Source organism: Ascaphus truei, chromosome 20 (assembly GCF_040206685.1).
Source record: "Ascaphus truei isolate aAscTru1 chromosome 20, aAscTru1.hap1, whole genome shotgun sequence".
Taxonomy (NCBI): domain Eukaryota; kingdom Metazoa; phylum Chordata; class Amphibia; order Anura; family Ascaphidae; genus Ascaphus; species Ascaphus truei.
The window spans coordinates 18,118,236-18,223,466 of record NC_134502.1 but is presented as its reverse complement, the minus strand read 5'-3'; the positions used below and the strand labels follow the sequence as shown (position 1 = coordinate 18,223,466).

Sequence of the window (105,231 nt, the reverse complement as noted above, 5' to 3'; positions counted from 1 at the left end):
ACAATATATTGTGACAATAATGTGATAAACGTATTATAAATAAATACTATACAATATATATAATAAATGGATATAGACCCCACACCATCAGATTAAGGAAGAGTATGGGGATGGGCTGCCCAGGACTATAAACAAGCTAATCCATATAGCTATAAACAAATTGTTTGGTAAAGAGAGCAAAGTCCTTGGCGCACTATCAAGTGCATACACCTGATAAAACAGTCCTGTTGTTAGAGAACTGTTGAGAAATTGTCCACAAATTGACTTCCTGGTTTTCTTTAGATGTTTCTTGATCTGTAATCAAAGAAGACAGGAAACCATTGCGCAGTATCTCGTGTATATTGAAGCCTCATTCACACAGCTGCTAGATACTTACATCTAGATGGGTAAACGTAGGCCTTAAAAGGTATCTTTAAACCGGCTGTTGGTATCTGTCACCGGGTTCCCCACTGGTGTTGCTCCCGCTCCACAGGTGCCGATCCGCCCAGTGATACACAAAAGATAAAAAGGCCCAATAGTGTGGTACAGTACAGTTTAATAAAACAAATAAAAAGACCAACATATAATGCACTCACATGCTATATGGTCTGTCTGCACGATTTACAATGTGCATTGCCATGGCATTGCCATGGCGATGGAGGATGCTTTCTCCAGTCAGCTGCAATACAGACAGCTGATGCGCTCCCCGTCGGTTCACATGTCCGATGGCTGATTCAAAATGGCCGCCGGCTGCAGATTGGAGATTGTCAGGAGGGACGTGACGCGGACACCATTTGTTTTTTTATTGATTTCTGGTGATTGGGGCATTGGGTATAAAGTCACTCAGGACAGAGGTTTCACTCCTCACCCCCCTCCCTGAAGAAGATCCCTCCACGGGATCGAAACGTCGGTCTTATGCGTCTGCTCAATACACTTTTTTGATACTTACTACTGAGTGCTGCCTCTTTCTTGCTGTTCTGGTGGATGGTAATGACACACACACACACCATGAAGCAGAAGCGCGTGCCCAATAACATGAAAACATTGCAATTACTTTAATTGACACAGAACAATAAAAAACTAAAATGCATTACTATTGATGAAATATAGAAAACATGTCTTAAAGGGAGATTATATGAAATGTAAACAATTGAGCTTTTGTAAATAACCATATGTAGCTATAGCCCTGGTAGGTTTGGGCTATTATTCTGTCCTCCTTCTGTGCAATAATACCTGGTAAGGGCAGGTTTGCCAGGAGTTAAGGTGGGTTCTCCCCACTCACTGCAGATCAGTGAGGCAGAGAAAGCAGTGCAGTCAGGCCTGTGTCCAATAAGGGACGGGGGCGGGCTCTTGTTGTATCTGTCTTAATGATCTGCATTTCCTGTATTGAGTCAGTTGCTCCTACCCTGAGAGGAGCTGAGTCTTACCTAACCGAGCTGTCAGGGACCTGGCAGACTTGAGGCCCTCCCCCTGGGAGAGGCTGGTAGACTGTTCCCACTACTCTGATAGGGGGTAGTGGAAGAGCTAGGCCTGCTTCCAGGGCCCTGACTGGGAGTGAAAGGCCAGGGTCATTCTGAGAAGTACTGCTGTGTTACTGTGTTCCTGTACTGCTGTGTTACTGTGTTCCTGTACTGCTGTGTATGCTGTTCCAGTGAATGCTGTTGGTGCAATAAAGTGTTCCTGATTTATAAAGAAGCGGTTGTGAGACTGGAATCTCTCATCCCTGAGTGGGACGTTCTATTCCAGGGATTCCACCCCATATCCTGGGGCCTGCAATAGATGGAGGCACTGTCACCGTGAGTACGTACTGGGTATGTCCCCAGAAGCCTGTCCTGACCTTCCCCATAATACCATCAAGCGGGAGACTCAGGAGTCCTGTAAGCCAGCAGGTGCGCCACACTATTATGCCTTGTAACCAGAGTAGCATTTCCCCTAGGAGACCCTATTTGCGATTGGGTGGGGGAATACCCGTTACATAGCCAAGACTGGTTTCTGGCTACCCATCTGCCCTTCTCCTGGCAGTAAGCCCTGGTAAGAGCAGGCCTGCGAGGACTAATCCTGGGTGTTCGGCATCCCCCAGCAGATTCAGTGAGTCACAGAGGAGGCAGTGTGACAAGGCTTATGTGTCCAATCAGGGACTCAGGCCTGGTTCCTGCTTTTCTTGTGCTTAAGGGGCTGCACTACCCAAATTAGTCAGTTGTCTCTACCCTTGAGAGAGACAGGTTCTCACGCAGAAGTGCGGATTGGCTGTGCACTTACTGCCTTCTCCCCTTGAGAGTTAGGAGTGAGACCATACCCCTGGCTCTAATAGGGAGTGAGGGAAGAGCAAGGACTGCTGTGGGGGCCCTGTACCCGCAGTGGAGGTCCAGGGTACATCCTGAGGGTGAAGCCCCAAGAACTGCTGTAACCACTGTGTGAGCTGTGTATGCTGACCATCTGCAGTGTGTACAATAAAGTGTGATCCTGTTCCAATATACCATCTTACCTGAGACGGCAATCTATCAGGTGGAGAGGAAGTAAGTTCTCCTGCAGGGATTGTCTCCACATCCCTGGGGAATGCAAGAGATGGAGGCGCTGTCACCATGAGTACGAATCAGTTACTACCCCAGAAGCCTGTTATGTTCTCCCCTACAACAACGTGGGAAGCTCAGATCTACTGTGAGCCAGCAGGTATGCACCACACCACACCGTGTAGCAGTGAAATCTCGTGTAGCAGTGAAATCTCCCAGAAGGGGGGGGGGGGGGGGAACATGTGTTACATTTGGAGGCGCTGCTGAGAGCATCAGGACAGGCTTTCAGCAAAGCAAAAAATAAGGGGGAACATGTGTTACACATATGTTATATTTTATAGATTTTACATGATGAGGGCATTGGAATTAACCTGAATGATAGTATCAGCAGTTGTGTTTGAGCATACTGTATATACAGTCTGCAGCAGGGAGGCGATTCATCCTGGTCCCAGTGTGTTCCTGCAGCCACAGCAGAGTAGAGATTCCTACCTGGTATCAGGTTTTTCTACCATGCGAGTTTAACACCTTAGTTTGTGAGTGCGCATTGTTAAGGTTTTCAGATGCGCATCTTTAGTAGTTTTTTGCATCTGCAGTAGTTTTTTACTCCTTGATAAAGAACCCTAGTTCGAAACGCGTAGGTGGTGTTTTTTGTGCTTTTACTCCAATAAAGATTGTTACTTGGATCCCCTCCTGACTCCAGTCATCGATGGTGCTCTTTTCTTTCATTTTACTCTATATCCTGACAGTGACCTCACTCGCTCTCACACACCCTAATAACAGTTACTTCCCTACATAGACACAGTGGCACAGAGAGAACAGCACAGGGGCAGAGAGAACAGCACAGGGGCAGAGAGAACAGCACAGGAGCAGAGAGAACAGCACAGGGACAGAGAGAACAGCACAGGGACAGAGAGAACAGCACAGGGACAGGATAGAGAGAACAGCACAGGGACAGAGCACAGAGACAACAGCACAGGAACAGAGGACAGGGACAACAGCACAGGGACAGAGGACAGAGAGAACAGATAGTGAGCACAGCACAGGGTGTGAGTGTGGGCACATGGAGTGAGAGTGGGCACGGAGTGAGAGTGGGCACAGGGAGTGAGTGGGCACAGGGAGTGAGAGTGGGCACGGAGTGAGAGTGGGCACAGGGAGAGAGAGTGGGCACAGGGAGAGAGTGGGCACAGGGAGAGAGTGGGCACAGGGAGAGAGAGTGGGCACAGGGAGTGAGAGTGGGCACAGGGAGAGAGTGGGCACAGGGAGAGAGAGTGGGCACGGAGTGAGAGTGGGCACAGGGAGTGAGAGTGGGCACAGGGAGTGAGAGTGGGCACAGGGTGTAAGAGGGGGCACAGGGAGTGAGAGGGGGCACAGGTAGTGAGATTGGGCACAGGGAGTGAGAGGGGGCACAGGTAGTGAGATTGGGCACAGGGAGTGAGAGTGGGCACAGGGTGTGAGAGTGGGCACAGGGAGTGAGAGTGGGCACAGGGAGTGAGAGTGGGCACGGGGTGCGAGAGTGGGCACAGGGAGTGAGAGTTGGCACGGGGAGTGAGAGTGGGCACAGGGAGTGAGATTGGACACGGAGTGAGATTGGACACAGGGAGTGAGAGTGGGCACTGAGTGTGGGCACAGAGAGTGAGAGTGGGCACAGGGAGCGAGAGTGGACACAGGGAGTGAGAGTGGACACAGGGAGTGAGAGTGGACACAGGGAGTGAGAGTGGGCACAGAGAGTGAGTGTGGGCACAGGGAGCGAGAGTGGGCACAGGGAGCGAGAGTGGGCACAGAGAGAGAGAGGGCACAGGGAGAGAGAGTGGGCACAGGGAGTGAGAGTGGGCACAGGGAGAGAGAGTGGGCACGGGGTGTGAGAGTGGGCACAGGGAGTGAGAGTGGGCATGGGGAGTGAGAGTGGGCACAGGGAGTGAGATTGGACACAGGGAGTGAGATTGGACACAGGGAGTGAGAGTGGGCACTGAGTGTGGGCACAGGGAGAGAGAGTGGGCACAGGGAGAGAGAGTGGGCACAGGGAGAGAGAGTGGGCACAGGGAGAGAGAGTGGGCACAGGGAGTGAGAGTGGGCACAGGGAGCAGAGTGGACCCAGGGAGTAGAGTGGACACGGGAAGTGAGAGTAGACACAGGGAGTGAGTGGACACAGGGAGTGAGAGTGGGCACAGGGAGTGAGAGTGGGCACAGGGAGTGAGAGTGGGCACAGGGAGTGAGAGTGGGCACAGGGAGTGAGAGTGGGCACAGGGAGAGAGAGTGGGCACAGGGAGTGAGAGTGGGCACAGGGAATGAGTGGGCACAGGGAGTGAGAGTGGGCACAGGGAGTGAGAGTGGGCACAGGGAGTGAGAGTGGGCACCGAGTTTTGCTGTGAAATGGACCAGATACTTTTCGATCTCTTGCTGCTGATACTCGGTAACACTCTGTGTGTGTCTGATAGCGGGGGAGCGACGCTCTGCAGGTCTCTGCCAGGAGAAGGGTTACTAGCAGAGCATGCAGTAATGGTGTGACACTCTGCAGGACTCTAACAGGGGTGGGGTTAGTGGTGCGATGCTCTGCTGTCTGGGACAGGATTTGGTTTCCGTAGTGGTCAGAGATTCCTCATATAACAGGAAATTAAGGGGGGGTGGGAGGGAGCGACATCCACACTGTATAGACACATTCAATATACAGATCATATTTTTATATATATATATATATATATATATATATATATATATATATTATATATATATATATGTAGAGGTATCAGTACCGTGTTAGCCGAGCTTCAAGAATCAAAAAATAAATAGATGATACCGTTCTGTGGCTAACGAAATGCTTTTATTTGTGCGAGCTTTCGGGATACACTGATCTCTTCTTCCGGCGATGTTACAATGAATGAAGCAAGCAAAGGTATATTTAAAAACAGTGTCTCTTGGAATGTTATCTGTGCTTGTCCTTCCCCCGGTGTGGATGAGATTTATGGCTAGAGGTGTTAAAAGGTTCCTGAAAGTAAGTGATGTAAGTGTGTGTGAGTATAACTCACAGAGACACTGACTAAAATGCATCGAATTTATTCTGACCCATAACTACTTCACATTTGGAAATGACACATGCCTCCAGACAACCGGGACCACTATGTGTACTCGGATGGCTCCACAGTATGCCAATCTGTTCTGCGCAAAACTGGAAAGTGACTTTCTTTCCACCTGTCACTTGAAACCCCTTACATACCTTCGCTACATCGATGACATCCTCCTGATTTGGACCTCTGGCGAACAGGACCTCCTACAGTTCTATGACAACTTCAATACGTTCCACCGACCATCAACCTCAAACTCACCCATTCCCCGGATGAAGTACATTTCCTAGACACCACCATTACTATAAAGAACAACCAACTACAGACTTCTGTATACCGCAAACCTACAGACAGAGCCAGCTATTTGAGGGACAACAGCGTCCACCCGACACACACCAAACATGCAACCATCTACAGTCAAGCCATACGCTACAACCGGATATGCGCCGACACAGCAGACAGAGACCAGCGGATTAAAGCCTTGAGATCAGATTTTATGAATATAACCACAGAATTGTAGATCAGCAAATTCACAAAACCACCAGAATACCAAGAAGTGATCTCCTTGAATACAAACAGAAGGAGACAAGCGACAGGTACCTTTGGTGGTCACATATAACCCACACCAAGGAGCCCTACGCAAGATCGCCAGGGAACTACAACCCATCCTCCATGAAGATACAAGACTGCAACAGGTCTTCCCTGAAGCACCCTTATTATTATACAGACAACCTCATAATCTCAAGAATATTATGGTGAGGAGTAAAGTATTCAACAGTACAACTGAATGCGGGACGAAATCATGCCAGGACCCAAGATGAAAAATCTGCGCAATGCTCTACACAGCGGACACAATACAAATACCACATACCACACAGGAATCGGGAATACAAAATCAGAGGAAGGATCACCTGTTCTTCCAGCAATGTTGTGTACCTCATAATGTGAATGAAATGCCTAGGAGGCTGCTACTACATAGGTGAGACAGGGCAGGGGCTAAACAAGAGAATGAACCTGCATCGCCACAGCATCACATGTGGAACAAGAGACAGTCCTGTCGGCGAACATTTCTCTGACTCTGGCCATAAGATGAACGATCTGAAGGTTGCCATACTCAAAGGTAACCTTAAAACACCGAAAGAGAGACGGTTGCATGAATACAAATTTATGCAACTGTTCGGGACACTTAACGGTGGCCTAAACAGAGATCGAAATTTTATGAGTCATTACTGACACAAGTGAACTCTCTCCCCATGAGCGCTTAAGACCATGTCTGTACATACTGTACTATATGTATGCACACACAGCTGTCTCTTACACATACCAATACTCCTTGTTTTTCCATCCCTATACACCAATAGGGACCACATAGTATCCACACACTTTTAGTTATGCTACCATCTCTCACATTTCCACACCTACCCACACCATTTATATTAACTCCCACTCCACACACCCCTTTTGTAAAGCACTGTATACACTGTGGGCTCTCCATTCATTTATATTCACACAGTTATACACACACACACTCTTACATCACTTACTTTCAGGAACTATTTAACACCTCTAGTCATAAATCTCATCCACACCGGGGGAAGGACAAGCACAGATAACATTCCAAGAGACATTGTTTTTAAGTATTCCCTTTGCTTGCTTCATTCATTGTAACATCGCCGGAAGAAGAGATCAGTGTATCTCGAAAGCTCGCACAAATAAAAGCATTTCGTTAGCCACAGAACGGTATCATCTATTTATTTTTTGATTATATATATATACATATATATATATACTAGCTGATATACTTGGCGTTGCCCGGGATTAATTTTTTGCCGCTCCCCCTCTCTCGCCGCTCCCCCCTCTCTCTCTGTCTCTCCACATCCCGTCTCTCTCCCCCTTCCCCTCTTTCCCCCCTCTCTCTCGCTCTCTCCCCATCCCCCTCTCTCCACCTTCCCCTTTCTCCCTCCTCTCTTTTATCCCCATTCACAGCAATCCGTTCCCTCCCCTTCACATGAATGCCCCCCACCCCCGTTCACAGCTCCGTTTCCCCCACCATTCAGAGCTCTGTTCTCCCCCCTCCCAGCTCCCTATACCCCCCCCCCCATTCCCAGCTTCCTTCCCCCCCCCCCCCCTGTTCCCAGCTACCTTCCTCCTCCACCCCCCCCCCCCCCCCGGGAGTGTTGTTCTGTGCTGCTGGTTAGAGGTTGAGATGCAGATGCTGCAGGCAGAATAAGGGAGGACACGGGGTGAGTGCGGGAGGGCGTCTCAGCGGCAGCGGCTGGGTAGCTGTACGCCAGGTCACTGGGGGTGAGAGCTGGAGGGTGTGTCCGCAGCGACGGGTCACTCAGGGTGGGGGGGGGTTGTCACGCTCACCTCGTTCCCCCCTCACCTTTGTCGCCAGGCCGCGGAGTGAGGAGGAGAAGAGGAGAGTGGCCAGGTGGTTGTGCTTCGCTTATCCCCCTCACCCCCCTCAGTTCGGTCCACGGCGCGCAGGCCCATTGCCCCCCAGATCCCGCGGGGTGTGCAGACTGGCCCACTGGCTGTGAGTGGTGAGTGATGTGGCGGCGCTTGTTCCCCCTCACCACCCTCACCTCGGTCCCCGGTGCGCTCTGTTCCGCGGGGTGTACAGAGTGGCCCGGCGGCTCTGAGCAGTTAGTGATGTGGCGGCGCTTGTTCTCCCCCACGGAGCTGTGTCGGCGGCGAGTGAGAGTGTGACAGTTGGGTAGGCGTGGTCAGCGAACCACGCAGGCCAATGAAAGGGGGGACGGGCCACGGACCAATCAGATTGGCCAGAGGCGGAGTGACTGACCGACAGACCAATCAGATTGCCCAGACGCACAGCAAACAAGTTTTCAGTTTTATAGATATAGATATATATACACATCCTACATAACTCTACTTACAGATTACTGTATCTACACACATTCCATATACAGATCCTATATATACACATCCTACATAACTCAACAGACAGATTACAGTGTATACACATCCTATATACCTGTACTGACAGATTACTGTATATACACACATTCTATATACAGATCCTATATATACACATCCTATATACCCCTACTGACAGATTACTGTATATACACATCCTATAAACCCCTACTGACAGATCACTGTATATACACATCCTATATAACCCTACAGACAGATCACTGTATATACACATCTTATATACCTGTACTGACAGATTACTGTATATACACATCCTATATAACTGTAATGAGTATTTATAGCAGAGATATTTTTCCTTATAGATACCCCATGCATCATACTGTACCTCCCCTTGTCACTTCAGGATGTGACACTAACCCTCTCTGTTTTTGTTACAGGTCTCACTGTCACTTTGACGAGTCAACAAAAAGACAACATGGATTGTCAACCGCCACACACCAGTAATTGACATTCTGTCACCCTGCGGTGGGAGGGACAGACTCCACGTCCCATAGCTCCCTCCTGTCTGTGTCACTGTGTCACCCTGCGGGGGGCGGGACAGACTGCATGTCCCATAGCGTCCTCCTGTCTGTGTCACTGTGTCACCCTTGGGGGAGGGGGGAAGGGACAGACTCCATGTCCCATAGCTCCCTCATGTCTGTGTCACCCAGCGGGTGGAGGGACAGACTCCATGTCCCATAGCTTCCTCCTGTCTGTGTCACTGTGTCACCCTGCAGTGGGAGGGACAGACTCCATGTCCCATAGCTCCCTCCTGTCTGTGTCACTGTGTCACCCTGCGGGGAGAGGGACAGACTCCATGTCCCATAGCTCTCTCCTGTCTGTGTCACTGTGTCACCCTGAGGGGGGAGGGATAGACTCTGTGTCCCATAGCTCCCTCCTGTCTGTCACTGTGTCACCCTGCAGTGGGAGGGACAGACCCCATGTCCCATAGCTTCCTCCTGTCTGTGTCACTGTGTCACCCTGCGGTGGGAGGGACAGGCTCCATGTCCCATAGCTCCCTCCTGTCTGTGTCACTGTGTCACCCTGCGGTGGGAGGGACAGGCTCCATGTCCCATAGCTCCCTCCTGTCTGTGTCAATGTGTCACCCTGCGGGGGGAGGGACAGACTCCATGTGTCACTGTGTCACCCTGAGCTGGGAAGGAGAGACTCCATGTGTCACTGGGACACCCTGCAGTGGGAGGTACAGACTCCATGTCCCATAGCTCCCTTCTGTCTGTGTCACCTTGTCACCCTGCGGGGGGAGGGACAGACTCCATGTGTCACTGTGTCACCCTGCAGTGGGAGAGACAGACTCCATGTGTCACTGTGTCACCCTGCGGGGGAAGAGACAGACTCCATGTGTCACTGTGTCACCCTGTGGTGGGAGGGACAGACTCCATGTGTCACTGTGTCACCCTGCAGTGGGAGAGACAGACTCCATGTGTCACTGTGTCACCCTGCGGGGGGAGGGACAGATTCCATGTGTCACTGTGTCACCCTGTGGTGGGAGGGACAGACTCCATGTGTCACTGTGTCACCCTGCGGGGGGAGGGACAGACTCCATGTGTCACTGTGTCACCCTGCGGGGGGAGGGACAGACTCCATGTGTCACTGTGTCACCCTGCAGATGGATCAGTGTGTGGTGGTAATTGGATCTGTCCAAGTGATGATGATTGCTCTGGTAATAAGTCGGGATGTCACTGTCGGAAAGGATATGTTACAGAGGGATCAGGAAGAGAGAACTTTTGTGATGGTGAGTGTGTCACTGTGTATGAGTCTCAGTGTGTGTCACTGTGTGTGTCATCCTGTGTCTGTCACTCTGTGTGTCACTATGTGTATATCACTGTGTGTGTCACTTTGTGTATATTACTGTATGTGCCATCCTGTGTATGTCACTCTGTGTGTATGTCACTATGTGTATATCACTGTGTGTGTCACTTTGTGTATATTACTCTGTGGGATTCTATGTCTGTCACTATGTGTATATCAGTGTGTGTGTCACTTTGTGTCATCCTGTGTTTGTCACTCTGTGTGTGTGTCAAAATGTGTATATCACTGTGTGTGTCACTTTGTGTATATTACTGTGTCTGTCACACTGTGCGTCTGTTACTATGTGTATATCACTGTGTGTGTCACTTTGTGTATATTACTGTGTGTGTCATTTTGTATATATTTCTGTGTGTCATCCTGTGTCTGTTACTCTGTGTGTGTGTCACTTTGTGTATATTACTGTGTGTCACTTTGTCTATATTACTGTGTGTCATCCTGTGTCTGTCACTGTGTGTGTGTCATGTGTGTGTCACTGTGTATATAACTGTGTGTCACTATGTGTATATTACTGTGTGTGTCACTGTGTATATAACTGTGTGTCACTATGTGTATATTACTGTGTGTGTCACTGTGTATATAACTGTGTGTCACTATGCGTATATCACTGTGTGTGTCATCCTGTGTATATCACCCTTTATGTGTATTTTTATTTATAGCACTAACCAGGTAGCCAGCGCTTTACAACATTACAATACAGGGATAGAATAATACAGATGGGATAAGTGCATCAAGATATAAATGTAACATTGGGTTAGCACAGTCCCTGCCCCGAAGAGCTTACAATCTAACCGCTGTGTAGGGTGACTAACACAAAGAATAGGGGTAAATGGGAGTGCATTAGTAAGTGTGTGTATAAGAGGACACTGCAGCTAAGTGTATACTGAAGCTAGTGAGCAGCCGTCATCCAGGCTATTTACACCAGTGGTGGCAGCAGGATATATATCAAGGGATATAAGAATATGTAACCCCTCCCTATAACTCCTATTACCACATATAAGCACGTTGTAACCCTCTCTCTCTTACTGTTCTCTCTCTCTCTCTTACTCTTAACTCTTCTCTCTCTCTTACTCTTAACTCTTCTCTCTCTCTCTCTTTTACTCTCACTATTCTCTCTCTCTCTCTCTCTTACTGTTCTCTCTCTCTCTCTCTCTCTCTCTCTCTCTCTCTCTCTCTCTTACTGTTCTCTCTCTCTCTCTCTCTCTCTCTTACTGTTCTCTCTCTCTCTCTCTCTCTCTCACTGGTCTCTCTCTCTCTCTCTCTTACTGTTCTCTCTCTCTCTCACTGGTCTCTTTCTCTCTCTCTCTCTCTCACTGTTCCCTCTCTCTCTCTCTGACTGTTCTCTCTCTCTTACTGTTCTCTCTCTCTCTCTCTCTCTCTCTCTTCTCTCTCTCTCTCTCTCTCTCTCTCACTGTTCTCTCTCTCTCTCTCTTACTGTTCTCTCTCTCTCACTGTTCTCTTTCTCTCTCTCTCACACTGTTCTCTCTCTCTCACTGTTCTCTTTCTCTCTCTCACACACTGTTCTCTCTCTCTCTCACTGTTCTCTCTCTCTCTCTCTCTCTCTCTCTCTCTCTCTTACTGTTCTCTCTCTCTCACTGTTCTCTCGCTCACTGTTCTCTCTCACTGTTCTCTCTCCCCCTTTCTCCCTGTTATCCCCTCTCACTGTCACCCCCCCCTCTCTCTCTGTCCTCCCCCTCTCTCACTGCCCCACTTTCTCACTGTTATCCCCTCTCTCTCTTCTCCCCCTCCCTCACTGTTCTCCCCCCCCCCACATCTAACTCATCACCCACTCTCCCCCACCTCACTTCTCACTCTCCCTGTCATTTTTCGCTCGACATATAGTCCCACCCACATTCGTCACTCTGCCCCTATATACTCTAGCTACATGATGACAGGTGGAAGGGACCGGGGAGATAAGGAGGTCGTTAACCACATGGGGAAGACCCCACAGGCCGTATGTTGCAGACGATTGATTTTAGCGGACGGTTAATTTTTTTGCTGGGTTTGGGCGTTAGAGAGAGAGAAGGTGCTTGGCGCGCATTGGGAGCTAGGGAAAACAAAAAAAGAAAAAGTGTGGACAGCGCTAATGCTAAAATAGAATATAGAAACAATATAAATTACAGTGATTACTATGAGACCTTTAACTTGAAAGGTGAGGCCGCCTAGGCAAAATATGATTGACACAAATTAACAAAAAACAAACAGTAAAAAACAGAAAACCGGCACCTCCAAGAATATAAAGTATGTGAATTCTGACCAAATAGAGAGTCCAATCGGGGATAGCAAGCAATCCTGAGGGGAATCTTCAATGAAGTCTCGCGAGGATGACAAACACACATAAACAACAAAAAATACAAAGGGAAGAATCATAGTGTAACTCAAAAAAACAAACACTGAAAAAGAATAACTAAAAGATTATTACAATTTTAATAAAATGCAATTACTAAATATACTGGTAAAACAACAAACAAATGTCCGTTGGGCTTAAGACACTGATGAGGCAGTACCATCCAGTAGGAGTAAAATTGAAATCCTACTTACAGCAAGGCTGAGTAAATGAGAGTAGCTGTCCTTCCTCCCAAGAGCAGGAAACCTCTGCAAAAAGGTTTTCTGTTTTTTACTATTGGGAGCTAGGGAGTTCCACATGTAGGGTGTACCATGTGAGAATGGATGTAGGCATGGGAGTGCTGTAGTTGGAGTAAAGGGAGGACAGTCCTCAGCAGAACATAGAGAGATAGTAGGGATTTACCGAGAGATAAAGCAGAGATATTTGGAGGCTCAGAGGAGTAGAAAGCCTTGAAGAAGAGAAGAAGAATTGTTTAGTGAATGTGCAATTTAATAGGGAGCACGCAGAGAGTTTTTAGGAGAGGACAATTGAATAGGCTGAAGGGCATAAATGAGGCCATGTGATGAAAAAAGTGTCAAGATTTAGCGTTGGCATTAAAGGAGCAGTTCGTGCTTTTTGTCTCTTTTAGTACTGGTTTTTTAACCTAGATCTGAAGCGGGGGTGGAGGGGTGTTCGGAGTTGAACCCCATTAATTTCTCCAGAGACCCCATGCTTCCTTAGATACTTACCTCCAAAGGAGACCCCTTTGTTTCAATCCTAGTTTATTTTATTATTTTTTTAAATATCACCAAAAAAATTGCGAGCTTGTATTTCCTCTTTAAGGTGAGGAAAGTAACTGCAAATGCAAAGAAGATCTTATCTTGCATTAAACGGGCAATGGATAAAAGGGAAGTAAACATAATTATGCCCCTTTACAAAGCATTAGTACGACCACACCTTGAATATGGAGAACAATTTTGGGCACCACTCCTTAGAAAGGACGTTGTGGAACTAGAGAGAGTGCAGAGAAGAGCCACCAAATTAATAAAGGGGATGGACAATCTAACTTATGAGGGGAGGCTAACTAAATTATATGTATTTACATTAGAAAAGAGGCGTCTAAGAGGGGGTATAATAACTATATCTATACTATAATTCTAAGTTGGATTCTGTCTGTTTGTTTGTATGTCCGAAGCATCGAAATCTCACAAACGGCACCACGTAGAACAACAAAACTTTCACTGGACATTCTGCTGCGGATTTGTAGGTCAACGCAACTATTTTGAGCTTCCAATGTCACTCACCTCCCAAATTATGGACATTTTAAGTGTCCCTCGGCTGTCCAGCAAATCTGTTAGAGCGGGGGGCGGGAGGGCATGGCTACTAAGGGAGGGGGCGGCATATCTGCAGAAAATCTCACTCGCCAGTCAAATTGAAGGGACAGGGGAATGGGAGGGACATTCTGGATGGAGGGACAGGGGTGGTGGACAGAGGGACAGACAGTATATTAAGTTGTGCAGAATAACCACCCCCCCCATTCTACATCTCCCCCTCCTCCCCGGTCTCCCCCAGTTCCACATGTCTCTGCTCCCATTCCCGGGTTCACCTCGCTCCACCTGTTCTTACCCCATTCATTGGCTGCTAAAATAGAGACTCACCAGTGAAACCGAAAGGACTAGGGGAACGGGAGGGACGTGGTGGATGGAGGGACGGGGGGATAAACACAATATGAAGTTGTGCAATATATAACACATTCATACAATTAGTGAATTTAAAGTTGTGCCCCCTGGACCTTGCTACTCACACACCCCCAACCCTGGTCCCTGCTGCTCACACCTTTCCCCCCTATTCCCACTGTGCACACCCCTGGTCCCCGCTGCGCACACCCCTGGTCCCCGCTGCACACACCCCTGGTCCCTGCTGCTCACACCTTTCCCCCCTATTCCCACTGTGCACACCCCCGGTCCCTGCTGCACACCCCCCCGGTCCCTGCTGCTCCCACTTCCCCTCCCGGTCCCTGCTGTGCACACCCCCAGTCCCCGCTGCACAGCCCCCCCGGTCCCTGTTGCTCACACTTCCCCCCCACCTGGTCAATGCTGTGCACACCTCCGGTCCCACTGCATACCCCTCCCCCAGTCCCTGCTGCTCACACTCCCCCCCCCCGTCCCCGCTGCACACACGCCAGGTGCTCTCTTCGCACACCCCCGGTCTCTGCTGCACACATCCCCGGTCCCTGCTGCTCACTCTCCCCCCTGGTCCCTGCTGCAAACCCCTCCCCCGGTCCCTGCTGCTCACACTCCACCCCACTTCCCTGGTCCCCACTGCGCACACCCCGGTCCCCGCTGCACCCCCCCCTGTCCCTGCTGCTCACACCCCACCCCCCAGGTTCCCGCTGCGCACACACCCGGTCGCCATACCAAAAACATGGTCTACTAGCAGGTGTTGAAGGATTAAAATAAATAACTATATCACATTACAATGTTTTTTTTTTATACAATGTAGTTGTAGGAGGACACGCAGTCCACAACTCCCTTTAGATAAGCAAGTCTCCCAGCCCCAAACATATATCTTGATATGTGCAGATATAAAGTCTTATAAAGGAAAGTCTTATCTGATTTCTTGTAGTTGGAGGGAAAGTCTTCTCTGTTCCTGGGTTGTTGCCTTTTTCCTCAGGCGATATCAGGATTCAGGTTCAGAAGTGTTTTCCCCTGTGTCTTGCAAGCAGCTCTGCTGTTTCTTCTGGCAGAGTCAAGACATCTGTCCCCATGGTCTGTCTCACAAATTATGAGACTCAGGAACAATCTCCCTTTCTGTTTCAAGGGCAGGCTTTTCTAAGCAACCTAATCAGGCAGGTGGTGTTTGTTAATTGACTACCAGCAGTTAACCACCACACTGCTGGATTAGAGGCACATTTCCTGAACAGGGATAACTCCCCTGTTACATACCTCCCCTGTTTGTGGGAAGCTCGGGCTTGCCACGGCCAAACCCCATCCTTCCACTCTCATTCTAGATATCTCTGTGACTTGAATGAGAGTGGATGGAGGAAGAGAACCCTCAGTCCTGCTGGGATTGGAGCCCTTTCTCCAGTTTATTCGTGTCTCCTCCCGAAGGTGCTTGAGATCAGCACTCAGTCGCTCGAGGAGGACTTTTTCTAAGTATAGTCTTTTTGCTACGTGCGCGGTCATGAGATTTCCCTCGCGTCGGGTGCTCATCTTATTGTAGGCATACTGTATGGCAGCAGTTGCAGAGCGTTTAAAAACAGCCCTTTGAGTTTTCCGCTTTTGAAGCTGTCTCTCTGCACTTTTTCCACTTAATGGAGTTGCTAGTTCAGCCTCTTTGGGATTAAGTTGCAAATCCATATCCACTTCCAGAGAATGTCCCATCTTTTCAGCTTCATCAGCTAAGGATTCTTCTGGTTTTAATTCAGCATGTGTACCTTCTTTTGTTGCCTGTTGGGTGGCTGAAGGTTTTGCTAGTGCTTGTTTAGGTGGTTCAAATTTTGCAACCTTGTTTTTCAGACGAGCGGTATTCCCAGCTCTCACTGTACCCTTGTCTTCGTGGGTTTTTGTGGCTGTGGGATACTGACGCTTAGTCAGGGTCAATACTTGTCCTTGTAGAACTGTAATCTCATCCGCGAGAGATCCCTGTTTTTTGAGTGCGTCTTGCAAGTCTCTTCTCAAGGAATTTATCTGCACACTTTGCTTTCTCTGAGCTTGCTTCCACATTTTCACTGCATTGTGAAGCACTATGAATTTCTTTGTTAGGGCCACAGTTACTTGTCTCAGTTTCTGGACCTTCTTGTGCTCCCTTTTGTGCCGAGTCACCTGGGTTCTAAGCTTGGCCTCTAGCGATGCTTTGGTGATGCTCAGGGTAGCCTTCAGTTTCTCTTGCTGCTTTGCGGGGACATACTGGGTAATCAGACGTTCCTGCAGCACTTGTATTTCTTTAACAGCCTGCAGATTGTCTTCCTGCAGAGTTCGCTGCTTCTCCTCGGCCTTCTGGAGGTGCATACGCAGACCTTGCACTTGGTTCTGCAGTCGGTGCTCTGCTTCAAACTTCGACCCCTTCCAAAAGTCTATTTATTTCTTTAAGCTCGTGCAGCTTTTCATTCTTTTCCTTGACGTCGTCTGTCAAATGAAAATTTTCTTCTTTCAGTTTTAAGTTTTCTCTTTTTAATCTTAAATGTTCTCCTTTTTCAGTCTCTGTGCTATTCTGGGCCTCCTTGCAGTCCTCCTTCCATTTACGCGCATCTGCTTTGAGAATGACAGTTTCCTGGCGTGAGACTTCCTTCTCTTGGTTGAGGGTCTGAAGCTCCTTCTGAGAGACTTTGAGATCTGTATTAAGATTGACAATAGTTTCTTTAGAAATGTCCAGCTCCTCAGTGAGACTGTGTAGCTCCTTTCTGGAGACATCCAGGTCTGTGCGGCAGCTGTTGGTCTCATGATGTGAGGCATCCAGTCCTGTGCAGATTGTCTGAACCTCTTTCTGAGATATGTCCACCTCTGTCGGGACACTGTTGACCTCCTGTTGTGAGGCATTCAGCTCTACGCGAAGAGTGTGAACCTCTTGCTGAAAGACTGTCATCGGCTTCAATGCCTTATCATACGTCCGCTTCAGCTTAGCCATCATTTTATCAGATTGGCTCTGCTTTTCATCCATAGCGGAAATAGTAGCGTTTGCAGTATCTAGCTCAGTCTTGAGATCGTCCAATTCTGTCCTGGCCGCAGAGTACATTGCGAGCACATGTTCCTGTAGCTTCACGTTATTTTTCAGTAGCTCTGCGTAATCATCTTTCTTTTGTTTCAATTGTTCACGGAGCATATCACAGTCACGCCTGTCATTTTTCAGGGCATCCTCAGGGCTGGTCAAGGGATCGACACTCACTGGTTCAGGCTCCGCTTCCCTGGGATGGTTGGTTGAGGGTTCCTCACTGTTGGCACCGGACAGGCACTTCTTTGGGGAACACGACTTCTGCCTTGGGCCCTCTGGATATTCGGTTATCCGCGGGACGAATTCTCCATTTTCTCTAGGCTGCAGGGCATCTCGGTCCCCCTTTTTCTCTACAGGATCTGCGGACGTGTCTGTTCCTTCCACGGTAAGTGAAGAACCGCTTTTCTTTTTTCACCTTTTTGTTTTGGATGACACCGTCCCCTCAGGAATACTGGGGTCTCCATCTTCATTTGAAATTTTAGCAGCGTCACTGGATCCACCCGGCTTTTCTTGCAACTGTAATAGCCAACGGAAATATTCGGTGATCCGCTGCTCCCACTCTTTCTCCTGCCGATCATATTCGTCATCATAGGGAGCGGTCTTTTCAGTTCGTACCGAGTTCAGGCACCCCCACCATTCTTGGGGTGTTTTGTGGGTGTGACTCGGTTTGCGTTCCCCGTAAGAGATGTCTTCCTCCGCATCGGACTGGAAGGGCCACTCTTCCGTGGGGTAGGGTTCATTACAGGAATGCCGCATCTTGTCCTCCATTTTGGGCCTATCAGGTGTATTTTTCTTCCTGACCTCTGGAGGTGCTATTGCAGCTTTTGCCAGTGCATTTGCTAGAACCCCAGATTGTGATAGACCTACTGGTGGGCATATTTTGCTTGTAGAGGTCGTAGCTCTCACAGGCATCTCCGTAGACTTTTTCTTTCCTTTAGTAAGTATTAAAACATCAGCAGTGCTGTGCACGCATTCTTTCTCATTAGGTATACTGGATGTGCAGTTGCTAAGTAAAAACTTCTATTTGCTTTACACCATTTACTTGCTAGGTACAGTACCTCCGCTTCAGCAAAATAATGTGATTTTCTGCTTGAGTTCAGTCATTTTCAGTCTCATCTTTGGGTATTATGGCATTCACTCTTCACACTTTGGGTGTCTGTTTTACTCCCAAGATGCATAGACAGACGTTACTTGCAGAAAAAATTATATTCTTTGCAGTGGAATATTTCTTTCACTCCCGGCAGTGTGACTCAATACTCAGCAATTGGCTTTGGGTTACCTTTTACACAGTTCAGCAATCCCTTTTTTATTTTTTATTTTATTTTTTTCCTGGTAGGACAATTTTACACTCAGCACTTGTTTGCGGAAAATTCCCTTGCTTCAGCACAGTCTTGCATCAATTTTCCCACTTTTCTGCATATACTCAATTCACAGCTGGTAGTCCTATGCGGTGTGGCAGCCTTTACTTGCAGAATCAGTACCGCTCACAGGTCATCATCTGTATTCACTGCTTCAGCACAAAATTTTATATATATATTTTTTTTTTTTCTGCTTCAGCACAAAATTTTATATATATATTTTTTTTTTTTAAAGAAAACAATAAACAAAGCCTTGCTCCTATCATTGGAGCGCTAACTCACTTCTTGAACCCTGACTATGGCTAGAAGGCAAAACCCCTTTTCAACAACCATATTACACATGATTGTGATAGGCAAGTAAGGTTTACCTGCTTAAGCAGTCTCTCTCTCTCTCTCTCTCCTCTTGGGATTGGGGAAAAGAGTCCATCTGTGGTTTTGTGGCTTTCTTCAGTGCAGTGTAGATTTCCTGCCTGGATGTGTATCCCTTTAATTCTGGTCTCTGCTGCAGGTGACTCTTTGCTTTGTTGCTCAGGCTGTTTGTAAAACTGCATGCAGGCAAAAAGCATAAAAAAATTCACAGGCAATATCCGGGACCCCTTTTAACTTCAAGGCCCACCTCTCATCCCACTTCTGACACCATATGTAAGTGACGTGTTCAGAGGTACGCAATGGAGACTGTTTTTAAGGTGAAATTAAAATTAGGCTTTATTGCGCCTGTCCCTTTTACACAGCAAAACATATGCAAATAAGCCAAACAAAAACCTATCTCTGCTTTGGAGACTATCTACACATGTAGCTCAGCTCTCTCTGACTGGGTTGGTTAGCTAAGCTATTCACCAGCCCCAAAAAATAAACATATATACAGATACATAACAGTTCAAAAAGAAAGTCTTATCTGTCTCTCTGGTAGCTGTAGTGGGGAAGGCTTCTCTCTTTCCTGGGTTGCTGCCTTTTCCTCAGGCTTTATCAGCAGTCAGGTTTAGAAGTCTTGCCCCCCTTTGTCTTGTTGTCAGCTTGCAGCTCATGACATCTGTTCATGTGAAGTATTTCCTTGGTCAGCCCCACGTATGAGACTAAGGATATCTCTGCTCTTTCTGCTTCCTAGGTCAGCTCAACTCATGTGTGAGCTCAGGAAGAATCCCCCTTCCTGTCTCAGAGGCAGGCTTTTTCTAAGACCTGTAATCAGCCAGGTGGTGTTAGTTAATTGCCTACCAGCAGTTAACTACCACACTGCTGAATTAGAGGCACATTTGTGAACAGGGATAAGTCCCCTGTTACAGTCACCTCATTACAATTGAACTCTGACACTGGTTAGTTAACACTTGAGTAGCAAAGAAGACACGTTTCTTTTATTTGTAGTCAGATAGTTCTCATACCTATGATAGCAGTGGGTATTGCAAATACTGGGTATTCGAAGAGAAGTATCACTGTTTATAGCACTGTGTGTTTGTGACTGTGGGTATCAATGTTTATATTACTGTATGTATCACTGTTAATATCACTGTGTCACTGTGTGTGTACTGTATCCCTGTTTGTGTCAGTGTGAGTGTATCACTGTTTATACCACTTTGTGTTACACACATACCTTACAGTTGTGTCATTGTGTGTCTTGCTTTGTGTTTTCAGATATAAATGAGTGTTTATTTGGCTCGCCTTGCGGTGCGATCGGAGATTGTATAAACGTAGTGGGCGGCTTCCACTGTATGTGTGCAACAGGATTCCGCTCAGCAAACAACGTAACACAATTCTGTCCTAACAAGACAAGATGTGTAGGTAAGTACACTGCTAATTCTATAAAGTGTGATAGTGCTTTGCGTATGTAGCCCCCTTTCCCCCATTGTCTAGTGTGACCACATGTGATGCTATTACCTGAGTGGCAAACAGGAGGCCTGATCCTCCGCCACTGGGAGCCTGGGGTGTGTGAAATGAATATACTAACAGCGCCTCCACCTGGGAAGGATCCTCACACAGTGGGATACCCCCTCCCAAGACAATACAGTCAGTAATTGCACACAAGGGTATATGAACAGTAGTTACTGAACAGTAACTTATAACAAGAACTATGCAACATAACATAACACCACATCACAGTATAATGAGCACACCACCCAGTACCACCAGTGAGTGTCCCAAATATACTTTGGGTGCTAGGCACCAATACCCTGCTGTCCCTTTCCCAGTGTCCAGCTCACCCAAAAGTGTAAGGAGTAGCTCTTTCTTGTGAACTTGGTGAGGTACCTGCCGAGTACTCCAGTACTCGGTGCGTCCAACTTAGAAATGAGGATCCGTCTGATCCAGCGACGTGGCCCTCAGCGATGGTATCCGCCTCTGCGTTGGGTGTAGGGTCTCACCTTTAAGAGTCTTTGTTAACACTGCGGTAGTCTGGTCCCAAACCACAGACCGCGATCACCACACGGCGTCTTCCTTGTGTCCCTGACACTATAGTAAAATGGGTAAACGTCCCTATCTAAGTGGCCTTCCCTGCAGCAGTCACCCGCTTCACGTGATTGGGACCTATCTGGGACCTAAGGGGAGGTTCTAGCCTAGTCTGAGTGCCACAGACACTCAGACCCTCCCTTCCCCTTGTCTGCCCTGGCTCCAACTCAATAACTGTCTCCTCACTAACTGACTTCTGACTGACTCACTCACTGCCTTAACTGTCAGAATCTCTCAGCCCTATTGGTAGCCTGGCCACATTTGGACTGCAGCCCCTGAGGCTGTTGGAACTTGCAGTTCCTTTGTTGCTAAACTCCTATGGAAAGGTAAGGGGACAAACAGGGGACCAGTGGGACCCAGGCTATACTTATAATACAGATGCACAAGCTGCTCTGTGTATAATACAGATACACACACTGCTCTGTGTATAATACAGATACACATGCAGTGCTCTGTGTATAATACAGATACACATGCAGTGCTCTGTGTATGATACACACGCTGCTCTGTGTATAGTACAGATACACACACTGCTCTGTGTATAATACAGATACACACGCTACTCTGTGTATAATACAGATACACATGCTGCTCTGTGTATAATACAGATACACTGCTCTGTGTATAATACAGATACACACACTGCTCTTATAACACAGACACACACTGATCTGTGTATAATACAGATACACAAGCTGCTCTGTGTATAATACAAATACACACTGCTCTGTGTATAATACAGACACACACACTGCTTGTGTATATTACAGATACACACTGCTTTGTTTATAATACAGATTCGTGAGGATCCCTCAGCATACACTCCTTCTGGTCCAGGCAGGAAACTTAACCCCAGTTGCAGCAAGAGAATCTAATCACATTAGTGTAGCAAAGTCCATTACATAGTACCCACAGGGTTACAATGAAGACAACAATGGAGCAAAACTCTCCTACACCGCTAGACCCACTTCAGCTTGGAACCGTCAGTCAGTCACAGACCTCCACCCTGTTGCGATCGTGGATCAAGGTAATGACGTCACCTCAGTGCGTCGCAAGTCCGCAGCAGCCAATTCAATAATCAGCAAAACAAACAGGATCCCATAAGCAGCATGTGCAAGGTCAAAAGCACAGTGATAGTTGCAGAAGAGTGTCCAGTACACAGCAAAACAATCCTACGCACGTTTCGCAATGAACTACTTCGTCAGGGATATTAAGAATGACTAGGCTTGGGGGGAAAAAAGGAGCCGATTAACCTATCATTGCTTAGGGCACGTAGCTGGCACAGGTGCAGTCCTAACTAGCAAACATTTGCACAATACAAAAACCTAATAAAAACATACATACACTTTCTTTATTGCACAGAATAAGTTTGGAAATAAATACAAATGTTTAATAAGCATTATGGCCTTTGTAAAGTGGACACTGCAATGGGAAAAAACAATATTAATACGTGTTTGTATTAACATAATAACACCTAAATGTTAGATTTAAATGAGATAAAACCTAAATAAGATATGGGGTAAGGATTAAAATATATATTGAGAAGGTCATTACCAATGGAGACAAAAACATCAAAGTCTTAAAATAAATAAAAATGCCTTGGAAAATTGTGGTGAAGACTTTTAACTAAGTCCTATTCAAGTGAATAAAGTGACCATACATCAAGCTCTTCATTCAAACCCCTAGGGGCCAATGTTTTAAGTTGGTAAATCCAAAAAGTTTCTCGTTTAGAAAGAGTCTTTAATCTGCCACCCCCACGTCTGATGGGGTGCACTACCTGAATACCTTTGTACTTCATTAAATTAGAGTCACTTTGATGATGCAATTTAAAATGTCGGGGAACACTATGCTTATCAATACCCAATCTTATATTTCCTGCATGTTTCAAAATTCTGTTTTTAAAAACCACTTCGTGCGGCCCGCATATTGAAGTCCACAGGGACATTCAACATGTAAACAATGTACAACATTTTGCAAGAGATACAGTCCTCTATAAGATGTTTATCTTTAGCGACATTAGATATTACAAATTTCCTGTTGCTAGTGTGTGTAAAAGACCGCACGCCCTACAATTGCCACAGCTAAAATTGCCCACAGGATTGTAGGTTAGCCAGGTTTAATACACTTTTTCGTGACACTCGGTCCTATGTTACTTGGGGCTAAACAATTTTTTACGTTTTTAGCTTTCCTATAAATAAAACTGGGTTTAGTATTTAAATGTGGACCTAGGACCGGATCATTCATTAATACAGTCCAATATTTATTTATAATTGGCTGAATCTCCTTACTTCCTGAGTTAAAATGAGTAATACATGGTATTTTAATAACAGTATCATCAGAGTTGGTGAAGTTGTAGTTTTTAACCTTATTAAGCAATAATGATTGCCTATCCATTCCCTACATTCCATACATACTGTAGGACCGAGTGTCACTAAAAAAGTTGATTAAACCTGGCTAACCTCCAATCCTGTGGGCAATTTTAGCTGTGGCAATTGTAGGGCGTGCAGTCTATTACATAGTGACAGGAAATTTGTAATATCTAATGTCACTAAAGATAAACATCTTATAGAGGACTGTATCTCTTGCAAAACGTTGTACGTTGTTTACATGTTGGAAAGCCCCTGTGGACTCCAATATGCGGGCCGCACAAAGCGGTTTTTGAAAACCAGAATTTTGGAACATGCAAGAAATATAAATTGGGTATTGATAAGCATAGTGCTCCCCGACATTTCAAATTGCATCATCAGAGTGACTCTAATTTAATGAAGTACAAAGGTATTCAGATAAGTGCACCCCATCAGACGTGGGGGTGACAGATTAAAGGCTCTTTCTAAACAAGAACATTTTGGATTTACCAACTTAAAACATTGGCCCCTAGGGGTTTGAATGAAGAGCTTGATGTATGGTCACTTTATTAACTTGAATAGGACTTAGTTAAAAGTCTTCACCACAATTTCTAAGGCATTTTTTATTTATTTTAAGATTTTGCTGTTTTTGTCTCCATTGGTAATGACCTTCTCTTTATATATTTATATTTTATAATTAATTTGATATCCTTACCCCATATCTTATTTGGGTTTTATCTAATTTCTGTTATTATGTTAATACAAACATGTACTAATATTGTTTTTCTCGTTGCAGTGTCCACTTTACAAAGGCCATAATGCTTATTAAACATTTATATTTATTTCTAAACTTATTCTGTGTAATAAAGAAAGTCTGTGTATGTTTTTATTAGGTTTTTGTATTGTGCAAATGTTTGCTAGTTAGGACTGCACCTGTGCCAGCTATGTGCCCTAAGCAATGATAGGTTAATTGGTTCAATTTTTTCCACCAATTGCTGTGTCAGTAATGGGTATATATTTTGTTAGCCTAGTCATTCTTAATATCCCTGATGAAGTAGTTCGCTACGAAACGTGCGTAGGATTGTTTTGCTGTGTACTGGACACTCTTCTGCAACTATCACAATGCTTTTGACCTTGTACATGCTGCTTATGGGACACTGTTTGTTTTGCTGATTATTGAATTGGCTGCTGCGGACTTGCGACGCACACTAAGGTGACGTCATTACCTTGATCCACGATCGCAACAGGGTGGAGGTCTGTGGCGGACTGACGGTTCCAAGCTGAAGTGGTTCTAGCAGTGTAGGAAAGGTTTGCTCCATTGCTGTCTTCATTGTAACCCTGTGGGTACTATGTAATGGACTTCGCTATACTAACGTGATTGGATACTCTTGCTGCAACTGGGGTTAAGTTTCCTGCCCGGACCAGAAAGAGTGTATGCTGAGGGATCCTCACGAAGCAAGTCATCAATCTCCAGAGTGGTAACATGTACCCTAAACATGTCCTGCTTTTCTGATTAATTTATCTTTTAGGTGCAATCATTTACATTTTAATATTGTCACAATATAATTACTTTACTACACCATGAGAGTCGTGCACTGTGTTTTCTCTTTACTACAGTCATGTATACTGTACTTTATGAGGTGGGTGGCATACTGTAATTTTTATTTGGGGGTGTGGGGTTCAAAACATTCTGATGACCTGTTCAAAAGATTTCTTTGAATTAATAATCCTGCATACACACCTCTCTCCTCCTCCCCCCCCCCCCCCTCCACAGACACACACAAAGTTCAAATGATTCTCATGAATTTAAAGAAGGAACAATTTTATTTGTGCAGGATAATCATGGACAAATGAATAATAAAAAAAGACAGTAGGTCGCCTCTTCTTCCAAATTTACAATCTTGACTTTATCTTCATCATAATGGCTGCATTGCATTCTGTAGTTCTTTTGTCATTGAGAGAGTGGGGTTGTGTAAATTACTGACAGTTGCTACAGTATACACACAGTACAATACTTTTACACATGCCCCCCCCCCTTCCTGTACAGCTGCAGCTCTGAAAAGAAAAGAAAAAATTAGTGCAGTAAAGTGCATTTATGGCATTGCGTATATCACTATATTGGACTGTACAGTAACTACTGTCAAAATATATACTGTACAGTATAACTGTATAACTACAGTATACGTTAACTCTATACTGTATACAGTATAGCTATAACTATAACAAGTTAGGGATTGGAGCACTGTGTCTTACCTGCCATTATTGGGGTGGGGGGGGAGGGATTTCCTGCACTTTATCTTCACCCAGCTCCAGACATGCACATGAAAAGCAGTAATAGAAATAAATGATCACCTGCTCCTGCACCCATCCATGATGCTACTCTCCTTTGACCCCCCATCTCACCTGCTCCTGCACCCATCCACGACGCTGCTCTCCTGGGAACCCCCAGGTCACCTGCTCCTGCTCCCATCCACGCAGATGTCAACAGCACTCCTCACACCAGATCCAGCTTGTTCGTCCGCATGCTGAATGGTTTAAGTTGTGGCGAAATTCCTGACAACTCTGTGGTGCAAAAGATTGATCTTCTTTTGGAGACCATGTTGAAGATGGATAGGCGTATGGAGAAGATGGCGAGGAACATCGCGGAGATCTATTCTTTGCTTGGAGTTCCTGCCCCTGTATGTCCGATGCAGGAGGGTGGCCTGGATGTGACTTTCACGCTTCCATCACCAAGCGCACCATGGGTCCCCCCACGCTCACCCCCTCCATCTGCAGAATACATGTACCTGTATGCCCTTGATGAGAATGAGATGACAACCCCGGTAAGGCCACGACAGGAGATGACAACCCCTGGTAAGGCCACGACAGGAGGAAAGAATCCTCCCAGACCACCTACCCTCACCCGCTGCCTGAAGCACACCCGCTCCAGCACCCAAGATTGTAACGCTCCCAGACATCTTCTTGAGCGACCTGCCCCAGCAAGTCCTGAAGAAATACAAGATCAGAAGTGCTGGTCTTGCCCAGAAATATGCCCTGTCCATCTTTCAACACCACGTCAGTTTTGAGACGTACAGCGGGTGGACCCACAATGTAAATTATGAAGGGAATAAAAGCAAGAAGGGTCTTTCGGCAAATTTAAGGAAAACAATTGTGGAGGAAGTGCAGAGGAGGAATGCTAACGATCATGTTATGAGAACCGTGAGAGACACCATCAGTAGCCTTTTGAGGCATATAAGGGTTCGTCCCTGGAAGGCCAGCCAATTTGGGAACGACTTTGCTGTTTGATGTACTGTACGTAGTTCAAAAGTTATAGAAAAATGTTTTTACTCCAAAAAAAAAAAAAGTTGATTGTTTTAAATTGTTTAATGTTTTTAAGAATGTGTATATAGGAATTGGAGATCCCAAACCAGTGCCTTACAGCAAGCATGTCAAACTCAAATGCTAACAAGGGCCAAATAAACAAGGTTTAAGTCTAGGTGGGCCGCAAAAAAAAAAAAACTTACATTTTCATAGAAACGTAGGTTTATTTCGAAAAGGTGTGTGTGTGTGTGTGTGTGTGTGTGTGTGTGTGTGTGTGTGTGTGTGTGTGTGTGTGTGTGTGTGTGTGTGTGTGTGTGTGTGTGTGTGTGTGTGTGTGTCAAAGCAGCAATCCCGCCTGGAATCTTGAAAAAAGTGAACAAAAGAAAAGTGCGCAACAACAATGTATAAATAACGTGATAATTGTGATACAATTAAATAGGTGACCTTGTGTATAGTATGAAATATATGAAGCGTCTGCAGCTGTGACACCAGGGATGGCTCTGGTCCCCCCTAAATGCACACAAAAAAACAAGAAACACAGCGCACAACGCTCATAGTGCATTAAATGGTATCTTTAGTAACCAAAATAAGAAGGTAAGTATTGTGCGTACATAAAACAAAATTTAAACAAGCATTTCAGGGTTATTGTTACCCAAACACCAACGGACGCCTGTGATGGTCTCGTGGCTCTCTCCTTCTCACTCCAATAACCTCGGTGTAGGGCCTGGAAAGTCTCCACTCCAAACGTTGATGTTTTGGCCTCTCGCCTTAAAGAAAGGCTAATGCAGCTTCAGCAGTCCAGAAAAAGACCTCCGCTTATATGCGTTGTGCCCGTCACTGCATAAGTCTCGTATATAACGGAGCAGCGGAGTACACGCGGTTTTTCGTCCTGGTCGAGCACTTCCGGGTCTGTGACGTCACAAGATCGCGAGACTTCGTCGCAAGTCTGCAGGACACCGGATCGGTTCTCTGGGAGTGCTGGGATATAGAGGGTTCGCAAATGTTCTCAATCCAACGCGTTTCGAAACCACAGAGGGTCTCTTCCCTGATGAAGAGACCCTCTGTGGTTTCGAAACGCGTTGGATTGAGAACATTTGCGAACCCTCTATATCCCAGCACTCCCAGAGAACCGATCCGGTGTCCTGCAGACTTGCGACGAAGTCTCGCGATCTTGTGACGTCACAGACCCGGAAGTGCTCGACCAGGACGAAAAACCGCGTGTACTCCGCTGCTCCGTTATATACGAGACTTATGCAGTGACGGGCACAACGCATATAAGCGGAGGTCTTTTTCTGGACTGCTGAAGCTGCATTAGCCTTTCTTTAAGGCGAGAGGCCAAAACATCAACGTTTGGAGTGGAGACTTTCCAGGCCCTACACCGAGGTTATTGGAGTGAGAAGGAGAGAGCCACGAGACCATCACAGGCGTCCGTTGGTGTTTGGGTAACAATAACCCTGAAATGCTTGTTTAAATTTTGTTTTATGTACGCACAATACTTACCTTCTTATTTTGGTTACTAAAGATACCATTTAATGCACTATGAGCGTTGTGCGCTGTGTTTCTTGTTTTTTTGTCCGCCTGGAATCTTACCTGATCCGCAGTCCCTCAAGGTACTATACTGCAGGGGAGGTGTTTCCTACCTGTCTTCCGATGTCCCCCGCGTGAAACTTGAGTCAGATCCGGAAGAAAGCAGAATAGGTTATTTCGGTGTAGGTATAGGGCAGTTAAGATAAAAACGAGAGACAGAGAGGCGCAGAGAGAGAGGCGCAGAGAGAGAGGCGCAGAGAGAGAGGCGCAGAGAGAGAGGCGCAGAGAGAGAGGCGCAGAGAGAGAGGCGCAGAGAGAGAGGCGCAGAGAGAGAGGCGCAGAGAGAGAGGCGCAGAGAGAGAGAGGCAGTGAGAGAGAGGCAGTGAGAGGCGCAGAGAGAGAGAGGCAGAGAGAGAGGCGCAGAGAGAGAGAAGCAGAGAGAGAGAGAGAAAGAGAGAGGCAGAGAGAGAGGCAGAGAGAGAGGCGCAGAGAAAGGCGCAGAGAGAGAGAGAGAGAGGCGCAGAGAGAGGCGCAAAGAGAGAGAGGCAGAGAGAGAGGGAGAGAGAGGGAAAGAGAGAGAGGGAAAGAGAGAGAGAGAAAGAGAGAGAGAGAGAGGGAGAGCGAGAGAGGGAGAGAGAGGCACAGGGACACAGGGACACAGGGATACAGGCACAGGGGCAGAGGCACACAGGGACAGAGGCACAGGGACAGAGGCACAGGGACAGAGGCACAGGGACACAGGCACACAGGGACACAGGGGCACAGGGACAGGGGCAGGGACACAGGGACACAGGGGCAGAGGCACAGGGACACAGTGGCACAGTGACACAGGCACAGGGGCAGAGGCACAGGGGCAGAGGCACAGGGACAGAGGCAAAGGGGCACAGGGACAGAGGCGCAGGGACACAGGCGCAGGGACACAGGGACACAGGGACACAGGGACAGGGACACAGGGACACAGGGACACAGGGACAGGGGCAGGGACACAGGGACACAGACACAGGCACACAGGGGCAGGGACACAGGGACACAGGGGACAGGGGACAGGGGACAGGGACACAGGGACAGGGACACAGAGGCAGGGACACAGGGACACAGGGACACAGGGACAGGAACAGGGGCACAGGGGACAGGGGCACAGGGGACAGGGACACAGGGACAGGGACACAGGGACACAGGCACAGGGACACAGGCACAGGGACACAGGCACAGGGACACAGGCACAGGGACACAGGGGCACAGGGACAGACACAGGGGCACAGGCACAGAGACACAGGGACAGGGACAGAGGCACAGGGACAGAGGCACAGGGGCAGGGACACAGGGACACAGGGGACAGGGACACAGGGACAGGGGCAGGGACACAGGGACACAGACACAGGCACACAGGGGCAGGGACACAGGGACACAGGGGACAGGGACACAGGGGACAGGGGGACAGGGGACAGGGACACAGGGACAGGGACACAGAGGCAGGGACACAGGGACACAGGGACACAGGCACAGGGACACGGGGACAGGAACAGAGGCACAGGGGACAGGGGCACAGGGGACAGGGGCACAGGGGACAGGGGCACAGGGGACAGGGGCACAGGGGACAGGGGCACAGGGACAGGGACACAGGCACAGGGACACAGGCACAGGGACACAGGCACAGGGACACAGGCGCACGGGGACAGACACAGGGGCACAGGCACAGAGACACAGGCACAGGGACAGAGGCACAGGGACACAGGGGACAGGGACACAGGGACACAGGGACACAGGGGACAGGGACACAGAGGCAGGGACACAGGGACACAGGGACACAGGGACACAGGCACAGGGACACAGGCACAGGGACACAGGCACAGGGACACGGGGACAGGGACAGAGGCACAGGGGACAGGGACAGAGGGACAGGGACACAGGGGCACAGGGACAGGGACACAGACACAGGGGCACAGGCACAGAGACACAGAGACACAGAGACACAGGGACACAGGGACACAGGGACACAGGGACACAGGGACACAGGCACAGGGACACAGGCACAGGGACACAGGGGCACGGGGACAGACACAGGGGCACAGGCACAGAGACACAGAGACACAGGGACACAGGCACAGGGACAGAGGCACAGGGGCAGGGACACAGGGACACAGGGGACAGGGACACAGGGACACAGGGACACAGGGACACAGGGACACAGGGGACAGGGACACAGAGGCAGGGACACAGGGACACAGGGACACAGGGACACAGGGACACAGGCACACGGGGACAGGGACAGAGGCACAGGGGACAGGGACACAGGGACACAGGGACACAGGGACAGGGACACAGGGGCACGGGGACAGACACAGGGGCACAGGCACAGAGACACAGAGACACAGAGACACAGGGACACAGGGACACAGGGACACAGGGACACAGGCACAGGGACAGAGGGACAGGGGGACAGGGGGACAGGGGGACAGGGGGACAGGGGGACAGGGACACAGGGACAGAGGCACAGGGACACAGGGACACAGGGACAGAGGCAGGGACACAGGGACACAGGGACACAGGGACACAGGGGCACAGGGACAGAGGGACACGGACACAGGGACAGGGGGACACAGGGACAGGGACACAGGCACAGGGACACAGGGACAGGGACACAGGCACAGGGAGACAGGGACACAGGCACAGGGGCACAGGGGCACAGGGACACAGAGGGACAGAGGGACAGAGGGACAGAGGGACAAAGGCACAGGGACAGAGACACAGAGACACAGGGACAGAGGGACAGGGACACAGAGACAGAGGGACAGAGAGACAGAGGGACAGAGGCACAGGGACAGAGGCACAGGGACAGAGGCACAGGGACAGAGGCACAGGGACAGCAGCACAGGGACAAGGGCACAGTGGCAGGGGGACAGGGGCACAGGGACAGAGACAGGGACACAGGGGCACAGGGATACAGGCACTCTCTCTCTCTCTCTCCCTCTCCCTGACACTCTCTCTCTCTCTCTCTCTGACACACACACACTCAGACACACACACACACACACACACACACACACACACACTCAGACACACACACACACTCAGACACACACACACACACACACACTCAGACACACACACACACACACACACACAGACAAACACACACACACACACAGACACACACAGACACACACACACACACACACACACACACACACACACACACACAGATCTCCTTCTGCACGTGCAGCTCACACAGAGATTTGACAGGGGGGAGGGGGGCTGCTGTGAAGACATACCCCTGTCCGTGGGATCTCCACTGAACTGTTGAACTCTCTGCACCTCATGGAGGGGGGCGGCCATGATCTCTCTGGTTTACCAGGCTTCAAGGAGAATGCAGTCTCTCCGCCGGGGTTTTGACTCCGCCCCCGTGTCCTCCCACACACGGCATGAGTGCAGATTGACTGCACCCGGCCACCGTACGCCTCCAGCCCCTGCAGGACAGATTTTACTTCCGCCCGTGCTACTCGCTTCCCCAACACCCGCGCTCGCTTCTCCCGCGGCCAAAACTTTTTACCGCCGCCCACGCGCTCGCCGACACACACGACCGCCGCCGCCGCGCTGGTTGTGAGCGGGCCGCAAAAATATCCATTGGGGGCCGCATGTTTGACATGCCTGCTTTACAGCATAAAGCCATCTTTAAAGTCCAAGACTCAGAGTGCAATTGATTGCATCATATGTAACAAAGTGGTAATAATTTGTAGGAAGGAACTTGATGCTGTATACTCGTTCAGGTACTTTGTAGCCAATATGAAACACAAGTCTCTGAGTGCCCCTTATATATAAGTGTTTTGATCCTGGACAAATAAGGCAATGCGGAACTGCTATGAGGGGGGAGGACGTGGGGCACAATTGGTAATGTTACTGAAAACCGTCCCGAGATATATGCCTCCCAACAATATATTCCTCTCAAATCCAAGCATGTAGGCAAACCCCCTCTTATGTGAGGCTGTGGTAAAGAAAGTCAAAAACAATACTGTATATCTGAATTATGTGTCTCTCAAGACAAGAGATATACTCACTGCACCAACAAACGACAGCAGTGTTCCTTGCAGTCAGCGTGCATCTCCGATGTAGAAGCCGGTAAAGAGAGTGAAGAGTCCCAATAAGCAGACTCCGGAAAGCAATGCAAATTTGCTGTGCTTTCCGGAGTCTGCTTATTGGGACTCTTCACTCTCTTTAATGTTTTTAATGCTTGGTATGCATGTATAATCATTTATTTCTATTACTGTTTTGCATGTGCATGTGTGGAGCTGGGCGAAGATAAAGTGCAGATGAATCCCCGGCCAGTGTATGGAGAAGAACATGACAGTGTCATTAACACACGAAGATAGAAATAATGTTTAATAATGCTTTCCATGAAAAATCCGGCTACAATTTATAATCTTATTTGAAACACATAACAAAAATGAGAATGTTGTAATAACCGAATATACAAATACAGTTAAACTCCTTAGAGGTTCCTGTAGCAATACCACAGTAATAGCAAACTTTTGAGGAAGCTGATTTCAACAGCGAAACGCACGTTGGGTTCTACCGATGTCATTTGATTGGCTCTGATTGGCTCTGTTCCCCCCCATTTGTCTGTGACCTTTTTCACTTCTCTGTGCACCCGTCTGGTGCCTCTATAACCATGATTACCTTATCTTATCTCATTTAAAGAGGTCCTACCGAGTTTACACCTAGGAGAAAACAGGTTTTGTTTAAAAACATTCTTTATAAGGAATACCTTCCCTGTTCCTTCTTCTCCTATCTCTTAGTCCGCCTGCTCTGCGTATAATACAGATGCACACGCTGCTCTGTGTATAATACAGATACACGCTGCTCTGTGTATAATACAGATGCACACGCTGCTCTGTGTATAATACAGATACACGCTGCTCTGTGTATAATACAGATACACACACTGCTCTGTGTATAATACAGATACACACTGCTCTGTGTATAATACAGATACACGCTGTTCTGTGTATAATACAGATACACACTGCTCTGTGTATAATACAGATACACACGCTGCTCTGCGTATAATACAGATACACACACTGCTCTGTGTATAATACAGATACACACACTGCTCTGAGTATAATACAGATACACACTGCTCTGTGTATAATACAGATACACACTGCTCTGTGTATAATACAGATAGACACTGCTCTGTGTATAATACAGATACACGCTGCTCTGTGTATAATACAGATACACACTGCTCTGTATATAATACAGACACACACTGCTCTGTGTATAATACAGATACACGCTGTTCTGTGTATAATACAGATACACGCTGCTCTGCGTATAATACAGATACACACACTGCTCTGAGTATAATACAGATACACGCTGTTCTGTGTATAATACAGATACACACGCTGCTCTGAGTATAATACAGATACACGCTGTTCTGTGTATAATACAGATACACACGCTGCTCTGTGTATAATACAGATACACACGCTGCTCTGTGTATAATACAGATACACGCTGCTCTGTGTATAATACAGATACACGCTGCTCTGCGTATAATACAGATACACACACTGCTCTGAGTATAATACAGATACACGCTGTTCTGTGTATAATACAGATACACACGCTGCTCTGTGTATAATACAGATACACACGCTGCTCTGTGTATAATACAGATACACGCTGCTCTGTGTATAATACAGATGCACACTGCTCTGAGTATAATACAGATACACGCTGTTCTGTGTATAATACAGATACACACGCTGCTCTGTGTATAATACAGATACACACGCTGCTCTGTGTATAATACAGATACACACTGCTCTGTGTATAATACAGATACACACTGCTCTGAGTATAATACAGATACACGCTGTTCTGTGTATAATACAGATACACACGCTGCTCTGTGTATAATACAGATACATACTGCTCTGTGTATAATACAGATACACACTGCTCTGTGTATAATACAGATACACACACTGGTCTGAGTATAATACAGATACACACTGTTCTGTGTATAATACAGATACACACTGTTCTGTGTATAATACAGATACACACGCTGCTCTGTGTATAATACAGATACATGCTGCTCTGTGTATAATACAGATACACACTGCTCTGTGTTGAGTGTCTCACATTGGGTTATTGTGTTAAATGGTGTCATTTTGTGTTGCGCTGTGTAAAATTGGGATATTGTGCCACACTCCCACATTGTTACACTGTGTCACATTGTGCTATTGTTACTGTTGTGTTATAGATGAGTGCTCACTCACTCATCCTCCTTGTGCCCCTCCTGCTATCTGCATTAATACCCCGGGCAGCTTCTCCTGTAACTGCCCCCCGGGGTATATACCATCCTTCAGCTTCCAACAGGGGAACAATGTGACCTCATGCACAGGTAAGAGACACCTCTAGGACTGGACACTGCCTGACACACTATGTCCTGTCAGACACCTCTAGGACCGGATACTGTTTGACAGCAGTAAGAACTTAAGCTGACTGACACATTGTGTTGTATTACACTGTCACAAAATGTGTTATACTGGGTCACATTGTGTTGCTGTGTTACAAATTGTCACATTGTGCTATTGCATAACATGGCGTCGCATTGTGTTGCTGTGTTATCTCTGGTCACATCGTCTAGACATACACTCACATTGTGTTGTATTACACTGTCTCAAAATGTGTTATTGCATTGTTACACTGGGTCACGTTGTGTTGTTGTGTCACTACCTCACATCGTGTTGTGTTATATTGCATCACATTGTGTTGTCTTACAGTGTCACATTGGGTTTCTCTGTTGTTACCTTGGGTCACATTGTGTTTTTGCGTTACACTGTGTCACCTTGTGTTGTGTTGTTGTGTTACAGATATAGATGAATGCTCACACACCCCTCCTCCTTGTGACCACACTGCTATCTGCACTAATACCCCGGGCAGATTCTCCTGTAACTGCCCCCCGGGGTATATACCCCACAACAGCATCAAACAGGGGAACCATGTGACTTCATGCACAGGTAAGAGACACCTCTAGGACTGGACACTGCCTGACACACTTTGTCCTGTCAGACACCTCTAGGACCGGACAGTGCCTAACACCTCTAGGACCAGATGCAGCATGACACTTCTATGACCAAATACTATTTGACAGCAGTAAGAATTTAAGCTGACACCTCTAGGACTGGACACCGGCTGACACCTCTAGGACTGGACACTGGCTGACACCTCTAGGACTGGACACCGGCTGACACCTCTAGGACTGGACACCGGCTGACACCTCTAGGACTGGACACTGGCTGACACCTCTAGGCCTGTACATTGCCTAACACCTCTAGGACTGTACACTGTGAGCTCTCTGATTTCTTTCCAGAGGTTAAAGGGACGTGTGAGTCACATTTTACACGAGAGAAGAAGGAGCTGGAGAAATGTGAGACACAAAATCAGAAGGTTCGTTCTGTAATGTGTGTCTGTGTGTCTGTGTGTTTACTACAATCGGAAAGTGTAATGTGTGTGGCACAACCAGGGGGTCTTCAATGCGTGTGTCTGTGTGCACGATACAATCAGGAGATTTCATGTTTTTGTGTGTGCACGCCACACCCAGTGACACAACTAAGAGGGGTGTTATGCATGTGTGAGACACAATTAGGAGATGTGCAATGTGTGTGTGTACGTCACAACCAGAGGTTGTGACACACTCAGGAGTTTTGTAATGTGTGTGTATGACACAACCAGGAACTGTGTAATGTTTGTGTGACATAATCAAGTGGTGTTAAATGTGTGTGACAACCAAAAGGTGTGTATTATGCATGCAATATGTGTATAGGAGACACACACAATCACAAGGTATGTAAATTGTGTGTGTAACACAACCAAGAAGGGTCGTGTGTGTGTGTGTGTGCAACATAACCATGAGGTGTGTTATGCATGTGTGACACACAATCAGGAGGTGTGTGTGTGAGTGTATATACAGTATCTGACACATACCTGTAATAAGGTGTGTAATGTGTGTGAAACACCTGTAAATATGTTTATGCATGTGCATATGTGTATATACATATCATTTTCCACGTACCAAAAAAATCCTAATTTCATCCCATCTTATTTTTGGTCGTCGTCTTGGTCTCCTGTTGTACTAACCATCTTTATCCAAGGCTGGACATTACTTCTTGCAGTATGGCAAGCCCGCCGCCATTTTCATTTCCTCACCAATATGATGATGTCACAGACGTTTTTTTGGAGTTGTCTGAAGATTCTAAATGATCTCTCGTATTTAATGTCCAAGTTTCACATCGATACACGAGCACAGGCAGAATACAAAGGTCAGACACTTTCCTCTTGATGCACAGTGGAAAGGTCCCTTCAACGATTGGCCTGTTTTTTTCCCAAATGCGCTCAATTACATTTTTATTCTCCACTTGATTTTATTAGAAAGGTTCCCATACCCCACCCTGCCCTGGCTCCCCATCTGCACCCTTGCTGGCACACGCTTCAAAGTTGAATTGTCTCATGGGAGAGAGGAGAGCCGCCTGATCGCCATCTTTGTGAGGCACTTAGCCCTTATACGGGGTGACGACCCCATTCTGCGGCCGCTGCCTCTTTTTTGTACCCACTGGCCGTTCTGTGATATTCTGCATTATCACTGCCATTGAGTCTTATGGACAATATGTGCTATTCTGCATTACCCCGCAATATTCTGCATTATCAGCGCGTGCATTAACCTTTGCCACATCTGTACCTTTGTAAAAAAAAATCTTGTAAGTGATTGGAATTAGACAGATTGGTTTCTAGTTCTTAAGATCCTTCTTTATTTACTTTCTTATGGAGGATAACTAGGCCCGTGATCCACTGTTCCGGAATGTTCCTGTTCTGCAAGCAACATGCAAATAGTTTTTCCTTAGTTTCCTTCGAGATTTCAGTAGCTATTCCATCTACTCATGGGGCCTTCCCATTCTTCATGGATTGTATTTCCTTTGCTAATTCTGAAAGGACGCCTGGTACAGTACACAAGTGGTGGTTTCTTTTACTTTTCATCTATTAGTTGCAATCTCCTTTGGGCATGGACCTCCTTCCTCTTGTCTTAGTTTGTCTTCACATATATGTACTCTTTTGCCATACTATTCTGGCCCAGGCTCAGTGTAGGTAATGAGTAGGATCAGGCAGTGTAAACTCGCCCCCTTTAAATGCACACAGAGTCCTTCTATCTCCTTTATCTTTATCGGAAGGGGGTTAACAGAAACATAAAACAACTTGCAGGTAGAATTTGAGAGAGGAAGGTAGAAAATGATCGCCTTGTTCTGGGATGACCGTGAAAGGGGTGTTACTCACAAGGCTGCTGATTCCAAAAAGGAAGCATGCTTGCCTGGACAAGCAGGAAATACAAGCAGGACTATGCCAACTAACAAGGGGGTGGTGGGGCAGTCCAACTAACTGGGAAAAAGGGGCGTTGCCAAGGCAACTGGCTGGGAAGCCACAAGGGGAAGCAACATTGTTGCAAACGGGACTGAGGAGGAACAGCTGCCCCAGAACGGAGAAAATAGACAAAGAGGTCCCAGGATAGGTACTGTGTTATTATCCTACGTCCGACATTGTATACCGCTGCGGAATGTTAGCACAAATAAAAGATAATAATATTATTATCCTCGACCCTCTTCATGATACGCACACAGTATTTTCATCTTGTTTAAGTGAGAGGATTTGTTTATTCCCAGTCATATTTATTTCATTGTGGTCTTGAAACTTCAGTTATATTCTATTTATTATTATTATTATTATTATTATTCACCATACCACAGTTAAATACTCTTACATTTTCAGTCACACACATGTTGTACATTACATTTTTATTCTCGCGTCTTGGGATTACTTGATTTCTTCTTCTTTCCTCTGTAACTGCTTTGTGTCATTCGCTATTTGCTTATCCTGTTTTTTATTTTATTGGTTCCTCCAGGTTTATTTTGTGCTTTCAGCTGCTATGTTTTCCTAATTGTACATCAAGGTGTCCCACTCTCGAGCGTGCGCTGACGCAGTGATTCAGCTCCAGCTGGAATTCTCTGCTGATATTCTTGAGGTTCTTCCTGTCAATATGTTTTTGTCGTCCTTCTATCTTTGCATTAATTTGCAGCAAACAGTAATCGCTTCTCGTGTCACAGGGGTTAATGACTGTGCAGTCTTTAATCACGTGTTTCTTGTTACCTAGGATATAGAACATACAGAACACCTACAAGCTCAAATTGAACCCCCAAAATACCCACAACATATATATATAAGCATATAAGTTTCACAAAGGAGTGCTACTGAGCATGGCAATTTATATTTAAAACCAGAGACATAACATAAAACACAGACAAAGCTCAGTGCACATCCAGAAAAACTTATATACGGTACAGTGCCTAAATATACATGTATAAATAACTAATAAATAAAATGGTCTTTTAGTTTAACATTTTGGCCAAATTGTTGTAAGCCCTTGAGCCAAACTTCACGGCAGACCACGTTCAAGGGTCCCTACACTAATATAAATTCTTAATAACCTGTGCATTGCCAGGAAGAATGATTTATAATAAATCTGTCAATATGAGTTGCAAAAGTTCTAAGTCTGATTGAAGCTTTTATTAACCTGTACATTACCAGGAAAAGCACTCTGTAATAGATTTGTCACAATCACACTGCATGCAGGCAAGTTCCCCTGATAGTTGGAGATGCCATGGAGTGAGCTTTTAACCATTCAAATGTGGGAGGGAGTGAGCTTCAATTGGATAGGAGGTTGCCACCCTCCAAAACAGCCAAGACTAGCTGCACAAGAATTATAAAACATACAGAACACCTACAAGCTCAAATTGAACCCCCAAAATACCCACAACATATATATATAAGCATATAAGTTTCACAAAGGAGTGCTACTGAGCATGGCAATTTATATTTAAAACCAGAGACATAACATAAAACACAGACAAAGCTCAGTGCACATCCAGAAAAACTTATATACGGTACAGTGCCTAAATATACATGTATAAATAACTAATAAATAAAATGGTCTTTTAGTTTAACATTTTGGCCAAATTGTTGTAAGCCCTTGAGCCAAACTTCACGGCAGACCACGTTCAAGGGTCCCTACACTAATATAAATTCTTAATAACCTGTGCATTGCCAGGAAGAATGATTTATAATAAATCTGTCAATATGAGTTGCAAAAGTTCTAAGTCTGATTGAAGCTTTTATTAACCTGTACATTACCAGGAAAAGCACTCTGTAATAGATTTGTCACAATCACACTGCATGCAGGCAAGTTCCCCTGATAGTTGGAGATGCCATGGAGTGAGCTTTTAACCATTCAAATGTGGGAGGGAGTGAGCTTCAATTGGATAGGAGGTTGCCACCCTCCAAAACAGCCAAGACTAGCTGCACAAGAATTATAAAACATACAGAACACCTACAAGCTCAAATTGAACCCCCAAAATACCCACAACATATATATATAAGCATATAAGTTTCACAAAGGAGTGCTACTGAGCATGGCAATTTATATTTAAAACCAGAGACATAACATAAAACACAGACAAAGCTCAGTGCACATCCAGAAAAACTTATATACGGTACAGTGCCTAAATATACATGTATAAATAACTAATAAATAAAATGGTCTTTTAGTTTAACATTTTGGCCAAATTGTTGTAAGCCCTTGAGCCAAACTTCACGGCAGACCACGTTCAAGGGTCCCTACACTAATATAAATTCTTAATAACCTGTGCATTGCCAGGAAGAATGATTTATAATAAATCTGTCAATATGAGTTGCAAAAGTTCTAAGTCTGATTGAAGCTTTTATTAACCTGTACATTACCAGGAAAAGCACTCTGTAATAGATTTGTCACAATCACACTGCATGCAGGCAAGTTCCCCTGATAGTTGGAGATGCCATGGAGTGAGCTTTTAACCATTCAAATGTGGGAGGGAGTGAGCTTCAATTGGATAGGAGGTTGCCACCCTCCAAAACAGCCAAGACTAGCTGCACAAGAATTATAAAACATACAGAACACCTACAAGCTCAAATTGAACCCCCAAAATACCCACAACATATATATATAAGCATATAAGTTTCACAAAGGAGTGCTACTGAGCATGGCAATTTATATTTAAAACCAGAGACATAACATAAAACACAGACAAAGCTCAGTGCACATCCAGAAAAACTTATATACGGTACAGTGCCTAAATATACATGTATAAATAACTAATAAATAAAATGGTCTTTTAGTTTAACATTTTGGCCAAATTGTTGTAAGCCCTTGAGCCAAACTTCACGGCAGACCACGTTCAAGGGTCCCTACACTAATATAAATTCTTAATAACCTGTGCATTGCCAGGAAGAATGATTTATAATAAATCTGTCAATATGAGTTGCAAAAGTTCTAAGTCTGATTGAAGCTTTTATTAACCTGTACATTACCAGGAAAAGCACTCTGTAATAGATTTGTCACAATCACACTGCATGCAGGCAAGTTCCCCTGATAGTTGGAGATGCCATGGAGTGAGCTTTTAACCATTCAAATGTGGGAGGGAGTGAGCTTCAATTGGATAGGAGGTTGCCACCCTCCAAAACAGCCAAGACTAGCTGCACAAGAATTATAAAACATACAGAACACCTACAAGCTCAAATTGAACCCCCAAAATACCCACAACATATATATATAAGCATATAAGTTTCACAAAGGAGTGCTACTGAGCATGGCAATTTATATTTAAAACCAGAGACATAACATAAAACACAGACAAAGCTCAGTGCACATCCAGAAAAACTTATATACGGTACAGTGCCTAAATATACATGTATAAATAACTAATAAATAAAATGGTCTTTTAGTTTAACATTTTGGCCAAATTGTTGTAAGCCCTTGAGCCAAACTTCACGGCAGACCACGTTCAAGGGTCCCTACACTAATATAAATTCTTAATAACCTGTGCATTGCCAGGAAGAATGATTTATAATAAATCTGTCAATATGAGTTGCAAAAGTTCTAAGTCTGATTGAAGCTTTTATTAACCTGTACATTACCAGGAAAAGCACTCTGTAATAGATTTGTCACAATCACACTGCATGCAGGCAAGTTCCCCTGATAGTTGGAGATGCCATGGAGTGAGCTTTTAACCATTCAAATGTGGGAGGGAGTGAGCTTCAATTGGATAGGAGGTTGCCACCCTCCAAAACAGCCAAGACTAGCTGCACAAGAATTATAAAACATACAGAACACCTACAAGCTCAAATTGAACCCCCAAAATACCCACAACATATATATATAAGCATATAAGTTTCACAAAGGAGTGCTACTGAGCATGGCAATTTATATTTAAAACCAGAGACATAACATAAAACACAGACAAAGCTCAGTGCACATCCAGAAAAACTTATATACGGTACAGTGCCTAAATATACATGTATAAATAACTAATAAATAAAATGGTCTTTTAGTTTAACATTTTGGCCAAATTGTTGTAAGCCCTTGAGCCAAACTTCACGGCAGACCACGTTCAAGGGTCCCTACACTAATATAAATTCTTAATAACCTGTGCATTGCCAGGAAGAATGATTTATAATAAATCTGTCAATATGAGTTGCAAAAGTTCTAAGTCTGATTGAAGCTTTTATTAACCTGTACATTACCAGGAAAAGCACTCTGTAATAGATTTGTCACAATCACACTGCATGCAGGCAAGTTCCCCTGATAGTTGGAGATGCCATGGAGTGAGCTTTTAACCATTCAAATGTGGGAGGGAGTGAGCTTCAATTGGATAGGAGGTTGCCACCCTCCAAAACAGCCAAGACTAGCTGCACAAGAATTATAAAACATACAGAACACCTACAAGCTCAAATTGAACCCCCAAAATACCCACAACATATATATATAAGCATATAAGTTTCACAAAGGAGTGCTACTGAGCATGGCAATTTATATTTAAAACCAGAGACATAACATAAAACACAGACAAAGCTCAGTGCACATCCAGAAAAACTTATATACGGTACAGTGCCTAAATATACATGTATAAATAACTAATAAATAAAATGGTCTTTTAGTTTAACATTTTGGCCAAATTGTTGTAAGCCCTTGAGCCAAACTTCACGGCAGACCACGTTCAAGGGTCCCTACACTAATATAAATTCTTAATAACCTGTGCATTGCCAGGAAGAATGATTTATAATAAATCTGTCAATATGAGTTGCAAAAGTTCTAAGTCTGATTGAAGCTTTTATTAACCTGTACATTACCAGGAAAAGCACTCTGTAATAGATTTGTCACAATCACACTGCATGCAGGCAAGTTCCCCTGATAGTTGGAGATGCCATGGAGTGAGCTTTTAACCATTCAAATGTGGGAGGGAGTGAGCTTCAATTGGATAGGAGGTTGCCACCCTCCAAAACAGCCAAGACTAGCTGCACAAGAATTATAAAACATACAGAACACCTACAAGCTCAAATTGAACCCCCAAAATACCCACAACATATATATATAAGCATATAAGTTTCACAAAGGAGTGCTACTGAGCATGGCAATTTATATTTAAAACCAGAGACATAACATAAAACACAGACAAAGCTCAGTGCACATCCAGAAAAACTTATATACGGTACAGTGCCTAAATATACATGTATAAATAACTAATAAATAAAATGGTCTTTTAGTTTAACATTTTGGCCAAATTGTTGTAAGCCCTTGAGCCAAACTTCACGGCAGACCACGTTCAAGGGTCCCTACACTAATATAAATTCTTAATAACCTGTGCATTGCCAGGAAGAATGATTTATAATAAATCTGTCAATATGAGTTGCAAAAGTTCTAAGTCTGATTGAAGCTTTTATTAACCTGTACATTACCAGGAAAAGCACTCTGTAATAGATTTGTCACAATCACACTGCATGCAGGCAAGTTCCCCTGATAGTTGGAGATGCCATGGAGTGAGCTTTTAACCATTCAAATGTGGGAGGGAGTGAGCTTCAATTGGATAGGAGGTTGCCACCCTCCAAAACAGCCAAGACTAGCTGCACAAGAATTATAAAACATACAGAACACCTACAAGCTCAAATTGAACCCCCAAAATACCCACAACATATATATATAAGCATATAAGTTTCACAAAGGAGTGCTACTGAGCATGGCAATTTATATTTAAAACCAGAGACATAACATAAAACACAGACAAAGCTCAGTGCACATCCAGAAAAACTTATATACGGTACAGTGCCTAAATATACATGTATAAATAACTAATAAATAAAATGGTCTTTTAGTTTAACATTTTGGCCAAATTGTTGTAAGCCCTTGAGCCAAACTTCACGGCAGACCACGTTCAAGGGTCCCTACACTAATATAAATTCTTAATAACCTGTGCATTGCCAGGAAGAATGATTTATAATAAATCTGTCAATATGAGTTGCAAAAGTTCTAAGTCTGATTGAAGCTTTTATTAACCTGTACATTACCAGGAAAAGCACTCTGTAATAGATTTGTCACAATCACACTGCATGCAGGCAAGTTCCCCTGATAGTTGGAGATGCCATGGAGTGAGCTTTTAACCATTCAAATGTGGGAGGGAGTGAGCTTCAATTGGATAGGAGGTTGCCACCCTCCAAAACAGCCAAGACTAGCTGCACAAGAATTATAAAACATACAGAACACCTACAAGCTCAAATTGAACCCCCAAAATACCCACAACATATATATATAAGCATATAAGTTTCACAAAGGAGTGCTACTGAGCATGGCAATTTATATTTAAAACCAGAGACATAACATAAAACACAGACAAAGCTCAGTGCACATCCAGAAAAACTTATATACGGTACAGTGCCTAAATATACATGTATAAATAACTAATAAATAAAATGGTCTTTTAGTTTAACATTTTGGCCAAATTGTTGTAAGCCCTTGAGCCAAACTTCACGGCAGACCACGTTCAAGGGTCCCTACACTAATATAAATTCTTAATAACCTGTGCATTGCCAGGAAGAATGATTTATAATAAATCTGTCAATATGAGTTGCAAAAGTTCTAAGTCTGATTGAAGCTTTTATTAACCTGTACATTACCAGGAAAAGCACTCTGTAATAGATTTGTCACAATCACACTGCATGCAGGCAAGTTCCCCTGATAGTTGGAGATGCCATGGAGTGAGCTTTTAACCATTCAAATGTGGGAGGGAGTGAGCTTCAATTGGATAGGAGGTTGCCACCCTCCAAAACAGCCAAGACTAGCTGCACAAGAATTATAAAACATACAGAACACCTACAAGCTCAAATTGAACCCCCAAAATACCCACAACATATATATATAAGCATATAAGTTTCACAAAGGAGTGCTACTGAGCATGGCAATTTATATTTAAAACCAGAGACATAACATAAAACACAGACAAAGCTCAGTGCACATCCAGAAAAACTTATATACGGTACAGTGCCTAAATATACATGTATAAATAACTAATAAATAAAATGGTCTTTTAGTTTAACATTTTGGCCAAATTGTTGTAAGCCCTTGAGCCAAACTTCACGGCAGACCACGTTCAAGGGTCCCTACACTAATATAAATTCTTAATAACCTGTGCATTGCCAGGAAGAATGATTTATAATAAATCTGTCAATATGAGTTGCAAAAGTTCTAAGTCTGATTGAAGCTTTTATTAACCTGTACATTACCAGGAAAAGCACTCTGTAATAGATTTGTCACAATCACACTGCATGCAGGCAAGTTCCCCTGATAGTTGGAGATGCCATGGAGTGAGCTTTTAACCATTCAAATGTGGGAGGGAGTGAGCTTCAATTGGATAGGAGGTTGCCACCCTCCAAAACAGCCAAGACTAGCTGCACAAGAATTATAAAACATACAGAACACCTACAAGCTCAAATTGAACCCCCAAAATACCCACAACATATATATATAAGCATATAAGTTTCACAAAGGAGTGCTACTGAGCATGGCAATTTATATTTAAAACCAGAGACATAACATAAAACACAGACAAAGCTCAGTGCACATCCAGAAAAACTTATATACGGTACAGTGCCTAAATATACATGTATAAATAACTAATAAATAAAATGGTCTTTTAGTTTAACATTTTGGCCAAATTGTTGTAAGCCCTTGAGCCAAACTTCACGGCAGACCACGTTCAAGGGTCCCTACACTAATATAAATTCTTAATAACCTGTGCATTGCCAGGAAGAATGATTTATAATAAATCTGTCAATATGAGTTGCAAAAGTTCTAAGTCTGATTGAAGCTTTTATTAACCTGTACATTACCAGGAAAAGCACTCTGTAATAGATTTGTCACAATCACACTGCATGCAGGCAAGTTCCCCTGATAGTTGGAGATGCCATGGAGTGAGCTTTTAACCATTCAAATGTGGGAGGGAGTGAGCTTCAATTGGATAGGAGGTTGCCACCCTCCAAAACAGCCAAGACTAGCTGCACAAGAATTATAAAACATACAGAACACCTACAAGCTCAAATTGAACCCCCAAAATACCCACAACATATATATATAAGCATATAAGTTTCACAAAGGAGTGCTACTGAGCATGGCAATTTATATTTAAAACCAGAGACATAACATAAAACACAGACAAAGCTCAGTGCACATCCAGAAAAACTTATATACGGTACAGTGCCTAAATATACATGTATAAATAACTAATAAATAAAATGGTCTTTTAGTTTAACATTTTGGCCAAATTGTTGTAAGCCCTTGAGCCAAACTTCACGGCAGACCACGTTCAAGGGTCCCTACACTAATATAAATTCTTAATAACCTGTGCATTGCCAGGAAGAATGATTTATAATAAATCTGTCAATATGAGTTGCAAAAGTTCTAAGTCTGATTGAAGCTTTTATTAACCTGTACATTACCAGGAAAAGCACTCTGTAATAGATTTGTCACAATCACACTGCATGCAGGCAAGTTCCCCTGATAGTTGGAGATGCCATGGAGTGAGCTTTTAACCATTCAAATGTGGGAGGGAGTGAGCTTCAATTGGATAGGAGGTTGCCACCCTCCAAAACAGCCAAGACTAGCTGCACAAGAATTATAAAACATACAGAACACCTACAAGCTCAAATTGAACCCCCAAAATACCCACAACATATATATATAAGCATATAAGTTTCACAAAGGAGTGCTACTGAGCATGGCAATTTATATTTAAAACCAGAGACATAACATAAAACACAGACAAAGCTCAGTGCACATCCAGAAAAACTTATATACGGTACAGTGCCTAAATATACATGTATAAATAACTAATAAATAAAATGGTCTTTTAGTTTAACATTTTGGCCAAATTGTTGTAAGCCCTTGAGCCAAACTTCACGGCAGACCACGTTCAAGGGTCCCTACACTAATATAAATTCTTAATAACCTGTGCATTGCCAGGAAGAATGATTTATAATAAATCTGTCAATATGAGTTGCAAAAGTTCTAAGTCTGATTGAAGCTTTTATTAACCTGTACATTACCAGGAAAAGCACTCTGTAATAGATTTGTCACAATCACACTGCATGCAGGCAAGTTCCCCTGATAGTTGGAGATGCCATGGAGTGAGCTTTTAACCATTCAAATGTGGGAGGGAGTGAGCTTCAATTGGATAGGAGGTTGCCACCCTCCAAAACAGCCAAGACTAGCTGCACAAGAATTATAAAACATACAGAACACCTACAAGCTCAAATTGAACCCCCAAAATACCCACAACATATATATATAAGCATATAAGTTTCACAAAGGAGTGCTACTGAGCATGGCAATTTATATTTAAAACCAGAGACATAACATAAAACACAGACAAAGCTCAGTGCACATCCAGAAAAACTTATATACGGTACAGTGCCTAAATATACATGTATAAATAACTAATAAATAAAATGGTCTTTTAGTTTAACATTTTGGCCAAATTGTTGTAAGCCCTTGAGCCAAACTTCACGGCAGACCACGTTCAAGGGTCCCTACACTAATATAAATTCTTAATAACCTGTGCATTGCCAGGAAGAATGATTTATAATAAATCTGTCAATATGAGTTGCAAAAGTTCTAAGTCTGATTGAAGCTTTTATTAACCTGTACATTACCAGGAAAAGCACTCTGTAATAGATTTGTCACAATCACACTGCATGCAGGCAAGTTCCCCTGATAGTTGGAGATGCCATGGAGTGAGCTTTTAACCATTCAAATGTGGGAGGGAGTGAGCTTCAATTGGATAGGAGGTTGCCACCCTCCAAAACAGCCAAGACTAGCTGCACAAGAATTATAAAACATACAGAACACCTACAAGCTCAAATTGAACCCCCAAAATACCCACAACATATATATATAAGCATATAAGTTTCACAAAGGAGTGCTACTGAGCATGGCAATTTATATTTAAAACCAGAGACATAACATAAAACACAGACAAAGCTCAGTGCACATCCAGAAAAACTTATATACGGTACAGTGCCTAAATATACATGTATAAATAACTAATAAATAAAATGGTCTTTTAGTTTAACATTTTGGCCAAATTGTTGTAAGCCCTTGAGCCAAACTTCACGGCAGACCACGTTCAAGGGTCCCTACACTAATATAAATTCTTAATAACCTGTGCATTGCCAGGAAGAATGATTTATAATAAATCTGTCAATATGAGTTGCAAAAGTTCTAAGTCTGATTGAAGCTTTTATTAACCTGTACATTACCAGGAAAAGCACTCTGTAATAGATTTGTCACAATCACACTGCATGCAGGCAAGTTCCCCTGATAGTTGGAGATGCCATGGAGTGAGCTTTTAACCATTCAAATGTGGGAGGGAGTGAGCTTCAATTGGATAGGAGGTTGCCACCCTCCAAAACAGCCAAGACTAGCTGCACAAGAATTATAAAACATACAGAACACCTACAAGCTCAAATTGAACCCCCAAAATACCCACAACATATATATATAAGCATATAAGTTTCACAAAGGAGTGCTACTGAGCATGGCAATTTATATTTAAAACCAGAGACATAACATAAAACACAGACAAAGCTCAGTGCACATCCAGAAAAACTTATATACGGTACAGTGCCTAAATATACATGTATAAATAACTAATAAATAAAATGGTCTTTTAGTTTAACATTTTGGCCAAATTGTTGTAAGCCCTTGAGCCAAACTTCACGGCAGACCACGTTCAAGGGTCCCTACACTAATATAAATTCTTAATAACCTGTGCATTGCCAGGAAGAATGATTTATAATAAATCTGTCAATATGAGTTGCAAAAGTTCTAAGTCTGATTGAAGCTTTTATTAACCTGTACATTACCAGGAAAAGCACTCTGTAATAGATTTGTCACAATCACACTGCATGCAGGCAAGTTCCCCTGATAGTTGGAGATGCCATGGAGTGAGCTTTTAACCATTCAAATGTGGGAGGGAGTGAGCTTCAATTGGATAGGAGGTTGCCACCCTCCAAAACAGCCAAGACTAGCTGCACAAGAATTATAAAACATACAGAACACCTACAAGCTCAAATTGAACCCCCAAAATACCCACAACATATATATATAAGCATATAAGTTTCACAAAGGAGTGCTACTGAGCATGGCAATTTATATTTAAAACCAGAGACATAACATAAAACACAGACAAAGCTCAGTGCACATCCAGAAAAACTTATATACGGTACAGTGCCTAAATATACATGTATAAATAACTAATAAATAAAATGGTCTTTTAGTTTAACATTTTGGCCAAATTGTTGTAAGCCCTTGAGCCAAACTTCACGGCAGACCACGTTCAAGGGTCCCTACACTAATATAAATTCTTAATAACCTGTGCATTGCCAGGAAGAATGATTTATAATAAATCTGTCAATATGAGTTGCAAAAGTTCTAAGTCTGATTGAAGCTTTTATTAACCTGTACATTACCAGGAAAAGCACTCTGTAATAGATTTGTCACAATCACACTGCATGCAGGCAAGTTCCCCTGATAGTTGGAGATGCCATGGAGTGAGCTTTTAACCATTCAAATGTGGGAGGGAGTGAGCTTCAATTGGATAGGAGGTTGCCACCCTCCAAAACAGCCAAGACTAGCTGCACAAGAATTATAAAACATACAGAACACCTACAAGCTCAAATTGAACCCCCAAAATACCCACAACATATATATATAAGCATATAAGTTTCACAAAGGAGTGCTACTGAGCATGGCAATTTATATTTAAAACCAGAGACATAACATAAAACACAGACAAAGCTCAGTGCACATCCAGAAAAACTTATATACGGTACAGTGCCTAAATATACATGTATAAATAACTAATAAATAAAATGGTCTTTTAGTTTAACATTTTGGCCAAATTGTTGTAAGCCCTTGAGCCAAACTTCACGGCAGACCACGTTCAAGGGTCCCTACACTAATATAAATTCTTAATAACCTGTGCATTGCCAGGAAGAATGATTTATAATAAATCTGTCAATATGAGTTGCAAAAGTTCTAAGTCTGATTGAAGCTTTTATTAACCTGTACATTACCAGGAAAAGCACTCTGTAATAGATTTGTCACAATCACACTGCATGCAGGCAAGTTCCCCTGATAGTTGGAGATGCCATGGAGTGAGCTTTTAACCATTCAAATGTGGGAGGGAGTGAGCTTCAATTGGATAGGAGGTTGCCACCCTCCAAAACAGCCAAGACTAGCTGCACAAGAATTATAAAACATACAGAACACCTACAAGCTCAAATTGAACCCCCAAAATACCCACAACATATATATATAAGCATATAAGTTTCACAAAGGAGTGCTACTGAGCATGGCAATTTATATTTAAAACCAGAGACATAACATAAAACACAGACAAAGCTCAGTGCACATCCAGAAAAACTTATATACGGTACAGTGCCTAAATATACATGTATAAATAACTAATAAATAAAATGGTCTTTTAGTTTAACATTTTGGCCAAATTGTTGTAAGCCCTTGAGCCAAACTTCACGGCAGACCACGTTCAAGGGTCCCTACACTAATATAAATTCTTAATAACCTGTGCATTGCCAGGAAGAATGATTTATAATAAATCTGTCAATATGAGTTGCAAAAGTTCTAAGTCTGATTGAAGCTTTTATTAACCTGTACATTACCAGGAAAAGCACTCTGTAATAGATTTGTCACAATCACACTGCATGCAGGCAAGTTCCCCTGATAGTTGGAGATGCCATGGAGTGAGCTTTTAACCATTCAAATGTGGGAGGGAGTGAGCTTCAATTGGATAGGAGGTTGCCACCCTCCAAAACAGCCAAGACTAGCTGCACAAGAATTATAAAACATACAGAACACCTACAAGCTCAAATTGAACCCCCAAAATACCCACAACATATATATATAAGCATATAAGTTTCACAAAGGAGTGCTACTGAGCATGGCAATTTATATTTAAAACCAGAGACATAACATAAAACACAGACAAAGCTCAGTGCACATCCAGAAAAACTTATATACGGTACAGTGCCTAAATATACATGTATAAATAACTAATAAATAAAATGGTCTTTTAGTTTAACATTTTGGCCAAATTGTTGTAAGCCCTTGAGCCAAACTTCACGGCAGACCACGTTCAAGGGTCCCTACACTAATATAAATTCTTAATAACCTGTGCATTGCCAGGAAGAATGATTTATAATAAATCTGTCAATATGAGTTGCAAAAGTTCTAAGTCTGATTGAAGCTTTTATTAACCTGTACATTACCAGGAAAAGCACTCTGTAATAGATTTGTCACAATCACACTGCATGCAGGCAAGTTCCCCTGATAGTTGGAGATGCCATGGAGTGAGCTTTTAACCATTCAAATGTGGGAGGGAGTGAGCTTCAATTGGATAGGAGGTTGCCACCCTCCAAAACAGCCAAGACTAGCTGCACAAGAATTATAAAACATACAGAACACCTACAAGCTCAAATTGAACCCCCAAAATACCCACAACATATATATATAAGCATATAAGTTTCACAAAGGAGTGCTACTGAGCATGGCAATTTATATTTAAAACCAGAGACATAACATAAAACACAGACAAAGCTCAGTGCACATCCAGAAAAACTTATATACGGTACAGTGCCTAAATATACATGTATAAATAACTAATAAATAAAATGGTCTTTTAGTTTAACATTTTGGCCAAATTGTTGTAAGCCCTTGAGCCAAACTTCACGGCAGACCACGTTCAAGGGTCCCTACACTAATATAAATTCTTAATAACCTGTGCATTGCCAGGAAGAATGATTTATAATAAATCTGTCAATATGAGTTGCAAAAGTTCTAAGTCTGATTGAAGCTTTTATTAACCTGTACATTACCAGGAAAAGCACTCTGTAATAGATTTGTCACAATCACACTGCATGCAGGCAAGTTCCCCTGATAGTTGGAGATGCCATGGAGTGAGCTTTTAACCATTCAAATGTGGGAGGGAGTGAGCTTCAATTGGATAGGAGGTTGCCACCCTCCAAAACAGCCAAGACTAGCTGCACAAGAATTATAAAACATACAGAACACCTACAAGCTCAAATTGAACCCCCAAAATACCCACAACATATATATATAAGCATATAAGTTTCACAAAGGAGTGCTACTGAGCATGGCAATTTATATTTAAAACCAGAGACATAACATAAAACACAGACAAAGCTCAGTGCACATCCAGAAAAACTTATATACGGTACAGTGCCTAAATATACATGTATAAATAACTAATAAATAAAATGGTCTTTTAGTTTAACATTTTGGCCAAATTGTTGTAAGCCCTTGAGCCAAACTTCACGGCAGACCACGTTCAAGGGTCCCTACACTAATATAAATTCTTAATAACCTGTGCATTGCCAGGAAGAATGATTTATAATAAATCTGTCAATATGAGTTGCAAAAGTTCTAAGTCTGATTGAAGCTTTTATTAACCTGTACATTACCAGGAAAAGCACTCTGTAATAGATTTGTCACAATCACACTGCATGCAGGCAAGTTCCCCTGATAGTTGGAGATGCCATGGAGTGAGCTTTTAACCATTCAAATGTGGGAGGGAGTGAGCTTCAATTGGATAGGAGGTTGCCACCCTCCAAAACAGCCAAGACTAGCTGCACAAGAATTATAAAACATACAGAACACCTACAAGCTCAAATTGAACCCCCAAAATACCCACAACATATATATATAAGCATATAAGTTTCACAAAGGAGTGCTACTGAGCATGGCAATTTATATTTAAAACCAGAGACATAACATAAAACACAGACAAAGCTCAGTGCACATCCAGAAAAACTTATATACGGTACAGTGCCTAAATATACATGTATAAATAACTAATAAATAAAATGGTCTTTTAGTTTAACATTTTGGCCAAATTGTTGTAAGCCCTTGAGCCAAACTTCACGGCAGACCACGTTCAAGGGTCCCTACACTAATATAAATTCTTAATAACCTGTGCATTGCCAGGAAGAATGATTTATAATAAATCTGTCAATATGAGTTGCAAAAGTTCTAAGTCTGATTGAAGCTTTTATTAACCTGTACATTACCAGGAAAAGCACTCTGTAATAGATTTGTCACAATCACACTGCATGCAGGCAAGTTCCCCTGATAGTTGGAGATGCCATGGAGTGAGCTTTTAACCATTCAAATGTGGGAGGGAGTGAGCTTCAATTGGATAGGAGGTTGCCACCCTCCAAAACAGCCAAGACTAGCTGCACAAGAATTATAAAACATACAGAACACCTACAAGCTCAAATTGAACCCCCAAAATACCCACAACATATATATATAAGCATATAAGTTTCACAAAGGAGTGCTACTGAGCATGGCAATTTATATTTAAAACCAGAGACATAACATAAAACACAGACAAAGCTCAGTGCACATCCAGAAAAACTTATATACGGTACAGTGCCTAAATATACATGTATAAATAACTAATAAATAAAATGGTCTTTTAGTTTAACATTTTGGCCAAATTGTTGTAAGCCCTTGAGCCAAACTTCACGGCAGACCACGTTCAAGGGTCCCTACACTAATATAAATTCTTAATAACCTGTGCATTGCCAGGAAGAATGATTTATAATAAATCTGTCAATATGAGTTGCAAAAGTTCTAAGTCTGATTGAAGCTTTTATTAACCTGTACATTACCAGGAAAAGCACTCTGTAATAGATTTGTCACAATCACACTGCATGCAGGCAAGTTCCCCTGATAGTTGGAGATGCCATGGAGTGAGCTTTTAACCATTCAAATGTGGGAGGGAGTGAGCTTCAATTGGATAGGAGGTTGCCACCCTCCAAAACAGCCAAGACTAGCTGCACAAGAATTATAAAACATACAGAACACCTACAAGCTCAAATTGAACCCCCAAAATACCCACAACATATATATATAAGCATATAAGTTTCACAAAGGAGTGCTACTGAGCATGGCAATTTATATTTAAAACCAGAGACATAACATAAAACACAGACAAAGCTCAGTGCACATCCAGAAAAACTTATATACGGTACAGTGCCTAAATATACATGTATAAATAACTAATAAATAAAATGGTCTTTTAGTTTAACATTTTGGCCAAATTGTTGTAAGCCCTTGAGCCAAACTTCACGGCAGACCACGTTCAAGGGTCCCTACACTAATATAAATTCTTAATAACCTGTGCATTGCCAGGAAGAATGATTTATAATAAATCTGTCAATATGAGTTGCAAAAGTTCTAAGTCTGATTGAAGCTTTTATTAACCTGTACATTACCAGGAAAAGCACTCTGTAATAGATTTGTCACAATCACACTGCATGCAGGCAAGTTCCCCTGATAGTTGGAGATGCCATGGAGTGAGCTTTTAACCATTCAAATGTGGGAGGGAGTGAGCTTCAATTGGATAGGAGGTTGCCACCCTCCAAAACAGCCAAGACTAGCTGCACAAGAATTATAAAACATACAGAACACCTACAAGCTCAAATTGAACCCCCAAAATACCCACAACATATATATATAAGCATATAAGTTTCACAAAGGAGTGCTACTGAGCATGGCAATTTATATTTAAAACCAGAGACATAACATAAAACACAGACAAAGCTCAGTGCACATCCAGAAAAACTTATATACGGTACAGTGCCTAAATATACATGTATAAATAACTAATAAATAAAATGGTCTTTTAGTTTAACATTTTGGCCAAATTGTTGTAAGCCCTTGAGCCAAACTTCACGGCAGACCACGTTCAAGGGTCCCTACACTAATATAAATTCTTAATAACCTGTGCATTGCCAGGAAGAATGATTTATAATAAATCTGTCAATATGAGTTGCAAAAGTTCTAAGTCTGATTGAAGCTTTTATTAACCTGTACATTACCAGGAAAAGCACTCTGTAATAGATTTGTCACAATCACACTGCATGCAGGCAAGTTCCCCTGATAGTTGGAGATGCCATGGAGTGAGCTTTTAACCATTCAAATGTGGGAGGGAGTGAGCTTCAATTGGATAGGAGGTTGCCACCCTCCAAAACAGCCAAGACTAGCTGCACAAGAATTATAAAACATACAGAACACCTACAAGCTCAAATTGAACCCCCAAAATACCCACAACATATATATATAAGCATATAAGTTTCACAAAGGAGTGCTACTGAGCATGGCAATTTATATTTAAAACCAGAGACATAACATAAAACACAGACAAAGCTCAGTGCACATCCAGAAAAACTTATATACGGTACAGTGCCTAAATATACATGTATAAATAACTAATAAATAAAATGGTCTTTTAGTTTAACATTTTGGCCAAATTGTTGTAAGCCCTTGAGCCAAACTTCACGGCAGACCACGTTCAAGGGTCCCTACACTAATATAAATTCTTAATAACCTGTGCATTGCCAGGAAGAATGATTTATAATAAATCTGTCAATATGAGTTGCAAAAGTTCTAAGTCTGATTGAAGCTTTTATTAACCTGTACATTACCAGGAAAAGCACTCTGTAATAGATTTGTCACAATCACACTGCATGCAGGCAAGTTCCCCTGATAGTTGGAGATGCCATGGAGTGAGCTTTTAACCATTCAAATGTGGGAGGGAGTGAGCTTCAATTGGATAGGAGGTTGCCACCCTCCAAAACAGCCAAGACTAGCTGCACAAGAATTATAAAACATACAGAACACCTACAAGCTCAAATTGAACCCCCAAAATACCCACAACATATATATATAAGCATATAAGTTTCACAAAGGAGTGCTACTGAGCATGGCAATTTATATTTAAAACCAGAGACATAACATAAAACACAGACAAAGCTCAGTGCACATCCAGAAAAACTTATATACGGTACAGTGCCTAAATATACATGTATAAATAACTAATAAATAAAATGGTCTTTTAGTTTAACATTTTGGCCAAATTGTTGTAAGCCCTTGAGCCAAACTTCACGGCAGACCACGTTCAAGGGTCCCTACACTAATATAAATTCTTAATAACCTGTGCATTGCCAGGAAGAATGATTTATAATAAATCTGTCAATATGAGTTGCAAAAGTTCTAAGTCTGATTGAAGCTTTTATTAACCTGTACATTACCAGGAAAAGCACTCTGTAATAGATTTGTCACAATCACACTGCATGCAGGCAAGTTCCCCTGATAGTTGGAGATGCCATGGAGTGAGCTTTTAACCATTCAAATGTGGGAGGGAGTGAGCTTCAATTGGATAGGAGGTTGCCACCCTCCAAAACAGCCAAGACTAGCTGCACAAGAATTATAAAACATACAGAACACCTACAAGCTCAAATTGAACCCCCAAAATACCCACAACATATATATATAAGCATATAAGTTTCACAAAGGAGTGCTACTGAGCATGGCAATTTATATTTAAAACCAGAGACATAACATAAAACACAGACAAAGCTCAGTGCACATCCAGAAAAACTTATATACGGTACAGTGCCTAAATATACATGTATAAATAACTAATAAATAAAATGGTCTTTTAGTTTAACATTTTGGCCAAATTGTTGTAAGCCCTTGAGCCAAACTTCACGGCAGACCACGTTCAAGGGTCCCTACACTAATATAAATTCTTAATAACCTGTGCATTGCCAGGAAGAATGATTTATAATAAATCTGTCAATATGAGTTGCAAAAGTTCTAAGTCTGATTGAAGCTTTTATTAACCTGTACATTACCAGGAAAAGCACTCTGTAATAGATTTGTCACAATCACACTGCATGCAGGCAAGTTCCCCTGATAGTTGGAGATGCCATGGAGTGAGCTTTTAACCATTCAAATGTGGGAGGGAGTGAGCTTCAATTGGATAGGAGGTTGCCACCCTCCAAAACAGCCAAGACTAGCTGCACAAGAATTATAAAACATACAGAACACCTACAAGCTCAAATTGAACCCCCAAAATACCCACAACATATATATATAAGCATATAAGTTTCACAAAGGAGTGCTACTGAGCATGGCAATTTATATTTAAAACCAGAGACATAACATAAAACACAGACAAAGCTCAGTGCACATCCAGAAAAACTTATATACGGTACAGTGCCTAAATATACATGTATAAATAACTAATAAATAAAATGGTCTTTTAGTTTAACATTTTGGCCAAATTGTTGTAAGCCCTTGAGCCAAACTTCACGGCAGACCACGTTCAAGGGTCCCTACACTAATATAAATTCTTAATAACCTGTGCATTGCCAGGAAGAATGATTTATAATAAATCTGTCAATATGAGTTGCAAAAGTTCTAAGTCTGATTGAAGCTTTTATTAACCTGTACATTACCAGGAAAAGCACTCTGTAATAGATTTGTCACAATCACACTGCATGCAGGCAAGTTCCCCTGATAGTTGGAGATGCCATGGAGTGAGCTTTTAACCATTCAAATGTGGGAGGGAGTGAGCTTCAATTGGATAGGAGGTTGCCACCCTCCAAAACAGCCAAGACTAGCTGCACAAGAATTATAAAACATACAGAACACCTACAAGCTCAAATTGAACCCCCAAAATACCCACAACATATATATATAAGCATATAAGTTTCACAAAGGAGTGCTACTGAGCATGGCAATTTATATTTAAAACCAGAGACATAACATAAAACACAGACAAAGCTCAGTGCACATCCAGAAAAACTTATATACGGTACAGTGCCTAAATATACATGTATAAATAACTAATAAATAAAATGGTCTTTTAGTTTAACATTTTGGCCAAATTGTTGTAAGCCCTTGAGCCAAACTTCACGGCAGACCACGTTCAAGGGTCCCTACACTAATATAAATTCTTAATAACCTGTGCATTGCCAGGAAGAATGATTTATAATAAATCTGTCAATATGAGTTGCAAAAGTTCTAAGTCTGATTGAAGCTTTTATTAACCTGTACATTACCAGGAAAAGCACTCTGTAATAGATTTGTCACAATCACACTGCATGCAGGCAAGTTCCCCTGATAGTTGGAGATGCCATGGAGTGAGCTTTTATTAGTTATTTATACATGTATATTTAGGCACTGTACCGTATATAAGTTTTTCTGGATGTGCACTGAGCTTTGTCTGTGTTTTATGTTATGTCTCTGGTTTTAAATATAAATTGCCATGCTCAGTAGCACTCCTTTGTGAAACTTATATGCTTATATATATATGTTGTGGGTATTTTGGGGGTTCAATTTGAGCTTGTAGGTGTTCTGTATGTTTTATAATTCTTGTGCAGCTAGTCTTGGCTGTTTTGGAGGGTGGCAACCTCCTATCCAATTGAAGCTCACTCCCTCCCACATTTGAATGGTTAAAAGCTCACTCCATGGCATCTCCAACTATCAGGGGAACTTGCCTGCATGCAGTGTGATTGTGACAAATCTATTACAGAGTGCTTTTCCTGGTAATGTACAGGTTAATAAAAGCTTCAATCAGACTTAGAACTTTTGCAACTCATATTGACAGATTTATTATAAATCATTCTTCCTGGCAATGCACAGGTTATTAAGAATTTATATTAGTGTAGGGACCCTTGAACGTGGTCTGCCGTGAAGTTTGGCTCAAGGGCTTACAACAATTTGGCCAAAATGTTAAACTAAAAGACCATTTTATTTATTAGTTATTTATACATGTATATTTAGGCACTGTACCGTATATAAGTTTTTCTGGATGTGCACTGAGCTTTGTCTGTGTTTTATGTTATGTCTCTGGTTTTAAATATAAATTGCCATGCTCAGTAGCACTCCTTTGTGAAACTTATATGCTTATATATATATGTTGTGGGTATTTTGGGGGTTCAATTTGAGCTTGTAGGTGTTCTGTATGTTTTATAATTCTTGTGCAGCTAGTCTTGGCTGTTTTGGAGGGTGGCAACCTCCTATCCAATTGAAGCTCACTCCCTCCCACATTTGAATGGTTAAAAGCTCACTCCATGGCATCTCCAACTATCAGGGGAACTTGCCTGCATGCAGTGTGATTGTGACAAATCTATTACAGAGTGCTTTTCCTGGTAATGTACAGGTTAATAAAAGCTTCAATCAGACTTAGAACTTTTGCAACTCATATTGACAGATTTATTATAAATCATTCTTCCTGGCAATGCACAGGTTATTAAGAATTTATATTAGTGTAGGGACCCTTGAACGTGGTCTGCCGTGAAGTTTGGCTCAAGGGCTTACAACAATTTGGCCAAAATGTTAAACTAAAAGACCATTTTATTTATTAGTTATTTATACATGTATATTTAGGCACTGTACCGTATATAAGTTTTTCTGGATGTGCACTGAGCTTTGTCTGTGTTTTATGTTATGTCTCTGGTTTTAAATATAAATTGCCATGCTCAGTAGCACTCCTTTGTGAAACTTATATGCTTATATATATATGTTGTGGGTATTTTGGGGGTTCAATTTGAGCTTGTAGGTGTTCTGTATGTTTTATAATTCTTGTGCAGCTAGTCTTGGCTGTTTTGGAGGGTGGCAACCTCCTATCCAATTGAAGCTCACTCCCTCCCACATTTGAATGGTTAAAAGCTCACTCCATGGCATCTCCAACTATCAGGGGAACTTGCCTGCATGCAGTGTGATTGTGACAAATCTATTACAGAGTGCTTTTCCTGGTAATGTACAGGTTAATAAAAGCTTCAATCAGACTTAGAACTTTTGCAACTCATATTGACAGATTTATTATAAATCATTCTTCCTGGCAATGCACAGGTTATTAAGAATTTATATTAGTGTAGGGACCCTTGAACGTGGTCTGCCGTGAAGTTTGGCTCAAGGGCTTACAACAATTTGGCCAAAATGTTAAACTAAAAGACCATTTTATTTATTAGTTATTTATACATGTATATTTAGGCACTGTACCGTATATAAGTTTTTCTGGATGTGCACTGAGCTTTGTCTGTGTTTTATGTTATGTCTCTGGTTTTAAATACCTAGGATATAGTCAATTTGATTCTTCATTTTTTTGGGGTCCATTCCATGTCCATTTCCTATTTTGTTTTTTCTTAAAGAATGAGTTGATGATGTAGAAGTTTTCACATTCAGCAAATTCCCCCCAATCTGTCCCTACGTTCATCCCTGTTGCCGTAACCATATTTACCAATGAATTATTTGTCTTTCTACTGGGCGGCCAACCTATGCATGAAAATCTCCTTTAATGATCTTAACGTGGCAATGTCTTCTGTTGCTCAGTTGGTTGACTTCATGGTAGAAGTCTTCCAGTTTGGTCTGTGACTTGATTTTGAGGCACACACTTACATAATGTGAAGCTTGTATCTCCTTGTAAATTGAATGATGACTCTGTCTGATCTTTCTGAGTTTTCATATTCCACTATGCTGCTTTCCCATTTCTTGTTAATGATGAAGCCCACTCCCTTATTCTTCAATTTTCTTTACCTCTTTAGAGTAGTACGGTAGGTCTCAGCTTTTGAGCTCAATGAGTCCTTTTAGTTCAGAATTTAAGGTTGTGTCAATGACGGCAAGCCATCTAATCAGCCCCAAACCATCACACTCCCACCACCATGCTTGACGGTTGGGATGAGGTTCAGTGTGTTTTTCACCAAAAAATGCTATCTTTGACTCATCTTTCCAGACAAAATTGTTGCAGAAGTTCTTGTGGATCATCTCTGTGCTCTTTGGCGCACTTCAGATGGGCAGCAATGTTCTTTTTAGAGAGCAGTGGTTTCCTCCTGGCTATCCTTATATGAACACCATTCTTGTTCAGTCTTTTTCTGATATTTGAGTCATGAACACTCACATTAGCCAAGGCGAGAGTGTCCTGCAGATTCTTGGCTGTTACTCTGGGGTTCTTTGACTTCCTGGATGATTTGCTGGTTTGTTCTTGGAGAGTTTGGTAGGACAACCGCTCCTAGGTAGAGTGATTTTGGTCTTGAACTTTCTTCGTTTGTACACTATCTGTCTGACAGTGGATTGGTGGAGCCCCAAATTCTTAGACATGGTTTTGTAACCCTTTCTAGACTGAGGAGCATCAATAACAGCTTTTCTGAAGTCCTCAGAGATTTCTTTTGATTGTGGCATGACGTGTTTTCACACACCTGTATGGTGAAGACCAAACTCACAAAGTTTCTGATCTTTATATAGGATGGGGCCTCCCAAACTCACACCTGAATATCTACCTAATTATTGAAACACCTGATTCTAATTATCCCCTTTAATTTAGCTGATTAAACCTGGGTTTCACTTACTTTTTCACATACCCTGACTCTTAATTACTCATTGTTTGTCTTATTCATACATCATTTTTCCAAACATGGAATTGGTTAATATAAACCCTATTGAATATTTAAGAAAAGACTGGTTTTGATTCAAGAAGGTGATCATGGAAAAACAATGGAATCTCTGTAATTATTGTTGATCACAAACTTTTTCTCGCCACTATACATGTACATATACATGCACACATTTTCACTGTATATATTTAATGTTTGAATGTTGTTGCTCAATTGTCTATGATATTTGTTTGATCATTTTGGTATTGTGGTACAGTTGTGGTAGTTACACATTTTGAATGGTCTTTTAGGTTACACAGCAGGTACACTCTTCAGCACTTGGTTTAGAGTTTTAGGATCTCTATTTGGGCTAGCGCTAATATAATTGTATTATTTTAACCCAAAAGAGCTAGAATCAATGTTAAAAGTAAACTTTAGTCCAAGTGCAAGGATATAAAAATGATTACATAAATCAACAAGATCACTGTGTATGTGTATATGTGTGTACATTTGCGAGCTCTATCGTTCTCTGTGTTTCAGGATCCCTTCTGCTCTATACTGAATTCCACCTTCCACCTGCTTGACTCTTCTTGCCAGGGAAAGGACATCTTTCTTGAGGTGAAATATGGGGGGGGGGGGGAAGAGACAACCCAGAGAGGGAGAGAGATCACTAAAGCAAGAGAGAGCTCACCAGAGAGATGACTAGATATGAGAAGAGAGAGAGAGACGAGAGAGAGAGACGAGAGAGAGAGACGAGAGAGAGAGACGAGAGAGAGAGACGAGAGAGAGAGACGAGAGAGAGAGACGAGAGAGAGAGACGAGAGAGAGAGACGAGAGAGAGACGAGAGAGAGAGACGAGAGAGAGAGACGAGAGAGACGAGAGAGACGAGAGAGAGAGACGAGAGATTACTAGATATAAGAAGAGAGAGAAATCATTAGAGAGGGGTGGGGAGACAGACCAGAGAGAGGGCACTAAACAGGGAGAGGGGGACACCCCAGAGAGCGGGAGGCCCCAGAGAACAAAATGGTAAAAAGGAAGGGAGATGACCATCAAGAGTCCTGATGTTAAACACTCTTTCTATCTTTCATTTCTCCTGCCCGGTCACCACCCCCATCTTTCTCTCTCCCCTCTCTCTCTCTCTCTCTTTGTTTTCTCTCCCCCTCCCTCTATCTCTCCCTCTTGTTTCCCCTTCCCCACTTCTTGCCCATCTTTCCTCTCTCTCTCACCCTTACCCCCCACCCCTTCATCTCTCCCCCTCCCACAGGGTGTCATACAAGCCTTCTCTCAGGTTCTCAATCAGTCCTATTGGTCCAACCTCACCTCTCCCCAGCTGAGGGTCGCTGTCACCGCATTGTTGGAGAGTGTGGAGTCAGCAGCCCTGCTATCTCTCACCCAGAACCCCAGGAACCAGAGGGTCAGCACCCCTGAGATTGGTGAGGAGATAGCTGTGTATACTACATTGACAGATATCTGTACACCCTATATTGACATATATTGAGTGACTCACAGTGAAAAAGAGTGGTGGAGCACTGCCTAGAAAAATGAAGGGCTCGAGGCTGATAACAAAATTAAAAATGCTTTATTCTAAGGCATAAGTAGACCGAGCTACAAAAAAAACAGTGAGAGATGGCATTGAACATTACAGTGAGAAATAGCCGTGTACGTCATGCCCAATGACCCTTTTTGCCCCCCAGAGCTGGACATGAAGGTTTCTCGGGACAACTGCAGCACGGAGACCCCCTCCTTGCATCTGAACGTGGGGGGCAACAGCATGGTGGTTCCATGTGTTCTGGTTTCCGGACACCAAGGTGAGAAGGACGGGCGGGGTTCCCACTTTTACATTTTAGATGTCCTGCTTTAAAATCAAAATTTTCTGGGAAAATACTAGTCAAGAAATAGAATTCCTTGGAAATACATCAGACAAAACAAAAAAAGCGTAAGAACAGTTTGTAACATGAAAGAGAAGAAGACGCCAGTCTTTGGGGAAGGACCACAAAGTTCCGTTAGAGACTTAGCAAGATGTTAACGGACATTAACGGATCTTCAACGCTCAATAACGCAGTGGTAAGGCCTGTCCTACTGTGAAGACGTTAACGGCGGTTAGTGTTGATGAGATACAGAAGAAGAGGAGTGGACCACTTCAACACATGTCCACAGTAGGCCATTAAAGTTAACGTGGGCCTTAACGCTATGTTATTTAAGGTCATGGCATACCTAGGGTTAAGTGCTTCTTACACCGAACGCTGGGTCGCTGATATTGTTTGGCCTTGCCCAGGGTTCTCGAGTGGGCCACTTTGGCTTCCTATATTGTCTTAGCAATATAGGAAGCCAATGTGAATACACTGGACTAGGCCAACAAATGTAGCCAATACCTTAGAAGCCATAGTGGCCATGAAGGCATGCTCCCATAATCACTTAGGATGCCAAGCAGTTAATAGTGATACCCTACTAACCTGTGTTTGTCATATAGATACAACCGCTATGACGAGCAAGGGGTTAACCACCATTCTTTATTTCCACCATCCCCCCGATGGCCTAACTTCCTTTTTCTGGACACCTACCTCCTTAACCCACCCCCACCCCTACTCTCCTTATCGTGGTTACACAGTCGCAGCTTATTTATGATTTGATACTTATTTTAAATACAGTTTGGTGCTCTCCTTGATACAGTATATTCTATTTTCTATAGGGGGAGGCGTGGTCTCTGTAGGGGGAGGCGTGGTCTCTGTAGGGGGAGGCATGGTCTATGTAGGGGGAGGCATAGTCTGTGTAGGGGGAGGCATGGTCTGTGTAGAGGGAGGCATGGTCTGTGTAGGGGGAGGCATGGTCTGTGTAGGGGGAGGCATGGTCTCTGTAGGGGGAGGCATGGTCTCTGTAGGGGGAGGCATGGTCTCTGTAGGGGGAGGCATGGTCTCTGTAGGGGGAGGCATGTTCTCTGTAGGGGGAGGCATGGTCTCTGTAGGGGGAGGCATGGTCTCTGTAGGGGGAAGGCATGGTCTCTGTGACGGCCGGGGTAAATGTGACAGCTTTGAATAAAGGTTAAGCTCGCCATTGCCCCTACCTGCCAGTAATACATTTGTATTATGTTATATATATGTAACGAGTGCTCGCCACAAACAGGACCATGAGGCCGAGGTGGGGAATAGTAAACACCGACAAGAAGCCGAGAGGCCACGTCCGGAGTTTAGGTTTGTAGTCGTGTAGCCGGGTCAGGGTTTGGAGAAGTAGGGTAGTAGGTATACTCGCCGTGGTCGAGGGTAGGAGACTGGAGGGTAGTAGCTTAGCCGAGTTCGAGGGTACTAAAAGGTAGAGTAGTAGATATCCAAGCCGAGGTCGATGGTAGTAGAAGGTAGAGTAGTATATATCCAAGCCGAGGTCGAGGGTAGTAGAAGGTAGAGTAGTAGATATCCAAGTCGAGGTTGAGGGTAGTAGAAGGTGGAGTGGTAGATATCCAAGCCGAGGTCGAGGGTAGTAGAAGGTAGCGTAGTAGATATCCAAGCCGAGGTCGAGGGTAGTAGAAGGTAGAGCAGTAGATATCCAAGCCGAGGTCGAGGGTAGTAGACGGTATAGTAGTAGATATCCAAGCCGAGGTCGAGGGTTGTGGAAGGTAGAGTAGTAGATATCCAAGCCGAGGTCGAGGGTAGTAAAAGGTAGAGTAGTAGATATCCAAGCCGAGGTCGAGGGTAGTAGAAGGTAGAGTCGTAGATATCCAAGCCCAGGTCAAGGGTAGTAGAAGGTAAAGTAGTAGATATCCAAGCCAAGGTCGAGGGTAGGAGACTGGAGGGTAGTTGGTAAGGCGACCGGAAGTCCCAAATGGGGGGGAAGCAAAGCGATGCACTGCTCAATGCTGATGGAGGCTGGATCGCATTAAAAAAATCACTTTTATTCTAACCTGGCAGCATGAAAATCAGGAAACATAGAGGACACTCTAAGGCCTCGGACATGGTGACATTCACAGCGCTGAGCAGCGCTGAGCAGCGCTGACGCTCATGCTCTCCTGCTCAAGCAGGAGCTTTTTTGTGTCCTTGCATGAGTGTCAGCGTACGCGCGCGTGAGCCGGGCGGTAGGTGGGGCTAGCGTGCCACGTCACGGCGCCGACGTCACGGACTGCCATTGGCTTTTGGCGGTCACGTGACCGGCCCTGCGCTTCCCTCAGCGGGAAAACTTAAATTGTGCTATCGGCTGCAAATCCACACGCCTCCATATGCCTGCGGAAGCATGCGGAAGCGCCCTCTAAAGCCACCTAAAGCCATTTCATCTCTTCGAATGACGCCTTTGGGGCAACTCAGGTGTTATATCTCGGAGATTGTTTGGTAGAATGAAACAGCAGCATAGCATGGACATGGACCTCAGTCAGACATGCCGGGGAGAGGAACTGATTAGATCCAGGTGGTCTTAGAAGCGTCTCTTTTCCTCATACTGTTAACCCCATCCACGCTGGCTTAGTGGATAGGGGCAGTGAAGGCATATTGGGGAGTCTTTCTTAGGGAGACGCCTTTCGGGGTGAGTCAGGTGTTATCTCACAGAGATTCTTTTCTAGAATGAAACAGCAGCATAGCACAACAGACCTGGACCACACAGCCCGGAATAAGTCTCAAATAGGGGAGGTGTGGTCTTAGTTCAAGAAGGTGTGGTCTCTGTATAAGGAAACATGGTCTATGCATAAGGATGAATAGCCCTTGTGCAAAGGAGCCCATGAATCAGGCGCAATGACCCCTGTATTAGTAGCAGGAAGTCACCCTGTCACCTCTCCCTTCTTTCCCAGATGGCGCTGTCTTCATCTCATACACCAACTTCGAGTCCTTTTTAACTGGGAGCCTCCTGTTGCCCGGAGAGTATCCCGGGCAGTTCCGTGATGCAGTGGTCTACTCACAGGTGGTGACCGGAGCCATCACTAGCAATAAAACGAAACATCTGAACCCCCCAGTGACCTTCAACCTGCAACACCTACAGGTCAGTCTGGGCGAAGAGGCTGGAATGGCAGTGTGTGTGTAAGGGTGGAGTGGGCCCTGTAATGTATTTAATTGGGGGATGGTACTGCAGTGTATGTGGTGGGAGGCTGGTACTGCAGTGTATGTGGTGGGAGGCTGGTACTGCAGTGTATGTGATGGGAGGCTGGTACGGCAGTGTATGTGATGGGGAGGCTGGCACTGCAGTGTATGTGATGGGAGGATGGCACTGCAGTGTATGTGATGGGATGCTGGCACTGCAGTGTATGTGATAGGAGGCTGGAACTGCAGTGTATGTGATTGGGAGGATGGCCCTGCAGTGTATGTGATGGGGAGCCTAGCACTGCAGTGTATGTGATGGGGAGGCTGGAACTGCAGTGTTTGTGATAGGGAGGCTGGCACTGCAGTGTATGTGGTGGGAGGCTGATTCCAGAACTCTGCGATCGCCTTGTCCAAACTCGATCTAAGAGGAGCCTATAACTTGGTCAAAATCAGGCAGGGGGGTGAGTGGAAGACTGCGTTTAACACCAGAGATGGCCCTATGAGCATCTTGTCATGCCCTTTGGGCTATGTAATGCCCCCGCAGTTTTCCAATTTTTTGCCAACGAGATCTTCAGAGACTTGCTGGGTTCTTGTATTGCCGTCTATCTTGACGACATTCTTATTTTTTTCTAAAACTTCAGCACAACTTTACGAGCAGGTAAAGATGGTGCTTCAACACCTTCGTACGAATCAGCTGTTTGCCAAGCTTGAAAAATGCGAATTCAAGAAATCTAGTCTTGCTTTTATTGAATACATCATATCCGCTCAAGGTTAACAGATGGATCCTGCCAAGTTCTCTGCCATCCTAGATTGGCCACTGCCGGAGGGAATTAAACCCATCCAGAGGTTCCTCGGGTTCGTAAACTATTACCGTTGTCATATTCGGGATTTCTCAAAAAAGTCGCACCTATAACGGCCATGACCAAAAATGGGGCAGAGCATGTTTCTTGGTCTCTTGAGGCACAAGCTGCCATTCTCAAATTGGAAAGACTTTTTCCACGGCTCCTATTCTTGCTCACCCGGACACTCTCCGTCCATTCATCCTCGAGGTCAACGCTTCCAGTATTGGTGCCAGTGCAGCACTTTCACAGAGAACGGATTTCCAGTCACGTCTACATCTTTGTTGCTTCTTCTCTGAGAATTTCTCTGCAGCGGAGCGTAATTACGATGTCGGGAATCGGGCGCTCTTGACAGTAAAGATGACACTGGAAGAATGGAGACACCTCCTCAAGGGAACTTCACTACCTGTGACCATACTAAAGGATCACCGTAACCTGGAGTACCTCGTGCGGACCGTAGACTGAACACCCACCACGGAAGATGAACTCTCTTTTTCACCAGCTTCAAACTACATTCTTGCTTTCTTTCAGACTAGGATCCACGAATGTTTAAGCTGATGCCCTTTTCCGCCTGTTGGCTGCTGAGAGTTGCTGGAGACTAACAAATCTCTCATTATTTCCCCTTCCAGGATTGTCGCTGCAATCACTCCCACTGTCATGGACACATTCGTAAAGTCTGAGCTCCCCGCTGGTCTCTCTGTTCCTCCTCATCAGCTATTCATTCCCTCCCCTCTTCATCTTCAAGTCCTCCAATGGGGTCATCAATCCAGATTTGTGGGTCACCCAGGTATTAAGAGAACTGCAGAGTTTCTCGAGCGGCCCGTCTGGTGGCCAGAGATCAGGAATGATGTCAAGGACTTTGTCTCTGTCTGCACGGTATGTGCACGAACCAAGGTGCCACGCTCTCTACCATGCGGGTTACTTCATCCCCTTCCTGTCCCATCTTGCCCTTGGTCCCACTTGTCCATGGATTTCATTGTGAAGCTTCCCCCCCTCCCAGGGCATGATAGTAATCCTGGTCATGGTTGACCACTTCTCCAAACAGGCACATTTCGTCCTTCTGAAGAAACTTACTTCTGCTTCTGATCTGGCTGACATTTCCATCAGTGAGGTATTCCACCTCTATGGCTTACCTGCAGAGATTGTCTCCGACAGGGGTTCACAATTCATTGTGAGATTTTGGAAGGCTTTTTGTCGCCGTTTGGACCTTGACCTGTATTTTTCCTCCTTCTACCACCCACAGTCCAATGGTCAGATGGAGAGGACCAATCAAACATTGGAACAGTTCCTCCGGTGCAATGTTTCCATGCAGCAAGATGATTGGAGGGATCTGCTCCCTCTGGCAGAATGCGCCATGAACTCATCCCAAGTGTCCTTGAAGTGCTCTCCCTTCTTTGCGTCTCTAGGGTAAAACCTGACAACCTATTCCCGCGACTCCCCCCTCCCTGTAGAGGTTTCTGCAGTGGATACCAGGGCCGATGACCTACAAGAACTTTGGAAAGGCATTCAGGCAAACTTTGCATGGAGGCAGAGACACAGAGTCGAAACACGGACAAACGTAGGAGGTCATCACCCGAATACCACGTTGGTGAGGAGGTCTGGCTCTCGACGCACAATATTTGCTTACGTCAGCCCTCCGCAAAATCTGGACCGCATTTTATCAGTCCTTACAGGATTTCCCGGAGAGTGAAGGAGGTGTCCTTCCAGCTCGAGCTCCCTGCATCACTCAAGATTCCCTCCACATTTCACGTATCCTTGCCCAAACCGGCAACCCGGAACTGGTTTTCAAGGACACTTCCCCTCCCGCTCCTATTTCCATGGACGGGCACCCCGATTATGTCACTCAGAAAATGTTGGACTACCGTGTCTCGATAGAGTCCCTTCAGTACCAAATTGATTTGAAGGGGTACAGTCCAGAGGAGAGGAGTTGGGTCAAGGTGTCTGATATCCACTCTCCAGTCTTGGTCAGGAAATTCCACAGCGTTTGTCCTGCAAAACCCGCCCCTGGGCATTCGGAATCTTCCCCTAAAAGGGGGGATTCTATAAGGACCTCCCAACATGGCCGCTGAGGCAGGACATCTGCCTCTACCAACATGACCATCGAGGCAGGAAGTCATCCTCTCTATGATCAAATTGCCTGCACCTACCAGCTTCCTTTATCAGGCTGCCTTCCCCTCTTCCTTGACTGTGCAAGGCACTGTTTTCCTGGACTCCTGCTATTGCCTTATCCTGCCTGCCTTTCTCCTCCCTGTTGCCGATACCAGCCTGTGACCACAACCAACCTGCTTTCTCCAGTCTTGAACTCGGAACTGTGACCACAACTACTCTGCCTTCTTCAGCCCTGACCCCGGAAGAGTGACCTCGATCATCCTACCTTCTCCTGCCTTGACCTCGGACCTGGACCTCACAATTCTACTCTTCAGGAGTTGGATCCCAGGTATGGGTCGGTCTCTACTCTCCACCTCTGCCTAGCGAGTCTGTCTCCTGGACAGTACACAGTGACGAATGCGACCGTAACAAGAGGGAAGAATAACCTGCACTGTGTGTGAGGGGTAGCCTCGCAATGCCACTAATTCACATTATTCTGTCCTTTCCCTCAGGTTCCGGAGCCCTCCCTCACACCCCTGTGTGTGTTCTGGGACGGTGGCTCGGGTGGCTGGTCCCGCATTGGATGTGACACCCAACACTCTAATGTCACCCACACTGTCTGCGCCTGCTCCCATCTCTCCAGCTTTGCTGTCATCATGGCACACAGTGACATCCAGGTGACTCAGATATACTGGAAATAAAATCGTGACACAATGACTTGGGCACTGACTTAGTGACAGAGAGTCTAGGAAGTGACAAAGGGACATAGGCAGTGATATAGTGACAGTGACATAGTAATTAAAAGAACAAGATTGTCTTCCACTGACTGAGACATCCTTCTAATGAGGGAGACGGGCCCTTTTTATGACTGAGACAGTCTTCCTGTGAATGAGTCTGACATCTGAGTGATACGGGCCCTTTTGATGAGTGAGACTAACCATGCAATGAGTGAAACTGACTTCTACTGAGTGAGACCGGCCCTTTAGATGAGTAAGACCATTTCCCAAATAATTAAAATGAGTTCCGATGAGTGAGATTGTCCCTCCCGATGAGTGAGACTACGTGTGTCAGGACGGCCTGTAGGCGATGTCAGACAATAGTCCACATGTGTAGTTTCTGGTTAAAGCAAATATTATGAGCCACGACAAGGCAGACACCTGTTCGCAAGACCTAACACTACCAGATAAAATACTAATATACCTCTATTAGGATTAAAATTCTCATTTACCTCTATTAGGAGGGAGAAAGACCACAGTGGGTCTATATCCAGTAGAATGAAAGGACCCACTAACTTGGGGATGGGCGGGCTTAAAACCTGGGAAGGAGGAGCCACTAACCTCCAACAGCTGAAATAGCTGAGAATAGTTTAACAAAACACAAAACCCCAGCAAGCTCTTTTTGGGAACCCCTGAGCCCCTACAAAATATATATATATGTATACAAGTGTCAAAATAGAGTGCTATTGAACGTGGCACATGTATACAACAGACGACAGAGAAGCCAAATGCTACATCCAACATGACAAAAATACACAGTAAAATACTTATATATTCTCTTGAAAAAGAGTAATTTAGTTTAACCCTTTGTCCAAAGCGTTGTAAGCTTGCGAGCCACTTCAAGGCAGACACCCATTCGCAAGTCCTAACACTACCAGAGAAAATACTAAGAACTTACTCACACTCCAATCCCTATCTATAAGGCTATGTTCAGTTACCAAACCTTTAACATACATCACACAGCCAGGAAACAATATTAACAGTTCTTACTGTAGTTTAGAGAGAGTTGTGAATCCATCTGCATAGCAGCTTGTCTAGAATAACTCTAGAATGAGACAGCCACCTGCTTGCAAGCAATGGCTTCCTTATATCTCATGCTGGTTGTCAGGTGTGTCTGCTTCCTTCCTGATTGCCAGCTATTCTTCCTGGGTTTACCTTCTGAGTGCTGGATGAAGGACTCAGATATATGTTTCCCAGGCATAACTAGCAGTACCTGACTTCACCCTGTCACACTACGTTACGATGAGTTGGACAGCCTTCCAAGAAGTTACACTGTTTCCAATGTGATACTGTACAGTCTTCCAATGAATAAGACTGATTTTAACTTAGTGAGACTGACTTCTAATGAGAGAGGCTGGCCTTTCCGATGAGTGAAACTGACTTCCAATGAGTGAGGTTGATCTTCAATGAGTGAGTGTGCACCCTTCATTGACTGAGACAGGCTAGCTGATACATTGAGTGTGCCTTTACTGTTACTGGTTAACAATTCTGCCTCTCACTCCCACAGGAGGACAGTGGTCTGACTTGGCTTTCTCGCATTGGTCTCAGTGTGTCTCTTCTCTGTCTGTCCCTCTCTCTCCTCACCTTTCTCCTGTGCCGTGCTCTGCGGAGTGCTCACACCTCTGTCCTGACCATCCTGTGTGGCTGTCTCTTTCTGGGACAGCTCCTCTTCCTGGTGGGTGTGCAGCAAACTGGGAATAAGGTGATTCTCTTTGTCTGTCTCTCATGGACATCCCTCATTGCATGTCTCTCATGGACGTCCCTCATTGCCTATCTCTCATGGACGTCCCTCATTGCCTGTCTCACATGGACGTCCCTCATTGCCTGTCTCACATGACGTCCCTCATTGCCTGTCTCTCATGGACATCCCTCATTGCCTGTCTCTCATGGACGTCCCTCATTGTCTGTCTCTCATGGACGTCCCTCATTGTCTGTCTCTTATGATTCCAATCTCTATCTTTCCATCTCTATGCACTCTCAACAGGCAGTCTGAACCACTTCTTCTTCTGGATGTCTTTCTTTCTACCTCTCTCTTTCCCTCCCTCTCAACGCTCTCCGTTTCTCTTTTCTTTTTCTCTCTGTCCCTGTTTCTCACACCCCCATCTCTCTCTCTCTCTGACCTCTCTCCCTCCCCCTCTTCCTTCCTCACTCTCTGTTTTACAGACCCTCTGCTCTGTCATTGCGGGCGGTCTCCACCTCCTATTCCTCTGCGCTTTCTGCTGGATGTCTCTCGAGAGCGCTCTCCTCTTCCTGACTGTCCGACATCTGCGGGCGGTGAATTACCTGACCACTCAACGCTCTCATTTCCCGTCCGCCTGTCTCGTTGGGTTTGGGGTCCCTGTTGTGATCATCATTATCTCGGCTGCAACTCGACCGGATGAATATGGGACAGCGCGTCAGTGAGTGATGTCACCACCTATGTCACTGCTTCTGTCATTGTGCGTCACTGTGTCACTGCTTCTTTCATTGTGTTACTGTGTCACTGCTTCTGTCATTGTGCATCACTGTGTCACTGCTTCTGTCATTGTGCGTCAATGTGTCACTGCTTCTGTCATTGTGCGTCACTGTGTCACTGCTTCTATCATTGTGCGTCACTGTGTCACTGCTTCTGTCATTGTGTCACTGTCACTGCTTCTGTTATTGTGTGTCACTGTGTCACTGCTTCTGTCATTGTGCGTCACTGCATCACTGCTTCTGTCATTGTGTGTCACTGCTTCTGTCATTGTGAAAAAATGGCGGCCTTAGGCACTTACCTGATTCCGCCCTCCTGTTCCAGCGCCGCACCACCCCGTTGCCATGGCAACATGACGCCGTGTGACGTCACGTTGCCGGCCTATGCTTGCCGATCGCACTTGCTCACAAGCGTCAAACGCCAATCACGCATGCCTCCTCCCCATTCTGCCGCCCCCAAAATGCTGTCGCATAAGGCTCGGGCCTAATGGGACATCCACTATTGCAAATGACAGATAGCTGTGTGTGTGTCACAGTGACAGATAGCTGTGTGTGTGTGACAATGACAGATAGCTGTGTGTGATAATGACAGATAGCTGTGTGTGTGTGACAATGACAGATAGAGATGTGAGACACAGTAACAGCTGTGTGAGTCACAGTTATAGGGTGACCAGATGTCCCGGTTTAGCCGGGACAATCCCGGTTTTTTAATGCCTGTCCCGGCTGCCCGACATAATTTAAAATTTCCTGTTTTTTGTGACTGTCCCGGTTTTGGCCATCGGAACAGGGGGGGGGGCAGCAGAGAGCAGAGAATGCAGGAAGGGAGGAGAGCGGAGGCCGGGTCTGACTGCAGAGGGCGGGGCAGTGTTCCCTTCTGCGGAGCCCCTGCAGTGAGACCCAGAAGTGTCAGTGAGAACTTCTGGTGTGTGCTGCCTGGGCTCAAGATGGCTTCCCCTCTACCCTATGCAGGTAGGGTCCAGAATGGGGGGACACACTCACTCACTCTCTCTATATGTAGACAGACACAGAATGGGGGGGAGAGAGACAGACATAGAATGGGGGGGAGAGGGTCACACACAGCAGCATGGGGAGAGAGACACACACTGCAGAATGGGGAGAGAGACACACTGCAGCATGGGGAGAGAGACACACACTGCAGCATGGGGAGAGAGACACACACTGCAGCATGGGGAGAGAGACACACACTGCAGCATGGGGAGAGAGACACACACTGCAGCATGGGGAGAGACACACACAGCAGTATGGAGAGAGAGAGACACACACAGCAGCATGGGGAGAGAGACACCGCAGCATGGGGAGAGAGACACACACAGCAGCATGGGGAGAGAGACACACAGCAGCATGGGGAGAGAGACACACACAGCAGCATGGGGAGAGAGACACACACAGAGAGAATGGGGGAGAGACACACACAGAGAATGGGGGAGAGACACACACAGAGAATGGGGGAGAGTCACACACATAGAATGGGGGGAGAGACACACACGTAGAATGGGGGGAGAGACACACACACAGAATGGGGAGAGAGACACACAGAGAGAATCAGGGGAGAGAGAGAGACACAGAGAATGGGGAGAGAGAGACACACAGAGAATGGGGGAGAGAGAGACACATAGAGAATGGGGAGAGAGACACACACAGAGAATGGGGGAAAGAGACACACACATAGAATGGGGGAGAGAGAGACACACACAGAGAATTGGGGAGACACACACACAGAGAATGGGGGAGAGACACACACACAGAATGGGGGAGAGAGAGAGACACAGAGAATGGGGGAGAGAGAGAGACACAGAGAATGGGGGAGAGACACATAGAATGGGGGAGAGAAACAGAGAATGGGGGAGAGAGACACAGAGATTGGGGGAGAGAGACAGAATGGGGGAGAGAACCACACAGAGAATGGGGGAGAGAGACACAGAGAATGGGGGAGAGAGAGACACAGAGAATGGGGGGGGGAGAAAGAGACACAGAGAATGGGGGGGGGGAAGAGACACAGAGAATGGGGGAGAGACACAGAGAATGGGGGAGAGAGAGACATGGAGAATGGGGGAGAGAGAGACACAGAGAATGGGGGAGAGAGAGACACAGAGAATGGGGGAGAGACACAAAGAATTGGGGAGAGAGACAGAGAATGGGGGAAAGAGACACAGAGATTGGGGGAGAGAGACAGAATGGGGGAGAGAGACACAGAATGGGGGAGAGAGACACACAGAGAATGGGGGAGAGAGACAGAGAATGGGGGAGAGAGACAGAATGGGAAGGGTGGAACGAGAATCAAGAGATATTGGGGAGAGAATGGAGGGATGGGGGAGAGAGAGAATTCGATGTGTGTGAGAGAATGGGGGACAGAGCGGGGCGGAGAGACATACAGTAAAGGAGAAGAGGCGCAGTTGGTGATGTCATTTGTTTTATAAATATTTTTTTTAATGTGTCCCGGTTTTTACTTTTGTAAATCTGGTCACCCTACACAGTGACAAGTACATGTGTGTCTCTTAGTGTCATATTGCCATGTGTGTGATGACTGATAGCTGCATCTATGACAGTGTGTGTGTCAGTGACAGATAGCTGTGTGTGGGTCACAGTGTCAGATAGCGATGTGTGGGTCACAGTGACAGATAGCTGTGTGTGGGTCACAGTGACAGATAGCTGTGTGTGGGTCACAGTGACAGATAGCTGTGTGTGGGTCACAGTGACAGATAGCTGTGTGTGGGTCACATTGACAGATAGCTGTGTGTGGGTCACAGTGACAGATAGCTGTGTGTGGGTCACAGTGACAGATAGCGATGTGTGGGTCACAGTGACAGATAGCTGTGTGTGGGTCACAGTGACAGATAGCTGTGTGTGGGTCACAGTGACAGATAGCTGTGTGTGGGTCACAGTGACAGATAGCTGTGTGTGGGTCACAGTGACAGATAGCTGTGTATGGGTCACAGTGTCAGATAGCGATGTGTGGGTCACAGTGACAGATAGCTGTGTGTGGGTCACAGTGTAAGATAGCTGTGTGTCTCTGCTCTCTCCCTCAGTTGCTGGCTGGATCAACGTTTAATCTGGAGCTTCATTGGGCCGGTGTGTATGTTCATCACAGTAAGTTTACAATGTCAGACTGTCTCACACCTAGTGACTGACTGTCTCACACCTAATGACTGACTGTCTCACACCTAATGACTGACTGTCTCACACCTAATGACTGACTGTCTCACACCTAATGACTGACTGTCTCACACCTAATGACTGACTGTCTAACACCTAATGACTGACTGTCTCACACCTAGTGACTGACTGTCCCACACCTAATGACTGACTGTCTCACACCTAATGACTGACTGTCTCACACCTAATGACTGACTGTCTCACACCTAATGACTGACTGTCTCACACCTAATGACTGACTGTCCCACACCTAATGACTGACTGTCTCACACCTAATGACTGACTGTCTCACACCTAATGACTGACTGGCTCACACCTAATGACATGGGCGTCCGCAGAAATTTTTTCAGGGGGGGGCATAATTTTAACGGCCAGTGCCCGGCGTGAAAGTGGTGGTGAGTGCACCGTGGCGAGCAAGCCCGACCAGCATAAGGGGGGTTTCCCCCCCCCCCCCCCCGAGAAACTTTTGAAAAAAAAAGTGGGCAAATGGTACGTCTCCCACATACCGCGCGAGTCATTGGCGCGCGCCCCACCGGGACTGATTCCTCACGCTGTGCAGCGTTTGAGCAGACGGCGCCCGGGACTATCGCCACGTGTGCCTGAACCTACTACTCGCGCTGTATGTGGGAGACGAAGACAGACGGTCCGGGCTGCTGTTATCACGCCAGACGCTGACGACTTCCAGATCCTGCCAGAGGGGCTGTTAACACAAAACAAACACCAATCTCATTTATGGAGCCCAAATAGGAAATGTTATCTTATACCTTGATATTTAAAATAAATAAATAAATAAAATAATATATACACACACACAAAAACACTTATGGGATCCCTTTAAGTAGGGTGACCAGATTAACAAAAATAAAAACCGGGACACATGAAAAAAAAATTAATAAAACAAATTACATCATCAACTGCGCCCCTTCCCCTTTATGTCTCTCCGCCCCTCTGTCCCCCTTCTCACTCCCCATTCCTCTAACCCCCCACCCCCCCAAATTCTCTCTCACCCTCCCCCCAAACCTCCATCCTCTCACCCTCCCCCAACCCCCATTCTCTCACCCTCCCCATTCTCTCACCCTCCCCCCACCCCCACATTCTCTCCCCCCCTGCATCTCCCATCTCTCTCCCCCCCTGCATCTCCCATCTCTCCCCCCCCTGCATCTCCCATCTCTCCCCCCCCTGCATCTCCCATCTCTCCCCCCCCCCTGCATCTCCCATCTCACTCTCCCCCCTGCATCTCCCATCTCTCCCCCCCCCTGCATCTCCCATCTCTCCCCCCCCTGCATCTCCCATCTCACTCCCCCCCCCCTGCATCTCCCATCTCTCCCCCCTCTGCATCTCCCATCTCACGGTGAGAGTGATTAGGGGTGCCGGGGTGCAGGAGGGAGGGCCAGAGGGAGAGTCTGGGTGCCGGATGGGGAGTTACAGCGCGGAAGAGCGGGAGGGCATGTGGTGGCCCCCACCCCTGCCCCCCCCCAACCTCCCCCCACCCCCAATCTCCCTCGCCCCCCCCAAGCTTCTTTGCCCCCCCAATCTCCCTCTCTCCCCCGCATCTCTATCTCTCCCTGGTCCCACGGGTCCCTCCCGTATGCGGCTGCCTACCTCATGCCGGCGGGCGGCGGCCACGGGTTCAGACGGTCGGTGAGGCTGGAATGAAATAGACGGCTCGATCGAGGTGCTGGCTGGTGTGCAAAAGCATGGGAGAGCGTGGCGGCCCCCACCCCTGCGTGACTGCTCCCATCCAATCCCGGGCGCGGCCCAGCATTTTTTTTTAAATTAATGCGAGGATCCAGGGGGGGCAAGCGCCCCCCTTGCCCCCCTGCGGACGCCCATGCCTAATGACTGACTGTCTCACACCTAATGACTGACTGTCTCACACCTAATGACTGACTGTTCTCTAGTAGTTCTCTCCTATCTCCCTCATCTCTTTCTCTTCACACTCCCTTTTCACTCTTCCACTCTCTGTTTCTGTTCTCTTCTCCCCTCTTTCTCTCTCAATCTCTCTCTTCTTCACCCTTTAGCCCCCTCTCTTACTTTCATTCCCTTTCTCTCTCTCCCTCACTCTCACACACACTCTTCCCTTCCTCGCTCTGTCTTTCTTCAGATAAACACCACTCTCTTGATCCTCACATTTTGGCTCCTCCGAGTGAGGCTCTCGTCTCTGAACACAAACGTCTCGACCCTGAAGGACACTCGGTGAGTCTGAGAGACAGCCAGAGACAAAGTGACAGTCAAAGGCAGAACAAAGTGACCGGAGACAGAGACTGTCAGCCAAAGACAGAGAGAGAATACCATAGATAGAGACACAGCGAGACAGAAATGTAAAGACAGAGCACAGTCAGAGACAAAGAAACAGCCGGAGACAGAAAGAGACAGTGTTTGGAGTGAAATTCTGCAGGTCTATGGTAGTGAAAGGGCCAGAGTCGTAATGCTCTTCAGATTCCTAGCTGTGAAGGGATGAAAGTTGTGATGCACGCCTAGTCTCAGGTGGTGAACATATTAAACTTGCAATGCTCTGCTGGTCCCTGGCTGTGAAGGGTTTAGGGTTACAATGATCTGCAAATCTCTTTTTACCTCCTCCCCCCCCCCCCCCCCCCACCATCTCCCCACAGACTCATGACATTCAAGGCCCTGGCCCAGCTTGTCATACTCGGCAGTACTTGGAGTATTGGCCTGTTCCAGTTTGGTCCTGGGGCCCTGGTCATCTCTTACATCTTTACCGTGTGCAACAGTCTGCAGGGAGCCTTCATCTTCCTGGTGCACTGCCTGCTGAACCGCCAGGTCATGCCACGAGTTACAATGTGACACAAGCATCTAATATATCTGTGTGTGTTCGATAATCATGATATATATATCATGTGTATGACATGTGACATGCTATGTCAGGGTCACAAGCATGCGGCATTGTATCTGTATGTCATACTTGTGATATGGCAAAACATACATGTGACATGTTACACATGAATGACACTGGTGCAATGTTATCTGTGTGTTTCATGTAATATGTTTATGTGACATGTCAGTGACGCTATATGTGTGTAACACATGTCACATGTTATATGTTTGTATGGCATGTAAGAGCATGATTTGTGTATTACATGTTATATCTGTATTGATGGTAGTATTTCATGTAATAAGCATAAGAAATGATTACTGCTGTAATACTTTGTATATCCACCAAATGGTATTGTTTACCCTGTAATTCTCTATACTGTATATTTACCACATATTGCTATTTTACTCAGTAATTCTCTATATAACCACAAGATGGTGCTATTTGTTCTGTAATTCTCTATTTAGCCACCAGTTGCCGCGATGTATCTGTAATGCTCCATATTTCCAGCAGGTGGAGCTATATACATGTAATTCTATATTTCTCCACTAGATGGTGCTATTTATCACTTAATTCTCTATCGCTCAGCCAGCTGAAGCTATTTACCTTCTAATTTTTTATTTGTACATCAGATTAATCTATGCACTCTGTAATTCTGTATATCTCCACCAGATGGTGCTATTTAACCAGCCATTTTCTACCTCTTCACCCCATTGTACTGTTGATCTTGTTATTATCTACCCATTTACCAGAGTGTGCTATGTACCCGGCAATTCTCTACATATCTACCAGATAATGCTATTTACCCTGTAATTATCTATGTCTCCAGCAGATGGTGCTATTCAACCTGTCATTCTATAAATATCCTTCCAAGTACCCTGTAATTCTCTGTATCTTCCCCATTTGGTTTTATTTACCATGTAATTCTAAATATATCTTCCCCAGTTGGTGCTATGCACCCTGTAATTATCTGTACATCCACCAGTTCATTCAATTTTCCCTGTAATTTTCTATATCGCCACCAGATGGCACTTTTTGGCCTGTTACATGGCACCAGGTGGTGCCTTTTACTCTGGAATTCTCTAGGGAGAGCGGGGTGGGGGGTGTGCCTGGTTGATATATAGAAAATGATAGTGTATATGTTCATCCCCCCGTCTCTTGTGACTCTCTCGCCATCTCTCGTGCATCTGTCCCCTCATAGTCCCCCTTACGCTCCATCTCCCCCTTATGCTCCCTCTCCCATGTACGCTCTCTCTCCCCATCTCACGCACCCCCTTAAGCTCCCTCTATCTTCTACACACACACACACTCACCCTCTCTATTCTACACACACACACACACACTCCCCCCTTTCTCTTCTACCACACACACACACTGTTCCCCTCTCTCTTCTACACACACACACACTCTCCCCCCTCTCTCTTCTACCACACACACACTGTTCCCCTCTCTCTTCTACACACACACACACTCTCCCCCCTCTCTCTTCTACCACACACACACTGTTCCCCTCTCTCTTCTACACACACACACCCTCTTCTACACACACACACACTCTCCCCCTCTCTTTTCTACACACACAAACACACACACACTCTCTCTCTCTCCCCCACCCCCTCTCTTTTCTGCACACACACTCTCCCCTTCTCTCTTCCACACACGCACAATTTTTTTGTTGAACGATGAAACACATTGCGGCAATGTGTGTGGCCAGCGTGAGCAAGCGCCTGCACCTGCTCGGCACTTAGCTGCTCGCAACTGCGTCACATGAGCAGTTCGCCCAATGAGAGCGAACCAGCCCCGTGATGTCGTGGCCGCGCCCCCAGACGAGTGCGCACCTAGTCGGCCACGACCGAGCAGGACACAGCGCACGAGCGCCTACGCGCCCGCACCCTGCCTGGTCGCAGCCTAAGAGAGCTGCCGGCGCGCACGGCAAAAATCCCTACAGTGAAAATGGCAGAGAGAGCGCGCGCTCTTACCTTGGGGACTGCGGTTCTGCGCTGATCCGAAGCTCCCTCCTCTTGTCGGCCAGAACTTGAATGCAAATTCCGGCGCCGACAGGAGCAGGGGGAGGAATGATCGCAGCGACTGGGCGGCTGCTGCTGCTGCTGAGCTAGGGAGCTGCCGGGTCACTGCTGCGTGGGGTGCCACAGCGTCACCGGGCCTGGGACAGCTGGGAGAGATGTCCCAGCCCTCCCCCTCTGGTGGCAGCGGGACCCCTGAGGGGTGCTCGCGAACCCCCGGTTTAAAATCACTGCTCTATACAGTCAGCAGCTATTGGTATTTATTCTAAAAGTCTCCACCAGATGGCGCATTCCCTCCATTCATTCTCTATATCTCCACCAGATGGCGCTTTCCCCCTTTTAATTCTCTATATCTCCACCAGATGGCGCTTTCCCCCCATTAATTCTCAATATCTGCACTAGATGGCGCTGTTGTTCCTGCAATACTTATCTCCTTTTTGCAACGCCCAGGTGAGGGAGGAGTACCGCAAAGCATTCCGCAGGCTCATCGCGCGCAAATCAGAGTCGGAAGTGGCGTCTGGCAGTACTATTCCCATGGCGATGAAATCGGTGAGTCCCAGTCCCGCTATCATATTAATATACTTAACCTCTACCGCACATTGCAATGGACTGCACTGTGTACTACATACAGTATATGTAAAGTTTGTTTTTGGAGTCTGTGACTTCACACAATCCCTGTGGTGTAGAGGTAGAGAATTGGTACTAGCATATGAAAGGTCCTGGGTTCGATTCTTGTATGATATGGTATAATTTATAAACTCTGCACCTGGCTCTGCCACTGACTTTACATTGTTACTCCTCTGCAGAGCGACACGTTGGAAGCAGCGAAACCAGACGTGGTTGCACATTCCTGCTCTGCTAATTGAGAGGAGCCTTGCAGACCCTCACAATGAGCGCGGTGCTTCATTCCCCAAATGCTCGGACTGTACACTCATGTCCCCTTTTCTGTACACCCAATAACTCCCAATCCAATGTGGCACCTCCTTTTTATGTTCTGGGTCTATCCTGAGTCAGCTTCATATGAGGCGAGTTAGCTGGGACTTGTTAGGGCCTTGTTGGGATGATGCATTGGCTGCGACCTCATCGGGGATACAGCAAACATTATTTACCCCTATTAGCGAAAATATCCTCCCATTATTTACCCCTATTAGCGAAAAATAACGCTTGAAATAACATGTTGTTGAAAATATGTTCGTATAGATCCTTTCTGTGCAGTGTGTGAACAGAGAGAGTCCTCCTGGGCGCTGGAACTTGAATTGATGATGCCGCTTCTCCGATGAATATAAAAGAGGAAATAACAATAAAGTGATTTGATATACTGTTTGTTATTCTTCACCTTATAGTGCACCCATCTGAGTCCTAGTTGGACACCTCTTGTACGAAATCTTCTTTTAATAAGATGGTATAACAGAATTCCGGTGACGTCAGCGTGTTTGGCTGCCTGAGGGGAGAACTCCGGAGCCCTCCGCTGAATCATACAGAGTTATAGCCCCAATCGGTCACAAAATTCCGCCGAAGACAAACAGAACACGGCGGAGATCGCGGGCTATGAGCCAAAAGGCAAAAGGTCCCACATAGCAGAGCGTCGCTAGCTATTTTATGTCGGCGAACAAACCCCCTGATAGCGCCGGCACGATCCAAGATGGCGGCCCGGCACGCTTCTCGGAAGGCCCTGAACACAGACCCGAGCAGGAGGTAAGGAGGATTCAGCCAGATATCACGAAAGACTATCTGGAGGAGATATTTACGAGAATGCGACTGGGGTTGCCAGGAGGATCTGGCTAAAGCCATCCACGCGTTCAAAACGGGACACGAATACCTTAACGGAGAAAACGGACACCCTCCAGAAAAAAAGTAGAGGATATTGAACAGTCCTACTCTCTGGCGGAGGATGAAATAAATAGGCTGAACTTTGAAATTCGGGCCCTAAAAGAAAATGCGGAGGGGCAAGAGAACAGGGACCGCCGGCAAAATCTCCGCGCGCGGTACATCCCAGAGTCTGTTTAATTGCAGCCCTATTTGAAGGAACTATTCACTAACCTGATCCCCGAGTTGGCACCGGACCAATTGGAACTGGACCGAGCGCTTAGGACCCTGGGCCAGAAGTCGGCGGACCCCAAAAGAGCCAGGGATGTGATCATCCGCTTTCACTCCTACACATCGAAAGAAAAAAATCCTCTCAGCCAGTAGAGAAAGAGGCGCCATACAGTTCCACGACTCCCACCTAGAAATCTACAGTGACCCGTCTAAGGCGACAGTGGACAGGCGAAGGGAAATGTGGCCCCTGACGCAGACGCTGCGGACACACAAAGTGAGGTACAGATGGGGATTTCCCTTCAAGTTGGTGGTGCAGATTGGGGGGGGGGGAATTTCCACGCGGTGTCCTACATGGAGGATGGTCCCCACTTCCTGAGGGGACTGGGTCTGCAGCACAGAGAGGATGAAGCGGCTCCTGAAGGACCTGAGGAAGTACCGAGCAGCCAAAGACCGGTGAAGACACCAAGGACCTCGCAACGTCTCGCCTCCCAGAGGAATCCGACGCACGAAGAATGAAGTGGATTAGCTGAGCAGTACATATCTCTTTTCATATTCTGACCCGCAGGAATAAAGTACTCCCTTGCACAGCCCAATCCCTGAGGCTCTTCTTCCCATTGTGTGTTATTTGTGTTATTTGTTAATTATAAGATTGTCACGTGTATTACTGCTGCACTCCATAAATAAAAATAAACATACATAGTGTACATACACATACATACATTCATTCTGTACATACAGTACATACATACAGTACATACATACTTTGCGCAGAGCAGTAACGCTGCGGGTTGCTGAACATTGAAATCATAAGAGCAGTCGGCATAGAAGTTATTCTATTCTGATATTAGCCAAATAATTACATGGAATCACAAGCAAAAGAGAAAACAGCTTATATCGCAAGACTTCCCCTTTTCTTCTTCACCTTAAATAAGTTACGGTGGGTAAAAAAGTGACGAAAACCCTCCACCGTATAGCATACAGCAAATGAAAATAACCGCTGCCTTTCACCATTATCACCTCCCACTGCAGCAAGGGATTCTGGGAAATGAGATGCAAATGTGCACACGGTGCCACCTTTTGCTTCAAATCCCTTTTGACATGGAGCCCTATAAGTGTAACGCGTACAGTAGCTCACCACAAACGAGGCACGACCGCGGGGCTCAGGTAGGGAATTGTATATAACGCCGACCACAACAGCGAGGGCGCGTCAAGAGTGTAGGATAGTCGTGCAGGCCGGATCAGGGTTACAGAAGGTAGGGTTAACGTGATACTTGCCAGGTCCAGGGATGTAGAGGAGCGGATCGTTGGGGTACGTTGCCAGAGTCGGGGGTTGGAGAAGGTAGAGTAGTCGTAATGCCAAAGCCAGGGTCAGTGTAGGAGAAAGCAGCGTGGTCGTATTCCAGAGCCAGGGTCAGTGTAGGAGAAAGCAGCGTGGTCATATCCAATCCGGGGTCAGCGTTGGAGAAGTCACAAGTGGAATCCAGGCAGGGTCAGGCAGCAAGGAGAGACAGGCACTAGGCAGTGAGTCACAGCGTCACACAAACAAGGTTATGCTTGTTTGAGAAAAATATACCAAACACCGAATTCTTTAGATACCTCCAGATCAGGGCCTTTTATAACGAGGCCCCAATTCGGCCCCGGAGAACAAATTTTGAGCAGCTCTGTTCAAGAGATTCGGACACAAGGGGACTAACCTCTAGAATGTACAGGGAAGTAGTGTGCCCAGAGACGGACGACCATCTCAAACTTAATTACATGAGACAGTGGGAAGCGGACCTGGGAGAGACATTAGAAGACGAGGACTGGGATAGGATCCTGCAGGTGGCCGCCAAAAGCTCTATCTGTACCACATTAAAGGAGAACGCATATAAAGTCCTGATGAGGTGGTATTACACGCCCGCTAAATTATCTAAATTTGTCAAAGGCTACTCTCCGCTCTGCCCCAAACAGTGCGGAGACAGAGCGGACTTATTCCATATGCTGTGGTCTTGTACGAAAGTGACCCCGATTTGGGGGGAAATTAAAGATTGGCTTCAACGACTGTTAGAAGTGGAGATCCCCTTGGACCCGTGGCTGTTTTTATTGGGCAGACGAGTCGAGGGGCTATCAAACGCCACACATAAATTGATTACACATCTGGCTACCGCCACCAGATGCGAGATCGCAGCTTTATGGAAACAACCGGATATTCCAATTATTCCCAAGATTAGAAATAGAATTTGGTTTGTTTGCCGGATGGAACAGTTAACGAGTTTGGTTAACGACACCGGTTCAAATTTTCTAAAAGTCTGGGAGCCCTGGCTGGCACAGACAGACATCCCGGGAATAGATATTACCACAATCCTGCAATGATAAGCAGTAAATGCGTTCTCCGGTAATGAAACGGATCCATGACAGTATAGGGACAGGGAACCTGGAGAGAGAGCGGGATCCATGCTATAATAGACCCCCCTAGAAAGAGGTAGTCAGAGCCGGAGCAGCAGGGGAGAAGTGGTCATTGTTCTCTGAGAGAGAGGTCTATACACACGTAAACGCACAGCGCCCTAGTGGAAGATTATAGCCGCTTGGGTGGCGAGTCCAGAGTTCCAGAGCCCCCCCCCCCCCTGTTCACAAAGATGGAACACTCTTCGCGCCTCCCCGCCCCCCCCCCCCCCTCTCCTCCCTCCCTTCCCTCCTGCCTAGCTAGCTGGTGTGTCATGTTCCCCTGTTCGTCCCGTGAGTCTAGTATGTCAAGTTTTTGGTTGATTGTATAAAAACACAAAATGAGGTGATGTCACTGAAGACAATGGATGGTGTTACCATGTATGTTTTATTTCACCCAATAAAATCAAAGTTATAAAAAAAAAAAAAACAAGGCTATGCTCCGCAAAGGTTGAGGGTTCTGTGAGCCTATTTATAGGACCTCCCACCAATGGGAGGCGACCAGGAAGTGGAGCTGGAGTTCCCGATAGGCTGCTGGAACACGTAGATGTGTCCTATGGCACAGCCCATAGATATTACGTCAGAGCGTGCGCCCGCGCCGCGTGCACCCCGCGTGTAATGTTGGCGACCTGGTCACCACGCCATTGGTAGTGTGGGGGCGGAGACCAGAGGCGGGACCCACCGCCGCGGAGGCGGAGTGCCGAACACAGCCGAGCGAGGAACTCCCGACGTCAGAGCGGGGGGGCGGGACCTTGGGACAGAGACTGCAGACCGGGCGGAGGGGTCGCGCACCGCGCATGCATCACGCATCGAAAGAACGGGAGCGCGCCCTGCGCCCGGGGGGCAGGAGAAGGTACGGGTACCCGCGCACCGCGCGTAAGTGCCCCTACTTCCTTGCTACTCCTGAGTGCCGTGGGGGACAGGTGGACGCGAGAGGGTTAAGGGGAGAGAAGCCCCAGAACGGCGATTCCTCACAATAAGCTTATGTCTGCCGCATTACACAGCTTCTCCGCACAGCCCGGGTTACAGGGCATAGCCAGCGAACGCTTTCTGAATTAAGGGTTAAATTGCCATTCACATGCTTGTTAACCGCACAGATGCGTGGACACAATTTAGAGAGGAATGTGAATTGGCGCAGCTGGGGGCATAACGGGACTCTGTAATACCATATAATCGCTCTCTAGTTCATCATCAACCCATTTAACGTATTAGCCACACACAGCTATACCTCCTGCACTAAAACACACCCCTACAAATCATCCTCACACATCCTCTTTCTATCCATGCTTCTCCTCCTTGCTTCTGGGGATATCTCTCCCAATCCTGGTCCCTGCCTTATTTCTACATGCTCTCATCCTCGCCTCCCACATGCAACTTCTACTCCTTCTGGTGTTAACCCATCCAACCTCATACCCATCCCCTGCCACCCTCCCTCCTCTCTCCCTTTCTCCTGTGCCCTTTGGAATGCTCGCTCCCTCTCTAACAAGTTCCTCTCTGTGCATGACTTCTTTCTCTCTCACTCCCTGCTTCTCCTTGCTATAACTGAGACCTGGCTCACTCAGTCTGACTCTGCTCTGGAAGCTGCCCTCTCTTATGGTGGCCTTTCCTTCTCCCACACTCCGCGCCTTGATGGCAGGGGTGGAGGTGTGGGGCTCCTGCTCTCCTCTCTCTGCCGTTATCGAACTATTCCTATTCCCCCCTCTCTTGCCTTTCCCTCCTTTGAGGTTCACACTGTCCAGATCTTCTCTCCTCTCCCTGTTCATGTGGCGGTCATGTATCGCCCACCTACCTCTACTCATCCCCCTTCTGCCTTTCTCTCTCACTTTGAATCCTGGCTCTCTTTCTTCCTCTCCTCAGACTCCCCTGTTCTTCTCCTTGGGGACTTCAATTGTCACATTGATGACCCATCTCTCCCTTGGGCTTCCCGCTTTCTTTCTCTAACCTCTTCTTTTGGCCTTCAACAGTGGACTGCAGCCAGCACCCACAAGGATGGCCACTACTTAGACCTGGTTTTCACTAAAAACTTCTCTCTCTCTGATTTCTCCATTTCCCCTTTTCCTCTCTCTGACCATCACCTCATCTCATTCTCTCTCTCTTGCTTCTCAACTTCTCCACCTCCATCTACCCCCCGGTTCTGCAGAAACCTGCGCTCTATTCACTTACCTGACTTTGAGTCCACGTTACACTCCTCCCTCTCCTCTCTCAGATCTGCTACAGACCCTGACAAACTGGTCAGGAACTACAACTCTGCCTTGTCCTCCTCTCTTGATCTACATGCCCCGCTTTCTCTCTGCCGCACTCGCCCTTTTAACCCTAGACCCTGGTTAAATTCCCACACGCGCATGCTGCGTTCCTCCACTCGTTCCTCTGAACGCCTCTGGAGGAAATCTCATACTCTCACAGACTTCCTTCACTACAAATTTATGCTATCCTGTTTCAACTCTGCCCTCTCGCAAGCTAAACAAGCCTACTTTTCTTCACTAATCAACATGCACAAGTCTAACCCACGCCGACTGTTCTCTGTCTTTGATACTCTACTCAAACCACCCTCAGCTGCCTCTCCTTCCTCCATCTCCGCTCAGGACTTTGCTGACTATTTTAAGGAAAAGGTGGAATCCATACGTCAGAACATCCCCTCTGTTTCTTCCTCCCATCCTACACCTCTTCCTAACTCTCCTCCTGCCTTCCTTGACTCTTTTTCCACTGTCTCAGAGGAGGATGTGTCGCTGTTGATCGCCTCTTCTCCCTCTACCACTTGCCCTCTTGACCCCATTCCCTCCCATCTCCTAAAACCTCTTGCTCCTACTATAATCCCTACGCTCACGCACATTTTTAACTCCTCCCTCTGCTCTGGAACCTTTCCATCCTCCTTCAAACATTCAACAGTCATACCATTACTCAAAAACAGCAAGCTTGACCCTACCTGTCTTTCTAACTATCGGCCTGTCTCCCTCCTGCCTTTTGCCTCTAAACTCCTTGAACATCTTGTATTCGCTCGCTTGCTCCATTTTCTCAACACCTATTCTCTCCTAGACCCTCTACAATCTGGCTTCCGTACTGCTCACTCCACGGAAACAGCCCTCACTAAAATAACTGACGACCTCCATGCTGCCAAAGACAGAGGTCATTACACTCTGCTCATATTACTCGACCTCTCTGCAGCATTTGACACCGTGGACCACCCTCTTCTCCTTCACATTCTCCATACTCTTGGCATTCGGAACAAAGCTCTATCCTGGATCTCATCCTACCTCTCCCATCGTACTTTCAGTGTCTCTTCTGCTAATACCTCCTCCTCCTCTATTGATCTCTCTGTGGGGGTACCCCAGGGCTCTGTCCTGGGACCTCTTCTCTTTTCTCTGTATACACTCTCTCTAGGTGACCTAATAACATCTTTTGGGTTTAATTATCACCTCTATGCTGACGACACACAAATATATTTCTCAACACCCGACCTTACACCTACTGTACAAACCAAAGTTTCTGAATGTCTCTCTGCTATATCATCCTGGATGGCCCTCCGCCGCCTTAAACTCAACATGGCTAAAACAGAGCTCCTCATACTTCCTCCCAAACCTGGCCCTACTACCTCCTTCCACATTACTGTTGGAACTACGATCATTCACCCAGTAGCCCAAGCACGCTGCCTTGGGGTCACACTCGACTCCTCTCTCACATTTGCCCCTCACATTCAAAACATTTCTAAAACCTGTCGCTTTTTCCTCCGCAATATAACAAAGATACGCCCTTTCCTCTGTTGCTCGACTGCTAAAACTCTGACTCAGGCCCTCATTCTCTCCCGTCTTGATTACTGTAACCTCCTGCTGTCCGGCCTTCCTGCCTCTCACCTGTCTCCCCTACAATCTATCCTTAACGCTGCTGCCAGAATCACTCTACTCTTTCCTAGATCTGTCTCAGCATCTCCCCTCATGAAATCCCTCTCCTGGCTTCCGATCAAATCCCGCATCTCACACTCCATTCTTCTCCTCACTTTTAAAGCTTTACACTCTTCTGCCCCTCCTTACATCTCAGCCCTAATTTCTCGTTATGCACCATCCAGACTCTTGCGTTCTTCTCAAGGATGTCTTCTTTCTACCCCCTTTGTATCTAAAGCCCTCTCCCGCCTTAAACCTTTTTCATTGACTGCCCCTCACCTCTGGAATGCCCTTCCCCTCAGTACCCGACTAGCACCCTCTCTATCCACCTTTAAGACCCACCTTAAGACACACTTGCTTAAAGAAGCATATGAATAGGACTGTGGCTATTCTGAACACATGGCACATAAAGCTTGGCCCCCTGCAGATGCACTTACCAGAACTCCCTCCTACTGTCTCTGTACGTTCTCCCTACCTACCAATTAGACTGTAAGCTCCTCGGAGCAGGGACTCCTCTTCCTTAATGTCTAAAGCACTTATTCCCATGATCTGTTATTTATATTATCTGTTATTTATTGGATTACCACATGTATTACTGCTGTGAAGCGCTATGTACATTAATGGCGCTATATAAATAAAGACATACAATACAATACAATACAATGATGCTATTTGTCCTGTAATTTTCTATATTACCACCAGATGGTGCTAATTACAGTGACATGCTCCCCACATCAACCCTTACGACGTCACCTGACCCTCTTAGAATTTGCTCTGCCTTACCATGTTGTTTTACATACACAGTCTTACCCAGCTCCAAACCCAAACCCACTGCATTGTATGTATATTTGTGTCAGTTGGGGCGCTACTAGGATTGGGACAATGCATGGAACAAAAAGGCCAGCCAGCCACAAAGCTACATCCAATATGACAAATTATTTAATACTTTAATGTGTATTTTATCTACAAATTGTCTTCCTAAGTATGTCATTTAGTTCAATACTTTTGCCCAAAACATGTTAAGGCTGCCACCACATCACGGAAAATCTATTTCAGCAGGTCCTACAGTAATAATATGGCACCGTCTTGTGTATTTCTTCCACTGCCAAGAGAAGAGAAAACTTGACAACTCTGCAGACGACAGCATGGGGTGTATGGCGTGTACCCTAAAGGGTTCAAATTGAAGAAGCACCATATGAGCTGCTGTACAGTGCCGTTAGAACTGGTTCAAAACCAAGACACACACAGACACCACCACCCCCTTGTTGCATGTGTGTTCCAGGACCTACTGATTGAGTAGAAGTGGGATGGGTGAGCGTAAAACTCATGTTTGTAATGGTGTCCTCTTCGCGATGCACAGGGGAGGCAGGAGTATCGCAAAGCTTTTTCCGCAGGTTCTGTGCGTGTCCCACTCGGTGCTACTCACTGTCTGACAACACCATTCCTTTGACAGCCAAGACCAGGCTCCAGGTGGCACAGCAAAACCAAACAGCGTCGCAGATCATATCTCCGATAATCCAGGGGAGCCTTTCCAGCAAATTGCAATGTTCCTGGGAATCCCTGCAGAGCATCGCTCCATTATTGGCTCCCCTGCACTCATGGACTCTTCATTCAGCGTTATACCCTGTGCCCTTCTTGGTCTCCCACCAACCACAGCAGCCTATTAAAATGATTTGCCTCCCCGGGCTACTCTACGTTTGGTGTGAAGTCATTGGGGTATGAAGGGTGTTATGGTAGAGCGCACTGGAGGATCATCTATGGTGGTGGAGGGTGGTTAGTGTTGGGTTGGTTGGGGGAGGAATAGGGTTGTGTAGAGTAGGCTGGACCATAGGGTTAGTTTGTGTTGGTTGGGTGTGGGTTCGGATTGGTTTCGGCTGGTCGGAGGACGGTTGGTTTAGTTAGGCCCATCATGGATTGGGGATGGTTAGGTTGGATGATGGAGGATTTTATCTTTTATTTGTATGTCACCAACATTTGCTGCAGCGCAGTACAACATCATCGTATGACAAAGGAGTACATATGAGTTAAGACAAACGGAGACGATAGGAAGGAATTCTCTGCTTCAAGGAGCTTGCAAGATACAGTATGAGCGGAGTGGAGACACAATGGTGTGTGTGAGTTTATTAGCAAGGGTTTGGTGATCAAAGAGCAATGTTTAAACTGCTCTCTATGGTACACAGGGCACTCAATGATATAGGACTCCTCTACCGTCAGCCAAAATGTAAGTTCCACAGACCCATTGTGAATCTACAATCCCAAAACCTTCAACTTCTAAAAGTCTCCAGATTCAAACGCACTAGACGAGCTGGTCGTGCCCCGTTGGTACAGGAAGCCACGGAATGGAATGCCCTCCCCATATCTTTCAGAAACAATCAAAGACCATCCCACTCTCAGAAAACGGCTCAGGACTTTGTAATCGCCTTTACAAACCCCGATTGGTTGTCTTCTCCACCTTCTGAGCTTTTCAAAGGTGCATAGCAGCAGCGTTTGCTCTGTGTATGCGCTATACAAGTCATGGAGATAGACAAATCCCCACCAGGACTCGTAGTAAGCGGTTCTAGGATGACCGTAAGAAGAAGTCAGGGGAGAGTTGGATAAGTCTCCATGAAAAAGCGTGTTTTTAAGGAACTTTTAAATGGATGTGTGGTAGGGGAGAGTCTGATGGGGCTTGGTAGAGCATGACAGAGTTGGGATGCAGCGCGAGAAAAGTCTTGGCGGCAGGAGAGGAAAGAAAAAGGGAGGCACAGAGACGTAGATCAAAAGCCAAGCAAAGATTGCGTGTGTGAGTGTTCTTGGAAATTAGGTCTGTAGATAGGAGCGGTGTTGTGTGGAGCCTGGTAGATGAGTACAAGTGTGTTGAATTTTACTGTGTAGAACAGGGGTGCGCAAACTGGGGGCACGCCCCCCAGGGCGGGCGTAAGATTTGCTAGGGGGGGGCACGGCGGTTACAGAGGCCCAACGCCCTTCCCAATGGCATTTAAATTAAATGCCGGGGGAGGCGTGAGGCCTCTAACGTCCCTTACCTGCTGCCAGCTGGGTCTTCGGCGACACGTCGCCATGGCAACGTGGCTTCAAATGACGCCGCGAGGTCATGTGACGTGACGCTTCGCCATGACAACGCGCGTCAAATGATGCTGCGGGGTCATGTGATGTCACGTCACATGACCCGCGGGGTCATTTGGCACCGGGTTCTAAGCGAGGGGGGGCGCGAACGCTGGGGCCCCCAGGCAGCGGGGCGCACGCCAAAAACTTTGCGCACCCCTGGTGTAGAACATAGGTAGCCAATGTAGTGACTTGCATAATGGTCCAGCAGGTAGGGAGGTAAACAAGCCTGCCAGCATCATTTAGAACGGTCTGGAGAGGAGGAAGAGGGGGAGACCAACTAGATGCAGTTTGCAGTAGTCAATTCAGGATAGAACGAGTGCATTCGACTGTTGGTAGATTGTTCCGTGAAGAGCGGACATATTGCAGAGGCAGAAACGACATTATTTTGAGAGTTACTGTATGTGCCGGTTGAGGGAGTGGGAGAAGTCAAGAATGACACCTAGGCATCTAACTTGGGAAGACGTCCATTGACGGTCAGAAGTCTGGTATACAGTAGGTGTAGTTAGGAGGGAACATTATACATTCAGGTTTTCATGTTAAGTTTAAGATATGGGTTCAGCTTGATTGTTTGGGATTGAGTTTTGAGATGGTTAAGGTTGGTTGGGCGAGAGTTAGATATGTTGGGAGTTGAGTTTGTAGATGGCTAGGGTTGAGTATGGTGGACAGTTACGATAGTCTTTGTTTGGATGGGGGGTTAGGCATGTTAGGGTTGAGTTTGTAGTTGCTTAGGGTTGAGATGGTGGGTTGTGATGGTTAGGTTATGGGGAGTTAAGTTTGGAGATGATGAGGGTTGTGATGTTACAGTTCAATATAGTAGGTTGAAAGGTTTATGTTTGGGTTTATTTAGGGGAAGAGAAGGATTGGTTTGGGGGCGGTTAAGTTATTTGGCTAGATTTGGTTTGGATAAGGTTAGGGTTAGTTTTGGTTAGGAAATAAACAAAATGCCCTGCCACTCAACCTTAATATCAAATTGGATATATATCCGTAGATCACTGAGGTGCAGAGGGATAGCCTGGATAGCAATTATAACCCCCCAAAGTAGCGCATATTAAGGACACAGAAAAGTTTTCTCCACATGAGTATATAACTCTTTACACAATTGACCATTTTATAGGTCACAAATGAATATATGTACAGATACTCGTGTATCTGGTGACCAGGGGGGGTGGTATTCCTCAGAATGCCAAATACCAAACTGGCCAAGTTATCTGCAGATCACATTGATATGGCAATATAACGTTGTTACCTTAGTGTCCACGTACAGTAGGTATGGTCGAGGAGAGAAAACAGGGATATATCTATGTCCAGCGCTATACTACCTTATCTTCAGACCCTATATAAACAGACCGTCACTTCCTGGTGCACGTCATGCATCACCATACCCCGCGTATCCAGGCAATTTATCCTGGGTGTGAAGCTCAACAGTATATCTGCATGTACACCCTTGTCCACCCACTATACATTATACATACACAGGATACCTTTCCTTATGAGCATAGGTTGCAATTACACACCAGCTCACCCTATACTCAGCCGTCTCTCCAATTGGGGATTTTAATATCCTTTGTCTACATGTTCCCTATATTTGTCTGTTATGTCTATTATTGATTTAATAAAATTTTATTATTTTTTGATTTTAATACTGTTTTCTAGTCTGCTGCTAGGGGTCTTCTGGATCCCTCTTTTGGTCCTACTTAATTATATAATATCCATCCACTAACGACGTCTATAACTGGATGTTGCAACTTTAGAGTGCAAATCTATAGGGCTTATAGTGACCCCCCCGGTGGTCACTTGTTCAAGTATCAGATAATATCAGATAATATCATTGTCATCAAGAACTCCCAACATAGAGCCCTCATCAAGATGCTCCTACCTTAAACTCCCTCTGAACCTCACCCTGGGGTCGGCTCGCAGTGCAGCATAGGAACAAGTATCACCCAGTTGGCGCATGGCTTCCTTGCAATAACCATCCCTATGCTTGTTCAAGTATCAGATAGTTTCATTTTCCCTATCCAAGTTTTTTACCTATTACTATTAGGTGAGCAATGAGTCACTATGTTCATGACAATGATATTAATTATCTATATAATGCACCCTCCACCACAGCCGTGTTTTACCATCTCCCAAAGATTCATAAGATGCTGATCTCCCTCCCTCCCTCCCCCCTGCCCTCTCACGGCACGTGGATCACTTTCTCCAGCCTTGGTACGGCAATTACCTTCTTATATTTTAGACAGTGGAGATCTGCTAACACAGATTGAAGGAAACAACTGGAAGCGCAATTTGATCCCGGTTACGTTAGACGTAGCGCGTCGCTTTACACAGCGATTTCCCACCAACACGGGGTTGGCAGCTGCTTGACATTTCTTGTCACGGTCTGACTTAGCACCAGCACAAATTACATTTATTTCTATGCACTCTCTCCTTACACACAATTTCTTTTTGTTTGATGGGGCTCATTATCCCCAGATGCGTGGAACGTCGAGGGGTGACACATGTTGCCCCCCTCCTATGCTAACCTCTTCATGGGGTGGTGGGAGTCGTTCCACCTGTTTGGAGATCTGAACCAATTTAGGGAGCACATTTTATTTTACAGACGTTTTATTGACGATCTTCTTTCTATTTGGGAGGGGTGATGTTTCTACACTCTTAAGTTACATTGATGAACTTGATTATAATTTAACAATAAGTTAAATTGATTACAATGATTATAATTTAAAATTCACCTACCCCTTTAACTATCAACACATACATCATCTTGATTTATGTTTATACATTGACATCGCACTGAATATTCAGACCGATATATATCGGAAACAAAATTCACGAAACACTTTTCTTAGTGTGAGCAATTTTTGTGTGTAAGATGCGATTGTTCCAATGAGGAGGACTTTGGAATTCAATCAAGGGATTTGTATATAACAGATTCCTCAATAGGGGGTACAATAAAAAGAGATTTAGATCAATCTTTTCGAGAAGTTTTGGCTATGGATAGGTCGAGTTTATTACACCGGTCACCTAGGCCACTGATTAATGATACTTTGTCATTTATCCCACGTTACAGTGTACAAGGTGAACAAATCAGGTTTACCCTTAATAAGCATTGGGGAGTACTCTCTCTTGACCCAGTTTTTAAACCATACATATCATCGGGTCCGTCAAAGGGTTTTAGACGTCACGGCGGTGACGTCCGCGTGGTGAGGCGGCGGATCAACGAATACCAAACAGACGGGTCGTATGGCGGTTTTACATTTATAGACAGTTATCCTTGTAGTCCCCCCACGAGATATACCCTTTCCCCCTCACGTTATCTCTATATTTAAAGATCCTATTATCTGAGGGTGGGAGGGGGTCCAGCAGTTATATGCATGCCGTTACCACCGCTGATTTCTGATTCTGCTCCAGGGGGTGGGTGGTGTAGACCTTTCCACACTGGTCAGCCCTACGGGTGTACTCCGAGTATTGAGTAGTACATATACAAAAGGATATATCTTATGTTATAAGGTCTGGTTATATGTGACCAGACAGGATTGCTTGTGAGGAGTGAGCATTTATACTGCCTAACCTGTCACCCATTTCTCAATGTGTTTGTTATATGTCAGGGTTATAACCCCTTGAACATATGTTTGCATTACAACCATCTGTTAGATACCATCAACCCCCCCCACCCCCCCCGTTAGTTAGACACATTCTACCTATATCCATTGTCCATTTGCATGTCGGCATTCCTGCATAACACACATATTCCCTGTAGAGGGCGACATGCACACTACTTGTGGATATGCTGCCTCTATGTCGATCCTATAACCCTCACTGGGGCTTTTATACATAACACTGTAAATATTCGTTCACCTTTTTATTTTTTATTTGGAAGTATATTTGGGAGTTGCGTCACCAACATATGTTGATTTTGTGTTCCAGTGCTGTACTTTGAGACCACCGAGTCCTCTCTTACCTCATTATTAACGGAACGAGTGCAACTTTATGGGAACCGTTTTGTGGCCCCTTTGGAGGACACATGTACGTACTCTTGCTTAGTTTTGGTTAGGCAGATTGGGGGAGGGTTGGGTTGAGTGACTGAAGGTTCAGTTGGTTGGGGTTAAGTTTGTGGATAATTAGACTCGAGTTTGGTTACAGTTAAGATGCTTAGGTTCAGCTTATTTGGGGGAAGGATTGGTTTTGGGGAAAGTAGGTAAAGTCCGTAGATGGTTAGGATTGATTGGGTGTATTGGGGAGGATATGGGTGAATGAGGGAAGGTTCAGCTCGGTTGGGTTTGTAGATGGTTAGGATTGATTGGGTGTATTGGGGAGGATCAGGGTGAACGAGGGAGGGTTCAGCTCGGGTGGGTTTGTAGATGGTTAGGATTGATTGGGTGTATTGGGGAGGATCAGGGTTAACGATGGAGGGTTCAGCTCGGTTGGGTTTGTAGATGGTTAGGATTGATTGGGTGTATTAGGGAGGATCAGGTTGAACGAGGGAGGGTTCAGCTCGGTTGTGGTTGTGTTTGTAGATGGTTGGATTTGATTGGGTGTATTGGGGAGGATCAGGGTGAACGAGGGAGGGTTCAGCTCGGTTGGGTTTGTAGATGGTTAGGATTGATTGGGTGTATTGGGGAGGATCAGGTTGAACGAGGGAGGGTTCAGCTCGGTTGTGGTTGTGTTTGTAGATGGTTGGATTTGATTGGGTGTATTGGGGAGGATCAGGGTGAACGAGGGAGGGTTCAACTCGGTTGGGGTTGTAGATGGTTAGGATTGATTGGGGGATTTGGGGAGGATCAGGTTGAACAAGGGAAGGTTCAGCTTGGTTGGGTTTGGGTTTATAGATGGTTAGGATTGATTGGGTGTATTGGGGAAGATCAGGGTGAACGAGGGAGGGTTCAGCTCAGGTGGGTTTGTAGATGGTTAGGATTGGGTGTATTGGGGAGGATCAGGGTGAACGAGGGAAGGCTACACGCAAAAGGAAAACCCCCTACGTGCCCTGAAGCGTTCACTACGTGAAACGCGCGCGTCGGCCACCTACCTCCTGCACACGCGGGAAGCTCATTTATTTCAAATGCAGCAGCATTCTGATATTTATCAGCGTCTGTATATATCCTAAGCTTCCCTGCCTGTGCATGTTATATGGGATCGCGCTATACTACACTATCGCGGGATCCTCCAGCCTGAGGTGCCATTGAGTTACTCACCTCAGACAGGCAAGTCCTCGAGCACATCAGCGCTGATATAACCAAGATCAGCGCTGATGTAGGGGACTGTGCGTTATAAGTTAGTTCCTTCACTTGGTTTTAGATACAGGTCAGCTGATCATCGAGAGGGAGGGTGGTGCGTATATGAGTTTCACATACTAAACCCAGGTTCAACCATCCTTACACCCCACTCCTCTTTGAGCTGAGCATTTGGCTATCCTATTATACATTAACCCATTATCTGCTGAACAGCACCGCAGGGGGTTACAGCCTACAACATCACATATACTGATTAGTGCTAACCCTCCTGTGCCACTGCAGACACGTTGGAGGTTGCCTCCATGCCATCATTCACCCTTTGTGCGCAGCACAGTATCACGCTCACGTAAGGGTATTTGCATATATATGCATAGTATCTGCATCTGGCTCCTAACACAGCGTCCACTGGGCAGCAACAGCAGATAATATTGACAACCTATATTGATACGAGTTAAGGTTTACCCTGGTTAACTACATATGCATAGCACCACTGTATCAACTGCTACCAACAGGTGTTTCAACAACCTACCTCACCTACAGTTTAGGTGTCTATAGGACTACTCTATGCTTTAGCCAATGCCATACTATCCTGTATCTCACTACGTAGTGTCTGCACCTTAGATCAACAGTGTGGGCTACACAGGTTCTCACCATAGACCTGGCTCACACAGTGCATATCTAAATCAGGGACAGACATCACATAGGTCTAACTAAGCGCACATTATGCCACACTATATTATTGTGCCTATCCTCAGTGTATCAATTTAGTGCGTATCATACGCCTGGATACACTCGCAAGGAGAGTGTCTTCAAGTGGGCTCTCAGAGGCTCCTTATTCCTATATTTCTAGGTAGCTACTATCCGTAGCGTTTGATCCCCAATATTCATTAGGGACTCTATTACATCTACCCACCTTACCGCAGGTGGGGTATCAAAGATACAGTCACGAGCTGTTTATTATCATTTAATTACGTTTTAACACCCTATTTTTTATTCAAGGTTATTAATAAAGTATATTCTAAATTTACAACATTACATTCCGAGTGATTGAGTGCTGCAAGACTGGGTCCTTTTTCTTTTGTATGATATTATGAACGAGGGAGGGTTCAGCTCGGGTGGGGTTGGGTTTGTAGATGGTTAGGATTGGGTTAGGCTCTTGGGGGAGGGTTAACTTAGACAGTGCTGCAACTAATTTACAATGTCCCCAAAGAAAACTGCCCTTACTGGTGGAAACACCTGATGTAATTTTACATCTTTACCAGATGGGGCAATTTCCCCTATTTTCTATACCTACTGCAGAGGGGACTATTCACCCGATAACTGCATATACTTCTCCCATAGGACACCGTTTACCCTGTAATTCTTCGCACCTTCCCGTTAGGTGGGCACCCAATAACCCTCTACTTATCCCACAATTTACCCTATAATTCACTCATGGGGTGCATGGTCATACGCTGTGCCCGGGCCCCACTATTTCTATGTCAGGTTGGGCGGGGAGGAGGGTCCCAGCTCCGCCGCTGACTGTAGCTCCCTGTTCCTCACTCGGAGCCCGGCCCCGTTGCGGACTTCACTCCTGTATCCTCGTGTCTGTGCCACAACGTGCGACGAAAGGAAGCGGCAGATCATGGCAAGCGGGAGTGTGGCAGTGACCAGGGGATAGGGCAAAGCGTCGCTCCCTGTGTTCCCCTCTCTCTGTGTCCGCCCTCTCCCTGGCAGTGTTAGTGTCGCACACACACACAAAAGGACAAGGACTCCAGGGACAGATTTAATCCAGGTGGGAACCAGAAAGAGGCTGGGCGGCAGGAGGTCAAAGGTCAGTGCAGACGTTCAGAGGTCAGTGCAGACGTTCAGAGGTCAGTGCAGAAGGGGAGATTAGGCAGTTAAGTGACCACAGGATTGTAGGGGGGCGGAGGTCATAGGATAAATAAGGTTAATGGGGGAGTAGAGGGGTCAGAGGTCACAAAATGAAGGGTATTACAAGGGAGGGGCAGGTCAGAGTAGGAAAGGGATTATGGGGGATCGGAGGGGTGGGTAGTCTCTGAACTCCTTCAGGTAGCTGCGATGTTTTCCTTTGGCCCAAATCGTCATCTGGATAAATCCAACGAGGGAGAAGAGCGCGACTGAGGGAAAGAAAGAACGTTAGACAGCGAGGAAGAGAACGTGACAGAGAGCGCAAGAGAGCACCACAGAGCGATAGAGTTAGACATGGACATAGATGGACAGAAAGAATCAAAACATCAGAGAATCAGTCCTGCAGAGAGTCAACGAGAGTGGAGAGAGCGAGTCAACGAGAGTGGAGAGAGCGAGTCAACGAGAGTGGAGAGTGTGAGTCAACGAGAGTGGAGAGAGCGAGTCAACGAGAGTGGAGAGAGAGCGAGTCAACGAGAGTGGAGAGAGCGAGTCAACGAGAGTGGAGAGAGCGAGTCAACGAGAGTGGAGAGAGCGAGTCAACGAGAGTGGAGGGAGCGAGTCAACGAGAGTGGAGAGAGCGAGTCAACGAGAGTGGAGAGAGCGAGTCAACGAGAGTGGAGAGAGCGAGTCAACGAGAGTGGAGAGAGCGAGTCAACGAGCGAGCGAGTCAACGAGAGAGAAAGATGGACACACACACACACACACCGTCCCAAGGGGTCTCACTAAGAGAGTCCGGAGAGAGACTTACCCGGGAGACACTGAGTCATGATGGCAAATCCCATCCACGAGCCGACCTAAGACATAGAAAGAATGAGAGGGTGAGAGGGTGAGAGGGTGAGAGGGTGAGCCACTGCCCGAAACAAACTCAGCTCTGAGTTCCTTCCAGTATCCATCCCCCTGCAAAGTGTGGCTCTAAGGGTCCCTGCAGAGCGTGTCTCTAAGGGTCCCTGCAGAGCGTGGCTCTAAGGGTTCCTGCAGAGCGTGGCTCCAAGGGTTCCTGCAGAGCGTGGCTCCAAGGGTTCCTGCAGAACGTGGCTCTAAGGGTCCCTGCAGAACGTGGCTCAAAGGGTCCCTGCAGAACGTGGCTCAAAGGGTCCCTGCAGAGTGTGGCTCTAAGGGTCCCTGCTGAGCGTGGCTCTAAGGGTCCCTGCAGAGCGTGGCTCTAAGGGTTCCTGCTGAGCGTGGCTTAGAAGCCCCTCCCCCTCTGATGTTATCTCCACCCCCTGCGTTAGCGCCGCCCCTGTGACCTCACCTCATAGGTGTAGTTGGGGCAGGACACCAGCAGAAAGAGCCATGTGAAGGGATTGCGTGTTGGGAAAGGGATCTTACGGGTCTTAGAGCCTGGGAGAGAAAGAGTTAATTATGTTATTGTAAGAGAGAGCATGGAGGGGGGGATAGAAAGAGAACGTGGGAGAGAGAGTGGGCAGGGGAGGGGGAAGAGAGCGCGGGGAGGGGGAAGAGAGCGCGGGGAGGGAGAGAGCGCGCAGGGGGGGAGAGAGAGCGCAGGGGGGGGGGAGAGAGCATGGAGGGGGGGATAGAAAGAGAACGTGGGAGAGAGAGTGGGCAGGGGAGGGGGAAGAGAGCGCGGGGAGGGGGAAGAGAGCGCGGGGAGGGGGAAGAGAGCGCGGGGAGGGGGAAGAGAGCGCGGGGAGGGGGAAGAGAGCGCGGGGAGGGGGAAGAGAGCGCGGGGAGGGGGAAGAGAGCGCGGGGAGGGGGAAGAGAGCGCGGGGGGGGGGAAGAGAGCGCGAGGGGGGGGAAAGAGCGCGGGGGGGGGGGAAAGAGAGCGGGGGGGGAGAGAGAGAGCGCGGGGGGAGAGAGAGCGCGGGGGGAGAGAGAGCGCGGGGGAGAGAGAGCGCGGGGGGAGAGAGAGCGCGGGGGGAGAGAGAGCGCGGGGGAGAGAGAGCGCGGGGGGGGAGAGAGCGCGGGGGGAGAGAGAGCGCGGGGGGGAGAGAGAGCGCAAGGGAGAGAGAGCACGGGGGGGGAGAGAGAGCGCGGGGGGGGAGAGAGAGCGCGGGGGGGAGAGAGCGCGGGGGGAGAGAGAGCGCGGGGGGAGAGAGAGCGCGGGGGGAGAGAGAGCGCGGGGGGGAGAGAGAGCGCGGGGGAGAGAGAGCACGGGGGGGGGAGAGAGAGCGCGGGGGGGAGAGAGAGCGCGGGGGGGAGAGAGAGCGCGGGGGGGAGAGAGCGCGGGGGGAGAGAGAGCGCGGGGGGGAGAGAGAAAGCGCGGGGGGGAGAGAGAGCGCGGGGGGGGAGAGAGAGAGCACGAGGGGGAGAGAGAGAGCGCGGGGGGAGAGAGAGCGCGGGGGGAGAGAGCACGGGGGGGGAGAGAACACGGGGGGAGCGCGGGGGGGAGAGAGAGCACGGGGGGGAGAGAGAGAGCGGGGGGGAGAGAGAGAGCGGGGGGGAGAGAGAGCGCGGGGGGACAGAGAGCGGGGGGGAGAGAGAGAGCGCGGGGGGGAGAGAGAGAGCGCGGGGGGGGAGAGAGAGAGCGCGGGGGGAGAGAGAGCACGCGGGGGGGGAGAGAGAGAGCGCGGGGGGGGGAGAGAGAGCACGCGGGGGGGGAGAGAGAGAGCGTGGGGGGGAGAGAGAGAGCGGGGGGGAGAGAGAGGGAGGGGAAGAGAGAGATCGGGGGAGAGCGATGTCGGGAGAAGAGAGGGGAGGGGGGGAGAGAGAGATACTCACCGGCAGGTCGCAGGTTCCTTAGAGCGATGTGTATGGAGAAATTACCCAGCTGACAGAACTAACAGACACAGAGGTAGAGATTACACACTATACACACACACACACACACACACACACACACACACACACACACACACACACGTGTACACAATTATATAATACACACCGATTCATTCACTTTTCCCACACTAATCCAAAATGTGTGCGCTAACGAGTCAGGTAACGAAACGCGCAGGGCGGAGACTCCACGCAGTGACGTCACTGGCAGTGGACGCAGTGGAGCTTTTTCGAACCGCCGTGTGGATATCGGGCGGTCCATCCAGCCCTACTCCTCCGGCCCGGCCATAGACTGTCGCACCGGTTTGCCTCATTGCCTGTTAAGACGTCGGCCTATGCGGACGCTTATTCCCAGGTTCCTGGACGGTGACTATACACAGAGCCTCTCCTAACTTTTCTCCATCACAATTGTGTGTGTGTGTGTATATGTGTATATACATATATACAGTGGTTGACAAATCACCAAAAAATCTACTCGCCACACAAAAAAATCTACTCGCCACCTGGTACCAAACGTGTGCTGCTTGGGCCAATATTTACTCGCCCGGGTGTTAAATCCACTCGCCCGGGGCGAGCAAATGTATAGGTTGGTCAAACACTGTGTATATGTATAACACACAAAGAAGAACTAAGACAATCCCCTAAATAGCACTCTAAAATATACCACAAGAATATTAATGTAAAACTGTAGTGAAAAGAACTGGATGCTGCTCAAGTGCAGAAAATGAAAAAGATTTGATTATGAGAACAGCAATGAGTACTACCTTAAAAACATAAACACACAAATGGCAGCTCCAAAAAGATAACAAACAATGACTCACTGAAAAATATATATTAAATGCTAACTGATAATCTAATAACTAGGATGTGTCCAAATAATAAAGGTATTACACAAAAACTAAGCTACTAGATACACAGAAAAAACCCTTAAAGTAAAAGACCCTTGCTAACTAAAGATCACTACATCTAGATGCACAGGGAAAATATAACATTTAATAAACCTAAACACATGCAATGGTGTCTAGGAGAAAAATGAATAAAATATGTGTATCTGTATGTGTGTGTATGTGTGTGTATGTGTGTGTATATATATATTGTGACAAACAGCTTACTCCGGGGCTCCGTCGTTTGTCCGGGACTGTTTAGAACACGGTCTTTTAGGGTAGGTTAAATGATGAGGCGTCACGTACTGTTCCTTTAAACAGGCTATGCCTGGTTTATTCAGTCCCAGGCACTGAGACTGCCACAGTGCATACAACAGAAAACAGATCAAAACAAAAGCTGCTCACCTGAGTGATAACTTAACTTAGATATCCCTGACTCAGGGTTGGAAGTGGCTTTTCCACTTCCAACAACAAAACACAGTACTTTTGCAGTCTTACACAAATGAACAGAAAGATTGAACCTGTTTGGGGAAGAGGCTTCTCCCCTCTGTAGTTCAGCAGCCTTCCAGCCTCCTGGCTCTTGTGGGGAGACCAGAGCAAACAGGAAATCAGTCTTTCATACCTGATTCCTAATTAGCATGACAGGTGACAGAAATCAGGCAGCAGACAAACTCTGGTCTGGATCTCTCATCCCTCAGTTCCAGCGCTTGCCAAACTGTGGGATGGAGTGTATGTATTATAAGGCTGCACTCCCAGGCCAAACAGGATAGAAACTGTCTAGTATCCTGGGAGCCCTATATACGGAATTTATTACCATCCCCTGGTTTCTGTCACATATCCTCCCCCCCAGCTCAGACCTCGAGGGATGAGCGACCATGGATATTAGGGAGTGCATCCTTGACAACCCGTCAGCATTGCCATGTTTGTGCCCTGACCTGTGTTCCACAGAAAATTTAAAGGGTTGTAGGCTTAGGAACCACCTGGTCACTCTAGCATTCTTTTCCCTGTTTTGACACATCCAGGTAAGGGGTGCATGATCTGTGACCAACCGGAATTTTCTCCCCAACAGGTAGTATTTGAGCGTCTCTACAGCCCACTTTATTGCGAGACACTCTTTCTCTACTATGGAGTAATTTTTCTCCTGGGGATTTAGTTTCCTACTTAAATAAAGGATGGGGTGCTCCTCACCTTGAGACTCCTGGGAGAGTACCGCCCCCAGCCCTACCTCAGATGCGTCGGTTTGGACTACGAACTCTTTGGAGAAGTCAGGTGTGACCAACACTGGTTGGGCACAGAGAGCTTCTTTCAGGCTTCTAAAGGCCTGTTCGGTTTCGGGGGACCACTTTACCATTAGCGGTCCTCTTGCTTTTGTGAGGTCAGTTAGTGGGGTTGCCTTAGTTGCAAAATTGGGAATAAACCTTCTATAGTACCCAATTAACCCCAAAAAGGTCCTTACTTGTTTTTTTGTAACTGGCCTTGGCCAATTTTGTATCGCCTCCACTTTGAGTGTTTGGGGTTTGAGTAAACCTCTGCCAATAGAATATCCCAGATACTTGGCTTCCTCCAGACCAATAGTGCATTTAGCGGGATTAGCAGTTAGTCCAGCAGACCGGACTGCGTCAAGCACAGCTTGGACCTTTGGAAGGTGGGATTGCCAATCTTCACTATGGATTACCACATCATCCAGGTAGGCGGCAGCATACCGAGCATGTGGTTTTAAAATTTTATCCATCATTCTTTGGAATGTGGCGGGAGCTCCATGTAAGCCAAAAGGCAACACCTTATACTGAAAGAGGCCGTCTGGGGTTGAGAAGGCTGTCTTTTCTTTTGCCCTTTCTGTGAGGGGAACCTGCCAGTACCCTTTTGTTAGGTCTAGGGTTGTGAGATATCGGGCTTTGCCCAGTCTCTCTACAAGTTCATCTACCCTGGGCATAGGATAAGTATCAAATTTTGACACCGCGTTTAGTTTCCGGTAGTCATTACAAAACCTTGTTGTACCATCTGGCTTTGGGACTAAGACTATAGGGCTGTTCCACCCACTTTGGGATTCCTCAATTACACCTAGTTTTAGCATTTTTTTAACCTCTAAACTTATAGCCTTTCTTTTGGCCTCTGGGATTCGGTACGGTTTAAGGTTAACTCGGACCCCCGGTTCAGAGACTAGGTCATGTTCAATTATGCTAGTTCTACCTGGCCGTATAGAGAAGATTTCTTTGTTTCTTCTCACTAAATTCTGAACCTCTCGTTTCTGATGAACAGACAGGGTTTCAGCTATGCTAACCTCTGGGTCAGTTTCTTGATTCTCTGACGGACCTGGGGGTACTAGGGTTAACAAGACTTCTCTATCTTTCCAGGGCTTGAGTAGGTTTATATGGTAAATTTGCTCAGGTTTCCTCCTACCTGGCTGTCTTACCTTATAATTTACTTCTCCCACTCTTTCCAATACCTCATATGGCCCATGCCATTTAGCAAGGAATTTACTCTCCACGGTGGGAACCAGAACTAGTACCCTATCACCTGGAAAAAAAATTCTGACCCTAGCACCCTTATTATACGTATTCCTCTGTGCTTCTTGAGCTTTCTCCATGTGTTCCCTCACTATGGGTAGGACTGCAGCAATGCGGTCCTGCATCTGGGCAACATGCTCTATTACACTTCTGTAAGGGGTAACCTCGTGTTCCCAAGTCTCTTTGGCTATATCCAGTAAGCCCCTTGGGTGTCGGCCATACAATAGTTCAAACGGGGAGAAGCCTGTGGATGATTGGGGAACTTCCCTAATGGCAAATAACAGGTATGGT

General features: G+C 45.9%; 2 protein-coding genes across 10 annotated transcripts in view; one reads left to right on the top strand and one right to left on the bottom strand.

Annotated features, from left to right (window-relative positions):
- The first annotated feature begins 456 nt into the window (after positions 1–456).
- Positions 457–82,866, top strand: LOC142470713 (adhesion G protein-coupled receptor E3-like). Of its 8 annotated transcripts, none has more exons than XM_075577371.1 (18): positions 457–2,649; positions 8,887–8,949; positions 10,116–10,241; positions 20,336–20,482; positions 35,205–35,351; positions 35,705–35,781; positions 61,600–61,677; positions 62,325–62,493; positions 62,755–62,868; positions 65,826–66,013; positions 69,491–69,655; positions 71,262–71,456; positions 71,918–72,153; positions 75,253–75,313; positions 77,484–77,575; positions 77,992–78,160; positions 80,687–80,785; positions 81,043–82,866. In XM_075577371.1, exons 1-18 carry the CDS (start codon positions 2,562–2,564, stop codon positions 81,100–81,102), a joined length of 2,274 nt encoding a protein of 757 aa, XP_075433486.1. In that variant the 5' UTR covers positions 457–2,561; the 3' UTR covers positions 81,103–82,866. The 8 variants fall into 8 exon arrangements, with proteins under 8 accessions (XP_075433486.1, XP_075433488.1, XP_075433487.1 ...); XM_075577372.1 differs by lacking the exon at positions 457–2,649 and adding an exon at positions 3,950–4,899; XM_075577373.1 differs by lacking the exon at positions 10,116–10,241 and having other exon boundaries at positions 458–2,649.
- A 15,788-nt stretch (positions 82,867–98,654) lies between these two features.
- TECR (trans-2,3-enoyl-CoA reductase) overlaps positions 98,655–105,231 on the bottom strand; it is a 39,782-nt gene continuing 33,205 nt past the window's right edge. For both annotated transcript variants that reach the window (XM_075577367.1, XM_075577366.1), the window contains 4 exons: positions 101,493–101,550; positions 100,066–100,154; positions 99,562–99,607; positions 98,655–99,022 (listed from right to left, as the gene is read on the bottom strand). In XM_075577367.1, the coding sequence (XP_075433482.1) occupies positions 98,895–99,022; positions 99,562–99,607; positions 100,066–100,154; positions 101,493–101,550 (321 nt within the window). In that variant the 3' untranslated portion in view covers positions 98,655–98,894. The remainder of the gene's footprint in view (positions 99,023–99,561; positions 99,608–100,065; positions 100,155–101,492; positions 101,551–105,231) is intronic.

What these genes read in the sequence shown, in the direction of transcription:
- LOC142470713 (XM_075577371.1), top strand. Translation starts at nt 2,562, where the DNA reads ATGAGTACGAATCAGTTACTACCCCAGAAGCCTGTTATGTTCTCCCCT. An exon ending in TGCAGCAAACTGGGAATAAG is followed by an intron (nt 71,457 to 71,917) that starts GTGATTCTCTTT and finishes TCTGTTTTACAG; the next exon opens with ACCCTCTGCTCTGTCATTGC. An exon ending in CGGTGTGTATGTTCATCACA is followed by an intron (nt 75,314 to 77,483) that starts GTAAGTTTACAA and finishes GTCTTTCTTCAG; the next exon opens with ATAAACACCACTCTCTTGAT.